This window comes from Bos mutus, chromosome 23 (assembly GCF_027580195.1).
Source record: "Bos mutus isolate GX-2022 chromosome 23, NWIPB_WYAK_1.1, whole genome shotgun sequence".
Taxonomy (NCBI): domain Eukaryota; kingdom Metazoa; phylum Chordata; class Mammalia; order Artiodactyla; family Bovidae; genus Bos; species Bos mutus.
Genome location: NC_091639.1, coordinates 26782738 through 26926916, shown reverse-complemented (window position 1 = coordinate 26926916; position 144179 = coordinate 26782738). Strand labels below are relative to the sequence as shown.

Genomic DNA, 144179 nt, shown 5'->3' with positions numbered 1-144179 from the left:
TGTATTTAATTTAAAACATACCAAATATTGCCATTTTCACATGTAATCAATAAAAAAAGTACTAATTCGATTTTTTATCACACTAAGTTTTCAAAATCCATGTGTATTTCACACTTGCAATACATCTCAGTTTATTAGTACATCATGTTTCAAATGCTTGATGGCCACATGCAGGCCCCTGATGACAATTTTGGACAGCATGGCTCTAGGGGACAGTAGAGACCTAAGATGGAAAGAGTGGGGTCTCTGAGTCACTACATCAAAGGCCACTTCCAAAGTACTCTCTGTGAATTATTACATGAGCAAGACTAAACTACTTCGTAAAACGACTAGGATTTTGAGGTTGCTTATTACAATTAGTCTGTCATATTTAATGCATTCATTCTTATTATATGAAAGGGAATGCATTATGATACTTTCAGATACTCTTACCATTACATCAATGGTACAGACAGAGGGCACTCTACAAGTCTAGAGGAGACAAGATCTCTGTAGACTGGGGTAACCCTGGGTGACTTCACAAAGGAAAATGGTATTGGAAAGAAGAAAAACCAAAATAAATAGGAAAAAACAAGGAAGGCATTCTAGAGATGAGTCAAGGGGGGAAAAGTCTGTGCATATAGAATTTAATTTCACAACAAACTAATCTATCATAGTAAAGCGTTGTTTTAGGAGAATGATGAAATCATGGTATAAGACATACTTTGAGACCTTATTGGTGCCATCTTCACAGAAAGACTGAGTAGATTTGAACTTTAATTTCCTAAAGTACATCGTATAATATTACTCTCTAACTCAAAAAATGTTTTAAATCCTATGCAGAGTAGTCTGGTAGAACTGTTTAAATGAATTAAACGAGAATGACTTTAAGCAGAGAAGTCCATTTGGAGAAAATTTCAGTAGTTTTGGCAGAAGAAAATAAAGTCTGAAGTAGGGAGTTTGAGAAACAAAAGTAAACAGGAAAACATTTAAGGAGTACCTATTATTCACCAAGTTCATTCACATATAATCCCCTTTAAATGTTTTGGGAGTACTATCACCATTTTTACTAAAGTAAAAGTAGGCTTAGTGAAGTGAATTAATGTATCCAAGCTTTCACACTAGTAGAGGCTGCTGCTGCTGCTGCTGCTAAGTTGCTTCAGTCGTGTCCGACTCTGTGCGACCCCATAGACGGCAGCCCATCAGGCTCCCCCATCCCTGGGATTCTCCAGGCGAGAACACTGGAGTGGGTTGCCATTTCCTTCTCCAATGCATGAAAGTGAAAAGGGAAAGTGAAGTCGCTCAGTCGTGTCTGACCCTCAGCGACCCCATGGACTGCAGCCTTCCAGGCTCCTCCGTCCATGGGATTCTCCAGGCAAGAGTACTGGAGTGGGGTGCCATTGCCTTCTCCGAGTAGAGGCTAGACCTGGGATTTAAATGTAATTTCACTTCTCTTTTCATCTTGGAGTCATTGTGGACTAATAAATCGTCTGTAAAGTATACTCAGTTAGCACTCAGAAGAGTAGTATAAAGTATGACAGGAGAGGAAACAGTCAGAAGTTTAAAAAAATAGAAGAGCAAAGTGTTACTAGAGTGAGAAGGAGAATGGAAGCAAAAAAATAACTTTAGGAACTGCCTTAGTGGTCTAGTGGCTAAGACTCAGAAATCCCAATGCAAGGGGCCTGGGTTTGATCCCTGGTCTTGGAACTAGATCCCACCTACTGCAACTAAACTCAAAAATCCTGCATGCTGCAACTAAGCTCCAGCACAGCCAAATAAATATAATAAGTGAATAATTTTTAGAGAAATAATAAGACTTTAATAGAACACAGTTTTGTTGGAATAGAAAACATAGTGCTTATTTGTAGACAAGGAAATTAAGCAGAGGTCTGGACTGGTGATCTGTTAGGGAGAAGAAGAATAATCAAGGAAAACCTCTCTTGCCTTGTTTAGTTTTTCTTGCTCTTGTTCTCCTCTAAACCCACAAAGAGCTCCATAGTTTATTTCAGGTTCGGTACAGTATTCATCTATCTTATAGTGGATAGAGCAGAGAGGGAACATATAACCAACATTTATATAAGACCAAGATGGCTGAGTGAGCTTGGTCAAGTTTCTTAACAGCGATAGTTTTTAGGGCTTATCACAGATATTCCAACTGTTTGTAGGCATAGGGTAGGATTTCACTTTCTTGCTCCCTTTGACGTGAGGCATGCCCATGTGGCATAGGTTAGCCACTGCAATATGAGCAAAGATAACAAAGATGATTTAAGATCCTGCGTGTGATTTACCACATTTTCTTCCTCTGTCAAATAAATCCTATAAGCATGTGTTAAGATAAATCTTCAATCAACTTTGGTTCTTGAATAGCAATTTTTTAAAGATCCTTCTTGCTAATCTAGAAGAGCAGCAAGGATAAGCCAAAAAAATAAATCTTCACTATGTTAGGCCCCTGAGATTGGGTTTTGTTTATTGTTACAGCATAATCAAACCTATACTGATTGATATAATAAACATTCTCACATTCAGTCTATGTCTCATGAGTAAGTGAGATGATTGGATAAGTTTAGTTTTTGTTTTCCATTTCTAAAGCCAAGTGAGACTGTTAAGATGAAATATTACTCACTGTGTGTAATATATAATAGTAGAGGCACATTGATTAAAGCGGACAAGGGTGCCCAATCTGGTTTTCTTGCTAATTTTTCTCTCTTTCTGCCTTCTTCTTGTTTGTGTGATTTTAAAAAAATAATAATTCTATTATATCCTCTTTCTTAGTTTATTGGCTATAACTTTTTAATCACTTTATAGTTTGCTTTAAATACTTACATTTTTAACTTATTGCATCTTTATAGATCTTAACTTATCATAATATACTTTCAGGTGAAAGTATACCATATGCAGTGTAAGAACTTTAGATTATTGGATTTCTGTTTGTTCACTCCCAACCCTTATGCTATTGCTGTCATACATTTCACCTTAATCCTGTTATAATCCCTCACAACACTGTGATTATTTGTGTTGAAATAGCCAGTTATCTTGTAAAATGATTTGAGTAACCAGAAAAAAAAATTGTGTTTATCTATGTTGCTACCATTTTTTCATCCTTTTATGTTGATTTATATTTCCATCTGATATCATTTTCCTTCTGCCTGGAGAACTTGCTGCAATATTGTGAAGGTCTATTGCTGATGAATTGTTCAACTTCTGTGTGTCTCACATATTCAGATACTCTAACACATTCTCAAAGGGAACTTTGTAAAATTCCTTCTTGCTTTTGCTTTGTCTATAATTTTAAGATTGATTGATGGTTTTTCTATTACAAATATTGCTCTTACATATCCAACCTTGAGCCCCACCATCATCACAACCATTTACGGAGTACTTGCTGTTCTCTATGAGTCACATGAGTACTGTAACATACATTGTCACTGAATATTTGTACCTAGAATGAGGTATTGTTATCCTCACATAATCTGCAGGGAAACTAAATTCAGGCAGGTTGTCATTGCCCAAGGTTCCTAAATCACTAAAACTCTGATGACACAAAGGATGATATTATTTAGAAAAATACTGACATCAACAACCGTAAATTTAAGTCATCCCAAGTAGACTAGATTTGGAGTGTAAAAAGACTTTAGAAACATCTTGAACAATTCATCTTGAATATATTTTTATATGTTGTATCCGAGTATGATAAAATACAAAATTTGTGTCTAAATAGATATCAAATTCTATTTTTGATAAATAGAAAATAAACATTTTAGTAATAAGAAACCATTGTATCATAAATGCTTAGCATTATATTTTTCTTTCTTTATGGTACATGAAATAAAGGAGCATCTTATATGGCAACCCACTCCAGTACTCTTGCCTGTAAAATTCCATGGATGGAGCAACCTGGTGGGCTAAAGTCCATGGAGTCACAAAGAGTTGGACACGACTGAGAGACCACTTATAATCAAAAGACATTTTGGATACACTAAAATGTGGTATGTCACCGTCTTTTGATGTTTTTTCTTTAACAAGATATTTGTAGAATCAATGGTATCATACCTGTGCACATTACAGCCCCTGCACAGTTATAAAAAGGGCATAATTTCTCAGGATAAAGAATCAAGATTAGAATTAGACTGTGCTCTGTAGCTATAAAATATAGCAATGAAAATCAGTTATTTAAGATCCCTAAACTTATCCTCATTAGTTTTACATTCAGTTCAGTTCAGTCGCTTAGTCGTGTCCGACTCTTTGTGACCCCGTGGACTACAGCATGCCAGGCTTCCCTGTCCATCACCAACTCCCGGAGCCAGTGCTTACATTAATCACTGGTAAAAGTCATTTTTTCCCCACATAAAAAAATTGCTCTACCAATTTTTTTGTTTTTATTTTATTCTTCCTTGTTGAACTTTAAAACAGAAATAAAAGTATAGATCAGACTACTTAAATTATTAGTAAATGGACTCTTTTCTTTACCAACATACCCCCTAAGCATGAAACTTTGGAGGGAAACAAACAAAAAACCAGAATGAGCAAAGGGGCGGGGGGGAACAGCTAAATGAAATTCCCTAAATAACATACCTAACGTGGAGTGCTATTAAAAGGGGACTTTTCTACTTGTCAAACAGTCATCTTCTCATTACTGAATTGACCTTCCAATGATATATTTCAATATCTCTTGAGAAATTAACTGTGTCAAGCTACCAGTAGTGTTCAAGGAAGAGTAGGGAGTTTGAACGATCTGCCCTGGGTGCCAACAAGAAGAGATTGTGTTGTCTACAGAGAATCTTAAAACAGTGATAAAAAACCAACTAAAAGTTGATCTGCTTTTCTTTATTACCGTGTACTAGATTCTGAACAATGTCAGTAATAGTCTTCCTCCCTGCCAAAGTGGGCTGCTCCCACCTATGTTTTCCCTTTGGTTCCCAACTGGGTCATCAGATGCAAAAAAGAAAATAAGGTTAATATGGAGAAATATGGGACAGTAAAGGCTACATGGAGAAGCTTGTCAATCTTTCCAGGTACCCTACAGGGGAGTTGACTGATTCCCAGTACACAGAAATTCAAATATTCACAGAGCTAAGGGCTTCATACAGAAGCTTTCTTTAAAGGTTTTCCTACTCACACCCAATACAATAATAAGAAAATGATAACATTCAGCATTTGTGTAATTAATGAATCAAATTAAAACTGGTAATAACACACTTCCTCCTTGTTCTTTTCTGTCATACACCACACCCTAAGGCAGAAGCAGATCGCACAGAGCAGCTTTCTCTGCAGCCTGGAGGACAGCTTGGCACCTGGATAATGAGGCAAAAGCAGTAAATGCAAGGTTTCTGAAGCTATACAAATTGAAGAGTAGCAGAATCATTGGTCAGGAATGAAAAAAAGTGGAAAAAAATTTGTGATTTTTGTACAGAACATGTGTGTTCCTCTGGCCCGTGGGGTTACATACACAGTAGACAATCCACGCTGACAAACTACCTTTTATAGACTTTGTGGGCTAGTTGCAGAGGGCTTTATTGTTGTGGGTGTTTTTTTAAATTTACCCCTCTGAAACCATGTGGGTAGACAGGTGTTAGGGTTAAAAATTCATATGGTATGTGATAGGATTTTGGTGAGGAAATGGAGCAGAAGGGATGGACATTTGAACAGCTTGTGAGGTTTTAGAAGTGAAAAGGGAAGGGGGAGAAGGATTTTTGCCTATTGAAAAAAAAAATAACTGAAATATACAATCGTGCATATTGAGGAATCCAAAGGTCTAGCTCTAAAGTTAGAGAAGATATTTTATAATATACATCAGGACTAGGCATCTATGTACTGATAAAATGGGAATATTTTTTCCTCCAGAGATTTTCCTAATTAGCCCAAGGACACATTAATTCCATTATTAATCAATAAATCAATGTGAGACACAGAGAGAAAGAAGGAAGCAGGCTCCTGTTACAATTTTAGTTCTTAAGAGCCTGTCTGCATCTATTCATTTATTCAGCAAACATTTGTTGTACTCTTAATAAATGCAAAAATTCTACTAGCAACTTTGGAGGATGTACAGAGATTTTCTTTTTTTAATCAGTGATATTCCTTTTAATTTATAAATAGGAAATACTATTTAATAACAATAGTTATAGTATTTGTAATCCTCCATATGCATCTTTGGGAAGGTGTTTTATATGAATTATTTATAAACTGACAATAACAACACAGTGAGGCAGAGATTTTTTTAATTTCCATTTTATAGGGAATTCAGGATCAAAGATGACAGAAATGGTACATATGGAGTCAATATTTGAACTCAAATCTTTTTGTACTTTGCTATATGAAGAACAACAAGAGCACATGTAGGAAGCAGCAGCAACACAGTACAAAATAATTCAAAGATAGAAGTGCAATTTCAGCCCTCTTCTCTCTGCATCCTTTATGTGTTTCAACATCTTAACATCAATTTCTATTTTTCTATTTATTCAATAACTCATTAATGAATATTGATTGAGTTCCTAATGATATCTGGCACTATTCTAATGTTGGGTGGCAGAGGTAAATAAAACAAAATCCTTGCCCTTATGGAGCTTACCTTCTAATGTGGGAGTTAGGCAGACAATAAACAAAGAAGCAAGTATATATAAGCAGATAGTGAGAATTCCCTGGACCCAGCACATTCCCTGCCAAGGGCCTGGGTTCCATCCCTGGTTGGGCAACAAAGATACTGCAAGCTGAGAGACACAACTGAAATATAAAAAATTAAATAAAAACAAATTAAAAACAACGTTAATGTCAAGTAGCCAAATGTGCCATGAAGAAAACTTAAGCAGCATAAGAATAGAGAAATGGTCCTATTATAGACCATTTACAAGAATCTTTCAAGAGAAACCTCTCTAGGGAAATGACATCGGAGGAACTGCAGTAGAGTGAGCCATGCAAATACCTGGAGATGGACGCTTGTACTTTATTTGACTCAAAGCTGCCTAATGGGCTGGAAAATGCATGGTTAATATAACCCTTAGCAGTTTTAGGTTCCTCGCTCCTGGCAAAAAAAGTTCTCTTGCAACAAAAGATTCTTACTGTTATCTTCTTTCTTTTCAAGGGATGAATCAGCCTGAAGAGCTGTGGGAGGGTAGAAAGTGGGGAAAATTAAGTTGTGATATGGGAAGAGCTAGAGAAAGGGGGGTTATGATCTGACAGGCCCCTCCAAACTGCAGCCCTGTGGGGCTTCTGGGCGAAGAAGCCTTCCTGAGTCCCCCAGTGCTTGGTTGATAATGGGCTTCAGCCTCCAGGAGCTTCCCTGGGATCCAAAGGGTAGGTTCAAATAGTCATTAATCAGGGGAGACAGGGGATACAGTGAGAAGGGAGGTGCAGTCAAGAAAGAGGTTGCTGTTGTTCAGTTGCTCAGTCATGTCCGACTCTTTTCAACTCCATGGACTGCAGAACACCAGGCTTCCCTGTCCTTCACCATTTGCTTAAGCTTGCTCAAACTCATGTCTGTGGAGTCAGTGATGCCATCCAACCATCTTGTCCTCTGTTGTCCCCTTCTCCTCCTGCCTTCTACGTTTCCCAGCATCAGGGTCTTCTCCAATAAGTAGGCTTTTTGCATCAGGTGACCAAAGTATTGAAGCTTCAGCATCAGTCCTTCCAATGAATATACAGGGTTGATTTCCTTTAGGATTGGCTGGTTTGATCTCCTTGAAAGTCCAAGGAACTCTCAACAGTCTTCTCCAACACCACAGTTCAAAAGCATCAATTCTTTGGGCCTCAGCCTTCTATATGGTCCAACTCTCACATCCGAATATGACTCCTAGAAAAACCATAGCTTTGACTACATGGACCTTTGGCAGCAAAGACCTTTGTCTCTGCTTTCATTTTTCCAACCAGTTATTATTTCCACACAAAAAATGATCATCCTGTGACATGATAGAGGTGCTAATGCTACAATGGCAATCATATTACAATATATAGTTGTATCAAAGTAACATGCTATATACCCTAAACTTATTTAAGCCTTTGAGTCTGTGGATCACAACAAACGGTGAAAAATTCTTAAAGAGCTGGGAATACAAGACAACTTTACTTGCCTCCTGAGAAACTTGAATGGAGGTCAAGAAGCAACAGTTTGAACAGGACATGGAACAACGGACTGGTTCAAAATTGGGAAAGGGGTAAGTCAAGGTTGTATATGGTCACCCTGCTTATTTAACTTATGTACAGACTGTGTGTGTGTGTGTGATCACTCTATCACTCAGTCATGTCCAATTCTTTGTGACCACATGAACTATAGCTCACCAGGCCTCTCTGTCCGTGGAATTTTCCAGGTAAGAATAATAGAGTGGATTGCCATTCCCTTCTGCAAGGGATCTTCCTGACTTGGGGATTGAACCCAGGTCTCCTGTACTGCAGGCAGATTCTTTACCATCTGAGCCACCAGGGAAGCCCCTATATGCAGAGTACATCCTGTAAAATGCCAGGCTGGATGAAGCACAAGCTGGATTCAAGATTGCCAGGAAAAATATCAATACTCTCAAATATGCAGATGATACTACCCTATGGCAGAACATGAAGAGGAACTAAGAGCCTCTTGATGGAGGTGAAAGAGAAGAGTGAAAAAGCTGGCTTAAAACTCAACATTCGAAAAACGAAGATCATGGCATCTGGTCCCATCACTTCATGGCAAATAGATGGGGAAACCATGGAAATAGTGACAGATTTATTTTCTTGGGCTACAAAGTCACTGTGGACAGTGACTACAGTAATGAAATTAAAAGATGCTTGCTCCTTGGAAGAAAAGCTATGACCAACCTAGACAGCATATTAAAAAGTAGAGACATCACTCTTCTGACAAAGGTCTGTATAGTCAAAGCTATGGTTTTTCCAGTAGTCAGGTATGGATGTGAGAGTTGGCCCATAAAGAAGGCTGAGAGCTGAAGAATTGATGCTTTCAAACTGTAGTGTTGGAGAAAACTCTTGAGAGTCCCTTGGACTGCAAGGAGATCCAACCAGTCAGTCCTAAAGGAAATCAACCCTGTATATTCATTGGAAGGACTGATGCTTAAGCTGAAGCTCCAATACTTTGGCCACCTGATGCAAAGAACTGACTCATTGGAGTAGACCCTGATGCTGGGAAAGAAAAGAAGGTAGGAGGAGAAGGAGATGACAGAGGATGAGATGGTTGGATGGCATCACCGACTCAATGGACATGAGTGTGAGCAAGCTCAAAAAGATGGTGAAGGACAGGGAAGCCTCACATGCTGCAGTTCATGGGGTCACAAAGAGTTGGACATGACTGAGCAACTGAACAACAACAATACCTTAAATTTATACAATGTTATATGCTAAATATATTTCATTTTGATAGGTAGATAATTTCATTGATTAAACAACAATTTCTATATTCCTTCCATATAGAAAAAATCTGGGGAAGCCTGTCCTTTCCTGTTGATCGAAGGAACAAGTCAAGATTAAAGCCAGTGTTAGAAAGATGAGAGAAATGGGCAGAATTCTGAAGCTGATTGCTAAGGAGCAGGAACTGCAAAAGGAGACAAGGGAGAGGATTTTGATGGCAGTCTATATTCATGGACCACAACTAGATAAGAACACCCTGAACAACTAACAGAAAAGAATTTCAATAAAGTGGCAGTTGATCAGACTGGCAATACAGTATTTGCATTGCAAAAAAAAAAAAAGAAAGTCCAAGTCTGACAAACAGAAGCTTGTCACCCATTTCCCATTCCTGGGCTTAAGGTAATTCATTCTCTACCTGTTGCCACACCACCAACAAACCACATGTTATACAGATGAGAGTCTAAAGAGGTTCAGCTCCTACAAGAGAAATTCCTGTCTGTCTAGTTCTGCTGTGGTCCTGGAAAACAAGGAGCCAGGTAGAATCTTCTGTTGGACTCACCAAGAAGTCATCTCCCTTGCCAAGGTAGAGATGCCTTGTTCTTCCTGCCCAGGAGAATGTTAGAAAGAGAGAAAGAAAGACAGTACTACATTGTGTCCGACTCTTGTGATCCCATGAACCATAGCCTACCAGGTTCCTCTGTCCATGGGATTCTCCAGGCAAGAATACTGGAGTGGGCTGCCATTTCCTTCTCCAGGGGATCTTCCCAACCCAGAAATTGAACCCAGGTTTCCCGCATTGCAGGCAGATGCTTTATCGAGTGAGCTACACAGGAAGCCCAGGAGAGTGTTAGGGACAGTTAAATTTATATTTTATTCTTTGTCAAATCTTGAGAAGCCATATCTGGATCCACATCAAGGAAAACATATCCACTGGAATGAGGACTAGACATAGTAGCCAGAAGTGACAACATGTCTCCCACTGGGGAGGACTGAGTGCTTTTCTGTTTGCAACTGATAAGATTCTTAAAATCATAGCTGGGAAAAGCACACACACATGTGCTACTGTATGTATGTCCCAGTATGATGGGTTAGGAAACCACAAGTCCAATGCTGTGTGACTCTTTGCAACCCCATGGACTGTAACCCACCAGTCTCCTCTGTTCATGCATTCTCAAGGCAAGCATTTTGGAGTGGGTTGCCATGCCCTCCTCCTGAGGATCTTCCCTACCCAGAGATCAAACCCATGTCTCTTACATCTCCTGCGTTGTCAAGTAGGTTCTTTACCACTAGCACCACCTGGGAAGTCCCTCAAATACAGCAGACTGCTATTTTATCTGTCTAGCAACTCAAGTCCTGGAAAAATTCCTATTGTTCAATGGAGAATCTATTATGTATTGTTCAGATAGGGCCAACCTCATTCCTCCCTAGCCTCTGTTCTGTGTACTATTCAGATATAGTGGTCAGCAAAATATTATTAGACCATATCCCTCTGCCTCGTGGAGCTCTCATTCTAGTCATTAGAGAAAGTCAGCCAACAGAAAATGTAATATATATAAAATATGTCCAAAAATCATAAATGCTAAAAAGAATTAAGAAGTATAAGGGGAATGGAAGCATATTATCTAATGAGTCCATACATGATTTCAAAATAACATCTATTGGATTTTTATACATAACATGTTCCATAATTTCGGAATAAGGAGAAACTCAAGTAGAAAACGATAATCACCTATGAGTAACGTTTGAAAATTTGTTTCCTTCTTCTTTTTCAAAAAAGTTCTTAAAGTTCTCTCCTACATCTCAAGCTTATCTAGTCAATACTGAAGATATTTTCAAGCTGATGTAATATAAGCACCAAAATATGCCTTTTATTTCATTTATGAGATGGTGATGAAATCTGCAAATACTCCCAAATTCACTTTTCTTTGTGTGGAACTGTCAAAGCAGAATCAGTGACTTTAAAGTATTTTAAATCCACCTCTGAGACTATTTCTACTTTTTCGAAAATATATCATTCATATGTAATCATTTGACTTTTTAAACCATGTGCAGAGGAAACAATAGAAGGAAAGGTTTGTCGTGTAATCATTTTTAAAGAATATATTTTAAACCATATTCCCCAAAATTCATGAAGCTTTAAGAAGAAAAGAAAGATTGTATGTCATCAGCTTAGCCATACCAAATAAGAAAACTCATGCATTAAACATCGCAAAAGGAAGTAATACAGCTTTAGTTCAATCTGTAATTTGTGAGCTATCACAGAGATTCTGTCTTGGCACCACTCAGAATTGTTCACTGAATGTCATTGTAAAGGTTTGAGAGGACTCTCCAAGGACCAATTAAAGGATGGAGAGCTAGGAAGATTGTTCACCAGGAGGAAAAGCAAGAATAATGGTGCAAGATGGATGTGGTTTTCCAATTTTCTTGTTCTGTTTACAACTAGAGAAACACAAACCAAAAATTAATAATAATAATAAACATCTCATTCAGCTATTTGTTTATGATCATTAAGATGGGATTTGGGGAGACTTCCCTAGCAGGCCAGGGAGGACTCTGTGTTTCCGGGAACGCGTTCTATCCACAGTCAGGGAACTATGATCTCACATGCTGTGTGGTGTAGCAAAAAAAACTCTTCAAGAAGGGGTTTTCATGCACTTCATGCTGAAGTTGTCTCTTTAATTCCCAGCAGCCTCCGCTGCATGTGTGTATACATACATGTATGTGTGTGTATAAACACACCTGGGCTTCCCCAGTGGCTCAGCAGTAAAAGAATCCACCTGCAATGCAGGACCCTGGGGTTCAATCCCCGGGTCGGGAAGATTCCTTGGAGAAGGAAATGGCAACGCATTCCAGTATTCTTGCCTGGGACATCCATGGGCAGAGCAGCCTGGTGGGCTACAATCTACGGTGTTGCAAAAAGTCAGACATGACTTAGCATATATACACAACTTAGCATATATACAGCATATATACACAAACATACATATATATTTCCAACTTGTGTTCATTTTGTTATGACTCAAAAATAGAAATCAAAGATTTTTACCTAAGTGTAGAAACCAAAAATTTTAAGAGATATTTTTATCAACTTAGACTCATTATCAATCTTCAGTGCTCACATTTTATGTATTCTATATTATGCATGGATAATTGATACATATACTGTAGCTTTTAAAACAGTTGAGCACCTATAATGGACACTCAAATGTTGATTTACTTGTTAAATAAATGTTGATTTAATTCTTTAATAATTAACTAATTGAGTAATTGGGCTGATTGGACTGTCATATGTACTTATTATGACCTTTAGGCTGAAAAAAAAAAGTCTTATTTTCTCTGGTGTATTTTTTACCTAAACCTAAAAAGCCTCTTGATAAAAGTGAAAGTGGAGAGTGAAAAAGTTGGCTTAAAGCTCAACATTCAGAAAATGAAGATCATGGCATCTGGTCACATCACTTCATGGGAAATAGATGGGGAAACAGTGGAAACAGTGTCAGACTTTATTTTTGGGGGCTCCAAAATCACTGCAGATGGTGACTGCAGCCATGAAATTAAAAGACGCTTACTCCTTCAAGGAAAGTTATGACCAACCTAGATAGCATATTCAAAAGCAGAGACATTTCTTTGCCAACAAAGGTCTGTCTAGTCAAGGCTATGGTTTTTCCTGTGGTCATGTATGGATGTGAGAGTTGGACTGTGAAGAAGGCTGAGCACCGAAGAATTGATGCCTTTGAACTGTGGTGTTGGAGAAGACTCTTGAGAGTCCCTTGGACTGCAAGGAGATCCAACCAGTCCATTCTGAAGGAGATCAGCCCTGGGGTTTCTTTGGAAGGAATGATGCTAAAGCTGAAAGTCCAGTACTTTGACCACCTCATACGAAGAGTTGACTCATTGGAAAAGACTCTGATGCTAGGAGGGATTGGGGGCAGGAGGAAAAGGGGACAACAGAGGATGAGATGGCTGGATGGCATCACTGACTCAATGGACGTGAGTCTGAGTGAACTCCGGGAGTTGGTGATGGACAGGGAGGCCTGGCGTGCTGCAATTCATGGGGTCGCAAAGAGTCAGACACGACTGAGCGACTGAACTGAACTGAACTGATGTTTTCAGAGAGTTAAGAGAAAGTTACTGAGTTCATAACAGATAATACTTCCTTTCACTTAGGAGTGTCTGTAAGGCTGGAATATGGATGGAGAAATCAACAAAAGGAAGGAGGATGGAATGGAGGAATATGCAGGTTTGCTTGCTAAGCCCATGGATTTTAATTTTCTCAAAGGTGTCAGTCTTCTGTATTTTTCTATATGCTCAAAACACCTGATGAGATATCCTGAAATAATATGTGTTCTGTTGAGGAAAAGCAGAAATTTAGAAAAAATTTAAATCCCCTGTAATGACTCTGTCCTGAAGAGCTTCACACAATTTCTTTTGTCTCTTTCACTTCTGGGTTGCTTTCGTACTTTTCGAGTTTAATCTCTGAAGTAAACCACAGCAATTTCTGTTCTGAAACTATGAAAGAGTGGAAAGTCTTGCAAAGGAGAAAAGTTCAGCACCAAGTCCAGTTAGAATAAAACTGGATAGAATAAAAACTTTATAGTGCCTTGGGTTGAGTGAAGTCCTGATCTGGAGCTAGCAGGTGGTGAAACAGAAAGAGTCCTGGTTGAGAGTCACCAGGCTTGTCCTTTTAGGCAATTGGCTTTCCCTCTCTGAGATCCAGCTTCTTCATTTGTAAAAGTAAGAGATTGAATCATATGTTTCAGTCCAGCTCTGATTTTCTGTAACCCTAACAATTTCCCTAAATTTCCTTAAAGCATGTATTTTGCGACCATTTACAAATACCATAGATATGTTTTACACAGACATGCCAAATATCAAAGTGAATAAGCATTCTCTGAAGATCTTTTTTTTTTCATTTTGCTATGACCAATTGGTATGTAAACAACTGAGTTCCATTCAGTGTAAAGTAAGTCATGAGCACACTTTATATTAATATAATTACTATAGAAATTGTCCCAATATTTTTACTTTTTGATGCTTTAATCACTGAACCATGTCCGACTCATTGTGACCCTTTGGACTGTAGTCTGCCAGGCTCCTCTATTCATGGAGTTTTCCAGGGAAGAATACTGGAGTGGGTTGCCATTCCCTTCTCTAGAGGAATTTCCCAACCCAAGGATGGAACAAACATCTCCTGCATTGCAGGCAGATTCTTTATTGTCTGAGCCACCAGGGAAATATCAGTTTAAAGGTCCTTCAAATTCAGTAGACTATGAGCTCCTCAGGGGTAGGTATGCCTGCCTAGTCATTTTTATATCCACAGTACATGACATTTAGCATGAAAAAATAACGTTTTAAATAATTGACCTGAACAGTGTATTCAGGCTGGAAAAAAAAAAGCCTGCTGACTTGATCTCACTTCCAGTGTATGACCACAAATCTCAAGCAGATTCTCAGTACTGCTTGGAGATTAAGTAAGTAAGTAAGGTCGCTCAGTCGTGCCCAACTCTTTGCGACCCCGTGGACTGTAGCCCACCAGGCTCCTCTGTCAATGGGATTCTCCAGTCAAGAATACTGGGGTGGGTTGCCATTTCCTTCTCCAGGGGAACTTCCCAACCCAGAGATGGAACCAGATCTCCCGCATTGGAAGTAGACGCTTTAACCTCTGAGATTATACTGTCTTTTCAAGATTATACTGGTTCATTCAAGCAACACTTGTAGATGTCTATTTCAGACTTCATGTTCTATCCTCAATCCTCCAACACCCCCTGCTTCATACTTGCTTCAAAAGAAAACATCCACAAGTTCCCATACGCTTCCTATCAGCACCTGTCCCCTTATGATATGTCTTCCTGCTACTATTAAGGATGAGCCATCTATGCTCCTGGGCAAGTCAACCCATCCACGTGCACAATATATCCTATCCTCTCTCACCAACGCGAAAATAATTGCTCCTTTGGTAACTTCCTTTGCTCTCTATTGAATCATCATGTCCTCCCTCTCTACTGGGTCTTTCCCATCAGTATATAAACATGTTATTACATCTCTCAGCCTAAAAGGAAAGCTTTACTTAACCCTACTTCTGCCTCTTCCTGCTGCTCTATTTCATTTTGGAATCCAATCAGATCTCTCTCTCTCTTTTTAAAGAAAATCTGCAGTTATCAAAATCACCAATGACCTGCACCTGCTGTTACAGTTGGCACTTCTTAATCCTCCTCCTGGATCTGTCAGTGGCAACGGGCTTCCTTAAAACACTTTTCATATTTATCTTCTGAGACACACACTCCACTGGTTCTACTCCAGGCTCATTGCATTCCTTCTCAACCCCTTTTGGTGATCTCCCGTCCTTTTCCAAACTCTAGACAGTGGCGGACACCAAGACTCAGGCTTTGACTTTCTTTTTTTCTATCTTTGTATTTACCTGAGCCATGTCTGTGGGTTTTAAAATGATCAAAATGTTGATCATTCCAAAATTTTATCAAATATACACCTTGAGCACCAACCTGCTTCCTAATATTAAATTGCCTCCTTTACACCTCCACTTTGAAGTCTGACAGGCTTCTTAAACCCAGTTATTCCTGGAATCAAAGTTATAAACTTCTCCCTCAATCTGTTCCTCTCTTAAGCTTTCTATCATAATTCTCATTCAGTAATTCCAGTTATCATACCAAAATCTTTGGTGTCTTGCTTGATTTCTCTCTTTCTCCCCACCCCATTCTGTCATCAAGTCCTGTCAGCTTTAAAATATATCCTGAACCGGACCTTTTTTTTTTTTTTTTTACCACTTTCACCATTCTTGGCCCAAGACACCATCATCACTCACCTGAATCATTATAATAACTTTTTTCGCCTGAGCTTTCCTAGAGAAAATACTCGGCACAGGAGCCGGAGTGAATCTATTAATACTATGTTACATGAGGTCAGAATTCTTCAATCTTTTCCTATCTCATTCAAAGTAAAACACAAGGGGTGGGGGGCAGGGGCAGCCTCATCAAAATGATCAAGCCCGTATAATTCCTCTCATCTCCTCCATTCCTCCTTGCTATCTTCCCAGCTGACACAATGGCCTCCTTATTGTCTTTTGGAGACTCCAGGTACACTCCTACTCAAATTTTTTTCTTGCTGTTTCCTCTGCCCACAACGTTCCTCTCCCAGGTGACTTGCTTCCTCACTTCCTTCAGGTCTCAATCAAATGTCAGCTCAACAAAATCTCAATCCTCCCTACCTAACATTTCAGCCCCGCCCCATCAACCTCCAGCAGTCTCTAACCCCCTTTTCTGCACTATTCTAGAACACAGTAAGATCCTGTTAAATACATATTTAATGAGTGAACCAAAAGAAAGGGAGCAACATTAACACAGAGTGTGTACTGGACACTTTTCCATTTTATCAAATATCTCAGATATCTCAAATATCTCCCTAATGGTCCAATGGTTAAGACACAATACTTCCACTGCAGGGGGCCCAGGTTTGATCCCTGGGGGATGGAACCAAGATCCCGTATGTCTTATGGTGTGGCAAACACACACACACACACACACCCCTACATATCTAAGATTCATGAAGCATTGCCTAAGTTCTCTAAAGTCTTTCTATAATTAATAGATAGAGCTATTTGTAATTAGCACATAAGCCTTTTGCAAACCACTGGATGCTATTGGGCTTCCCTAGTGGCTCTTAATACCTTACTTAAAACAGTTTGAAAAATCATTTGGAAAAAAATGCTTCTTGAGAACAGATGCTGCTCATAGAGCTGAGATAGAAGGAAGGATTCCCTTTCTCCTCCACCTGTGGGGCTGAGTCACACTTGTTGGAGAGGTATGTTTGAGGGCCCTCAAAATCACACTGAGGTTCAGTGATTTGTGAGGACTCAAAGAACTCAGAAGAGCTATTGTACTCAGGGTTACGGTTTATGAGAGTGAAAGAATATAGATTAAAAACAGCAAGGAAGAAGGCACTAGGGCAGAGTCCAGGGAAGATAATTAAAAAAAAAAAAATGCTTCTTGAGAATGAGAAATATTAACCAGTGAAAATTACCCAGAAAAAATAATTGTTCATCTTTGCTACACACTTAAGCTGGAATTCATTTTCTTTTTCTCTAAGAAGACCTAGTAATAGAAAGAAGAGGACAAAATTTAATTGTAATTTAAATTGGATCTTTATTCCACTTAAGAAAAAAAATTAGATAACACACCAAAACCTACCTAGTACACTCATAGTAGGGAAAAAGCAAAAAGCACATCAAAATCCCCTTCCTCATTATTATTTTGTAAAGTATTTTTTATAATTTACCATTCAAACCATTTTTCATATCATAACCACAGTATTTTCCAAAACAATTTAAAATATCTACCCCAATTGTATAATTTTCTGCAAGAAACAGATTTGATCACTAAATAGAATAAAATTTAAGGCTTTCTTTTTTGCTTGTTTTACTGTTTTTTTAAGGAAGGATGTTATTACTTCGGCACTGCCTTCATGAATTACCTTATTTAATTACTACTGCAGATATTTTAAATATTGAAGGTTCTGAAAACTAAAAGTCATGAATACAAGTTGAATTTAAATTTTAAACCACACTCTGGATATTAAGGGGTGAAATGGTGGCAACTTGGTTAGTAACTTCTCATCATATAATGTAAGTGGACGTTAAATGAAAAGAAATGCAATCATTATTTTTTTGAGGGAAGATGATGTTTGGCCACCTTCAGATGATTTCTTAGCCTGGAGGGAAGCTTCTGAATATAAGCTGCTAGAATGACAGTGGAGAACTGAAGTTCAGCAAAATCTGGAGAGATTTAGGAAAACAAAGAAAAAGGGTTTAAAATAGAAAAAGAAGTACGAAATTAGTTCTTAATCCAGAGGGCCAGACTCTCCTGGTTTCAAATGAGCTCTTGAACTGCCGTCAAGCTGCTCAAAATGGGGGTTGCTGATTGAAATCTGGGGGAAGCGACTTGCTACTTCTGTTTGTTGGTGATTTACCCTTCCTCCGGACATTCTGTTATTTTCTTTCAAAGCTGCTGGTGAATCTATTGTTTAGTAGATGGTTTTTCATTTACCCATCAAAGCACCCTCCGTCCTTCTTTTCAGAGTATTGTCCAGGGGTGCGTACAGGAAGATGAAAGGAAGGATATAAGGTCGATGGTCACAGGCAGAAATTAGCTACAGTTACAAAACTAAGTAGTGGATATCTAGTGGTTTAGACTTTCTTCTCTTTGAATGTCTCCCAGGAGAGATGGGGCAGGGAGAAGAACATCCCTTCAGTTCCTACAGTTTTCCTCTCTAGTTAGTCATAAACCTGAGTGACAGACAAAAGATACTGCAAGGCCCCTGCTGCTCCCAGGAAAAGAAATTCATACAAGAATGCTTTTACATAACCTTACACAGAAACCATCATTATGTGTACCACCTCTAGCTCCACCCAAAACCAACCCCAATTAAGTGACAACGGTACTCAAAATCATGCTGAGAATCATTTCTCCAACCTCTGCAGCCCTCCTTTTTTTTTTGGGTAGAAGGAATATAAGGTCTCCTTTCTTTTTTTTGGTTCTATCCCTGTACATTTCCACTGGTGGATGAGGTGAAAACCTTGAACTTCTGTACTTTTAGAGCCTCCACTCCAGGGCAAATTGCCGTATAATGATGGTCACATCCCCTATATTTTCATACAAGGCCGTACGTCTTTCTTAAGATTATAAGAAATATAAAATGTAAACATTATATTAGCCATTAAGATGGGTGAAGACACTTCCCTGGTGGTCCAGTGGCTACGACTCTGAGCCTCCAGTGCAGGGGACTCTGGTTTGATGCCTAGTCAGGGAACTAGATCCTGCATGCCAGTAACTAAGAGCTTGCATGCTGCGACTGAAAGATCGCATATGCTGCAACTAAGACCCAGTGCAGCCAAATAAATAAATTTTTTTTAAAGATGGGTGAAAATTGATTTTTCAAACTTATTAGTCTGTTCTATTTGTGCTGTGATATGCCAAGAAAGGAGATGGAAAAAAAAAAAAAAAAACCTATCTAGAGTGGTAATATTGTCACATGACTAGTTTTACACTCTCAGACCCCAAATCACAAGCTTGTGACAAGCTGAGCAAAGGGAATAATCATCTATGCATGCTCAGTAGCTTCAGTCAAATCCTACTCTTTGTGACCCCATGGACTGTAGCCCACCAGGCTCCTCTGTCCATGGGATTTTCCCAGCAAGAATATTGGAGTGGGTTGTCATGCCCGCCTCCAGGGGATCTTCCTGACCCAGAGAGTAAACTCATGTCTCCTCTGTCTCCTTCTTTGTAAGGAGATTCTTTAACACTGAGTCACCGGAGAAGCCCATAATCATCTATATTAGTAGTCTAATTGACAGGGAACACAGGCCAAGTATGGATGTGTGCATGTGTGAGTGTGTCTGTGTGTATCTTGCTACTTTCTGCTGATATACTTTGGAAGGTCTCGGTTCTGTTCAGTCACTCAGTCATGTCCGACTCTTTGAGAACTCATGGACTGCAGCACGCCAGGCTTCCCTGTCCTTCACCAACTCCCAGAGCTTGCTCAAACTCATGTCCATTGAGTCAGTGATGCCATCCAACCATCTTATCCTCTGCAGTTCCCTTCTCCTGCCTTCAATCTTTTCCAGTATCAGGGTCTTTTCCAATGAGTCAGTTCTTCGCATTAGGTGATCAAAGTATTGCAGCTTCAGCCTCAGCATCAGTCCTTCCAAATGAATATGAATATTCAAATATTCCAAATATTTGGAAGGACTGATTTCCTATAGGACTGACTGGTTTGATCTTGCTGTCCAAGGGACTCTCAAGAGTCTTCTCTAGCACCACATTTCGAAAGCATCAATTCTTCATCGTCTACTTCATCCCTGTGTAAATTACAAACACATTTCCACGTGAAGCAATGGGAAACTAAATAAGTCATAATTAACACATTCCATCTTGAACCAGATCCCATCCCCACCCAATCTGTATACTGGATTTTACTCTGCTGTCAAATGTGCGTAACTGCTTTCATGGGCCAGAGTAAACAGGACTCCCACCTGACTCCTGACATGGTATTTGTGTGTCATCCACTATTTCTGTTGTGGCTGTTAAGATCGTAACCAAGCAGAAACACAACACTCTTCTCATTTTCACTCTACAACTTGCCATCCCCACCTAACATGGTGGTGGCAGGTTTAGTTGCTAAGTCGTGTCCATCCAACTCTTGTGACCCGTAGACTGTAGCCTGCCAGACTCCTCTTTTTATGGGGTTTCCCAGGCAAGAATACTGGGGTGAGTTGTCATTTCCTTCTCCAGGGCATCTTCCCAACACAGTGATTGAACCAGAATCTCCTGCACTGCAGTTGTAGTCTCTACAACTGAGCCACCAGAGAAGCCCCCTAACAAACATACACTTTGGCAAGGACATGCTTACAGTCCTCTTATTACAAGGCATTTGTCAAGAGTGTTTCAAAAGTACTTATAATATATATGAATACTCCCTCAATATTTGCATTATCAAGGCAACAAAACCATGCAATCTGGGCATCCTTACTACTAGAGAGAGAAAGTGACTCAAAATTGACTCGCTGTAACTATAGAAGACTCTTGAGAGTCCCTTGGACTGCAAGGAGATCCAACCAGTCCATCCTAAAGGAGATCAGTCCTGGGTGTTCATTGGAAGGACTGATGCTAAAGCTGAAACTCCAGTACTTTGGCCACCTGATGCAAAGAGTTGACTCACTGGAAAAGACTCTGATGCTGGGAGGGATTGGGGGCCAGAGGAGAAGGGGACGACAGAGGATGAGATGGCTGGATGGCATCACCGACTCGATGGATATGAGTTTGGGTAAACTCCGGGAGTTGGTGATAGACAGGGAGGCCTGGCGTGCTGCAATTCATGGGGTCACAAAGAGTCGGACACAACTGAGTGACTGAACTGAACTGAACTGAACTATAGACAACTTATTTTAGGAAAAGTATAGTAACATTGGTGAAATATGGCCTAAGTGCTGCTGAGTATTTTGGAAAATCTAAAATGTACACATTCCTAAAGATGACAAGGGCAAAAGCTGAAGGTTCAGGATAATTCTGGAGATCTTCCAGAAGACAGTAGGAAACAAAAGCGAAAGTAGTAATTAACTCTAGTGCAAAATAAGGACTACTCCCTGAGAAAGGGTTTGGAGGAAATACAACCCAAGTAACTGAAGTAAGCAGGACATGGGAGAATCTCAGGAAAACAAAACTTAAGGTGTGAAGGTTTGCAATTTATAGAAAGTTATGAGTAAGATTAATCAGACTTTGTCACCAAATTAAAAAATTTCAAAACCAGGACCTGAAATTTGAAGGAGTTGTTTTTAGGATAAACCACTCACCACTGTGAGCAGTAAATCTATGATACAGATTTCATCAAGTAGTGGCATAAACTAGAATATCTATACGTTGGAAGGAGATAAAAATGATAAACCTACAGCTAGAGAAAAGAAATCAGGTTATATATCATTGAGGTTTTTTTTTTTTCCTACTGAAAATAAATGAAGACCATGATGCTTTCACACAAAACACTATTTTATGTTCTTATCAGTGTGGTATCACTGGACATGCATAAAGAGATGTTTTACTAACCCAAAGAGATGTTCCCTTATTAGATCAATGTCAAGAGTATGGTCTTAATCCCACTTGCCTGTTTGAATCCTAGATCCACCATTTAGGGCTTCCGTTGTGGCTCGATTGGTAGGGAATCCACCTGCAATGAGGGAGACCTGGGTTCGATCCCTGGGTTGGAAAGATCCCCTGGAGAAGGGAAAGGCTACCCACTCCAGTATTCTGGCCTGGATAATTCCATGGATTGCACAGTTCATGGGGTCGCAAAGCATTGGACACGACTGAGCAACTTTCATTTCACTTCACTGCCACCATTTAACCAGCCAATGATTGTGGTAAAGTCACTAAACCTCTCTGTGCCTTCATTTTCTTAGCTCTAAAACAGTAATGACTTGGTCTACCTCTCAGAGTTATTGTGAAAATTAAATAAGATACTCCAAGAGACTTCCATGACAGTCTAGTGGCTAGAACTCCACCTTCCTAACACATGGGGCCCAGGTCTGATATCTGGTCAGACAGCTAGATCCCACATATTGCAACTAAGAGTTCTAATGTTGCAACTAAAAGATAGAAGTGTTTCCCAGATGTCGCTAGTGGTAAAGAACTTGTCTGCCAATGAAGGAGACTTAAGAGATATGGGTTCAATCCCTGGAGCGGGAGGATCCCCTATAGGAGGGCATGGCACCCACTCCAGTATTGAAGATCCCATGTACCCAACTAAGACCTGGCATGGCCAAATAAATAAACTCAATGTTTTAAAAAACAATTTTTTGATAAATAAGGTACCCCATATAAAGTATCTAGTACAGTGCAGAATATATATTATAGTAAGTACTCGATTAGTTTTGAGCATCATCCATAATAAATAAAATAAGCAATTTACTCTCAAAGTAATAAAGTGATAGTCCCAGTGTCACAACTCATGTATGCTCTGAGAATCCTTTTTCCTTGTCTTGATGTATCTGTCACAAAATGTTAGATCAATGATTTTACCCATCCATATAGTCAGCTATTGCCACAATAATGTTGAATAACAACTAATCGCATACTCTTAGTGTCTTATATCAACAAATACTTACCTTTCTTGTTCCTGGGAGTTGAAATTTTTTGCTGATCTCAGCCAGACTCAGCTGGGCTTGGCTTTAGGGCAAGGGCTAGGACAGATTTGGGGGTCAGGCTGAGGGTCAGTAGCCACCAGGACATCATGGTCATGGCAGAAGTACAGGAACAAAGCAAAATTGTGAAAGCATATATTACACTTCCAGAACACTCTGCCGGCCAAAGCAAGTCACATGGCCAAAGTCAATATTAAACAGGGCAGTAAAGCATCCTCCACCCTCAGTGAGAGGAGGGAATGAATGCATGTTGAACAATACTCCTGACTATCATGACAACTGATCGCGAAGGTGAGAATTTTAAAATAAAGAACAGTGTGGAGAGGCAAGCCTGCCATTTGTGACAACATGGATGAACCTTGAGGGCATTATGCAAAGGAAGGCAGTATGCTATGTCAGACAAAGACAAGTACGTAAATATGGAATCTAAAGGAGCCAAAGCTGTAAAACAGAGGGGGCTGGTGGTGGTCACTAGAGGCTGGGGGTTGGAGAATTCGGGTACAAACTGACAACTAGCTGATGCATGAGTTCTGAAGATCGAACGCACAGCACTGTCACGATAATCGACAATACGGCATTATAAACTTCAGAGGTGCTGAGAGACTAGGCTTTGGGTCCTCATTGCAGAAAGAGAGTAATTATGTGATGTGATAGCAGTGTTAGCTAATGCCAGGATGGCAACTGTATTACAATGTATCAAAGTATCACACCAACAGATTGTGAAGCCAAATCCAACCTCTATACCCCGACGTCTATTTAAATCTCAGAGACAGAGTTTTGGCGGAAGTCTAAAAGAATTGTTGTATTGCTTTGCAGGCAAAGGGGGCTACAGTGAGCTAAAGGCCTCAGACCTATGTGTACTAACCTGGAGGGGGTAATGAGAGAGTTTTATTGTGATGATTCAAAGAGGGCATGATCAGCACATGGACATTCTTCTGTTTAGTTGGTGGGGAGATGAATGGGAGTCAATATTATCAACCTTCTGGTTCTAACAAGCTCTGGGATCTACTTGCTTGTGGGCACTTACCATTGATTTCTCCCACCTAGTGGAGGTTTAGGTATCTGCCCAACAGCTTAAAGATAATGCTATGTATATTCCTTGAGGGGGAACCAGGACCTTAATGCCAAGGCTGCTCTATTGTTTCTTTTGACTGTTCCTTGTCTCAGCTTCCCTTCCCTTCTCTAATAAGCAACTATTTGAACCTACCACATTTGAACTTAGGGAAGATCATGGAAGCTGAATGAAGCCCATCCTGTAATCAAGAAATGGGAAACACAGAAAGGCTTTTGTGCCCAGGAGCCCCACAGGGTTCTGTTTGATATCAATCATATGGCTTAAACTTAAACAATGTTATATTTCAATTATATCTCAATCAAAAATAGGGGAAAAAAATAAAAGGAATCTGGAGAAATATTCTAATTGTAAAGAAAATAGCCAGAAATCACACTCAAGATGCATTTTTCACTTTAAAATGAACAGAGTCAAATTTAACAAATATAGACAAAAAATATAATGGGAGCATTAAGCTATTCCCAAGGAAATCCAATAGACCCCAGCATCCAGAGCTTTCCAGAGGGAAAGTGGCATGATCTCAAAAGTACACATTCCATTGACAAGATGAAAATGGTAACATCATTATTCACTCAAGGAATATGTTCCATTCAATAGTGTGCTTATGTCTGTCAGCTAGTATTTATTAATGGAAGGATTTATGCTGTTCAAGAAATAACATGGAGCCTGTGGAACCATAGCATGGCTTCACTAATCCTTACTATAAAATACCTAGCTAGAGTTTGCACATCAGTAACAGCAGCAACACAAAACAACAATACATCTTTAGCCCCACTGTGAAAAAATGGGCTTCCCAGGTGGCTCAGTGGTAAAGAATCTGCCTGCCAAGCAAAAGACACAGGAGACGCAAGTTCGATCCCTGTGTCTGAAAGATTCCCTGGAAAAGGAAATAGCAACCCACTCCAGTACCCTTGCCTGGGAAATCCCACGGACAGAGGAGCCTGGTGGGCTACAGTCCGTGAGGTTGAAAGAGTCAGACATGACTTAGCAAACTAAACCACCATCATCAAAATATATTGGAAAGAAGCAAAGTCCTGAAGGAGATAAAAAGATGCAGGGATCATTTGTCCAGAAGCAAATGTACTGCGAGGGTTCTGGTCAAGGACATCAGTTTCTTTGTAAGTGAATTGGAAGTCCTAATTCTGCCGTAGTTTAGAAATCTGATTATCCCAGAGCTTGTAAGAAATCAGCTTTAATCCTCTTTTAAATGTCATTCAACAGGTTCTCTGCTGTACATGGGGATGCAAATGAATTTTCCTTATCAGATCCTTTCTAATTCATTTTCCTTCCACAGGACATTCTCAGAAATAATTTAAGACTGGACTCTGAAAATTGTTCCAATCTTGAATAACATATGTTTGAAGCATATTGTCTCTCCAACCAGCAAATCACTCCTGAATCGTTATTCAAAAGCAGAGATTCTTGTTACTCCACATAAAAATTAAACATGAAATTTTTCTGACACATCGTGTCCACATCTAAGCTGCTCTCTCTACATTTCAGTGTTGGCTCAAAATTAAATTTAAAAATCTCATCATTATCTATGCTATTCATAAGAAACCAGATATATTTTCTTATTATCGTGTGATGATAGCCAAGTTTGCAAGGAGGTGGGGGACATAAACCAAGTTTCACTTTCTTTAGACATACACACACAAAAAATAGTGCTAGGAATTTCCATTCAAGCAAACCAAAATGAAAATGAGCATTGAAATGGAGTCCAAATCCTGGTTTTGACCTCCATTGGCCTCAGCCTGCAGTAGCTTAAAGTAGGGCTTTGGTTCCCTGCCACAGATTGAGGTCGAGTCATGGTGGTAATAGCACCAATACTAGCCACTAAACCAATGGTCAATGACAAGGCCTTGGCTCTTCAACTTTGTAGACAAAGAATTCCCACAAAGACAGAAAGTAGAGAAACAAGGAAAGTGTTTATTGGGAGGAAGAGTACAATATATGTGGGCAAACTCAGAGAGACAGTCACGAAGTATCACCCTTGTGGCAGGTTAAATCACTTACATGGGGCTTTTCTTCTGGGTTTCTTTTGTTCGGTCTTCTGATTTGCCTGGTTCAGAGTCCCTATTTTATATATCTCAGGATCCTCCGATGTGTGCATGTGTGCATTGGAGAGGTTTCCTACTTCAAGAATGAGAGATACAGGAAACCTCTCCAATAACACTTGTGCAGAGAGGCTCCTTAGAGGTCAAAAGAGGACTGACGCTAAGTGATGCTAATTATTCATAGGCCTCTTCAGTGGAATCCGTCTTTTCTAAGAGATGCTTGCGCACACATGGGAGGATCCTGAGATATACAGAATAGGGACTCTGAACCAAGCAAATCAAAAGACCGAACAAAAAAACCCAGAAGAAAAGCCCCATGTAAGTGATTTAACCTGCCACAAGGGTGATACTTCGTGACTGTCTCTCTGAGTTTGCCCACATATTTGTACTCTTCCCTCCCAATAAACACTTTCCTTGTTTCTCTACTTTCTGTCTTTGTGGGAATTCTTTGTCTACAAAGTTGAAGAGCCAGGGCCTTGTCACTTCTATTTGGGCAGGGCTCAGCTTTCTCCTGGAGAAGGCAATGGCACCCCACTCCAGTACTCTTGCCTGGAAAATCCCATGGACGGAGGAGCCTGGTAGGCTGCAGTCCATGGGGTCTCGAAGAATCAGACACGACTGAGCGACTTCACTTTCACTTTTCACTTTCATGCATTGGAGAAGGAAATGGCAACCCACTCCAGTGTTCTTGCCTGGAGAATCCCACGGATGGGGGAGCCTGATGGGCTGCCGTCTATGGGGTCATACAGAGTCCAACATGACTGAAGCGACTTAGCAGCAGCAGCAGCAGCCTTCTCCTTCAACTGTCCTGATATTTTCATCTTGGAGTATCTATCCTGAGAAGGGACCCATCTACCTCCTGCCTCAAGACTATAGCTCAAACATTATTTAAATGAAACTATTATATAGCAAGTAGTATATATGTATATATATATATACTTAATTAAGGCATCTTTTACCCTAAATTCTCTATTTCAGAGTTTGTAAATATGTACCAAATGTAATAGAATATATTAGCAAAAAAGCATTTGTCATAGTAAGAACTTTCTCAAAATAATTGTTAAAAATACAAATTAGATGTAAGTGCTATGTATTTTTGTAGACAACAGATGATATTAAATAGTCTTGTAGCTTACAAGTTTCCCCAAACTTCTCTCCCTAGAATTGCCAGTGCATTGGAAATGATGGACTTGTTAAAAAACGATATGCTTAGTTTAAAATCTCATCTAATCAATGCTATGGTTCCCATATTTTAGTTGCCATTATTTTAATTAGGAGTTACTCATTTCAATTTGTTTCAGATCAAGTCTAATTTCTGAGTCTGTGGTACTCTGTGTGCTAGTTTATCACTTTAAAAGAAACTCAATTGAACGTTCAGTGGCAGGAATATTATCCTTATTTAGGAAGACTTAAATTGCAGAGCTGACCTGAAAATGATCGGGTACAAACAAAATTCACTAAAACTGACTCTCGCCTCATGCTTTTGGTTTGATATGATATGACCTGCACTTCTGCCCTAATGTAATTCTCTTATCCAGTTATCATCTAAGCTATCCCATGGGAAGTTCAGGTTTATGCTTTGAATGTGAGTATCACTTCCTTCCTTACAGCAAAGAGAACATGAGAGTTTCTTGGGAGAAAAAAAGGCTTTATATAAAGGACAAAATAATGGCCATGTTCTAATATAAAAGTGGAGAAAATTTTATCTGTCAAAGAACTAGAGGTTGAAAATGTGAATAAATTATTATGATTTTGTAACTTGATTTTAATGCCAATAATCAATGCCTAGGCTATAACCATGCTGTTTTAGAATGTCCCTCTTCATCAAATCCCAGAAAACTAACCTATGCCATTCTCTGACTCACCTCATGAGTCACACTTTATTATCACATTTTGCCTTTCATTATAATTGGTTTTGTATTCTTAATTTACTTTTTTATGTGAATACTGTTTTCCCAACTAGATTGTAAATTCCCCACTGAAAATTATTTTTATTACTTCCTAGTGCCTTCCTCACTATTTAATAACATATTAGATATAAATATAATAGGTTCCTACTAATTATGTAATTGTTTTTATTGGAATTTAATTAAATTATTGAGAAGCAACATGTTAAACCTACATTTAAATAGAGTCAAAAATAGCATTGAGCATCAAAATCAGTTTAATTTTGTGTAACAAATTTTTTCAAAGTAAAACAAAACTTTGATGATAAAAACATCAAGTCATAACCTTGATCGACTATTAAGAAATCAATAATAATCATTTTATGTTTTGACAAACAATTAGTTATTCAGCAACAATATCACCTAAAGGAGATAGGAGTAAAGAAATAAAGTAAATGTCAGAGACAATAAGTAAAAACTGAAATAATCCTGTTGATTTCAGCTCTGTTAACTAAAATCTCCATTTAATTACATCTTTATTAAAGATAAACTAAAAAGAGTGACTCAAGAAAACTTTTAACTTTGATAAGAATATCATGATGGGCCATGGAATGAAAATTTCAGGAGCTGAATTCAAAGAAGATCAGAGCATGAAGAAATCTGAAAAATGCCTAATATACTGGCCTGACATTAGAGGTAAGTCATCAGAGACCAAAAGATTTGTTATAGATGGAAAAATTAGAGACTAAACCAAGAATGCAAAAAACTCTCTATACGTTTACAGGCTATTTTAGCACAATATACAGATATTCACTCATCTATCATGAATAGTAATGCACATGGGCTCAATTGTAATGCTGCTGTTTTGACTCAACTAAAACCATCTACTTTTCCAAGGAATGTCTGATTGTCCATTTATCATCTTTATTCTCCACCTGCACAATATGTCAATAGAGTATTACTGCTAATCTTCCAAGTTGTTAGAGGAAACATTTGTTTATGTCATCCAGCACATCATGGACAAAGGAAAAAATGGGATTGAAATGGACTCTTTACGAGTCTAAGGCTATATGCATGCATACTAAGTTGTTTTCAGTCATGTCCAATTGTTTGCAACCCCATGAACTGTGGACAATTCTGAAAGAGATGGGAATACCAGACCACCTAACCTGCCTCTTGAGAAACCTATATGCAGGTCAGGAAGCAACAGTTAGAACTGGACATTGAACAACAGACTGGTTCCAAATAAGAAAAGGAGTATATTGTCACCCTGCTTATTTAACTTACACGCAGAGTACATCATGAGAAACACTGGGCTGGAAGAAGCACAAGCTGGAATCAAGATTGCTGGGAGAAATATCAATAACCTCAGATATGCAGATGACACCACCCTTATGGCAGAAAATGAAGAGGAACTAAAAAAAGCCTCTTGATGAAAGTGAAAGAGGAGAGTGAAAAAGTTGGCTTAAAGCTCAACATTCAGAAAACGAAGATCATGGCGTCTGGTCCCATCACTTCATGGGAAATAGATGGGGAAACAGTGGAAACAGTGTCAGAATTTATTTTGGGGGGCTCCAAAATCACTGCAGATGGTGATTGCAGCCATGAAATTAAAAGACGCTTACTCCTTGGAAGGAAAGTTATGACCAACCTAGATAGCATATTCAAAAGCAGAGACATTACTTTGCCAACAAAGGTCTGTTTAGTCAAGGCTATGGTTTTTCCAGTGGTCATGTATGGATGTGAAAGTTGGACTGTGAAGAAAGCTGAGTGCTGAAGAATTGATGCTTTTGAACTGTGGTATTGGAGAAGACCCTTGGACTGCGAGGAGATCCAACCAGTCCATCCTAAAGGATATCAGTCCTGGGTGTTCATTGGAAGGACTGATCCTAAAGCTGAAACTCCAATACTTTGGCCACCTCATGCGAAGAGTTGACTCATTGGAAAAGATCCTGATGCTGGGAGGGATTGGGGGCAGTAGGAGAAGGGGAGGACAGAGAATGAGATGGCTGGATGGCATCACTGACTCGATGCACCTGAGTTTGAGTGAACTCCAGGAGTTGGTGATGGACAGGGAGGCCTGGCATGCTGTGATTCATGGGGTCGCAAAGAGTCAGACACAACTCAGTGACTGAACTGAGAACTGAACTGAACTGAACTGAACTGTAGTCTACTATGTTTTTTCTGTCCATGGGATTCTCAAGGCAAGAATACTGGAGTGGGTTGCTATGAGCTCCTCTACAGGATCTTCCTGACTCAGGGATTGACCCTGGGTCTCTCAAGTCTCCTGCATTGGCAGGGGGGTTCTTTACCACTAGTGCCACCTGGAAGACCCAGTCTGATGCTACTTATTACCAACAGATAAAGTTTGGGCAATTCACATTCAAATCTCTCATACCCTTAAAAACTAGTTTCACTAAAATTAATACAAACTTTAAATTTTAAATGCATATTTTAAAAATACATTAGCTTCATTCTGTGTGCATTCTGGCAAGATAAAGCAAGAATTACCCCAATTTAAGAGGTTCTTTCATTAATTTAGGATTGTCCAAAATATGTAATCAAAAAATAAGTTTGGAAAATACGTCATGCATAAAATCAGCACAGTGAAGGCTCACACAGAGCATGTGATCAATAAATATGTATTTAATAAGTTAGGCTTTTTTAAAGATAGTGTTAGAGCTTTGATCTCTTTTTGCCTGGGGATTTACTGTCTGCTAAAGTGTCTTCCCTCATAGCTCAGTAGGTAAAGCATCTGCCCGCAATGTGGTAGACCTGGGTTCAATTCCTGGCTCAGGAAGAGCGGCTGGAGAAGGAAATGGCAACCCACTCCAGTATTCTTGCCTAGAAATGGAAAATTCCATGAACAGAGGAGCCTGACAGGCTATAGCCCATGGGGTCACAAAGAGTTGGACATAACTGAGCACACATACACAAAATTATAAAAACCTCACACAGAATTAAGTAGGTGTGCCAAAAAGTACATTATCAGGGCCAGATGTAGATGCATAATACAAACAATATGTGCTCTAGTAGTTCAGTGGAAGGAGAAACGCTTGGCAGGGGGTGGGAGGAAGAAATAAGTCACGTAACTGGACTGGATGTTGTTGGTACAAGAACTCTTCAGTAAAAAAAATAAGAACGACTGTACAATTAAAGACTTTGAAGAGTTGTTTCACTGTTTCCATATAGAAAGCTTTTGAATGCTCTGTGTCGGACAGCATACCCAACTGAAGTGCAAAACCCCTTTTCAAAAAAAAACCGCCTTTTCCTTATTACCTTAGGATCAAATAATAAATAATAATAATAAATGCAGCTTGAGGAGGAAAAGCCACATTCCCATTTATTCTTTTTTGTGTTTTACCTTAAAAGAAGCTTTGATATTTTTATACATCAGTCAGCATCCAGCTCATTTCCGTGCTGGTGTGTTAACCTTCTCCCTCTGGACACGTGCGATATTAATATTATCCCCTGCAAAAGTGAGCAGAAGAAATAAAGCACTTACGCAAATACTGCAAATTAGATTAAACTGCAGTTCTGATGTAACCCTGTGACATACAGTTTCCTGCGAATTAAGCCAAATGTACAAGCATTTAATGACTAATCCTTTTAGGTATTTTAATGCCCAGATGAAGATTTATTGAAGAGAAAGGGAAAGCATATGCGGTTTTCCGTTAGAGCCTGCCTGCGGGCGGAGGATTGAGCAGATTGGCTTTTTTTAATTAATATTTCAGTTCTTTGTGTTTTGGCGGGCAGGTTGCACGTGGCCCTGGTACTGAACGGACAGCTCCTTTCTCTTAGACTGTGTGCTGGGGGCTAGCAGTGTAGAGGGCAGTGGCAGACCCAGGAGAGAGAAGAGAAAGAGGGAGCGGGAGAATGAGAACAAGTGCTGACTCTCCCCTCACCCCCTTTTTATGCCCCACACAGCCATAGGCTTGCCTCCCCCAGAAATTAACCTACCGATCTATATTGGTAAAATTAGTCATACTAGAAGCCTGCTCAGTTCAGCCACAAAAGGGGAGGAGAAAGCTTGTCAGACCCTCCTCTCTCCCCTGGGCTTACTACAAACAACTTTTCTGATGCTAGGAGGAGACCTTTGAAGATAAGAAAAGGCAAGTTCGCCTGCATTTTAGGAATCCCTCCTGCAGATGGGAGGATTCTTACTAATGAAATCTCCAGGATCACATTTGTTTTTAATGTTTTGAATCCTTGTTGAATAAAGTAATACATGCAGGTGAAATGTGTCTCTGTGTGTGTGTGTGAATACATATATGTGTGTGTGTGTGTGTATATATCTGTATGTATATGTATAATGAGACATGGAAATAGAGTTGATATAAATATAGATATAGACATAGAGCCTGATCCCCAATTGAAGAATATTAATGATCTTGAAAAGCTTCTTCTTTTCTATTTAATTCAATTATATACCGCTTTCAAGCAAAGTTTCAACTTTCTTTTAAGGTTCACCTAGATATAAGAAAAAAGATGTAAGTAATTGTGAGCTATTGGTAATCACACGTTGTGTTCATTTAAAGGGAACTTGAAACTTTAAAATGTTATCAAAGAAATGTGAGTTGGAAAATTTAAGCATTTTTTGACCATGTGTCAAACATTGTAGATGTTCTCTGAGTCTAGGTCTCTTAAATAAAATACCTTTACAAGTTTGTGTTAAATTGAGACCTAGAACTTGTATCTCTATTTACATTTCTCCCCTTATGGACGGTATTAATTACTATTGTTTCTCTTTTTCAATTCTCCCCTCTTTCTGGGCATATGGGAAGGTTACACTCTCTCTCAGCGTTATACTTAACCAGTGCCACGTGACTAGATCTGGCCACTTATTTCTAGAAAAAAATATCACTTTCAGTTCAGTTCAGTCACTCAGTGGTGTCGAACTCTTTGCAACCCCATGGACTGCAGCATGCCAGGCTTCCCTGTCCATCACCAACTCCCAGAGCTTGCTCAAACTCATGTCCATCAAGTCGGTGATGCCATCCAACCATCTCATCCTCTGTCTTCCCCTTCTCTTCCTGCCTTCAATCTTTCCTATCATCAAGGTCTTTTCCAACAAAGGAACAAAGGATAATTTACTTAATTTACTAGTGCTAGACCCTGCAGAGCACTCCCAAACCTCCACCTTGAGATACTGTAGAGATAAGGATCTCAGTAGGTCCCTCAGGCTATGGAGATAGAGGCTAGCAGCAGGAAGACTCCAAACCCAGGATCAATTGTGTATTTGAGAGAAATAAACTTTTGTTGTGTTCAACCACAGAGATTTTGGAGTTGTTACTACATTGAAGCATTTTGTAATTTAACTAATAAACTCCTTTAGAAGAAAAAAAAAAAAAAACCTGCAGTAAGCTGTCCATGGTTGGAATTCTTAATAATTGACCTTTGGGGGGACATTATAAATCAACACTGCTCAAAAGAAATAAAATGTAAGTCACATAAGTAATTTTAAATATTTAGTAGCCACATTTTAAAGCAAAGAAACAAATAAATAAACATTTAATAATGTATTTACAAGTGTGTCCAAAATATTATCATTATAATTAGTACAAAAATTGAGATATTTCACATTATCTTTTTTATACTAAGTATCTGAAAATCAGGTATATGTTTCACACTTTGTAACACATTCAGTTTGGACTAGCTTCATTTCAAATTGCCAATGCCTTCTAGTCAAAAACCACAGAACACACCTCTGCAGCTGAAGAAACTGGGTTTATAACTTGTAGCAAGAGAGGACATACATCACAAGGATCATGGAACATCCAACAAAAGGTATTAGGAAGAACTTATTATAGGATATATGTCTTGGTTGGGTGATTTCAGGGACGGGCAAGGAAGCAGAGGTTCACACTAGATAAAGTGCTCTCAGAAAGAGAGAATTTTATGATTGGGTATATCAACAAACCTTTTATTTTGCCATGCCACAGCTTGTGGGATCTTAGTTTCCCAACCAGTTTGGGCCACGGCAGTGAAAGCACCGAGTCCTAACCACTAGACCACCAGGGAAGTCCCCCAATGAACTTTTTATAGAGAGGAAAAACTACAGCTAAAGTTGTATTGGTGAGGAAGCAACAGTCATCCGCATTAACCAAGAGATGTATATGCTGGGTGCTTCTGTGTTCTGTGTTCAGAGAGGCTTCCAGGGTAGCTTTAGTTCCGTCTTAATCCATCATGGTCACAGCGTGGCACTGTCTGATGTTGACATTCTGTGAAGGCTTGTGTTCAACGGGACACCAAGATCTGACTGTGAGTGTCAGTCAGGCTGGCCCACAGCAACACCAGCGCCTAACTGATGATACTAGTCCAACGCTTGAACAATGGAGAATCGTTTTGCTTTTTGGTTTTTTTTTTTTTTTTTTTGTCTTCCTCAAAGTGCCTGTGTTAGTCTGGTTAAGTTCACCACAATAAAATATCAGTGACTGAGTAAAGGACAGAAATTTATTTTTTTACAGTTCTGGAGGCTGGAAGTCCAAGATTAAGGTGTTGGCAGGTTTGGTTTCTCCAGGAGGCTCTCCTTAGCATGCAGATGGCTGAGTTCTTATTCTTATTCTGTCCTTACATGGCCTTTTCTTTGCAGGTACACATTTCTGGTGCCTCTCCCTCTTCTTATAAGGACATGAGTCATTCTTATGGCCCATTTAACCTTAATTATCTTTTTAAAGGCCCCATCTTCAATTATAGTCACATGGGGGTTAGGGCATCAATATATGAATTTGGGGGGTTGGGGACACAATTCAGTCCATAACAGTGTTCAATAGCCACATGTGGCTAGTTATTACTGCATAAGACAGCAGTTATTTCAGACAATCTGAAATTGATTGTGTCTACTTGTTAGAGAGTCACTTTGACTGGAGATATTTTCCAGTAGAATCAAAAAGATTTTTCAAATTTCACTGCTAGTGAAGAAGCTCTGGATTTTCTTTGGTCTCTCTTTCTCATCAGTTTTTTTTCCCTATCATGTAATGTACTGACTACATGATGAAGAGTTCTGTAATTAGGTGTGTGAATATGGCCTAATTTTCTGTGTTGGTGTGGAATTGCATAAGCAGTTCAATAAATGGGTGAAACATCTTTCTACTTTTTAGCATTTCTGAGTGTCCAGTCAATGAATCACTTCTTAAAAATAGGTTCTATGATGTCATAAAACACTAACTCTGTCATTTCAAGTCACCCTATTGACATTCTTCTCAACCAAGTAAGAGTCCTAACATAACCTCATCTCATGTTAGACACATCATCTTGGGAAGAGGTAGGATGACCTTCCTACAGTTATTTTCTACAATGATGATAAAGACATTGTCAAGGTATACAATTTCTACATTTCAAGGCTTTTGAATTTTGCTACCAACTGTATCTGAAATGCACTTGATCTCATCAATGAAAAGAAACATTAAAAGGATGTCACTCTAACATTTTGCATTACTGCAGCTCCTCCACCGCCAGAATCCAAATAACTGATGGGAAAGTTTCTCCTCTAAGTCAAAACTGAATGTGCCAAAGCAGAGCAGCTACATGTGCTTAGTTCTGTCACCATCTAAATCTTAGCATTCAGATTGGAACACACTCCTTTCAACGTATTTAACTAGGGAAAGAAACCTGTTCTCTTTAACTGCTGCCAGATAAATATATGAGAAGTAGATAGTGTTCAGTCATACAAAGAACCTTACACTGTATTATTTATCAGAATGTCTGCATTCATTACAGATATTTCTAATATATGGCACATATTTAATACATCACAGTCTATACATGTTTCCAGGTCTTGTACCAGAGAGAAATCTCAGTGCTAGACTTAATCTCTAATTCCTCCAAAAGGGAAGGCTTGAGAGGTGTCATTTTCACATCTGAAGATCACAAAACATTAACCCATACTGTCCCACTTTACTAAACTTCTTAAAATGGACCTTCCATAACATGATCTACTCCCAGGAAGATTATCGGGGTACCCCTCAGGGGGCAAAGCCCCAAGTGGGTTGCTTCTTTCCTGAGGTAATTTCTTCCTTCAGTTAAGACTCTCCATCTGAAGACAGGGAGAGAGAAAGGGAGTGAGTAGTTGAGAGCGGAAAAGGAAATTGATAGGGAGGGGATTACCAGAGGGCAGGAGTGCTGATGAGTTGTTTCTGGGACTGCAAGCTCCATCTTTCAAAAAGCACACTAAGATCCAGGGAATTGGTACTTCCCTGGTGGTCCAGTGGTTACGAATCTGCCTTGCAATGTAGGGGACACAGGTTCCATCCCTGGTTGGGGAACTAAGATCCCACGTGCTATGGAGCATGTGTCGCAACTAAGCCCATGAGTCACAACTACTGAGCCAGCGAATTATGAAGCCCATATGCCACAAATAGAGAGTCATGTGCTACAATGAAAGACCCCACATGACTCAACAAAGATCCTGCAAACTGCAACTAAGATTCATTGCAGCCAAATAAATAATAAAAAGAGACCGGCAATTTAGAAGGTGCATATAGGTTCCCTCGAGGCTTTCTGTGATTCCAGAATGGAGAATAGACGAGCAAAAAGTGTCTCCTGATTCTAGACTTCTGGAACACAGTCTTCTGATATGGAAATTAGTAGAAATGTAAACATTTCTACAAAGACAGACAAAGCAGAATTTACTGTTGGAAAGGATGAGTCATGGAAGAGAAACAACACTCTTCATCACAATTAGTAAACTGAAAGTCACTCAGTCGTGTCCAACTCTTTTCGACCCCATGGACTATACAGTCCATGGAATTATCCAGGCCAGAATACTGGAGTCGGTAGCCTTTCCCTCCTCCAGGGGATCTTCCCAAACCAGGGATTGAACCTAAGTCTCCTGCATTGCAGGCAGATTCTTTACCAGTTGAGCCACAAAGGAAGCCCTCATCACAATTAGAGCTGATACAAAACTAACGAGGCAACTTGGCTTATCAGCAAGAAGGTGATTTTCAGAAATAAATCATACCCAATCATTTTAAAGCACATTATCAGTTACAATGCTGGTTCATACATATTTAGCCCCCATTTAACATTACCTGGTTGTGAGAGAGAACAGAATGGTGAAGTAACTTGTCTAAAGTCACAGAGCTAATTTGTGGCAGGATTATGCATTCTTTATCATCTTCCACTTGTTCAAAGGGAAATCAAAAGAGAGAAACTTAGCAATTGTCTAAGGACCACATGAACCCTATAACCAGAAATGACTTGGAAAGAAGGGGCATTATCACAGGCTGCCAAAAATGGCAGGACGAAAGTAGGAAAAAAAAAAATTTTTTTTTTTAAACAAAGCATCCTGTTAGGTAAGATGTGCAATAAAGCAGGATTGGTGCAAATTTCTGGACAATATCCGTGGGCATTCCAGGCAGCAGACAGATAGTAGGAAACAAAGGAATAAGGTAAATATGGATGGACTAGGAGTTTCAAAACAAAACTATTCAAGGGTAAGTAAAAGACAGACGTGAGGTCTAAACAGCATGCACAGAGCGTGGAGATTCGGCAAGATTACATAATGAAGTCAAGAAAGTGTAAAGGCAAACACTAGCACAGCCAAGTTGAAGAATAAAAGGGAGATTGCACCAGAGATTAAGATAAATAAAATAATAAGCCATTGTTCCAGTACATAAGGAAGAAAAGGTCAATGGAAAAATAAACGGGACCTCTGAGAGGCTGCTGGGGTAATTGACAGAAGAAGCAGACAAAGCTCTTTTAGTAAAAAAAAAAAAAAAAAAAAAGGAGGCCTTGGTTGCCTGGATGCCTCAAAGCTCCCCAAGGTTACTAGGAGGGAGAAGAAGCAGAGGCAGGGGCTTGGGGTCAGCAACTAGGCAGACCCACAGTGGGTGGTTAGAAGGTAGGAGGTGAGACAGGTACTAGGGTGACCGGAACTTGAAACACTGAAGATGGAGAAGCACACGACCCTCCTCTCCCCGACCACATCACTAAGAAGATGCCCAGGATATTGAGCCCAAGGTGAGACAAAAGCCTTTGGAAATTAGAAGTTGTTTGTTCTTGTTCTTTAGTTGCTCAGTCATGTCCGACTCTTTTGCAACCCCTATGGCCTGCCAGGTTCCTCTGTCCATGAAGTTTTCCCAGGCAAGAATATATTCAAGAATACTGGATCCTTCTCCAGGGGATCTTCCCCGACCAGGGATTGAACTCGTGTCTCCTGCATTGGCAGGCAGATTCTTTACCACTGAGCCACAGGGAAGCCAGAGATTAGAAAGGAGGGAGATAAATGAGTAGGATCCCAGGAAGCATATGGGGACTCTGGGGCAAAAGTAGGGGGAGAGGAGAAGGAAGGGGAGGAAATGAAGAGGGGAGAGAGAGTGAAGGAGTGAATGAGAAGATATGAAATTCAAAATTTTTTACAGACCAACATGTTAATTAAATCAAGGGAAAATACTTATTAGCCATAAAAGAAAGTGGGGTGGAGGGAGTGAGCTGTCCATTCCCCGGATCCTGAAGAGAGGCCCTGGACTATGTGGATGCAACCACAGGCGTCTGAGGTGCAGCTCTGGCCCTGGCCCTGTGGCTTATTTAGTTGTGTGACTTTACACTTTAGCAAAGGATAGGATCTTGTGGCCTCTGGAGTCCCTCTCAGCTAGATTTTCTTTGGTGCCATCTGTTCAAGGGCTGCAAAAATGGACCCTAAGGAAGCGGGGATGTCCTACTAACAAAACCTCTCTTAACAATTGCCCTCCTTTCGAATAATAATACCCAACACTTATTAAAAGCTCCCCTCGATCCAGACTGATTAAAAGGACAGATAGATAATAAGATTATTTTTCCACTTCAGCCTCACAACAGGCAGAGGAGCTAAGCGTTAGTAATTTATCTTCCGTTGTACAAGTGAGAAAATGAAGGAAGTTGCTCAAGTAGAATCGGGGATTGAAGCTCAGATTGTGTGGTTCCAAATCCGGCGGTTCTACAGCAGCACTATTAGCCATCTCAGTTACAAAGGGGCCCGGGAGGCCCGCGGTGGAGCCAAAACCACAGCCGCCGCAGAACTGGGAAGGACGTAGGAGAGGAGCTTGGCGGGTACCTCTGGCCGCCCCTGCGGCCTGGTTCCCGGGTTCGCGCCGCAGCCTCAGAGCGTCAATGCTGGGGCCGGCCGGCCAGAACCACTGTCTCCCGGGGATAGAGCCAGAGACAGACCGTCCTGGGGGTGGGGAGATGGGGGGCAGACTCAGGAAGCCCCCCACACCAGTAAAGGGAGGGGCCAGATCTGGGAACCTGGATTTGCAGCCAAGAGTGTCAAGACGATCCTCTTTTACTACTACAGAAAAAACTTGGACCGGGGGCCTCGATGCCTCGATGTGGGTACCTCGTGTGGGTGCGTTCTGTTAGACATCTAGAAAGGAATGGAGACTGGGCATAAAAGGAGGAAATTAAAACCTGGTAAAAGTTTAGATGCAGGAGAAGCCAGAAGATGTAGTGAGGAGGGGACGGGGGAGAGAGATCTGGATTTGAATCCGAAAGTCACTGAGTTCAAAGCTCCTGTGACCCAGGCGATCACTCAAATCTCTTTGAACCTCACTTTCACCGCTTGCCCACCTGCTGGGCGAGGGAGAGTCTTGAGCAGCCGAGCGCTTCAGGGTTCTCGTTGGAGCTCACACCTGTCTCACACAGATAGTAACACACTGTACCTACCTCATGATGCTTGACTCATACGGATGCTGGAAGGATGTGTAGGGTGACAACGCTCCTGAAGAGCTCGGAACCGAGCTCACACGTAGAAGTGCCCGGTGTTAGTGTTGCTGTTACTTAATTGCTACTCTTTGCTTTATCAAAAGAAAGTAACGGGGAGAGAGTGTGCTTTCGGGATCAGAGCAGTCAACACTTGTAAATGTGCTTTAGTAAACGAGGGCTCAGGATACTGGAACTCCGGCCGGCTGACTTTCCAAAACCCCTAACACTCTCCAAGGTTAGACCAACGGAGGGAGGAGCGAGCGACGCAGCGCGGTCGTTTGCGAACTCACGCGTTTCTTAGCTAAAAGAGGCAAGTTTCCCTTGGGAGAGCAAGGCCTCAGCTTCCTGCCCAGGGAGAGCGCAGCCAGCCGGGAGACCTCCGGGCGCCGCGCCCTCCAGGGCTCGCCCGGCTGCCTAGGGTGAGCGCCCCCAGACCGCGCGGGGCTGGCGCCCCCAGACCCGCGGGGCTGCGGCTGCGCCGCGGGGAGAGGGTGGGCGCCCCGCCCCGGCCCAACTTAGCAGCTGCTGCAGCAGGGCGAGGAGTCCGCCCTCTCGGATGAGGGCCTCCGCTCCAAGTTGCACTGTTATCAAAGGGAAGACTTCAGACGAGAGAGTTCTGCCGCTTAATTTTCGACTAATACGTTCGCGGGGCTTTTTAATTGCTTGCAAATGCATTTTCTCTGTACGATTACGGAATCCGCGTTGCCTGTGGGCTGCAAGGCTACGGCGGAATACAGATCCGCGTTAGGCTTCTGACAAACAGCCGAGAGGGCGGGGCGGTAGGGTCCTGCCTGAAGGTTTTATAGGGAAAAAAAGTTTACAAAAAGGAAAGAAAGAAAAAGAAAACAGAATTTGTTTGTTTGATTTTTAAATCAATGACAACCCTTAAACTGAAATGACTGGCGAGTCTATCAGAAATGTTACTTTCTCCTAAATACCCCACAGTTCTTTCTAAAAATAGGCTGCCGTTTCTCATTTGCAATTAAGGTAACCTTTTTTCTAAAAGTGGACCTTTTCTTGTGGATGGATGGATGAATGGGATTGGGGGTAGGGAATACCCCCAAGAGGAAGAAGAGTTAGCGAATCCTCACTGGAAAGGCAAGGGGAGGGACCCTTAGAAAGACTTCCAGACTCAGCACCAGCTTAGGCAAACAGAAGAAAGGCAAGTTATTCATTTTTCTCTAGGGGTAGGGGTAGGGGAATCTGACCGCGAGCGAGCGCTTTACCTACTCACGTTGCCATGACTTTTCTCCTGTAATATCCCGGTCCATGTAACTGGATCAAGTTTTAGATTCCTGGCTCCCACCCGAATTTTCCTGATATTTGGAGCACTCTTCTCTCCCTAGCTTGTCTAGTCAGGAAAACTGAATGAACCAGGGATTATGATACTGTCTGGTGGACCCAACTTGTCTCCCTTTCCACCACCTGAAGGATTATTCCCCCACCCACCCACCTACCCACTATGGGGAGATGCCAGGAGAATCACACCAGAATCACACCAGTAGGTCCTTGGATAAGAAGATGCTTCGAGGTCAATACAATCCTGAAGGACTGTGAAACAGGGACCCCTGTGTGGTTGGCTCTTGGAGACCCTAGGCTGATGTCTTAGAAGGCTGTCCAGCTCAGAGTGCTCAGAAGGTGAGAGATTCACAGGGTGAGGGCAGATAGAACCAAAACACCACCCAGATAAGACACCACTAAGATAGGACACTGTTTTTTGTTGGTTTTAAAAATCTCTAAAGGCACCTCTTCTCCTTATGTGCATCTGAAATAAAAAGTAAAAGGAGATGGGCTTGAAAGCTTGAAAGGGCCAGGAGAGGTACTGATGAACAGGTTTAACACCTCCTGGCCACTCTGGAGAGAAAATATTGGGTCGTCAGTGTTTTGCTGTTTTCCTGTACAAGTATCGTTCTGAAGCCAGGTCTTTGTGATCGTAAACATTGTCTCCTATTCTGCCATCTCATGTCTGGGTTATGGAATCATATTCCCCCACTGGGAACAGACCACACTAAATTTCATTATTAGAGAATGTACACAAGGCTGTCTTAAAGCTTGATGAATTCAATCTCTACCTTCCTCTAAGGAGGAAGGAAGAAAGAAAAGAAATGAGGAAAAACGGAGAGAGGAAATAAGAAATCTTGGTTGGTGTATGTGAATATACAAGGAAGGGGTTTTTTTTGTTGTTGAAAAATGCCCATGTAATTACAGTCCTTAACTACTCTACTTCACTTAGCATTATGCAAGCAATTTTGTAGGGGAAGTCCATTCAAGCAACAGGAAAAAAAATGTCCATTTGGAGGATCAAAAGGAATTCCAAGCAGGAAGAAGCAGGAGGAGGAGGAGAAATATATTTTAATAAAACTAGGGATAGGCCCTTGCTTGTTGCTAATTGTCTACAAAACTCAAACGCACAGTAGGTGGCAGACCTTTTCCATGGAGATGCTTGGGACTGGATGAAAACTGAGGTGACCGATATGCCACCAGCCTAGAAGATCCCCTGGAGAAGAACATGGCAACCATTCCAGTACTCTTGCCTGGAGAATTCCATGGACAGAGGAGCCTGGTGGACTACAGTCCATGGGGTCACAAAGAGTCAAACTCGACTGAAGCGACTTAGCATGCATGCTCTCAGAAGCCCAGGACAGGTCCTGAGCTTCCCGTATCAAAGTCTGAACTATAGGAAACCATTCAGAAACCCTCTTCTCCAGCTCTGGATCCCAACCAAAACAGTTAGTATAGATATAAAGATTTCCCTGCAGATCTGTAAAGCGACTGCAGTGGAACAATCCCTCCTGGAGTGAGGAGCATAGAATCAGAAGGCAGAACAGAAGCGCTGGGTGCTAAGAGAAACCCTCTCCAGCTTCTAGGGTTCCAGGCTGGTGCTCTGTGCTTTTATGAGCCATCTCGAGTGGGCGGGAGCCAGCCGAGCCTCGGGGCTCAGGCTGAGATGCTCACTATCGGTTTCCTGAGGGAGGGAGCCCCAGGCAATTGTCACTGTGTCTCCAACTCGCCTTGGCCAGTTAATTCAATTACGCCGCCCACTGGAGAATGTGTGGCCAGTCGCTCTCCCAGAAAGGGCCCAAGCAGAGAAAGAGGAATGAGCTTTGCTGAAAAGCCCAGCCTTTTAGATCAAGCAAGATGGCATTTATTAATTGCTTAAGACTATTAATTGGATGGGAAGGGAAGATGGGGGAGGGGTCTGTCTGACAGAAACAAATCCTGTGTTCTCATATCACACACAGAACACATACACACACACAGCACACACACACACAGACACACAGACACCAAGCACAGCACACACCTGCCTCGATGAGTTTCTTTAGAAAAGGGGCGCGTTGAGCAACCCCAGAGCAGATGGAAGGGAGTTGCTGACCAGTATGTGCATATGGCACACATGATTCCCCCAACTTCTCTTTCAGGGACAAACAGCTTTTTTTTTTTTTTTAAGTTGGGATGAGGCGAGAGGAAGCAGTTGGTCAAATGGGGTTTCCCTACAGTTTTGAGACGCTGGTGCGGGAAGCTGGGGCAGTCGGGTGAGAGGAGCACTTTCCAAAGAACACGTGGGTCCTGGCAAAGTAGACTTCTAAGCAAAAAGAGAAGCACTTTATCCTCCACACTTCATCACCTTTAAATACAAGTTATTATTATTATTATTATTTTTATCCTCACCCTTCATGATCTTTAGTTTCCTCTAATATCACGGTGAGGGCAGCGGTGGGGGGTTGTCTTGTCGCGGGGAGGTCTAGAAGCATAGTAAATGAAGCCCTGGGCGTCTTTTGTCTTGGCACCTAGAAGTCACTCCTGAGAACAGAGAGGGGTTAGGGAGTGGAAGGGAGAGGTACATTCACCAGGACTTCGGTGATGTCCAGAAGGATTCAGATGGCCGAGGCAATCAGAGGTCATTCTGTGGATGTACTCATCTCGAGGCAAAAGCTCATCACCGGGAGGATCAGAAGTGCAGGGGCTGGCTGTGGATCTTTGCCTCGACCGGGACAAACGCAGGGCCAAACAGGCTGGGACAAGCAGGCAGAGCAGGCGGCCAAGATATCTTGGGCCTCCTGGTCACTCCTGAGGGACAGGGTTTTGCGTCCGCTGCCTGGACCTAAGCCGGGGAAAGAAGGTCCCTTCAACTTCAGTGGAGATGTATCTGACAGTAGGGGAGCTGGGGGAGGGATTTGCAGCTTGTCTGAGAAGGGGCCATCCTTCTCAGCTGGGACTTACTGGGAAACCGACAACAGTCACCCAGGGAAAGAAAGGGTGTCTGGCCATTCCCCAGGTAAGCTTCAGGCCCTACACATTCTTCTTCTGCGGGGGAAGTATTGTAGGGGTGGAAGTTCCTGCTGGAAGGTCGTGGGAGCAGGCTCCCACGGACAGTTGTTTTGTCTGTGGGCTGAATATAGAGGCCTTTCTTGGTCCTGCCAAACAAAAGGTTTCACTGCAAGCATTTTTGGAAGTCATCTTCTCAGTGGCAATGGCCCTTCTCTTACCCCTCCTACTTAAAGATCAAGTTGGTCGGTCATTCTTGCTTTTCATCTTCATTGGGCTGGTTTCATTAAACCAAAATATGGAATTTCAAGAAGTTGGGAGGGGGGCACGTGCACACCTTGAAAAGGGCAGCAAGTGTTGGCAGCTGACCCTTGCTCAGGACTGAAGCATCATGGATCTCCATTTCAGAAAGTGCATTTCAATTCTTGTCATGTGCCTTTGTCCATTTATATAAAGCGAAGAGCGCTGAGTGACAGCCCCAGTTAGCCTGCACGAGCAGATCCTAATAAACCCTCCCAAACCCCGACCTAAAAAAAAAAAAAGCCACATGCCTGTTTGCCTGCGGCTTATTATTAAGACACCTTCTTAGCTTAAACACTTAAAAGCTAACCAAATGAAATGGCAATTAAGACCAAATTACCCCTTCTATCTCTGAGATGAGTCTGTGGGGCCAGCCAGTTCTTAGGAGATAGGCAGAGTTGGCTAGCGGATCAGCAGAGCCTCAGTATTGAGGGCCTGTAGCCACAGCTACCCCCTCCAGGCGCTAGAGCACTTAGTGTGGGAAGCTGAATTTTGAACAAAGTAAAGCTCAAACACTGTTTGGAAGTTGAGAAAGCCACCAAAGAGACCAAGCTAGGTGTGCACTGCCTCCTTTCTGCCCTCTCTTTGTAAAATATTACACTCAAACATATAAGGGTTATTTAGGGGGTAATGGTGTTTAAATACCTTGTACCAGTGCTAAATGGTCCACACCCCACCCCCTATTTGGCAGTCATTCTGAAAAAGAAGAAGGAAAATACAAAAAGAGGGGGAAACGGGTTGGGTTGAGAAGTGGAAGACAACGTTTCACCTAAACGTAGAATCTTGTCACAAGTCTTTATTCTCTTATATTTTTCTTAAATATATTGCCAGTTACACTATTTCTTTATGAGGGAAACTGGGGACTGCCCATCATAGTTATTTGTTTTAAAGCTGCTGCAAGTGTAAGCTACTGCCAGGTGTTGCCTTTCAAAAAAAGGGAAAAGAACCCAAATTCATGTAAATGTGGACAGAGGAGTATTGTTCCCACTTGGGCAAAGGCAGATACCCCAATCTGGGTGAAATTGATTTGGGTGCTTGTTGGAAAAAAAGCAGCTTTCAGCAACCAGGAAGTGGAACCAATAGGAATGAACACTTACTTGGAAAAGGAAGCTTTAATTAATATATATTTCTATCTCTAATATACACACAGCAGGGCTAGATCTTTATCTTCACAATAAAATGTGTGCAAATGCTCTCTGCAGAGATGAGTCCCCACCTCAGTCGGTATAGAAAAGCATGATAAAGGTTGGAAAAAATGGATAAAAATGTTGAAAGAACCTCCAGTTCCTTATTAGGCGAAGATACAATATTTATTCCTTGTCTCCTGGGATAAATCTCTTCTGCCTATTGTCCTCCCAGTTCTCAGTGCTGATGCTTAATTTTCAAAACTTCTATATTACCAAGGGACCTACGACATCAGCCAAAGAAATACTCAGCAAGTACAAAATCTGTTCCAGGGAGCTGCTTTTGTGCAGAGGGAAAATTTTGTTCCTACAGGTTTTTAAGTGAGTACGAGGCAAGGAGCTATCTGATCCGGGCAAAGCCATTACAATTTAGATCTCTATCTATAGAACATTTTTTTTTTTTTCCTTAAAAAAATTGGAAAATACAAGAAGTTTGGATTTTTTTCCTGATTCTTTTTTTGGAGGGGGAAATTGCATCGTAAGCTTTCGGAGAAACCCAACATGTCAACTACCTTTCCGGGACTAGTCCACGATGCCGAGGTATTATTACTTTTTTTTTTTTTTTTTTGAGCGCGCGTGTGTGTGGCGGCGGTGGTGGCGGCGGCGGTGGCAGCTTTCCCTGTCTCTAATCTATATTGGACCGTTACGTTTAATTATAATCTGGCTTTCGGGGGGAAGTTAAGGAAGGAAAGGGAGGAAAGTTCGTTATGACATCTGTCGCCAGGAAGGGCAACTCTCTGCCACGTTAAGAAACATTTGCCATAATGAGGGGGAAAAACATAATCCTAATAATAAAGAAAGGGAGGAGGGGTGACGAGAAAGAGATAGAGATGGAGAAAAGATACTCAGAAACACAAAGTAAAGAGATTGATGAGGGGGGGCGGGTAGGTGGCCAAGAGGGGTGGGGAACACGCACCTCGTTTGGAATGGGCTTATTCTAGAAAGTAAAGCAGAACAGGGGGTGGGGGGCGTCGGATTCCTTGCCCCAAATGGTTAAGAAATGAGCAAGTTGGACGATTTGCACAGACTGGATTAAAAAAAAAAATACATAGATAATGATTTTGAGAAGCTCTGGCAGACCATCCCGGCAGGGACCGCCGAGCCATCTCGCCGTTGGGAGCGGGTTGGTGTGGCTCCGAGGCTCCTGTGGACTCGCTGGTTCTGCTCCGGGCAGCCCCGGAGTCAATGGCAAACCTGGCTCCCGGAGCCCAGCTCCCTGTGCAAGTCGGGCAGGGGCTGAGTGTGTGTGTGTGTGTGCGCGTGTGTGCGCGCGCGTGTGTATGTGTGTGTGTGTGTGTCACCCGCACCTATATAGGGTGGGGGATTTTTTTTTTTTCTTCCGCGCTCTCGACTGTGAGGACGAGGCCGCCCACCCCCAGTCCGCCTGCTCGCAGCCGCTCCCTGGCAAAGGCGCGGAGCCGGGCTGCGGCTCGGCCCGAGCCCTGCGCGCTCGCGCCGCTCGGAGAGCCAGAGAAAGCTCCCGGGCTCCGGAAGAGCTGCGCCTCGGTTGCAAAATGACAAACCTCAAGTTTTTCTGCTCTCCCCTTTCCCCCTCTTCCTTCCAGATACGTCACGACGGATCAAACAGCTACCGTTTGATGCAGCTTGGCTGTCTGGAGTCCGTAGCCAATTCCACTGTCGCCTATTCCTCCTCCTCCCCTCTAACTTACTCCACCACCGGCACCGAGTTTGCGTCCCCCTACTTCTCCACTAACCACCAGTACACCCCGCTCCACCACCAGTCCTTCCATTACGAGTTTCAGCACAGCCACCCGGCCGTCACTCCCGACGCCTACTCTCTGAACTCGCTCCACCACTCGCAGCAGTACTACCAGCAGATCCACCACGGGGAGCCCACCGACTTTATTAACCTGCACAATGCGCGGGCGCTCAAGTCGTCCTGCCTGGACGAGCAGAGGCGGGAGCTGGGCTGCCTCGATGCCTACCGCCGTCACGACCTGTCCCTCATGAGCCATGGCTCTCAGTATGGAATGCACCCAGATCAAAGACTCCTGCCAGGGCCCAGCCTGGGGCTGGCCGCCGCGGGAGCCGACGACTTGCAGGTAAATAAGCATGCGGCGAATTTGTCTGCGCCCTCCCCTCCTCTCCCTCCCCCTCCCGCACCATTAATACTCCGGCTGTAAGCCGTCTCCTCTCTCTCTTCCTCTCTCTCTTCCTCTCTCTCTCTCTCTCTCTCTCACACACATACACACACCACTTATGGAAAGTTATCAAAACAATTAGAGGAGGCGTGTGCCATTCTGTCCGTCTCATTGAGCAGGCATTTCACCTGGACGCTCGGGAGTCCGGCTAGCTGCGGGGCCCCTACTTCCCGTCGGTCTGCACCAAGGTCTTTTGTGAATCCGCATTTCTGTCCCTGAGGGGATGGGGTGGGGGAGATCAAGGAGGCTGGGGTTGAGCCAACTGGACTCAGAGTAAGACCCGATAAGTTGATGACCAATCGCACCCTCAGTCTCGGCGCTTTGCTGGGTCTACCCGAGTATTTCAGGCATTTGTCCCAGACTGAGCTTGTGGGGAGCTTACTGTGAAGTAGGGGAGCTGGTTTGCTCCAAAACTTTGCGGGGCGGGATGGGGGGGAAGCCCTGAGCTCCAGCGAAAGTTTCACCAATACTCTAGATTGCTGTGAAAAGTGAAAGATCCCAAATGAAATCCTCAAAAATGAACCCCAATAAAAGCCTCTGCACGGTGCGTTTGACCCGGGTGCAAGCTTGAACCCAATTCTCGCTGCCTGAGGAGTGCCCACTCTCGTCACCCGCTGGACGATTCACAACTTTATTATTTTTTTTCTCCCGTCTCTTCAAGCCATTAACTTTTACATAAGATGCAACTCCTTAAAGAGAAGGAAATGAAATAAGGAAGGGGGTGGGGGGAGAGAAGATGAATAAGAAGGGAGGAAGAAAGAAGAAAAGATAGGTAGAGAGGAAAAGAGGGGAAAAAGAAAGAGGAAGGAAGGAAGGAATTCACATTACAGTGAAGGCCATGACTCAATCAGATGATGTACTTTCTCTCTTTATGTATTTTTGCACATTGTTTGCCAACAATAGAATTTATAATTATGTAGATACACTGTCACAGCCATATTTCCAAGTCTACACATGTCCCAAACAGACCCAGAAGACACAAATTTGTAACTTCTTTTGGCTGAAATTACAGCTTTGCCTGTGAGTCTGCACAAAGCTGGCTACTTTCTCTAAGGTCCCCAAAGCGAAAAAGGAGATTCTGGAGGAGCAGGATTTGGAGACAGAAGAGATCCCTCGTTGCGCACAGAAAATCTTTCCCCCTCACTTACCTCTGAGCAAGGGATTATTTTAAAATTAAAGTGAAAGCCCTTACAGTCCCAACAAAGAGCCCAAGCCACAAGATCGGTGCACAAGAAAAAAGATTTGGCTCCATAAACCTTGACTTTCTACATTTACATTCACGAAATAATTTTATACGCTCAGGGCATTTTTACATTTTTCACAAGGATCTCCTTATGTCTCAAGAGGAAAAAAATCTGCCATTCAATGCTTAGCTCAACTAAAACCTATTTACTTCTTTTAATAGCCGCGTCTGCTGCTGATTTTTTTGTATCTGTACAAATTTTTTTTCTGTGCTAGGCACAAAGCCGGGTATTTTTCAAAAGAGGGGATTAGAACATTTGCAAGCACCAGACAAAGAGCGAATCCCGTGCAAAAGAACACCGTAGTTTATCCAATTTTCGACTTAGTGCCATTCAACTGGTCATTTATGCAATGTCATCCGACCAAACAACATGTTTTACTTATGAGGGGGGAAAGTTTGTTAAGTGAAGAGACCAAGATTCGTTTCTTCTAAGAAAATAAACATCTTAACGGTGCGCCAGAGCCCAGGAGGAAAAGCGGTTTCCTCCCTTGGAGAGCTTCTGGGCCTCTACCATCTCCATTTCAGATATTTTGTAAACCTTTATTTTCATCCTGTTTGTTATGTTTTTTTTTTTTTAACATTCTTAACCTACCTTTTCCCATTTATTGCTCACACTGAGGGAAAATTCATACAGAGAGACATACTCCAAGATAATAGCAGGAATGGAGAACAGAGGTATATGATATATTTATGTATCTATGTCTATAGAAGTGTGTATATACATTTTTGACAAAGATAGGGATATATGGAGAAAGTTGTAATTCTGGCAAGTTATTTTCTTCCACTCCTCCTGGACTTAGTTGTCAAAATGAAAAAGAAAAAGTCATAGCTACTTTTAAAAGAGAAATGGGGAGGGGATGTGTGGGAGAAACCCGTCTCTCTCCTTTTATTTCTTCCTTTTTAAAACATTCATCAGCATATGCCTCATTTCCAATGCAACAAATGTAAATATACTTTTCCCTGCACAGAATTTTAAGTGAAAGTCCAATGGTTTGGAGGGCGGTCTAAGTCTGCCTAACAGATGCAAACAGTCTTGTGGCTTCAGTTCCATCTTTGAGTCCCCTAAAAAGATTTGCTATGGCCAACAAAGGAAACTGTCACACCTTTTCCCATCACCGCTTTAATTTATGCTCAGTCTCTAAGTTTTTTTTTTTTTCATATTGATTTGATAATCACTTTAAGGCAGAACAGTTAAAATAAGAAAGAGCTCATGAGTAAGTTGAAAAGGGGGGTCTTACAGGCCTGCCTCAATATGGTGAAAATGGGGAAGCAAAAGGGAGCCAGGGCTGTAAAGGTTGTTTTGTAAAGTGGGTTTTTATTATGCACCGACTCTCTCCGCATTTACTTAACTCTTCACGGGCTGTTGGGTAGGTTAACACCCTTCAAGGCCTCTTTCAAGTCCAATACCTCGTTTGTTTGTAAAGGAAAATGAGCCTTTAACACATTTCGACTCAGGAAAAAAAAAGAGAGAGAGAGACAGAAATTTTTATTTTTCTTAATCAAAAATCAGCAGGCCTTTTCCTTCTTCCCAGCTCAAATGATCCCTCAATCCACTAGGAGCTTGAAGATATACAGTGAGTGACTCTGAAGGTGTTCCCTCCATAAGACACATTTTGGGTAGCATGATAGGATATTTCTACATCTGGGGTAAAACAGTACCTTCATAAGGTACCTTGAATCCTGCACTTGAAATAGCTCCTCTGAGCTCCCAAGAAACCTGCAGTGCCAGACTTGACACTTCCAGTGTAATTTGCTCCATGCAGAAAGTGCTGTGGAAACTGTCTATATGTATGCTATGTGCCTTGATGGAGACTTAAAGGGCTTCTCATTCTCTTATGCCAAGATAAAAGGCACTCAGGTGCTTTGAAGTGTAATATTGTATGGTGCTGTAAAATGCATACCTTAAGATTTATACAACTTTTAGATTGTGGTTTTTCTGGCAATTTTTTTCCCCTTACAATAGTGTGTGCTGCCAAAGTTGATTCAGCTCAATGGTTGCTTTTAAATGTCTACTATGGGGTAATGAGGATATGGGGTTCAGAGTTGGGGCAGATTGAAAGACTTAACTCATGTATCTGTTAGTATCCATATGAGTGATTGTATTTCTTTTTCTTTCATTAAGGGCTCTGTGGAAGCCCAATGTGGGCTTGTTCTCAATGGCCAAGGTGGTGTGATAAGAAGGGGTAAGTAACAACATAATGAAACTAAACATTCTTCTCTCATCTGTTACTTTGTTTTCAAAGTCCAGCAGTGCTTTTAAACATCAGATCCCCACCTGATGATAAAGAAAACAATGACTCTTGGTCAATTACGCCTGTCCCACACAGGCATACCCACATTAAAAAGCTTCCCTTACTCCACTGAGGCTTGAACTAGCCTGTTCCCCAAAGAGAGTGATAGAAGAGATTTGCTCTTCCTCAGTGAAACAGTGACAGAATCAAAGTTAGAGGCAAAAGAGAAAAGAAAAAAGAAGAAAAAAAAATCTTTCTCACAAACCCTTCCCCCATCATCACATCCTCGAGCAGAATTTCTGGTCTCTTTTAGCCCTAAATGTGCCAGCCACAGCCTGGGTGTTTGAGGTGTTGGTGTTAGCTTGAGGCTTTGAAGGATTCTATGAAAGGCTAAATTCATTGGGCTTCAGGGAAAACTAATGAAACACCAATATTGTAGCTGCCCTTATTTTTCTAAGTGTCCAGAACATTTCTTTCTTTAAGGGAGGGTGAGAAGAGGAGGTGGTGTTAACTGTACTGGATAAAGCTTTCTTGTTCCCATCTGTTGAGGAAAACATCTGAACCCAGAGTTACCCATGGAATGGGAAGGTGGGGGCAAGGCAAGAATGGAGAGCTGTTGATTTCGGCCCAGACACTGAAGAGGGCTGCATCTCAAATGTTCCATTTTGACAAAAGGTTTTGAACTATGACATTTTATGAGCCTCAAGGCAATGCCAATTTCACTGGCTTCCTCACTTCACTGTACTCAGAGCTTCTGAGGCTTATTTTCCTAGCAAGCTGAGTAACCCGAGGAGCACACAAGGCAAGGGGGACCAGCTGTTATCCCAACTTCATACGAATTAATAAGACATGGCCTATTCACCAGGACTAATTCCAGCTCCAGGGCCACAGTTGTCTCTAGTAACTGAACGACTAAAAACTGAGTCACTCCTGGTGGCACCAAATAAATGTTCTTCAGTCCCTCTCCATCCCTTTCAAAGCTTATTGAAAGACTACAGTGCTTTTCCAAAGAAAGGATTGCATGGATAGGAAGCATTGGTTTCTTTCATGTTTAAACTGCAGGTTTTACAACCCAGTGTCCAGTGTGAAACATCCATTTAAATTGAGGTGGGAAGAAAACAGAATGTTTTCCTTTGAGAAACTATTGTCAGAGTGGATATTTGGGATTTCCATTACATGGAAAATGGCTATTTAAATCTGTTGTTTCACCCTATGGAGATTTGAAATTTTTTTTTTCCCCACTGCTAGCGTTGTTCCACGAAGATTTTTTTAAAATGAGCCAGATTTAAGCTTGTCAGCTAGGCCAATACTCAGCCATATTGAAAAGACATGAAATAGGCCTAGACTAGTGAAAATTGAAATAAAATATACATATTGTTGGAGCGAGGGGGTTAAAACACACAGTGAAAGAGGGACCAGGTGACAAGTGTGTTGAGGCGGCCACACTAAAGGTGACGCCAAGCAGTCAGGGCGCACGAAGATGTCGGTGGTGCTGAAGGACAGCGCCACTAATTAGCGCCCGGAGCCGGCTCCTCGCAGAGCCCGACTCGCGCTACTGCGTTTTTGCGTTCAGTTCCGCGCTTGCTCCAAGATCACCTTTTCAAATGCTTGGAAATTGCATCAGATCATACAATAGCTGACAGGGGGTTAGAATTATTTGAGACCCAGGCGGGGAGCTGGAAAGTCTGCACAGGCTGCTGTGCAATGAGTGGAATTTTTGAAGAGATCTACGGAATAGACTTCACCAGCTATTCAAGAAAGGCCAACGCTCTCCAGTCACCACAAGAAGGGAACTGCGTTCCTATCCTCTCAGAGCCACAGAAATGGTTTTCCTTAGGTGATGTTTGATTGCTCTTGTAGAATTCGGTGTCATTCACCTAAAAATCACAGCTGAATGTATTTTAAACCAAATATTGATCTTTTAGAATAACAGCAGGGCTCCAAGCAAAAATGGGAGGTAACTTGGGGTTTACATCTCTATTGTTTGGCTTAAACCTGATCCATCCCCCTCCATGCGAAGGAATTCAGAATTTAGCTGCTGAGTCTATTCCATTTCCACGTGTCTTAAAAAAAGACCAATTAACTTAGTTGTGCCTCAGAGACCAGGGAGTGTGTCTCTGTGTGTCTGTTTACTCTGAAACGATCAATGTTCATGACAATTTACAAATGGATAGCAAGGAAGTCTTGCATTAAAAGGTGGTGTTTCTCCTGCCGCTGGCCCAGGTCCTTCATCTTAAGACTCGTTTTTCAAGAACAGTTAAGGAAGTTTGTTGTCTCTATTGTCATGGCAGCACACAGCATTCTAATATCCATAGCTCAAGTCACCTTTGTTCATCAAGAATTGGGAGGACTTTAACTCAAGCGCTTTGCTATATGACCACACTGTGCAATGTAGCTCAGATGGAGAAGTCTGTTTCTCGTCTAATTCATGCTTTGCAGGTGACTCACCATATGAAACATGATTTGAAAAGCACCACTTTTTGCCATTGTTTCTCTCCTGCTGAGCTCTTGGATAAACTTAAATTTCTAAAATTTGCAATGGGAGAAAAAAAAGAGATTCTCTTTTACTTCTCAAGACCCCTGGATGCTCTTCTAGAAAAAAAGATCCCTTAATGCCCTACACAAATTCACCAGGGAGAAGCTGTCCTGTTTACAGTGTTGTGTGTGTGCGCTTGTTGGGGGTAGGGGTATCTCAGTTCTTTAAATTTAGCCACTTCTGTTTGCAAAGAACAAAATACCATTTCCTTGACTCACTTTGGTAAGTACCAGTTACATTGTTTTTGCCTATAATGAAGCCCTATAGCCAAAGAAAGCGGAAGAGGGGCAGCGGCGAGGTAATTACCACCTAGATAAAATATTTGCCACCGCCTCGGAGGTGCAGCTCCCCGCGCGCTCACTCTCGGTTAATGGTGTGCACGATTTTGCCCGCAGCTCCGCCACTCCAACCATCAGAACCAATAATCTTTACTTTACCCTGTGCTCGCGTATCGATAGCTTCTCTCGCCTCCGGCATCGGCTTTGATATGTTAATATTTCTGAGTAGCAAATTCTGCAGAGATCATATTAATGTTGTACGTACAGAGTGGAGCTTTGCCTTCGTTGAATATTCAGATAGTGGGTTTCAAAAGGCATCTCTTGAAGAAATGAGGCTTCTATTTACAGGAGTCGTCTGTGTTTTTAATCATTAAAAAAAAGAAAGAAAGAAAGGAAAACCCACTCTTCTTTTCCCCATGAATCTTCTGAGGCTCCCTCATGGCCCCCTCCCCTTTGTCAGATGCTGGTCCCTTTCATTTCTGGCTCTGAGAATTTAATAGAGGGAGAACAATGTTGATGACGACGATGATGATGATGAAGCTAATAATGAGTGTATCCAGATTGAAATCGCAGGGGTAGGGGTTCAATTGGGTAGGGGCTCCTGGCTTTCAGAAGAGAATGGAGATTAGAAGAGAAGACATAGCTGTTCCATATTTGGGTGAAAAAGTGACATTTTGGCCCTGGTTTTTTTTGTGTGTGAAATCGGGATGGCAAACTCAAAAAAAAAAAAAAAAAAAAAAAAAAGAAAAAAAATGAAAAAAGTGAAGAGGGGAAGCGCCCTTGTTTCGCTTTGTGATCACTCTGCCTTGCAGCCCCAGGCTAATTTCAGAAGCTTAAATACCGCCATAGCCTCTGGGCCACGCGGAGAGGGAGCGGACCCGGCCACGGGCAGGCAGGAGCGCTTACCGGATTGCCCGTGGCTACACAAAATACAAACTACTTTGAATCAAAACATTTTTGGGGAATTAATATGATCTGAACTCTGCACGTTTTAAGAGAGTTGGAGTTTGTCAGATCGCTTAGAGGTGACTGGCACGCCAGCGGAGGCATTTACGCTGCGGTACAAACATTGTCAGATCTGATTTAATTTAAAAAAAAAAAAAAAGCTTCCGTGAAATGGAGCTTAGCATCAGTCGCCCAGTCTGCCAATAACAGTGGATGGGCCTGATCGCTCTTCCTGTCTGCTGCCTTCATGGCTGCCCACAGGCGGCTTGGGCAGGAAGATGAACTTTCTTCTGCTTTTTCGGTTTTCGTGAGGGTCCTGAGTTTTGGAGCTGGATTTAGAGAGAGCCTTTTGGCTCTTTCAGCAGGTCTTGAAAGGAGTAAGATTGAAGCGGGGTGAGAAGCCTTATTCCTCTTCTTTCCTCAGAGCCCAGGGAATCGCTCTTAAACCGCCAAAACTCATTTCTGTGGCTCATCCATTGTGAAAATATTGTCAGAAACACACCAGGAGCCTTACCCGTCTTGCATTACCCAAATTCAGATGCTGCAGATCCAGAATTCAGTCTCCTTTAAGAAGTTTAAAATTCATGTAGGAGAGGATCTAGAGGCCTGGTTTGTGGGAAATCTATTTTACGGGGAAGGGGGACTACTTTCCATAGCCTACCGCCGCCTCTCTGAATTTCGTTATTGCTTTGAACATCACCAAAAGCCCAAGCACTCTCTGCGCTAGGGAATGGGGATTAATTTCACCCCCTGCTCCCCCCCCCCACCTCCGCTAACACACACCATTAAACATCCATCGCCACCTTAAGACAGTAGTCTCTCTATGCAGACTTCCCTTTCTTTTGTTCTGCGTGGAATCCGCACCCGGAGAAGCGCACTCAGACCTGGTAATCCAGTAATACCTGTTACTACATAACCTTCTCCTAAACACTGCAACTCGCTGCAGATACAGCATCTCGAGGCCTATTTAATTGCAGTTAAGCCCCTATCCCTTTGGTGTTTGATTACAATTAACATCCGCTTTGCGTGGAGGAAGGGGATTCATGGGGGGTTTGGGATGGAGAAGGTCGAGAAGCTAGAGAGGAAGCAGCCGAGAACGATCCCACCTCACCCCATTTACACGCGCACCTCGCAGAAATGCAGCCGAAGAACAAACAGGGACAGGAAACTCCTGTAATCGCTTACACATTTTTTAATGTGTCAGAAAAAACGAGCGATCACTGGAGATGAAGAAGGAGGGAGAGAGAAAAAAAAAATCCCTGCCGTTTGTATTTCTTTCATTTGAATTGTAAACATCTGTTTGGCTGTAAGGCGAACAGAACATTTATTTTGCTCTCAAGATTTGGTCTAATTATGTCAACACCGAGGCGGCGGCGATTGGGGCGGCGCTGCGGCTTTGGAGAGGCTGCGCGCACGGGCCCGCGCCCGGAAGCCCGCCGGGAAGTATTGATCGCACCTGCAGAGCGCGTGGGGCCTCTAGCCATCACCCGCTCTGTTCCGAGACGGGAAGGCACCCAGTGGGGGTGAGTAGCCTAGAGGCAGCTTTAGGGGCTCCAGGGGAGCCGCAGTTCCTGGGAGAGGGCTCGGGCTGTTTCCTCGGCCTTAATTGCCTGGGAGGAGAAGAAAAAGCGCGCCCAGGCAGCGGCGCCTGGCTTTCCGATTCCGTAGCCGCGCACAAAGTGGGCGGAGTCTTGTCGCGCTCCAGCGCTTGCACCCAGCGCCGCGACGGCTGCTCAGCACAATGGTGGGGTTGAGTGGCCTAAACCCAGGATACTGAGGGCGTGTGCCTCCGTTTTGCCTATTTACCTCCTTAAGTTAAATAGAGCAGGTGAGAGCATCCCACTTTTCAGATGGGCAGACTGAGGCCCAGAACTACTCCCCTAAAGTGGCATGGTTCACTAGATGGCCAACGTTTTACTTCTTTCCCGCCCTGACACCGTCCCCGGCCACACCAGGAGAGGCGCAGCTCCCTCCCCGCGCTGTTTTTAGCTTCATAGGATCTGACAAAATCTGGCAGCTGGAGGATCTGCCTCTCTGTATTTTGTGCTGGTTTTGCCCCACATACCGTCTTTGGCTGACTTTTCAATACAGCTGTGGCAAAGTTATCCCTTTTATGATAGCCATGTCCTAGACAAGTGACCTTGAGTAGGTGATTTCTTATGCTGTTACTATAGCTACCCATCTGAGTTTGAAGCCTCACTGGAAATAGGAATCTCTATTTCCAAATTTTGATTTTTAAAATAGTAAGTCCGGTGGAAGTATTATTGCCTCTGCACACTATGAATGGAAAAGAGATGTACTCTTTGGAAAAGAGAGCTGGGCATGAGGACTTTGGCCATGGCAGCAGAGATGCCCCTAACTGGAGTGCTGGATCTAGAATGAATATTGCATGATTTCAATCAGAGCTGACATGCAATGCAGGTACCATGAGGAACTTCAGCTAGTGACACTGGGGAGGAACACTGTCAATGGCTTGGCATCCTTGACCCTGGCATCCTTTCCTTCTTTGAAATCTCATCATTGTCATCTGGATCCCCTTAGAGATGTCCCACCTTCATTCCAAATGCAAAACTCTGGTTATGTTGACCTGTGACTCTTTTCTTCCTCCTTAAAAAATAAAGCACTGGGAAGAAAGACATCAGGTTCCTTGCGCTGCTGTAAACTCTACAAGTTGCCAAATCTTCAGCCAGGACAAGAGAGTTCCCCAAGGCTGCAGCAATGCCAAGTATCAAAGTAACAGAAATTCCCTTTAAAGATGCTGTGACATAAAAAATAAAAGACTCTGGAGTTGATGGCTAATCCTGAATACAAAATAAATCCTCCAGGCAATTTGTGTGTGCATAAAACATATTCTTAATATGCAGTCTGTGTGACTTACCTAATAAATGCTTATTTGAGCATAAGCCAGAAGACTAACCTGGAAGCAGGGGAGAAGGCCTAGGGTTCAGGGATTTCACCTTTGGTTAGGTAGCAAACTCAGTGACTTCCTTGAAAGTAGCTGGCTTTTAGCATGCGGGTTCACTTTGTCCAAAGGGAGCAATTTTCCAGTTGGAGAAAGCCCAATTTAACTTTTTTTTTTTAATTTTTACAAAAATTACAATCTTCTTCATCTCCCTAAATTTCATGTCTCACCTACCATAGATTAGCCAAGATAGGAAAGTTCTAAAACTATGCCCTTTCCTTTCTTGGAAAACAGCACATACACTTATAATAAACTTGAGACCAGTTGAGTGAGATTCCTGTGTCTTCCACTGTGTACTGGCTAGTGTGCAAGAGAAGATTTATGCAAGAATATAAATTAGCTAATGATTCATAGTGACCACAGGGAAAGGCTCATTTTCAGGTGAAAACGTGTGAATTTTTAGCAAAAATATTATCATTTCTTTTTTGTTTGTTTCTGGCTCATGGGGCCCCCAGCAGTGCAAATACAGAGTCCTAACCCACTGAACCTTCAGGGTATTATCTTCTTAATATTTCTGCTTCAGATAAACTCAGTATGACCTAAGTTCTGAAGCTCACTGTGTCGTGATTCTTACATGACAATAAAATCCAGATTCACTGATACCTAATTTACTTTCTTATTCATCTCAACTTTTGAGTGGTTGCTTGAGTTTATTTATTTAATTTTGGTTGCATTGGGTCTTTGTTGGGCTTCCCTGGTAGCTCTGCTGGTAAAGAATCCACCTGCAATGCAGGAAACCCCTGTTCAATTCCTCGATCGGGAAGTTTCCCTGGAGAAGGGATAGGCTACCCACTCTAGTATTCTTAGGCTTCCCTGGTGGCTCAGATGGTAAAGACTCTGCCTGCAATGTGGGAAGCTTGGGTTCAATCCCTGGGTTGGGAAGATCCCCTGGATAAGGGCATTGGTCTTTGTTGCTGCATGTGGGCTTTTTCTACTTGTGTTGAGCAAGGAACTACTCTTCGTTGTGGCGACATGCCTTCTCATTGTGACAGCTGCTCTTGTTGCAGAACTCAGGCTCTAGGCACGCAGATTTCAGTAGCTGTGGCACGTGGGTTTGGTTGCTTCACAGCATCTTCCTGGACCAGGGACCAGGGATTGAACCTGTGTCCCCTGCACTAACAGGTGGATTCTTACCCAATGTGCCATCGTGGAAGTCCTTAAAATACATTTTGCATCTACAAGTACAAAGTGAGAGCATCAGTGAAAGTATGATGGTAGTTTCTAGAGCATTGTGTGCAAAGTCACTCTGTCCTGTCTGAGTCTCTGGGACCCCATAGACTGGAGCCCTCCAGGCTTCTTTATCCGTGAAATTCTCCAGGCAAGAATACTAGAGTGGGTAGCCATTTCCTTTTCCAGGGAGTCTTCCTGACCCAGGGGTCGAGGTAGGGTCTCCTGCATTGCCGACAGATTCTTTATCATCTGAGCCACCAGGGATCTACTTCTAGACATCTGGGGAAATTATTATTGCTATTATTATTATTGGTTTTAAAATCTTCTCTGAGAATATGAGGTGAAGAAGCACAGTTGAATTTGTATTCCCTGCTCCTGAGGCAGGCATTTGTATGTTTTTTCATTATATTGGCTACAAGTTTAATTACCAAGAAAAAGATTCAAATCTGATCATTGAAACTATTACCTTTCAGATTTCAAACTGAGGGCAAGTTTCCAAACTCTAGCATTGGGAATTTAGCCAACGGTACATGGCCCATCTTCCAACCTGTAGCGAGCTGGCTGCTTGGATATTCTCGTTATCTTCTCTTGTGTTTTGGGGTAGGAGGCATTCAGGGTGATTTCCAGCCTTGGAATGCTTCAGGAGAAAGACCTTGATGGGTGCCAGCACTTTCAGGGGAATCTTGGATAACCCTAGGAAAGCAGGAAGAATTCCAGGCAGCACAGGGGTAGAAATCCCCTAAGAGTGGGGCAAAGTTAGTCTGTTCTCTGCACCCAGGTCCAGGGCCTCTTTTAGCTTTTTAAAGATCCTTCCAGGTTCCTTAACCCCTGTGCCTAGAAAATATACCTGAATCTGAATGCCACAGACCTGATGGACATAACATTCCATCTGAGCTGCTTTGTCAAAGAAAGGAAGGCGGGTGGTGAGTCCTAGACCAACGCTTCTCAAAACTTAAGGTGCACATTGAACCACCTGAGGGGCTCGTTCAAATGCAGGCTCTACTCAAGATCTGGGGCTGGGCTTGCGATTCAGCATTTCTGACAAGCTCTCAGGAGATGCCTGTGCTGCCAGTTGAGAGCCACCCTTTGAGTAGAAATATTAGCTGACACTCTCCTGCCCATTTTTCTTTAATCGTCGTCTCTCTCTCTTTTTTTTTTCTCATTAACCTCATTGAACTTGACCCTTTTCTGGAAATGGGTCTTAAAATTGCCCATAACTCAAGAAATCCAGTGTATGCTCAGAAAAGTAACCTTTGAATTTGAACTTGCTACTGAACCTCCAAAGCTCTGCCCTTGGTGCCCAGGGAGGCAGCCTTGCATCCTGGGGCTATGCAGTGGTGTGGACACTGGCTCAGGATTTTTGCAATAAAGGAAGGTCAGACAATAGGAAACTTTGCCCACTGATGATTGACGGATTGCTCTGGGTCTTCAGTCTACTTCAGCTGCCTGAAGTTTGGGGATGTTCTCTGTTATTCCTGGAGAACAGAAAAGCTCCAGGGGCTTTCTGGATCCTGGAGACAGAAGGCTTCTGCTCCAGGAGCACCAGCAGTGGGATATTGCTTTGGTGATTTTTGCCAACAGCAGTTATCTTTGCTTTGTTCCCTAGTAGTAGTAATAATAACAAGCACAGCAGTATTAGTTGTGGCTAGTGGCCACTAGCATTTTATATGTTACTATTACTATGTTCTAATGTTAACTCAAGTTCGTGTGTCCCATGCACAGTGCAGGGCTTCCCCAGTGGTTCAGCAGTAAAGCCTGTAATACAGGAGCCACAGGAGACACAGGTTCGATCCCTGGGTCAGGAGGATCTCCTGGAGGAGAAAATGGCAACCCACTCCAGTATTCTTGGCTGGAAAATCCCATGGACATAGGAGCCTCGCAAGCTACAGTCCATAGTATCGTAAAGAGTTGGACAGGACTGAAGCGACTTAGCACGCACGCATGCACATATGGGTTGGAGGTGTCTGGCAATGGGCACGTGATTTTTAACGGTACCTAGGGACTAACTGACTTTGGTGCCTGTACTTGGCAGATAGACAAGGGAAGAGAGATGGCAGTTCTCAGTCATTTTAGAACAGAGCTTTCAAAACTTTTGTGTATATAGTAAGTCATGGATACAGTTATATCTATTCATTGTGTATATGTGTGTACACAACCATACACAGAGCTATGGCTATATCATACCTACCCTTTGTGGGCTAGTTGGTATAGTTTGAGATTTTTAACTAATTGAAGTTGTTTCTTGGTGTGGATGATGGCAAAATGAACATTGGTGGGCCAGCCAGCACTTCATAGGATGCTAACTTTGGCTAAAATGAAAATCATACCCTCACAAACATTTTCCGTGTGATATTTGAAAACCAAAGCTTGAGTGTTATTGGAAGAGACATCTTCAGAGCAGCTTTCTGAGATGACCCAGGTGGTGAATGTATAAGAAAAATCGTACTGTGTATTTCCAAATCCTAAGTAGCACCGTGATAGTAACTATGTTTTATATAGTTATTAGTATCTGTGCTCATGGTCATTAATATATAATATACTTTTCCCTCCAAAGGTGGCACCTGTGTGGTCAACCCCACAGACTTGTTTTGCTCTGTCCCTGGTCGTCTGTCCCTTCTCAGTTCTACTTCCAAGTACAAGGTGACCATTGCCGAGGTGAAGAGACGCCTCTCACCCCCTGAATGCCTCAACGCTTCACTCTTGGGAGGCATTTTGAGAAGGTAAGACAAAGGAGTTTTCTGATACTGTAGTTTTTTTTTGGGGGGGGTAGGGGGGTTGGTGTTTTATCCTTTGGCCGCACTGTGTGGCATGTAAGATCTTAGTTCCCTGACCAGGGATTGAACCTGCACTCTTTGCATTGGCAGCTCGAAGTCTTAATCACTGGGCGGCCAGGGAAGTCACTGGCACTGTGATCTTCTAACTGTATGGTACCACACTCCTCAACCCTCAGCCCTTATGTCTTCTGTCCCATGTTGAACACCTCAGATGGTCAAGTCTTCTCATTGTTTTCCTCTAAATGTCAACCTGCAAAACCTAGCTTTTGTTTGTTCTTGGACAGAGCAAAATCCAAGAATGGGGGTCGCTGCCTGAGGGAGAAGCTGGATAGGCTGGGTCTGAACCTGCCAGCGGGAAGACGGAAAGCAGCCAACGTTACCCTGCTCACTTCCTTAGTTGAAGGTAGGACTTTTCAGCACAGCAAAGTAATGATGGCAGGTTAGCAGTTCTTTGAAATTCAGGTTTGTTGATGATGCCATTTCATTTTTGTCTATATGTTAAAGACAGTTGATTTACAGGTGAATTTCCCAACTAATTGTGATAGTGGTGATTCAATTAGACTTAATAGAAGGCTTAGATGTAGTTCATAGACTATCATTGCATTTACTAATCTTAGCAGTAATAGAAAAGACGACAGCAATGGAAGATTTCGATATTTAGACAAGTATTCCCCATATAACAGCAGCAAAAAACGGAGCCTTTTTATTATTGTTTATTTTAAAGTTCAGATCAATCTGGCTTAACTAACTGTTATTCAGTGCAGCCTGATCTACAGGATAACCAATAATCCTTTATAAGGAGTTCACAGGACTCAGTGCATGGTCACGAGTCTGAGAGCACGTTGTATTAACCCTGTAGACGTCTCTTAAGGTACAGTGAAGTTCCATGGCTTTATGAGCGAATGAGCTGACCCACAAAGGCTAACCAATGGGGTTAACACAGAACATATTCTGTGCTATAGAATATGTTCTATAACATATTTTCTATAACATATTTCATAAGTTTTTTTTTTCAATTTATTTTTTCTCTTGTGTTTCTTCTGTAAGAACTAAACTTTACATATTCTCATTCAATCTTCTAAGAAAAGATATCACTGGACATCTTTCACACTTTGTAGAGGAGCCGTTGAATGTTAGGGAGAGTTGTTTGAACAAACCTAGAATGCTATTGTTTTAAAAATGAATGAAAGAACCTTTTTTGCCAAGACTCACCTGTACACACCTGTGACACTTTCCTTGCATTGATTTCCCAATGTGTATAAGGAGGAGGTAAAAAGTAAGTGAAACACAAAAACAAATATCTTGTCCTTTTCCAGATTATCAACACACACTATTTATTGAACAACTCTGTGAAGTAGTGTGTTCTTGACATTGGTCTTGACAAAATCACTTTGGTGATTTTGCTTTTAACAGGTATCTTTGCTTTACTTCCAAGTTGTAGTAATGATAACAACCACAATATTATTATTGGCCATGAAAGTTTAATAAGCATCACATGGGCATAGGTTTGAACAAACTCCGGGAGACAGTAGAGGGCAGGGAAGCCTGGCGTGCGCAATCCGTGGGGTCACAGAGAGTCAGATGTGACTTAGCGACTGAATGAAAACAACTGTCATTATATTGTACGTCTTGTAGTACTTGCCCATGTGTGCTGATACTGAGAGCTGGCATATGGTAAGGAAGTTGACTCATAATCCACTCACAGGGGTCAAAGTAGAAAAAAATGACTCATGGGTTCATTCAAAAGAGAAGCAGCTTCCTGCTTAAGTAAAAACATCATTAAAATTATAGCTACCTAACAAAAGAACAAAAGTATGTTCAAAATATAATGGTGAATTCAAGAATTACATGAATAGAAGAACTTGATTGGTTCTCAAACTCAATTCCACAGTAAAATCAGCTGAGGATGTTTATTAAAAATCCTTGGACCCCATTCCCAAACCACTTGAAATGTAGTCTCTGGGGGTATGGTGCACATATCTTTATTTTTAAAAACAGCCCCTGATATATAATGAGGTTTAAGGATCCTTGATTTAAATGTTCCTTGAGATACTTTTCATGTAGCTAGTATGAAAAGCAAAGACCTCTGGTGGCTCAGAGGTTAAAGCGTCTGCCTCCAATGCGGGAGACCTGGGTTTGATCCCTGGGTCGGGAAGATCTCCTGGAGAAGAAAATGGTAACCCACTCCAGTATCCTTGCCTGGAGAATCCCATGGACGGAGAAGCCTGGTAGCCTACAGTCCACGGGGTCCCAAAGAGTCGAACACAACTGAGCGACTTCACTTTCCTTTCACTTTCAAGAAAGACCTTTATCCACAGTGTCTGTGAATGTGGATATTCGCGTGCTGGAATGCCAGCACACACACGCAAATAGTACCAGATGTACAATATAATAACAGTTGTTTTTGTTCGGTCGCTAAGTCACATCTGACTCTCTGTGACTCCATGGACTGTGCACGCCAGGCTTCCCAGTAAAACCTTGAGAACCCTAAAAGCACATATTCACATTTCTTCTTGTTGATTTTTATGGTATCCTGAAACACCAAGTACCCGGTGAGGAAATCCTTGAGCAATGCTACCAGAAAGGATACAGGTTAAATGTGTGAAATCCTAGGACCAATCTCATGCTTTTGGCATTTACTCTTCCAGCAAACCTCTCATCACAAAAATGCCTAACTTGGGTTCTATTCATTTGACCTCTGGTCACAGAGGAGTTATGTCAGCCTTGGCTGATGAAACTTAAAATTTTATTCTTCCCAGATACATTTTACTTTATGTTTTTCTCTTTTAAACTTTTTTATTTTGTTTTGGGGTATGGTCGATTAACAATGTTCTGACAGTTTCAGGTGAACAGCGAAGGAACTCAGCCATTCATATACATGTGTCCATTCTTCCCCAAACTCCCCTCCCATCCAGGCTGCCATGTAACACCGAGCAGAGTTCTACAGATACATCTTACTTTTCACTGGATGCTTTTGAAATCCCCCAGATATTCACGATGTAGAGAAAGAAATATTTCATTGTTGAATTCCAGGCCAGGCATTTTGATGGAACTGAAAAAATGAGATTTAAGGGCAAAAGGACTGTTTGTATCTCTTAACTCCTCACATATTATGTTATGACCTTCAAGTGTGTGTTCTCTCTCTCTCACACATATGCACACACACACACATCTTAAGTTTCATTTATATACTATATTATATACATTAATATGTATTATAGTATTTTTATTCTATTCCATATTTTTATATTATTTTAGAATGCTAATTGTAGACCCACTACTTTTAAATGTTGAACGTAAGCCCACTATATTTATTTCAAGACTCACTGTTGAGTCATGTGTCATGACTGACAGTTTTAAAAACCTCAAGTTGTCTTAAAGTAAGAGGAGAACCTAAAATTTTGTGACCTTGGTCCTTTTGGTGCTAATGTGAATTTGATTTAGTTATTTCGTGTGTTTTGCTTACATAATTTTAGCTAGTAAATATTAAAACTTTACCATATTTACTAGCTGGTATTCATGGACCTTTCTTTGACCATGTCTTTGGGTAATATTTTTGCCCCTCAAGCAAACATTTTTACAGGAGTCAGCAACATTTTAGAAGCATTTCTCCAGAAATTCTAAAATGAGATTTCTAATTGTCAAAAATAGTTCATCAGCTTTCTTGTAAACCTCTCGTTTTGTAGGAAAGAATACTAGTTTTTTTTCAATCATTTGGAATTTTTTTTTAACTTTCAATCAAGTTTGTTTGCATTTTACAAATACACTGTGATTGTGAATGCTTTTTTAAAAAATATAAATTTATTTATTTTAATTGGAGGCTAATTACTTTACAGTATTGTAGTGGTTTTGCCATACACTGACATGGATCCGCCACAGGTGTACATGTGTTCCCCATCCTGAACCCCCCTCCCTCCCCATGCCATCCCTCTGGGTCATCCCAGTGCACCAGCCCTGAGCACACTGTCTCATGCATCGAACCTGGACTGGCGATCCTTTTCACATATGATAATGGAAATTTTTTAACTTCCTGATGGCCCAATGCATTCAGCAATGGTTCAGCCCTTTCCCATTTTGGTATAGCACTTGAGAACAAGATAAGTAATATCTGATGGGCTTTATTCCTCATTGACCACACTTAGAAATACATCTCCTGAAGGTCCATCTTCTGTGACATTTCAGTACTTGTCTGCTGCTTTCTGGGAATGATGTGAATTCAGCCTTTCCATTGTTGCTATTTTGATAAAAATCCCAAAGAAAGAGTGGTATATGGGGACCCAACTAGACTCTCCATGCAGACATGACTTAACCATTGTCAAGATACAAACAATGAACAGTAAGGTACCTTATGATGGGGATTGAAATTAGCAAATGAAAGTTTATTTATCAAAAAAAAGGAACCAACAGCTAACTTGTCCCTAATCTAGTAGTGGTTTCATCATGATATTCCTAGATTTCCATGTTTGCTTTGGGTTTTCAATCATTTAGTTTTTAATTATGTTTATAATCATTCCCTTCTATATTTCTTTTAAATGGAATCTCTCTATTAATAGTGCCATCCTAGCATCGTTGTCAAATCAATGTATTAGAGTCATTATTTTAGGGACTGTTTTAAGAATGTATGAGAGGGCTGTTTCATGCAAATTTACAAGATTTAAATTATTCACAACATTTGTTACAAATATCATTGCACCTAGTAACCAATGGGATAAACTCAAAAGTAGCTGACTTTTTTCACCTTTAAAGCTGTTTGAAAGGGCACATTTTAGTAAGGTATGTCTTTAGAATGGGGATTTATTTTTTGGTCCACATGTACAGATGTATTTGATCTATAATAAAATATAAGTATTTGAATTCAGAATCCCCTGAATGTAATACTAATCCCCTGAATGTAACTGTTTCCTTGTTACATCCCAAACAGTAAAGATGTTTTTTTGCTCATAGCCAGCATCTTGAATTTTGAGTTTGGGTCGATGGAGGGACCATGGCAGAAATCATGCTGTCCCCGTCCTGACTAGGATTCTCCTTTGTTTTGATGACTAAACCCTAAACGGAAGATGTATTTATTATTGTCGCTTTGAAATAATATATATAAAGGAGCCCTCATTGATCAAAACAGTAGCTAACAACTCTGCTTTCAGCTAAATTAGATATTGTAGTGGTTCCTTCCCTCTACTTTCTCTAGATTAAAAAAAGAAAAAACTTTGAAGTTACCTTATGTGGTTAAAATAAATATTGGTAATTTATAATTGAAAAAAAAAAAATCCCCTGAATGTAACTGTTTCCTTGTTACCTTCATTTAACGGGGTTTAAATATATAACTAATGGTTGGTACAGCTTCTTTTATCCACTTTATTGCAAGCCTGAAGTTCTTTTTATTTCCCCTTGTTAATCACATTACTATGACTTCTCCTTGGTCCACTGTAGTATCTATAATACCAAAGAGTTGTCATTCTCTGGAAAATTCAGATTAGACTTACTTAACCCAATTTACTGATCTTCCTGAGATCTTGGGATAATCCCAGACTCTCTTAGAGTGGGAAAAATTCTATCTCTGGAAAGCATTCCAAGAGTTTGGCCAATATTATTGTCCTAGTTCTAATATCCTTGCGGTATATTTATTATTTATGAATCACCAATTAACTGCCTCCCCTACATTTTGCTCCAGAACAATCTTTGCAGTGTTGGTGGTGTTGAAACAAATATGAGAGTCAGGTATGTAGTCATTCTTGCCCATCACTCCCACCTCACTTGAGGTTTTCCAAGATGGTCAAAGTTGCAGAGTGTTGCTGAAGGGAAGTTTTGTTTACTTGAGTGGGGCGCTTTCCTGGGACAGTTTTGCTGAACTTGCGAAACTCACATGGCATTCTCAGGCAACACCAGGAGTTTGAAGCACACTTTAAGTCCTTAAACGTAAATGCCTTGGCTTTCGGTTTGTCATGTATGTAGTGCATGTCACGCATGCAGTGCGTGCTAAGTTGCTTCAGTCCAACTCTGCGACCCAATGGACTATAGCCTGCCAGGCTCCTCTGTCCATGGGATTCCCTAGGCAAGAATCCTGGAGTGGATTGCCATGCCCTCCTCTGGGGGTCTTCCTGACCCAAGGGTTGAACCCGGTGTTTCTTATATCTCCTGCATCAGCAGGCAGGTTCTTTACCACTAGCACCACTTGGGAAGCCCTTTCAGTTTGTCATGGCTAGAGGTCAAATTCTACTCATTAGAAAAGACCCTGATGCTGGGAAAGATTAAAGGCAGGAGGAGAAGGGGACAACTGAGGATGAGATGGTTGGATGGTGTCACCGACTCAATGGACATGAGTTTGAGCAAGCTCCAGGAGATAGTGAAGGACAGGGAAGCCTGGCCTGCTGCAGTCCATGGGGTCACAAAGAATTGGACACAACTGAGCGACTGAACAACATATATATTTTAAAAAACAGTATAGGGGGAGGGAAGGGTATAAATATCCATCAGCAAAAGAAAGGGGACCATTTACAAATATGTGTATGATTTCTATTCACTCTTTCAAATCTAAAACCTTTGTTGCTATTGCTTCCTTCTTTAGTTAAAAAGAAATCAGTAGGCTTCCAGACCCTATCCTGTACACCCCCCATAATATCACTTTTGACATTTTGTCTGACTTTGGGTCAGTTGCTTAACCTGACTAAGCTTCATTTTCCTAATATACAGATAAAGGTCATACTATCTGTAATGGTTAGGGTAGTGCTATCTGTTATAACAGTTAATTTCCAAATTTTCAGGGGCTTAACACAATAGAAGCTGATTTCTCAGTCTTCACAGATGACATGAGTGTTCCTCCTTGGGACCCTTCCTTCCTCTCATCGTCTCATTCAGGGGCCAGAATCCTTCTGCCTCTAGCTGTGCCCTCCTCTAGGTTCTCGGAGCCCTGTGCACTCAGCTCACAATAAAGAAAGATCAGATGGTAAAAGCACATAGCTTCCTACCCACTTGGCCAGGAAGTAGCCTACATTGCTGCTGTCTACGGTCCATGACAACCAGTCCCACGAGCACACCTAATTCCAGAGGCGGGTGTGAGACATGCTAGAAAATGTCGTGTCCCGAACCTTCTTAGCAACAACTCTGTAGTGTTAGAGAAAGGACAGACCTTAGACAGTCCAGCACCTCTTTCTTCCATAACATCTGCCTTATGTGTCTTTTGTGGCATTAAATCCATTTGCTAGATTAAACACTTGACACCATGGGGCACAGAGGCAGTTGTTAAAAATTAGTACCTGTCCTCTCGTTTTTCTCTCCTTAAACAGTATTACTCTCCTTAACAGTATTACTTCATAGCAGGATTTACTCCGAATCATAAAACTTTAGCCCTGGAGGGAAATGGAAGACTGAATAGTCCAAGGTGCTAAGTCATAGTACCTCTGGTTAACAGTGTGCTTCTGGAGTCAAATAACCTTGTATGAACCCACTTCCACCACTTACCACTTGCTAGCTGTGTCGTATAAGCAAAGACACACAGCTTCTCTGAGCATCAGTGTTAAGGAGTGTTAATAACAGTTCAGTTCAGTCACTCAGTCGTGTCCAACTCTTTGCAACCCCATGGACTGCAGCATGCCAGGCTTCCCTGTCCATCACCAATAACAGTACTCTCCTCATAAGATTGTCATGGGAGTGAAACCAGAATGTTTGTAGAGTGGTTCACAGGGTTCCCAGCACAAAGTTAGTGTCAATTAAATTTAGTGATCATTATTTTCAAATGAGAAAACTAAGGAAGGTACAGTGAGATTCACCATTTTGCACAGGATTATGAGAACAGCAAGGACGAGAATCCAGGTCTGATTTGCAACATTATCATGTGTTTTCCACTCAGATTTATGTTAGTGATATAGATTCTGAACAGTTGCATTGCTGAACTACTTCTGAATTCAGCTATATATTTATAGTTATAACAGTGTAACAGTATAACCAAGGAATAGAAAGAAGTTGGCCTGTTTTTCACTATGGATTGGACATCCCGTGCTGGTAGGAATCCTGAGCACGTTTGTTGAGCTTTCTTGTCCTTTTTTGTTTTAAAACATCCTGATACACCATCTGCTGCCACTTAATCCCTCAAAGTTAGGATGACATTAAATCTTGGTTCTTTCCATTTTTCTGGAATAATTATAAAAAGTATCTCTTGTCCTTTCAAGAGGATGCCAATCTAGTTGGTTAGACTATCTTACAAAATATTTTCTTTCCACTTCAGCCAAACCAACCAAAGATAGGAGAAAGGAGTGCTATCACTTGGCGCTATTTCCCTTTTGCCTCTAATCTTGAGTCTGTACAGTTGCATTTCCAAGAAAAGAGGGAAAAGAACCATCAACTTGACAATGAACTCTTTTCCTTTAAAAGAGTTAATAGGGAGCAGATTTTTTTTCTATAATTAGTTTATGGCTGTTTAATTTAGAAAGAGGTATTGTTCACTATTTGAGGCTTCAAAACACCAAAATCCTTTAGTATCAGTAATAATACACTTACAGGGTATGCTCAGGATTGTTTGCTCTTCTCAGGGATTTTAGGACAAAGCTGATATTACTGTGATATTCACACAAGTACCACAGTGGATTTCTCTGGATATGTGGAGTTTAAGGGTGACCTCCAAGGACTCACGGCATGTTTGTAGATATGAAAGGACCATCATCCTGATATAACATCTCCACCACCCACTCCAGATATATTTCCGCTTTAGTCCCTCCTCTGGGATAACAAGGTCTAGCTTTCTTCTAAAACTGTATACGATATTAAAGAAAGACCATAAATTGACTCCTTGTTATATTGCAACTGTTCTTGTTGGTGCTCCTTTTGGTCATATGATCCGCTGCTGCTAAGTCACTTCAGTTGTGTCCGACTCTGTGCAACCCCATAGACCGCAGCCCATCAGGCTCTCCCATCCCTGGGATTCTCCAGGCAAGAACACTGGAGTGGGTGTTTCCTTCTCCAAAAGCCCAATCACTAGGGGACCCTGCTGTCCCCTTTTGCACACACTCTGGCATTGACAGTGTCTTCTCGGGCACAGTTTTGCATTTCAGAGATGCCAGTGGAGTTGGACTCAATAAGTAAATGCCAGTGCATACTATGTTAGTCAGTCATGTTAAGGTCTTTCTTGGAAAATGGCTCTTTTTCAGACTAATAGGTATTGTCTTATCTGTAAATTTCTTATTCTAACTCATGGAATAGTTTCTATCTGAGAGGCTCTGCTTTGACTATTGATAGATTACAATCCAATATCCTTGTCTAATATTTGAGATCTAATATTTGTCAGAATTGTCAATGATCGGTCTCAGTGTCTTATAATATTATGCATAAATAGACACAATCTCAGAGGGATTTTCTTAAATGGTTTGCTTACTTCCTAACAGTACTTCTCTGACCTGCATCTTACGGTTCTTTCATTTTCAGAGAGAAAGGTGTTTACATGTAGGGGTAGAGGAAATAGGCTATTATTACACGCATGCCTTTGTGTCTGACTGTGTGCTTGTGGGGTCCTTAGAGTCCTACTCCTATTCTGGCACAAAAAGTCAAGTTTATCCAAGCCTGTGTGGCTCAGTGCTTCCCTACCCCTTAGGTCCAGCTTAGTACTCACTCTCATGAATCGTGATGCTCCCTTAAAAGCATGTCTCTGCATTACTTTCCTAGGTTTTTTTTTTTTTTTCTGTTTTCTATTATACTCTCTTTCAAAGTTTATGCCAACTAATGTGCTTTTCAAACACTCCTGTTTCTGCTTATTTCCATTGTTGAGATTTATCAAAATTTGTAGGTATTCTAATAAAACTGTAAACTGTGTAATTCCTAGTGCTGTCTAATGCCCATTGAATAGTAGTGGAAGTTTTGAAATTGCTTAGGTTTTAATTTGCAACTAATATTTGAGTTTTGAATAAAAACTTTCTAAGATCTAGGTCAGAGAGTAGTTTTGTTTTTAATTAATATAGTTTTAAATAGATAATTTATATAGATGGTAAAAACCCAAAAGTTACAAAAGAGTGAAATAGCTTCTTTTCACTTTATCCTTCATTTAGTTCCCCTCCTGGAAGAAAGAAATGTTATTGGTTTGTCTGTTTTCTTCCAAGGAAATGTGTGTGTGTGTGTGTGTGTGTGTGTGCATAGTTTTGGTTTTTGTTTTAAAAATTATAGCAATCTAAGCCAATGGGAATTTGCTCTATGTCTCAGGGAACTCAAACAGGGGCTCTGTGTCAACCTAGAGGGGTGGGATGGGGAGGGAGATAGGAGGGAGGTTCGAGAGGGAGGGGACATATGTATACCTATGGCTGATTCATGTTGATGTTTGACAGAAAACAATAAAATTCTGTAAAGCAATTATCCTTTAATTAAAAATAAATTATTTTTAATAAATAAAAAAATTTATAGCAACCTATACATACTGTCCTACACATTTTTTCACACCTTGTCTTAGTGTTCTTTTTATTTCAGTTTTTGCAAGTTGTTCATTCTTTTAAACACTCACAGTATTCCATTGTTTAAATGCATCATAAAGTATTTAACCAGTACTCCACTAGATATCATATAGGAGTTTTTAATCTTTGGCTCTTACAAATAGTGCTACAATGAGCAAGCTTACATTTATATAAATAATTCTACAGATATGCAAGTACATCTATTCAGTGAATTCCTAAGAATGCATTATAGGATCAAAAGATATTTGCATTTGTAATTTGGGGAGATTATTGGAAGATTGCTCTTTACAGTAGTTTTAAATTTAAAGTTTTATCAGTGATGGAGATAAGAAGTATCGATATGTGAGTAGTTCCCTCTATACACTAGTCCAAACCAGGTACTATCAATTTATTTTTTTTCATTTTTTTTATTAAATTTATTTTAATTAGAAGCTAATTACTTTGCTAATTTGATTGGAAAAAATAAACCCCATCTTTTATGAAAGAGATTAAGTATATTCTTAGGAGAATTTTATGAGCTTTTTTGTCTATTCCTTTGTCCTGGTGGGGTAATTTTTGACATATCTCTCATTCATTTGTAAGTGCTCATTATATATAAGGAAAACAGGTTGTATGTTTCTGATATGAGTTGTGAAGCCTCTCCACCCCGTTTCTGGTTTGTCTGTTTGCTATTATGACTTTTTTGTTTGGTTGCTTATTTGTTCAGGTCTATATCATGCAGAACTTTTTATATTGATATAATCATATTTCTCATATATTTTATTCCATAGCTTTTAGTTTTTATTATAATATTTTGAAGTCCTTTTTTTTTATTCTAAGATTATAAAATATTTCTTCTACATTATCTTCTAATTACTTTGTGGATCTGTACTTTAAATCTTTGATCCATCTGGAGGTTTTTTGTTGTTGGATATATGATATAGATATAATTTTATTCGCTTTTTTGGCCCAGATGGCCAGCCAGTTGTCCCAACACCTTTTATTGATAATTCATTTCCCCCTACTGTTATGATAAGCAAGTTTTATCTCACATTAAATCTCCTTATACAAATGTAGTTTTTAATAGACTGATGACTTTTTCCCCCCGAGAATGCTATGTCTCCGTTACCACCACATAGCCATTTTTGTTTCTATAGTGTGTACTGTGTTAAAGCCAATAAGGCAGAACACAGAGAACCCAGACAGACACAGGTCTTTACAGTTTAATATTAACTCTGTAGCAACTGCTTTCTTTTGCATCAGCCACAGAATCCTAGTTTGGGGGAAGCTGTAGAGTTCCTTCCCACATAACGCTTTCCTTTCACCTTAGGACGGTAATTCTCAAACCTGGCTAGAGAGGAGGTCGGGAGCTTTCAAAAAATGCAGATGCCCTGGCTCCAGAGATTAAATGATGAAGGATGAAACCCTGATGTGTGTATGTGTGAGTGTGTGAGTGTGTGTGTGTGTGCACACTTGTATATACACATATTAAACAGACTCCCCGGTTGTGGGAATAGCGAGGGTTGAAAAACACTACCTTTAAATTTACCTATTTTATTAATTGGCTTCACTGATACAGTGATATACTCAGTGTTTTTTTTATTTCATTCTTTCTAGCAATTCTCTTTTGCTCTAGTTTTTCATTTATATTCTTTGTAAGGGGTACCTCTCAAGACTTTTATAATTTGCCAATAAAATATTTGAAAGCTTTTCCATTTAAGAAATGTTTACTAAGTACCTATTATGAATCAAATACTGTACTAAGTACAGGGCATGGAATGGGGAATAAAACTATCACTTTGAAAACAAGGTATTGGTATTGAAACAAAATCATCATTAAATAGAGAAACTACCATCTTATAAGACCCTTATCTATAACCCAGGTTGTATGATATATAGTGTTACAGAATGCACTCCTATTAGAATCTTTCTGGATGCCTTAACAGATACATTAAACCTGTTCTTCAGCTTTAGAATTTACTGCAGCTTGATGTTATAAGATAACTTATTTAATATAATATCTTATCCAGATTTGAAAATATTCTCAAATTTGCTTTCCAATAGGTACTTCTTGGAATAATCCCAGAGATAGGTTTGAATGTATTATTTTCCACACATGTAACTAAAATTGAAATCACAGATAAGTGAGTAGAATTTAACACATATGAATTATTGCGTCCACTGAATACTATTGAGTATTACAGTAAGAAGTTAAACCTAAATAGTTTCTAAGGCAATGCAGTTAGCGACATTCGGTGAGAATTATCCAGTGAATAATAATGTAGAAGTATCTTTTGTACAAACTAGTTTTATATATTTATTGATAGTTGTCTAAAATATATTTACCTCTAAAATACAGTAATTTTAAAGGAAGAAAAAAATCCTTAATGACTGGATAAAAGGTTGAAATCAGATGTGTTCATTTCTATTTTAAAACTGTATTTAGATGCGAAGGAAAAGAATATATGTACACATGTGGCTGATTTCATGTTTGTTGTACAGGAGAAACTGACACAACACTCTAAAGCAGCTGTACTCCAATTTTTAAAAATCTTTGAAAATGATGCATTTAGATCTACTTCAGGTAAAATAATGGGGAAACCCAGAATGTCAGGAAAATGAGCAATTCACTTTCTTCAGAAAACATTTTTCCATTAACTGTCCATTTCTGGGCTGCATCAATAATTGCCATTTACATTTTTCCTAATATTTACCCTTTAGTTTGTTTTTTTTTTTTTTTTCCTTTTTGCCTTACAGTGTGAAAAATGAATGCCCTGAAACCAGGGAGCAAATTCTCTCTTTATGTTCTTCCCATATTCTGTAACTTTGTGTGTACCAACTTTTGGAGAGAGATCCTCAACATGGGTCATCAACTGCTGCTGTTCCTGCTGAAAAATCGAAAACCCTGAGTGGTTTCCCCTTTTTTGGAAGGGGAGGATGGCACTCCTTGGCCTAGAGAGCCTAAAGCCTTGCACTGAGAATACTCTAAGCTCTCTTACTATCCCCATGTAACCTACCTCTGAAATAGTAATTCTTGCAATGGCATGAAATAACAATGGAGGTGTTTGCCAAAGTTACTGTGTTACTTCGGTGGTGTAAAAAAGTGGGGGTGGGCTAGCATTGGTTTGTCAGGTAGCACAATGCATTGAAATAAAGGAAGAGATTAAATCCACTTTGGAAAACAGCCACCAGGGGGCAGCCCACCTCGTCATGCCCAGAAATGAGGCAACAGCAGCCATGTTTGCTGAATGGGATATAGCCCTTCAGGGATCACTCTGTCACCCCAGCTTACTGCACCTACTTATTCACATGGGTACTTTGTCCCCCGACAGAGACAGAGACGCTTGTAGAGTTTTATTGTTACCAATCAGTTGAATCCCACAACTTCTTATTCACATGCTTTTCTGCTCCCCCTATTTCATTTTTCTTAAACCTGTTGACTCTATGATGCCTGTGGTACAGGATTGAACTATAGATTTGTCATTGTTCCTGAATATCGTGTGGCTTTTAATTCACGGACCCATTTAGTTATTCATTCTTGGGTTTTCACACCCAAAGCTTTGTGGCACAGTCTACACCTTTTAACTACACATCAGAGTGTCTTCACTTGCCACTTCTTTTGATGTAGGACCGCTGTACATCCAGTAACAATGTTACCTCGCAAGCAGGAGAAAGCAGTAAACAGAGCTAAGGGAAGAAAGGATCTGGCTGTCAGTGCAAATGTAAATAGCAGCTGTTCCATCCAAACTGTTTTTAAAACTTCCGCACGGTGAGAGCTTTGCATTAAAATGACCCAGATCCCCAAGAATCAGGTTTTAGCATAAAATTTAAGAGGCATGCTGCCATTCCCCTGTATGTATGTTTCACTCCTCCTCCTATTGCAAAAACAGTAGAGGGGAAAAATGTACATATATCCATATATATGTGTGTGTATATATCTATAATAGTCTCTTGAATTTTTATTTAAATATCAATTTCTGTGTGAATATTGCAATATGAAGACATATCAATTTAAATAATTCAACTTGCTCTACAAGGATGAAGTTATAAAAGGTGTTTGTGTTAGTTGCAAAATACTTCTGAGTCCTAAGGTCACATGAGTTTGTTCTCTGGTCAGGTGCTATAGCCATTCTTTGTTGAGTCAAGCTTTAAGATTTTTTACCTCACATTTGAAACTTCTTAAATTATCTCCCTTCTGTCATTTTCTTAGCAAAAGTCATCATCCTACATGGCATTACAATGTCCTTTTTTTAAAAGATTTTTTTTAATGTGGGCTATTTTTAAAGTCTTTATTGAATTTGTTACAATATTGCTCCTTTTGCATTTGGTTTTTTGGTCACGAGGCGTGTGGGATCCTAGCTCCCCTACCAGGGATCGAACTTGCACCCCTTGCATTGGAAAACAAGGTCTTAACCACTGGACCTCCAGGGACGTCCCTACAATGTCCCTTTAAAAAAAGAAAAAACCTTTGTGCCTTCTGTCAAATAAGCACACATTTTCTTTCCTAATTGGTTAGGGTGATCAACTCCTGTGATAAGCACTTTTAAAATATTACTCATACCTTGCAGCTTTATCCAAAAGTGTGACCTTCCAATAATTAGCACTACTCAGACTAGTCAATATAGAGACCTTTTTAATCCATTTTGTCATCTTTCTATTTTGAATAGAGGAAAAATGATGTTTTCTACCACATGAATATAAAAGTCTTAAGACCTGCTGCTGCTTTGAAACAGACTAAGGGGAGAATTATGACTGGATCATTCACAAAGCATTATCTGATCTAGCATTTTACCACATTATCATATTTTTATATTAAATTAGACTCTTCCAAGGCCTAGAACAGGGCTTTTCAGGTTTGGGGAATGAAAAGAATTGTTAAAGACTCAGGAAATGAATGAAAAGGATGAATTGCAACATTCCTGTCTCATAGTAGTGTAAATAAAATTTAAACACACTTGTATAAATGGAAGTCTGATTTTGATGTATGGTTAATATTTGTACACATTGAAACTTCAAATCAGGGTATTAACTAATATCTGCACAGTGACAGTGGAGCTTTCCATAGGCTAAGTGTGCCTTTCTGTGAAATAAACAAGAGCAGGAACCCTACCAATTTCCATTAGCTCTGTGGGCGTAAATCACATAACTAAACCATCATTAAAGAACCCTTCATCTTGTTCCTTTTTCTTCTTAAGGCAGATAGGAAAAACCTTTGAGATAGAAGCTTTTAGGGAAAAAAAAATCCCACAAACAAATATTGAACATTATTATTTACATTTTTTACAACTAAAGATCCTAAGGGAAAAAAAAATGTATCTAAGAAAAATTTAAGGGAAAAGTACTCTCAGGATTATATTTTTTCAACTCTATACTATCCTAAAATGTTTTCCTGTTTCCTGTTGTTGATAATTTTAGGGTCATTTTTATAAATATGAGCTTCCCAATATGAAAGATTAGTATTTCTCTTTTTTCCTAGAGGAAAAAAAAATAGTATCTTTACTAAGGGATGTTTCATTGAAATTAGTTAGCCTATTATGTGTATTTATCTATAAACTTTTCCTCCTCTGTAGTAATATTAATCATTTTTATTTCTCTCTGGTATTGATTTATTGACTATTCTTTATTCTATGAATATAAAACAGAATCAAATACATTGCTTTGGCCAATCACCAAACAAATGTCATGAGGTTTGACACATCAAACCTGACTATTTTTTAATTTCTTCATGACAAAATTTGATTGACTGTTTGGTCACCTTTCCATGAGTACCACCTTCTCCTCCTCTGAAAATCTTTTATCTCTAATAGTCACTTGATACTTGTAATACAATATGATAACATTCACTATATACAATATTAGTATAATGTTAATAAACATGTACAGATTATAGATAATGCTTACATAGATGCAGTATAATTTATGAAGTGCTACTAAGGTGTTTTCTGGGTTTATTGTTGCTGTGACTACTATCATTGATATGATTGTCATCTTCCCAGAAACAGGGACAATCTTTGGTGTCCTTTTATACCCCCTTTACTCCTACCTAGCATTGCACCTTGAGCAAAATAGGTGCTTAGTACATATGTAGCAAGACCTTGCTTTTTTTAAGTTTTAATGGTCAAGTAAGAATTGGTTTGATTGAGTTTTTAAAATACTGTTGTTTTCCAAACTGACATCCGTGGCCAAATCTTACTTTGCCGATAAGTCGTTTTACCCTTTGTCTTAAAAGTTTGCTCAGGGTTTAGATTATATGAAAGAACAAACATTATTAATCATTATACTATACTTTAAAATATTATTATTTTTAATAATGTACTGAGGAAGCACTGTACATAGTGCTAAAAGGTACTGAGGCTCACCATAAAGCCTGACGCTGCTAGTACTATAATAATGCAGTATGCTTTCTTTAGCAACATAATGTTATGAAATTGACATAATTCGATTATTTGCCTTTCCAAAGTGTTCCAACTTCTTTGAAAAATTATGTGGACCATTTGTCAATGTTTTGATAGGTCTCATGGAAAAGGCAGTGAAGTGAAAGTGAAAGTTGTTCAATTGTGTCTCTTTGCAACCCCATGGAATTCCATGGAATTCTCCAGGCCAGAATACTGGAGTGGGTAGCCTTTCCCTTCTCCAGGGGATCTTCCCAACCCAGGGAGCAAACCCAGGTCCTCCACATTGCAGGTGGATTCTTTACCAGCTGAGCCACAAGGAAGCTATTATAGAAGCCACAAGGGAAGATATCATGGAAAATATACATGAATATTTCAGTTACATTGAGAATAAGTTATAGGTCGAGCAGCAACAAAATGACATGCCCATAGAGCTTTTTGCCCAGGGCATTAAGATGTAGGATCTCTGATGTCCCTCTGGTCTAATGGTCAGAGCCTTGTGGGGAGTCAGAACTGCTTGATGGTGGTTCTGGTTTTCCTCCTACAGTTTTCAACATACCCCTGCCAGGTAAGTAACTTCTGTTTCTTCACTGCCCCTATCCCCCTCAAAGCTCCTTTCCTCTTGGATTGTTTACAATGAGTGGGAAAAATGATCCATTTGACCCACAGCCAGGAATGAGGCTTGAGGAAAGAGAAGGTGTTCCTCTTGTTGAGTGTGGACATCAGTGAGAAACTGACTTTTACTGTCTGCCAACAGGGGAGGCGTTACACTTGGCTCGAGATTTTGGCTACACTTGTGAAACAGAGTTTCCAGCCAAAGCAGTAGGAGAACATCTTGCCAGACAACATATGGAACAGAAAGAACAGACAGCAAGAAAAAAGATGATCCTAGCCACCAAGTAAGCAGAATGGGGAAGCCTCTGTGTGCCTTCATCCTGTTTTTTCATTTTCTTTGAATGAGGGAAAACAGTCTAGAAAACACCCATTCTCTAAAACAAGAAGGTCTCCCACACCAGCAGCTAGATGTATTAAACAAGGACCTCCTCAACATGGTACCCGTAGCAAGATTTGCCAATTGTATTAGTGATGGAGCTACCATTGACCCTGATGAAAGTTCTTAGAAAACCGCTTCAGAATAACAGGAACTCTTAGGAGAAAAATGTGTTTAGGAGATGTAAGTTCCAGGCAGATATGCCAGTTAGTTGGTATTAAACATGTAATTTGGTCTAAGCCACTCACTGTGCCATAGTAAATGAGGATAAAGATCTGAGACACTAAAAGTGTTCAGGGAGTGTGACAAAAATTGAGGACCCAGATACATGAGAGGTAACAGGGAGACCTCTGGGATCCAGGATTGGCGTCAGTGCCCTCATTTTTTTCCTGTATGTGATTAAGCAAATGATCCCTGTACTGTCCCAGCTTTCTTGTGATATTGTCAAAAAGAAAAAGAATGCACGAGAACTTATGCAAATTGTAAAAAGCTCAATTAAAATATGAATTAAGATAATGAGAGAAATGATGCAGAAAGGAAGAAGCTTGCATAAGATGATTCCATATTCCCTCAAACTTGAAAACTTTTTGATAATTAAAGGAAGAACTACCATTTATTGTGTGAAAACCCAGTAGAAGTACTGCTTAAGTACTTAAGTACTGCTCAAGTCACATTCAGATTTTTAGACCAAAATCTTTCTAGTGGTAGCTAATTCTTGCTCTCTTCTCTTTACTAAAATAAGTTATTGCTACATATAGACTCTTTTTTTAATTTTATTTTTAAACTTTACATAATAGACTCTTAATAGTCTTGTTTAATTTCCTAACTCTATGTTCAGATTTTAGAACTAATAGTTCCAGCTGATTAACTTATCATTTATAAATTAGTTTCTTTTTTTTTTTTTTTTTTTTAATTATTTTATTTCATAACTTTACAATATTGTATTGGTTTTGCCATATATCAACATGAATCTGCCACAGGTATACACCTTTTCCCCATCCTGAACCCTCCTTCCTCCTCCCTCCCCATAACATCCCCCTGGGTCGTCCCAGTGTAAGCCAGAAAGAAAAACACCAATACAGGATACTAACACATATATATGGAATTTAGAAAGATGGTATAAATTAGTTTCTTATTTGGGGGAAACTTCTAAAGAGAAAGTATATGGTAGATAGCGTTGGAAACATTGTTTCAAAAAATGACCTTATGATATGTTGGCTAAAATGTAAATGGTCTCAAAATGCATAAAACAAAAACTAAATATTCCTCCTTCTACCCCATCCAATGAAAGATAGGTCTTTTTTAAAATTTAAGGTTTTATATGGGATACCCAACAGGCTTGCCCAAGAAATGCAAACCCCTCATTTGGTGTTTGTGCTGCTCATGGCTGTCACTGCTTGGGTTTCAGATGTATTTACTCATTGCTTTTCTGAGAGTACTAGATAGCTCTCTCATCTTGCCCCCAGAGAGAAGGGAAACATAAGGTAGGGCAAAAGAAAAGACAAAACAAGGAGATAAAGGGGAAAGGAATAGCAGAAAGAGAATGAAGACCAAGAGTTAGAGAAAGAACGTTGTGAGGGATGTAGCATTTGGGCTTAAAATTTTGAGATGAGCTTTGTGGCGGGGAAGTTCCTGAATACTTGTTAGTGAAAAGACCTAAACCTCGATTTTTTTGTGCTGTTATCTCCCTGGGTGTCTTCACTTCTGCCTTGTTTCTACTCTTTCCCTCTTCTAACAGTTTTGGACTCAGAGGGGACTTTATCCACCATATTTCAGGTTTTCCAGAAGGAACTGAATGTTGCTACAAAAACCCTGAATGAACTTTGTGGCCAACCCAACACATGTCATTTGTTCATTTCTATTCTTAATATAATCTCAGGAGACTCTAACAATTTGTTACAGATTAAGAGAAACATATAGTGCTACAAGTTAGGTCCCATCTTCTAGGTGTTCCCAAAGCATTGTAACTGGCAGGATTTTACAGATTTCCCAATATGTATAGCCATGTGATGACCTCTGAATGATACTATTATTGCCCAATACTAATTACCCAAAGTAAAACACCTTCATATTTTATACCTCAAAATCACTTGATTGTGGTTTTACCATGCATATTCCAAGAATTTCACTCCCTGATCCAGAGAAATCCTTCTTGTCCTCCTTCCTCCAGAAATGTCTTTATAAGTGTCCACTCCTACCATCCACAGCAGCGCTACCATTCCAAACACAAGTTCCATTTTCTTAAGAATTCCCATCACTCTGAGTGTTTGGAAGCCAGTGCATTCAAATGGATGCTGAGATTTTGTTTTCATAGAAGTAAACATTAGAAGAAGTTAGGAGAAGTAAGGGAAGCATCAGTATTTTCATATTTGTCAAAGTTATACAGAAACATCTGTCTTACAGTAGTGGATTCAATAAGGAGTAGTATTTCCCTGTTACCTGGGATCTAAGTAGTATATATTATTTTAGGTGATATTTTGAACTTTGATTTCAAAAAATATTTCAAGAACATGTAATTCTTTTTGATCCCTCTGCCCAAGCAAGAATTGAATTCACTAATTAAAATTACCTTATTTTATACAAGAGTAGATAGGCTATAAACATCTAAAAATTAAGAGACAGACAAAATAATTTGTCTTTGTGGTTTTATATATCCATTCCATCTTTTTTTAGACCATATGAAGGATTGAAGAACCAGAGACTATGCAGTCATAGCAAATGTACTAAATACAAGTAGTCATTAATATAAGTAGATGAAGTAAGGAGAGTTTTGGAATTAATGCCTTTCTGTAACATATTAGTGCATCCAACATGTGTTCTGAGTAGTTTCTAATTTTTCCAGCAGTAAAGCACTGGCTGTTTTCAAATAAAATGTTCAAAGTTGAAATGAAGTAGTCTATATGGATATTCATTACATTCTGATTAGTTCACCTTTGTTCACAAGACTGTGACAACTGTATCCAAAATATATACAAAATTCAAAATTCTTTAGATGAGAGACCCAATTACTGATCTGCCTTGGCACATTGGGCTGCATATTTTTTTTTAACCTCTATGAATAACAGATTCTGTTCTATTTAATTATATTGCCAAATATACAATTGTACGAAGGGCTTGTTAAATGCCATTAGCCTCCTAACTCCTCATAGTTCCCAGGGCTTTGTTGATTAACGAAATATTTTGATTAATTAGACAATTATTTAAAGAGAGGAATAGAAATGAGTTAGACAGTTTTGGGAATCGAAAAATGTACCCGACAAAATATTTATTTGATTTTTGAAAAACATGAGTAAACCTCTTCATTGAATTTAGAATTCAGTATGATTAACACTAATCTGTGTTAGGGTAAAGCTAGGGAGTTTTAATTGATAGCGTAACATTGATGGTCAAAGGAAAAACAGAACTTTAAATTCAGACATCAGCTAAAAAGTTATGTCCTTAAGGACAATGACGTAAGTGATAAAGTTAGAATTTATGATTCACCAAAGATCATCTTGTGCATTACATAATTCATAATGTGACATTTTGCTTAAAAAATAAGAACATTTCTTACTGTAGCTTCATAAATAACAATCTAAATAAGAATGAAATCAAGCATAAAAATAATAACTCAGTAACTGTCATAATAAGATATAATAATTGCCTAAAGGAAATCTACAAAGTTGTCATCTGTTTTTAAGTCTGGAGGCTCTCCTAAGTCAGTGAGTTAAGAAGAAGAATCAAACATCAAGGTTGAAATTCTGAAACTTCTCCGGATACAGCTTCATGTGTGATGTACTTGAATTGCTTAGCATAAGCTAAATTTTTCCATACTTGCTTTTTCCTCATTTCTTCCTCAGCTTTAACTTTATTGTAACTGATTCTATTGTTTAAACAGTATGGCAGTTGATTTGCCAACTTATAAATTAGTTTATTCAATTATCAAAAATATTCAAATATCCTAATACAAGAACTAAAGCAATGTTTTAACCTCCATTTAAATTTTTTAATATATTTAAATAATCATCTTATAGTACTTGAGACATAGTTGCCATTGTGAACCTCATCTGTATGTTTTTTATGTTTCTTTTTAATAAGAGAATAATTGCTTTACAATATTATGTTATTTTCTGCCAAACATTAAGATGAATCAGCCATATGCATGCATATGTCCCCTCCCTGTTGAACCTCCTCTCACCTCCCACCCCATCCCACCCCTCTAGGTTGTTACAGAGTGCTGGGTTTGAACTCCCTGCATCATTATAGCAAATTCCAACTGGCTGTCTTTTTAATATATGTTAATGGATATGTTTCAGTGTTATTCTGTCAATTCGTCCCTCCTCACCTGTGTGTTGTAGATGGAACTTCAGAGGTTGTTTTGTGAAATTTTATCAAGCCTTCTTTTAAAAGAGAAAACAAACTTTTGAAAAGATATCATGCAATGAAATTAAAACCCTGTTTAAAGAGTTCAACCTTAATTTTGAGTCTTTCATTTTAGACAAATTTGTAAAGAATTTCAAGACCTCTTGAGCCAAGATAGATCACCGCTGGGATCCTCCAGACCCACTCCAATTCTAGACCTTGACATTCAGAGACACTTAACACATTTCAGGTAAGACTGGTTTTCCAATTTGGTTGGACTCCCCTTTTTAAAACAACTTTTTCTTTGTATTGGGGGATAGCTGATTAATAATGTTGGGATAGTTTCAGGTGCGCAGTGAAGGGACTCAGCCATGCGTATACATGTATCTATTCTCCCCTAAATCCCCTCTCATCCAAGCTGCCGCATAACACTGAGCAGAGTTCCATGTGCTATATACAGCAGGTCCTTGTTAGTTATCCATTTTAAATATAGCAGTGTGTACATGTCCATCCCCAATTCCCTAACTATCCCTTTCCCCCATTCTCCCCTCTGTTGACTCTCTTTTCCATTGTTAAAACAGTCTTTACTAACTTAGGCATGTTTGTAGTCCTGCCACAGTTCCATTTAGAGATAACATATATATTTGTATGATGTTGCCTGAATTTTTTGAAATTCCAAGCATCTGAGATCAAATTGTAAAGATAAATAAAGCATAAAGCACTTTGGATCAGAAAATTTATATTTTTGTGTGATTTCCAAGAGTTTGTGACTTTGAGAGTGAGCACTGTTATTTCAGACAATAACACTTTCAGATTAGGATACTGAAATCCTTTAAGCAGTTCTTTATCTTGATTAAATAAATTGTTGAATGGACAGATGAAATTAGTAGGCTATCATAGACTGATTTTTCCAGGACTATGTTAATTATTTCTCTGCAGTTAGAAATTGTACACCTCAGTTAATGGTTCTTAAGTTAGACCACAAAAACATATTTTAAAGAACCCGGATACTTGTAAAGAACCCAGGATTATTGAAAGCATATCTTTAATTTTCTGAGATACTTTGGAAGAGAATAGACTGTTTTTCCTGATTAATTTATACCCTGAATGCAATGTGAAAAAGATTGTGATAATTTTTCAGGTGACTTCCAATTGTAAAACTCTAGAATTCTAATGCCAACATGGTATTTCTCACCAATTAAAATATTTATCCTCTTTTTTTATTACTATCATTTAGTTTTTTAAAAAAGCAACGCTAAGGAAAGACTAACATAAATTAAACTTTAAAAAGTTTTTGATACCTCTCGATGACTATAATGCCTTTGAAGAGGATATTACATTATATAAAGTAGTGGGTATTTAATAAATTGGAATTTTATATGCAATTTCAGTTCAGTTCAGTTCAGTTCAGTCGCTCAGTCGTGTCCAACTCTTTGCGACCTCATGAATTGCAGCACACCAGGCCTCCCTGTCCATCACCAACTCCCAGAGTTCACCCAAACTCATGTCCATTGAGTCGGTGATGCCATCCAGCCATCTCATACTCTGTCGTCCCCTTCTCCTCCTGCCCCCAATCCATCCCAGCATCAGAGTCTTTTCCAATGAGTCAACTCTTCGCATGAGGTGACCAAAGTATTAGAGTTTCAGCTTTAGCATCAGTCCTTCCAAAGAACACCCGGGACTGATCTCCTTTAAATGGACTGGTTGGATCTCCTTGCAGTCCAAGGGACTCTCAAGAGTCTTCTCCAACACCACAGTTCAAAAGCATCAATTCTTTGGCACTCAGCTTTCTTCACAGTCCAACTTTCACATCCATACATGACCACTGGAAAAACCATAGCAATTTAGAGATTGTCAAAAAAGAATATATTTTTCATGCATCACAATGCTCCTCAAGATGTAACAGACACATCTCTGAAAACTAAACTTAGAATTTATCTTCTAAAAATGAATCAAATATAGTATATGTTCCCAGGACTTTTTTCCTACCATTCAATTGTATTAGTGAAGGTGAATGTGCTAAAATTGGAGAAAGTATAGTACCCAGAGGTAAGAGCAAAAGGTTTGGGAGTCAAGAGAACTTGTCTTCAAATCCAGACCCCTAGTACATTTGATCTGGGTTATCTAGGGCAATGTATGTATTCTTCTCAAGCTTATCTTTCTCTAGCTTTAGATGGAATAAGAACCCTGCCATTATATAGTGGCAGTGGGCTAAAGTGAGAAAATGAGCATAGAGTAAGCATTTGATAAATAATACACTGTTTACTGCACCACTGATCCAAGTTTAAAGGTTTCTACTATCATATCTGTACAAATATTTTCCATATTTTTATTTATGTACATACTAAAAAGATAATTTCAACAGAAGTTCAATTAAAAACTTAATAATTTTTATACAAGTTTAATTCTGGATTTAAGGAAGTTTGTTGAGTTACAAATTTACTCTAAGAAGGAATTCACTGTTCAAATACAGAGAACTGGGGCTCTCTGTCATGTGTACTAGGTCATTTCCAATCACAGATGTTGCAGCTTTTTTGGACAGTGGTCTGTCCTTTACCAGGCTCAAAACAGACTACATATCAATGTGTAAATTGACTATCAGCAACCATTTGTTTGTTTAGCATAGGCACAATCCGCTGATTTGTTAATAATTTTTAGTCACTGCCAGCTTAATGTCTCAGGACTCTTTAGAGAAAATGTTCATTGCTACACTTGGGCTGAATGTTTTCTAGTGTGTTTTATATGCTATTTGGTTCCTACCCATGCAGAATATGATAACAATCTAGTCTAGAATTACCCAGAGAAACTAATCTGATGTTTCCCGAAGAAGAGCTAAATGTATGGTAAATTACCCCCTCCTTATTCTCAGTTTAAAGAAAAAAGGGAGAGATTACATTTTGGGTGTAAAACTCTCGAGAGGATGTATGGCTGCAGATTCTCAATCACAGCAATTTGAAATGTATAACCATGTCTTAAAAATTCAACATTACCTGGTATATCTACTTATAAAAGTATCACGTATAAAATTTTGGTGTTGTTATTTATATGCTGAGGAGTTTGCCATCAGAAAGTTTTAACTCTCATTTACTATACTTTTTTAATGTTTGTCAGATTTTTTTCATTTATTTTGCTTTAACTACATCCCAGATTATTTATTTAGATGAAATCTTCTGGATTTCATAATGGCAGATAGTATGACACTAGATATCACTTAACCAAAATTTACCCTATAGCAAATTTCCTAAATTATATCATTTTGAAAAATGTGGTTTAAAAAAAAAAAAACACGCAACACAAAATTTACCATCTTAATGATTTCTAATACAGTAGTATTCAGTATAGTCACATTTTTAGGCAAACAATCTCCAAGACTTTTTCATTTTGCAAATCTGAAACCCTATAATCATTAAACAACAAATTTCCCCTTCCTCCCAACCCCTGACAACCACCATTCTACTTTCTGTCTCTATGAATTTGACTAAATACTTTGTATAAGTAAATTGATAAGTATTTGTCTTTTTGTGACTGGCTTATTCCACTTTGCATAATATCCTCAAGGTTCATGTATGTTGTAGCACATGTTAAATTTCCTTCCCTTTAAGACTAAGTGGTATTCTTCTGTATGCATAAACCACATTTTGTTTATCCATTCATCCGTTAGTGGGTACTTGGGTTTCTTCCACTTATTGGCTATTGTGAATAGTGCTACTCTGTTCTTGGCTATTGTGAATACTGCTACTCTGAACATACATGTGCAAATATGTCCTGGAGAGCCTGCTTTCAATTTTTTTTATATATATGTCCAGTAGTAAAGTCACTATGTCATGTGGTTTTCTATTTTTAGTTTTTGAGAAAATGTCATATTGTTTTCTAATGTGGGTGTACCGTTTTACATTCCCACCCAGAGTGCACAGGGCCCCCACTTGTTATTCACCATCGTGGTTTGATTTGGGGGGTGGGTGGTAGTTACCCTAGTGAGTGTGAAGTGATATTTCATTGAAGTTTCGATTTGTATTTCCTTAATGATTATGATGTTAATCATCTTTTAATATGCTTGTTGGCTATTTCTGTGATATCTTTGGAAAGATATTTATTTACATCCTTTGCCATTTGTAAACATGATTGCTTTTTGTTGTTCAGTTGTCGTTCTTTATGAATCTGTATATAAACCCCGTATTAGACATATGATTTGTATTTTCTCCCACTCTATAGGTTGCCTCTTTATTCTGTGGTATTCTTTGATGTACAGAAGTTTTTGATGTAGTTCAATTTGCCTATTTTTACTTTCATTGCCTGTGATTTTGGTGTCATTTCCAGGGAATCCTTGCCATTTGCAGTGTCATGAAGCTTTCCCCCTAGTAGGTTTTCTTCTAAGAGTTTTATAGTTTTAGGCCTTATGTTTAGGTCTTTGATCCATTTTGAATTAATTTTTGTATACAGTATTTGTCCAACTTCACTTTTTTGCATGTGTTAAAGAATTTTCTTTTAAACAAAGGGTTTAAACATGATTGACATTTCCAATTAAAATCCAAACTTAAGTTTCCTGCTGTAAACTGAATTTAAATGTGTATTTTTTGGTTTTTACTATGCATTTATTAAAAGTAGCCTCAATAAAATATCTTAATAGGACTGTAAAGTCCAGCTTGTTGCCTGACCTTGGAAAAAGACTCTACACTTTAAAAATGTAGCTCTTAAATGTGGCTTCATAGTGGAATTTCTCTTGAAGCTTTTTAAAAATCTTGAAACCTGATGTACATTCTTAAAGATCTGATTTAATAGATCAGGTCTCAGATTGGAGTCAGGCATCTGTATAATTTGCAAAATCTGAAGTTGATTTTCATAGTTAGACAGCTTGAAAGAGCCACAGTCCTAGGATATTCCTAGGCTATTAGCTTTTTTTCCCTTAAAAGAAAAAATAATTCTAATTCATTTTTAAAGTGACTGAGAATTATGTAAAGTTCTATCTTGTACACTAGTGAATTAAATGAATTCTACATCTATTATCTTACTGATAATCTGGGTAGCAATGTGTTAGTGTGGAGGGTATCTATTTCATAATTTCCTGGCAGTGGTAACTTTAATTTTGACAGAAGCATCAGCTCAAGAGAAAAATGACTTAGAAAGAAAGTATATTACATCTGACATTGAAAGCAGTCCATTGGGAGAGACTGATTTCCACTGTTTTTGCTGAGTGCCGGCTGGGAAAGAAGTAAGGAGACAGTGTAATTAGACAGGCATAGAGACAACTCTGGTAGCATCAAGTTGTGCTACACTGTTTTATTTGATCAAAATCTCCTTCCCAATGCGAACTTCTTGAATTACACCTTCCAGGGTGGCTGCGTTGATATCTGGAGAACTCTGGCTTACTTTCAACAGATTGAATATGTCCAGGTAGAGCTAGGAAATGAACTGGCCTTGTGAAGCCCAAATAACTACTTCCAGTTTTCTGTGGTAGCTGACATATCAGGGTGCTCTGGGAAACTGTGGGCAGAGCAGTGACCCTTCTGCTGATTGACTCACAGCCTGGGATGCTGCTTGTTTCTATCAAAATGACAGGAGGCAGGTTTATTCATTATTTGTAGTTTATTGAGTGCCATCCAAAGTGTATATTGCTTTAGAGAACATAGCAGACACCACAACACCTACGGGAAAGGGGAAGACAGTTGATAAAAATCTACAGACACCCCTACAGACACCATTCAGACAGAAATCAAAACTCTGATTTTCTGAAATGATAGGGATTCCCTTCTTGGAGAGCTCAAGAAATTAATAACTTTGCCCTTCTTTGTTCTTATGTTCTCATAATATCCTTGAATCTGAGGTCAAGTGAAAGCGCAGCAAACATAAAGGGAGGAAGTTAGACTGTTTCTAATGGGATTCTCCAGGGAAGAATACTGGAGTGGGTTTGCCATTTCCTTCTCCAGGGGATCTTCCCGACCCAGGGATCGAACCTGGGTCTCCCACATTGCTGGCAGACTCTTTACTGACTGAGCCACCAGGAAAGCCCTTTCTAATACTTAGTTTAGAAAAAACAGCCTATCAGAAAAATAAGGACGTTTTCTTTCTCAACACCCACCTTGGGAGTCTATTTTATTTTTTCTTGTATTTTTCCATGCTAATGGCAGGCGGTACAAAGACGGCTAAAGAATTGTCCCATCTTTAAGAACTTCTAATATGGAAGACAATTACATACAAAGATTTAAAATACAAGAGAGAGGGAGCTTATAATAGAGGGTTAAGCAGAGTGCAGGTAGTTACCGGGGATAATTGGAAAGGATGTCTTCTTTTTTTTTTTTTTTACTGTAAATACTTTTATAGTTGAAGTGCAGTTGAGTTACAATCATGTTAGTTTCAGGAGTACAGCACAGCGATTCAGTTATACATACATATATGTCCTTTTTCAGATTCTTTTCCCTTATAAGTTATTACAAAATATTGAGAATAGTTCCCTGTGCTATACAGCAGGTACTTGAAGGATTTCCTCTTTGGATCCACAGTACTTAGCACTGGTAAATGAATGACTGTGTGTGCATGCTCTCTTGTGTCCAAATCTTTTACGACCCTATGGACTGTAGCCCGCCAGGCTCCTCTGTCCATGAGATTCTCCAGGCAAGAATACTGGAGTGGGTTGCCATTTCTTTCTCTAGGGGATCTTCCCGACTCAGGGATTGAACCCGTGTCTCCTGCATTGCAGGCAAATTCTTTACTGCTTGAGCCACTGGGGAAGCTCCTAGCACTAGTATGTGCCCAATAAATATTTTACTAAATGTAGATTATGATACTAACTCTGTTAGGTCTTGTATGCATTCTCCCTTGTTTCCTTCCCAGGGCCATAGTATTTTAATTGAACCATGGGCTGGGGAAGTGAAATGATCAATGTACTTAAATTCTTCTGTTTGAGTCATAAAGTGTACTGACATCACATCTTCTTAGAAATAGACTCTCCTACAAATTCCGTAACACTTGGAAATAAGAAATGCCTAGGCTTCCTAGATATCTGTGTTTGCTGGTGATTAAATTTTCACCATTGATTCTCAGTGTTGGAAGGCCCCTCAAGTTGCCCACTCTCCTTCAACATTTGGATCGTCCCTCCAACATCCCTGTCAAGTTGTCACCCATTCCAGGCTGAACACCTTCCCATGATAGGCGGCTCTTTTCTTGCCTCGGCATCCCTTCTAGCTCTGACAGCTCTATTAGAAATGCCTTCCTTCCACTGAGGCAACATCTGTCTTCCTAACATTCCACTCCTTGGGGGCCCTACAGAGTCAGTTTAATCCTGTTTCCCTTCCAGTTTCTAAAGGCAGCTCTCATGTCTTTCTGAGTTTTCTCTTTCTGGGCTATTCATCTTCCTTTTCTTTGTGTTCCACACATAACATGCACTCCAGTCAACTTGACTAGTGTTTTCTGAGTGCTCTGGCTTGGCGACACGTGGAAGATAGGATATGTGTCTCTACTAAATGTGAGCATGTTTAGTCTTCCTCTCCAAGGAGCCTAAGATGTATACTGTTTTTGTTGTTTGCTTTTATTTTTTAAATTTTCTCGGGATGGAAAAATGGTGAGGAAGGTAATCAGGAGGGGCTATTTTATTAATCTTGTGAAAGCATTTTTATTGGCAGAAGAGAAGTAATTTCAATTTAAATTTCAATTAAATCTCCAACCTCCAATCCCCAAAGAAAAACATCATAAAATAAATTACATGACTAGGCTTGGATTTAAGAAATAGAATCATTAGGCCTCCTTGAGGATGTTTTGCCAGTTCAAGGCGACTTCAAAGACCATTTTATTTAAGAATATCGGAAATAATAGGCCTGAATTGTGAAGGAAAAAAAATCGTATGCTTTGCCAACTTAAACTCCTTTTTATAAGGTTGAAATTAAACTTTAAAACTTAAACTCAAAAAATGTACTTACATTCACAACTGCAAAGAAAAACATAATGTGTAAGTGGTCAAGTCTTATTCACTATTTAAGTTAAAAAGGATAGTCTGTATTTACATAAGAGAAAAAACCCCATTTCCCTTGAAGGAAAACTTTCAATAGAAAGAAATATAGACTAAAAAATAAAACAGACAACTGTTTTCCTTAGCAGACAAGTGAAACCACGATGCCTTTCTTGTGTGAATCTACATTAAATTACTTACCTTCATTTAATGTTAAGCAGGAAATTAAAGTGTAAATCAGTTGCCAACATTTATTATACTTCATAAGGTGGCAGTGATTTAGTCACTCAGTCATGTCCAACTCCTGCCACCCCTGCCGGGCTCCTCTGTCCATGAGAATTCCCAAGCAATCACACTAGAGTGGGTTGCCATTTCCTCCTCCAAGGGACCTTCCTGACCCAAGGATCGAACCAGGTCTCCTTCACTGCAGGCAGACTCTTTACTGACTAAGCCACCAGGGAAGCACCACTTCCCAACATGCATGGCCCCAAACCAAATGCTGCAAGAGATTCAAACATTCAAACATCTATTGCAGGTCATTTGATAACGTTTTTGGGGAGTTTTAGGTTCAGCATATAGGAGACTAGTGTTGTGATAGTTTCAGGTGAACAGCAATGAACATACTATACATGTATCCATTTCCCCCCCTAAATTCCCCTCCCATCCAGACCACTGGCATTTTTTAAATAATGTCCCTGGGTGATTTTTGCATGTATCCAGGGTTGAGAACCAGCACCCAAAGGAACCACAGAACCTTTTCTGAATGCTGACAGGCCTTGCTAATGAGTGGACTATAAGGATTCCTCACTACCAGAGAATCATACACCTTAATTATGCACCTCAATCAACCTCCATTTTAAAAGCCCTTGGGCCTATGGGATAATATAATTTATGTAGACAATAAGCACAATCAGCCAGTTCCCTTTTTCTCTGCTTCCTCTGCCGGTTAGGCTACAAAGGATAGATGTCATCAAGCAGCTCTGGGTGCAAAGGCCCCAGCTGTTTTTCTCAGGCTGAGGTCTCTCTCCATGACCTATATTCAGGAGACATGAAGCATCTTCCCCTCTTGGTTCTGAAAAGAACTAAGGTTTTGCAGAGAAGCCCCACAATCCTTTGCTGGTGTTCTCCAGTGGCTATTTCCCAGCCTCCTGCCCTCATGGCTTTTCTCACGAGTGGAAGGAGGCATTTTTCCAGCTGCCACCTAAAACTGTAGTGAGGAGTACAGACTGAGCCTCAGGCTACAGTTGGACCCAAACCTGCAGTCACTGAATAATCCAGGAGAGAAGGAAAAGAAGACTTATCTTCCCTTTAAATCTTGCTACCTGCATGCCTCCCGGAGGCCAGAAAGCAGAACTGAGGTTGGTGACAGTGGCATCCGTATGCTATGCAGGACATCAAAGATGCATGAGAGCAAGCACACACTGGCGTGATGCAACATAACAAAATAATAGGAGCAGCCCAAACTAGTTCAACCTTTACAGACACCAAAACTTTTCCAGATAGAAAGTTAAAATTTGATAAAATAAAATCAGGTTTTGCTGTAATTATCTAAATGATAATTTTCTTTCTTTCTTTTTGTCTTTTTGTTTTTTGTTTGGCCGTGTGGTTTATGGGATCTTAGTTCCCCGACCAGGGATCAAACCTATGCCCCCTGCAGGAGAAGCACAGAGCCCTAACCCCTGGGCCACCAGGGAAGTCCCAGGATATTTCCCTTGAATTTCAGTCTTCTAGTTTGCAGCATAATAGTATCTACTACGCCCAGCTTTTTGTTTCCCAAAAGAAAGCCAAAAAAATCTGTCCTTGGTTGTTGGACACAACTGAGTGAGGCAGTCTTCAGTGGCACATAGTAATGAGACTTTCATTTTCCTTCTAATCCTGTTAAATTAGTGTTTGCTCGTTGTTGTTATTGTTCAGTTGTTGAGTCTTGTCTGACTCTTTGTGACCCAATGGACTGCAGCACCCCAGGCTCCTCTATCCTGCACTATCTTGCAGAGTTTGCTTAAATTCATGTCCATTGAGTCGATGATGCTATTTAACCATCTCATCCTCTGCCACTCCCTTCTCCTTTTGCCTTCAATCTTTCCCAGTGTCAGGGTCCTTTCCAGTGGGTCGGCTCTCCACATCAGGTGGCCACAGTACTAGAGCTACAGCTACAGCATCAGTCCTTCCAATGAATATTCAGGGTTGAGTTCCTTTAGGATTGACAGCTTTGATCTCCTGGCCTTCCAAGGGACTCTCAAGAGTTTTCCCCAGCACCACAGTTTGAAAGCATCAATTCTTCAGCGCTCAGCCTTCTTTATGGTCCAGCTATCACATTGTACACTTACTGGAAGAACTATAGCTTTGACTAGATGGACCTTTGTCAGCAAAATGATGTCTCTGCTTTTTAATATGCTGTCTAGGTTTGTCATAACTTTCCTTCCAAGGAAAGTAAGTAACAAATGTCCTTTCCTTCCAAGCGTCTTTTAATTTCATAGCTGCAGTCACTGTGCATAGTGATCTTGGAGCCCAAGAAAAGAAAATCTCTCACTGCTTCCACTTTTCCCCCTTCTATTTGCTATGAAGTGATGGGACCAAATGCCATGATTTAGTTTTTTAATGTTGAGTTTTAAGCCAGCTTTTTCACTCTCCTCTTTTACTTTCATCAAGAAGCTCTTTAGTTCCTCTTCACTTTCTGCCATTAGAGAATGTTTACTTAGTAGGTAGAAAGGATATGTTGGACTTCAGGCCCAACTTTTTTTAAAATCCAAGTACAGTTGACTTACAGTACTATGTTAGTTTCAGTATATATCAGTATATAGTATATAGCACAGTGATTCAGTATGTTTAGACTTTTTAAAATGTTATTATAAGATAATGACTATAATTCCCTGTGCTATACAGTGTATCCTTATTGCTTATCTATTATACATAATAACTGGATCTCTTAATCCTCTAACCCTAACTTGCCCCTCTCCCCTTCCTTCTGCCCTCTGGTAAGTACTAGTTTGTTTTCTGTATCTGTGAGTCTGTTTTGTATTGTTATAGTCATTTATCTGTGTTATTTTTTAGACTCCACATATAAGTGATTTCATACAGTATTTGTCTTTGTCTTTTTCTGACTTATTTCACTAAGCATGATATTCACTGGGTTCATTCACATTGCTTAAAATGGCAGACCTTAGTTTTTCCTGCAGTGGCTATACCACATCTTTGCAAATTCATCTGTTGATGGACAGTTGGGTTGCTTCCATATGTTGGCAATTGTAAATAATGATGCTGTGAACATTGGCATACATGTATCTTTTTGTATTAGTGCTTTCATTTTTTTTCTGGATATATACCCAAAAGTGGAATTGCTGGATATCATATCATAGCTCTATTTTTAGTTTTTTGAGAAACCTCCATACTGTTTTCTACCAAGCTATGTTCCTATCAACAGTGTATAAGGTTTTCCTTTTCTCCACATCGTCACCAACATTTGTTACTTGCAAATGATAGCAATTTGCTGATACTTTTGTTGATAGCAATTCTGAAAAGTGTGAGGTAATGTCTCATTGTTGTTTTGATTTGCATTTCTCTAATATTAGTGGTGTTGATCCGTCTTTTCGTGTGCCAGGCCCAACTCTTGCCAAGATAGGAAGAATTCAGGGGAAGATTCCATAGAAATTTGCTTTAGGCCATGCTTTAGAAAATTACCTTAGTAGCTTAATTTAAATTAGTTTAGACAAATCAATTAAAGTAATGATAAAGCATTTCTGAAGGACAATTAGGGCAATATGGAAAAAGCTTTGTAACATGTCTCTAGCGGACAGCAAGGCTGTTGAAATGTAAACTATATTTACTTGTTCCTCTGGTAGATGTTTATTCAGATCCTATATTAACCTATATTCCAAGTAAGCACTGAAGCTTTGGAGATTTTAAAGATAAATACGTAAGGATGTAGCCACAAGCAAAAAATATTCATTTAGCCAGAGATCACAGGGAGTTTGTGAAATTTCTATTATATAGAAGTCTCCTGATAATTCCTCATGATTAATGTCAAGTAGTTTATAAACATAAATACTGCTGGAGTTAAAGATGGGTTGTTAATAACGTCTTCTTAGAAAATTGCACAGGGAGAATGAATAAAGAATAACAATTTATTCTTTTTCAAACAACAATCTCTTCTCTACTATCCTCTATGACCGCTTTCATTTTTCCTCAATTTCTTCTTTTTTTAAAAAATATTTATTTCTTTATTTGGCTGTGCTGGGTCTTAGTTGCAGCATGCAAACTCTTAGTTGACACATGTGGAATCTAGTTCCTTGACCAGGGATCGAATCCAGACCCCCTGCATTGGGAACTCGAAGTCTTAGCCACTGGACCACCAGGGAGTTCCTCAATTTTTTAATTTTTAATCTCACTAACAGAGAGTACAATTTGAACTGTTGCAGTATATTTTCCTTTAAAAAGTTAAAATCTGTCTCTGTAGTAGTGTTCAGGTTGTGTTCAGGTCAATAAAAATAGTATAAGTCAATTGTGTGTACATGTGTGCATACACTAACGCAGAGTCTGCCTAGAAAAGGTGGTTTTACCATTTGGTGTCTGTCCCATTGCTGAGATGTGAACGAACATACTTTAACACTAGGGGCAATGTCAAAAGTAAGGTTTCACCTCTGGATCCAGCAAACTGTTACTTAACTTCCTAAACTGAGCCAATTAGAAGATGGTTTATGTGGCAGAAAGATGCTCTGCTGCTGCTGCTGCTGCTGCCGCTGCTGCTAAGTCAAGTCAGTTGTGTCCGACTCTGTGCGACCCCATAGATGGCAGCCCACCAGGCTCCCCACTCCCTGGGATTCTCCAGGCAAGAACACTGGAGTGGGTTGCCATTTCCTTCTCCAATGCATGAAAATGGAAAGTGAAAGTGAAGTCACTCAGTCATGTCTGACTCTTAGCGGCCCCATGGACTGTAGCCTACCAGGCTCCTCCGTCCATGGGATTTCCGAGGCAAGAGTACTGGAGTGGGGTGCCATTGCCTTCTCCGAGAAAGATGCTGTAGAGAATGTCGATTAAGAGGTCTAGCAAAATAGGGGTTTTTAAAACCATGAGTAAAATTAAGAAGATGACTGTTAAATATAAGTTACATTTTCTGGAACATTGGGTGCTGTAAACTACAACAGTCTGGGTTTTCTCAGTAGGTAGTTGTCAAAACCTGTCTGCTCCTCAGTGTGAAATTAGTCGTGGGAAAATTAAATCAATGAGCTGGAATCTACTTAGAAAACAGTTCAAGGTGAATGTAGTTATAAGCCTGACTAGCTAGCATCCAAACTTCCCATTTTGACCCTCGTTTTTTGGTTTGACTTACTGTTTGGTGAGCCTTTTCCCTGAAAATTGCTCGAGTCAGCTGTCTCCTTTTCTCAATATACTGCAAGGAGATGTTTTCCTTAATCTCTCCTAAATTTCACATCATTGATTTAGCCCACCAACTAAGCTTTTTACCACGTAAAGGTATTTCAGAACTTTGGTTCTGTTATCCAATGCAGCAATTTTCCTCTCTATTCTAATGCCAGCCATTAAGTTACAAATCCATGATGCTGTCAATCACGTTGTCAATTAAGATGTGGAGCAGAGTAGGATTAATGAGAGTCTTGCGGCATTCCACTGGAAACTGAGGAACGTTTAGCTTTTGTTAACTCAATTATTATTACTGAACCCATGCAACACTGTAGTGATCACTTATATTTTAAAAAAAATATTAGCCCCTTAGATGTATTCATTACATGAACAAATTGCAATAATTCCATTTAATGGAAAACCTACCAGCAGTAAAAAGAAATTGTCTATTGATAAACACCACAATCTGGGTGAATGCCAAAATTATTAGGCAAAGGGAAAAGAGCCAGTGATAAAAGCCTGTAGACTTCATGATCCAATTTATATGACATTCAGGGGAAAAGTAAAAACTATATAGATAGAAATTAGAACGCTGATTCCCAGGATCTTGGGATGAAAAAAGTGTCATTGACCAAAACGAATTACAAGAAAATGTTTTGGGTAATGGTAGTCATGACACAACTTTGTAAGTTTGTCGAAATTCAACAAACTACATCCCTAAAAAGGATTAGTATTACTGTATGTAAATTCAAACTAGGTATACATGATTTTTAAAAATATCTCATTATAAGAAATTTACTATGGGACTAATTAAATGTAATTTAATAACCTAGAATTTCTAAAATCTGTCTCTTTCCCCCCCTGCTTTGATTATTAAGGTATCTGTTGTTCAGTCACTCAGTGGTGTCTGACTCTGCAACCCCATGGACTGCAGCACGCCAGGCCTCCCTGTCCTTCACTATCTTCTTAAGTTTGCTCACACTCATGTGATGCCATCCAACCATCTCATCCTCTGTCGTCCCCTTCTCCTCCTGCCCTCAATCCTTCCCAGGATCAGGGTCTTTTCTAATGAGTTGGCTCTTCATATCAGGTGGCCAGTGTATTGGAGTATTCTATTTCACTACTTCTGTTCCATCTTCTATAATTTTTCAAAGGTTACTCAGCCACTCGAATGTCTCAGAAACAAACACTTATGTTTTATCTTTAAATAGGAGTTTCCTATACTTTAAAAAAAAAAAAAAAGTTGCAGTTCCACTAATACCCTTGCCAGTTTTAAAGATTAACCTCTTTGAAAAGAAAGCAGAGTATCTTAATTACCTCTTAATCCTTCACTTGCTAACATAGTACTCCCTCACCTAAGCCTGTCTCTGTATTGTTCTTCTTCCTCATTCTTGGAACAGAAATTCAAACTACAGGTCTTAGACTTCCTTGGTGGTCCAGTGATTATGAATTCACCTTCCATGCAGGGGGACACAGGTCCCCTGGTCGGGGAACTTAAATACCACATACCTCAGGGCAACTAAGCCTGTGTGCCTGCAATGGAGACCCAGCACAACCAAAAAAAATTAAATTCTACAGGCTGGGGTAACAGAGACTCCTGGACGAAACCAAGGAAACCTTAGTCTTTGTTAACTCAATTATTCCATACATGGGGGTCCTGCCTCCTCTCCCTCAAGACTCTGCCTCCTGGAAGTGACAAATACCCAAATGGTGGCAATCAGACAATGTCAAGTAGAGTGTGAAAGTGAAAGTGAAGTCGCTCAGTCGTGTCCCACTCTTTGCGACCCCATGGACTGTAGCCTACCAGGCTCCTCCCTCCATGGGATTCTCCAGGCAAGAGTACTGGAGTGGGTTGCCATTTCTTTCTCCAGGGGATCTTCCTGACCCAGGAATCAAACCTGGGTCCCCATATTCCAGGCAGACGCTTTAACCTCTGAGCCAAGGAGAGTGCAGGTTGACAATATTAGTGCCCCGCTCAGTCCTGTTTGTTTTGGTTGTTGTTGGCTGGTGGTTTGGTTCTATTTTGTGTTTTTTGAAGGCTAGACTCTAACATTTGATTACCAGTTTACAGTAAGAATTCAAGCCACAGATTGTTGGAGATACATTTAACATCTTATTTGCCACTTAAAATCTATGTTAATATAGATTTTATATTAATATACTAAATCTTATATTAATTTTTTTTCTCACTACAAGCTCTTTATTAACAAGTTGAATAAAAAAGGAAGAGAGAGAGAGGTGTAAAAATACTTTTCCTGAAGGCCCCAGGAAGGGGAGGCACTGTCAGAACTCACTTGGCCAGGGCAGGCAACCCAGCCAGAGGCAGAAGGGAGACCAGGGCCCGGCCTGGGAGCAGCCCGCGGCCCAGGGTGCTGAGAGCAGGAAGGCTCAGGCCTCAAGCAGGGGCCATGCAAACGCCAAGGCCCTGCAGGGAGTGATGGGTTGAGGGCTGCCTGGAGGAAGCCACGAGCACCATCTTCCCCTGCATTGGGTAGACACACGTGTACGCATGAGAGCTGGTATCTGTTCACAGCTTACGTACACAGAGCGGAAAGAGGGGTTCCAGAGTTGAGGAGTAGCTTTGAGAAGTCTCTAGAAGCCTGAGGGCAAGGGCAGAACCTGGAGGCTGCTGTTCCCCTCGGAGCCTCAGGAGCCCAGGCCCTCCTGCCGGCACTGGAGGACCTCCATGACTGCCTTTTCAGGCATGGTCAAAGTGGAAACTTGGATGATCACTTATGCTGTAACTGATATGGCTCCATATAGCTTCCTCTTTGATGATGAGATCTTGCCCTCACTTTTTCTTTTCATTGTGTTCTCTGGGCTCTAGTTTTATATTTTGGGGTGGGGGTGGGGTGGGGAATGTTACTCCTTTCTCTTCAGAATTCAAGTTTTCTCATCACTTTGGCAAGTTTCTGTCCTTTGGTAGAAGCATATCCTTTTCAATGTCTTAATCAGGGGACCAGGAAACTAACTCCTTTTTTCAATATTATCCAAGGAGCTTTGAAGGGTGAGTGGTTTTTAGATTGGCTGGAAAAAAAAAGGGGGGGGAGGATAAACAAACACAAGTGGGAATGACCATTGTAGGTTTAAAGATAGAGAAGAGATAAGCCTTTCAAAAATAAAATAATAGAACATATGATTATAAAGAGTGAAGAAAGGAGAGCAGTAAAATGCAAACACATTAAGAAAGCTGATATAACCTTTGTATTGTCTGCCAGGGTTGAGCAAAATGTGTTAAATGTGGCATGTGCTAGAAACATCTAGCACAATGTTGGTTGTCTTTCTCACTTGTCTACTTGAGGGCAAACTTTTAGATGAATATGAATTTATAAAGACTTTTATATTTTGATAACCTACTTCAAGCCATCATGGCTGCTACTTAGCCCAGGTAATATTTACTTGTGAAATGCTCTCTGGTATTAATTTGATAAAATAGATGCAAATGCCAAATATAACTTAAGCGTTAAATCTATGGCTAAAAAATATTTTCTAAGGGCAAAAAAATGGCCTTATCAAAGATTTTGAAGATTTGACTATGGTGTGTTACCTTACACATGACTTTATTTTCTGTCTAGGACTGAAAATCAGCCTCATCTTTCCATTTTTCTCATGTTTTTCTGTAGACTCTACATTATTCCTTTTCTCCTTTTTGCGTGTCACTGTAAATGAGAGATATACCTATTTTTCTAAAATGGTTGGGGCCAAAAGAAAAACATGGATGTCCCCAGAAATTGTTTTAATCATCCTCTGATTTTACACTTTGTTCTGTGATTCTCATACAGTATCAGATTACTTTAATTATTTAGGTTCATAAACCTCACTGAACACTGCTAGAACAGAGCTATACTTTGCATTTAGCATTATCCTATGCAATGTTCCATGCATATTTTTTGACGTGCAGGTAGTGTGAAATCAAGGAAATTAACATTTACATTATATTTTTTGTTTTGAAGATAACACCTCAGATCCTTCCTTTTCTTACATCGAATATTTCTGAGTTTTAGACTTCTCTGTTGAGCTAAGTGGTTTTTCAATGTCCATAACCTTCTGTCATGTCCTTGGTTTTAAGAAGTGCACCATAAGCATTATTCCAGTGAACTGCAGCTTAGAGCTGGAAAGAAACTTGCAGATGTTTTCATCAGACCATCTTACAAGGCTCTTTGTAACTTCCCACAAATTACACAGTGCCTAAGGTCAAAGGCAATGTGAAGACTCTGTGCAAAGAGTTCTCAACCCAGGGCACATGGGACAATGCAGCTTACAAAAGACCAGGTACAGATTTTAGAAGCAAGAAAGACCATCAGCCAAGGAGGGATGCCAGAATCTTTCATTATGGCAACCACTCTTGTCAACATGGAGAAGTAGAGCATTTATATAGACCCATCTACTTTGTACTTGGCCTTAAAAAAGTTTTTTTTAATATTTATTTTTATCTATGTATTTGGCTGTACCAGGTCTTAGTTGCGGTGTGCAGGGTCTTCGAGCTTCACTGCTGTACGTGGGATCTTTAGTTGAGGCATGTGAACGCTTAGTTGTAGCATGTGTGACCTAGTTCCCTGACCAGGGATCAAACCCAGGCCCTCTGCATTGGGAGCAGAGTTTTAGCCACTGGACTACCGGGAAAGTTCCTGTAGTTGGCCTTTTAGAATCCTAGCTTTAAACAGGAAAATGAGTAAGAATGATCTTTCATGCTACGAGCTGGCCCATAGAACAAAGCTCAGTTAGAGAAGTTGAGCAAAAACAGCCAATAGACTGATTTCTCAAAATGAAGTCATAAACACACCCACAGCCTGAGAGGAATGTAAATAAGCACAGAGTCAATACAGAATTTCTCAGGCAAATTATTTAATATGTCTGAGTATCTATTTCTTCATCTGTAAAATGGACATAATAATACTTCTTAGAGTTGTTGCCCAGATTATATCAGAGGTGCAGAAGAAAGCACTTAGAACACAGCCTGGCATATGGTCAGAACTCAGATATTGGCTACTAACCTTAATATTTACCCAAGTGGAACTAAATTCTGTAATTTCTGAAAGAGGAGTCAAAACTGAGAGGACATGGCAATAGAGAGGAAAATAAATTCATCTAATGGGCTTCCCTGGTAGCTCAAATGGTAAAGAATCTGCCTGCAGTGCAGAAGACCCTGGTTTGATCCCTGGGTCAGGAAGATCCCCTGCAGTAGGAAATGGCAACCCACTCCAGTATTCTTGCCTGGAGAATTCCATGGACAGAGCAGCCTGGTGGGCTACAGTTCATGGGGTCACAATGGGTCAGACACCGCACAGGACTAAGTGACTTTCACTTTCACTTTCAATGGTACAAGGAGCCCTGAACAGGAATAAAGCATGAGAAAAGAGGTATCCCGTTAGCATGTATAACATCCTATGGAAAAAACTGAACGAACTTTTTGGTCAACCAAATAGTTTGAGCTCAGGGCCAAGCATCTAGACATTAATAGATGGCCTCATTTGTTCTTTATGCGGTTGCCGCCATGATTAATTCTTCTACCACTTTAATCAACTCCATTTATGTTCTGTCTTCCTGATAAGTTCTAAAACATTTGGATTCCCCTCTAACTGTTATCATTGTAGAAATGGAGCCGAAGTCAGTTTTCCTGTTCAGCAATGTGAGATATGTATATGTATATGCTTCAACAATGGTGATGCCTTACTCATAAAAGGCAAACTTTGGTGTATATAGTTACCCAAGCATTAACCAGTCTTGTTTTCTAAATAATTGGTGACTGAGGTCTGGTTTTTTTTCTTTTTAATGTATGTTAGTTGTGACTTAGGCATAGGGTAGGCTTTGTAAAATGCCAGCATGAAAAATAGTAGCAACCTGTAAAATATAATGGACATGCAGAAAAATTCACCCTCACCATGAACATCCCACAGCCAACAATTTCTACCATTTGCTGAAACACTTCCTAATAGTCTGGCATCCTCCAGACTCCTTTGTGTGTATTAATATAAGCAATAACTCCATGTGCTCGATCTTACTATTATCACCATTGAGGCATATCAGTAGCTGCCTTGATCCTAAATTCATCATTTGCAATATTTTAAGAGCTTGTCATTTTTGTCCCTTAAGATTACATACCTAAAGAAGGATAACTAGCAAACTAACATATTGTGAAGGATAGTACTATCTGATTTTAAAATTGCTAATGTCACAGTGGGCTTCCCTGGTAGCTCAGCTGGTAAAGAATCCGCCTGCAATGCAGGAGACCTGGGTTCAATCCCTGGGTTGGGAAGTTCCTCTGGAGGAGGGCATGGCAACCCACTCCAGTATTTTTGCCTGGAGAATCCCCACAGACAGAGGAGCGTGGAGGGCTACAGTCCATGGGGTCACAAAGAGGTGGACACAACTGAGCGACTAAGTACAACGTCACAATAACTATAACAACTAGGGCTTGTAAGTAGTTAACGACTTCATTTATCAAATGTACCATTTATCAGCCATGTTATTTATAGATAAATGGATATAATAACATGTGCAAGATGTACATCAAACATGTTTTTCTATATTTTATAAGATATGAGTAATGGGGAGCAACCTGACAATGTCACTTCAGGAACAACAGACACAAGTGAATAATCTGGGTGGGTTCTGTTTGCAGAAAGAATGAATCTACGCTTAGGTGTTTGTTCAACTAGAGAGGATGTTTGTTACGGTTGGATGGGCTACCAATGCTGAGGTTGCCACAGCCCTCCCTACATGACTCATTAGTTATGGTTATTAGTGAATTAATTACCTGCTGAAACCCCAGAAAAGAGATAGGAGACAGGAGATGAGTAGATTCCTGCCATCTTGTTCTGTTCATATCTGCACAGCTGCATGGCTATTTTGAGAGAAAGTAGAGGGCAGTACCTTTCATTTTAAGCAGATGGGAATTGCAAACATCACTTCTTTTGGTCTGTTGTGGAAAGGTTAGTTCTGGGTCCAACTTACCTGCAAGGGAAGCTTGGGAATGTGGCCTCCAGCAGGATGCCTTATGCTCAGATAAAACTTCATAACTTTGAAGAAAAGAAAAATGAAGTTAGAGGAACAGCTAACCGTCAGGCACACTCAGCCACTTTTGGTCTCTTATTGTGTGATCTCTGCTTATGTAAGTGTATGTGCCATTCTTAAAAGCAATGATTCTCACAATAGAAAGTTGTATTTACTGGCTTTCTTAAGGGTATAGAGACGCAGAGTCAAGGCATGTGTCAAACACTTGGAATTGCTAATAATTAGTGCCTACCAAGTCTATCAGGGTTTCCCTGGTGGCTCAGTGGTAAAGAACCCACCAGTGCAGGGGGTACAGGTTCAATTCTGGGTCAGGAAGACCCCCTGGAGAAGGAAATGGCAACCCACTCCAGTGTTCTTGCCTGGGAAATTCCATGGACAAAGGAAGCTGGCGGACTGCAGTCCATGGGGGTCAAAAAAGCATGGGACACAACTCAGTGACTAAACAACAACAATCAAGTCTATTAATGACATATTATAACAAATAGACCTAAAATTCTTATCATTCAGAGCATTGACTTGCGTCTACCTTCCACCATGCTTGGCACCATTTAGGAATAATAAATGCTTTTTAATGTAATGTTCCAGATTAAATGGGGAGGGAGGGATGATTTGTTATCCCATATACTGCCAATTGCTCATCTCTTTTTCTACTGTTTCTCATTTCCAGTTTGATCACTCATGGCTTTGGGACCCCAGCAATATGTGCAGCCCTAAGCACTTTCCAAACAGTCCTCAGTGAAATGCTGAACTACTTGGAAAAACACACGACTCACAAAAATGGTGGAGCAGCAGATTCTGGCCAAGGACATGGCACCTCGGAGAAAGCCCCCCTGCGGAAAACTTCAGAGGCCGCCGTGAAAGAGGGCAAAACCGAAAAGACAGACTAACTACATCAAACAGAATCTATTTCCAGAGAGTCTTGCTGCTGATATTTTTTCTAATTTATATATCATTGAGGGTGATTAATCTTCAGTGGACAAAATCTCTGCCCTCCCCCAGCCCTCCATAAAAAAAAAACAAAAATGGAAATGAAAAATGAAACAAAAAAGGACAAAATCAAAAAAAAAAGACAAAAAAAAAGGAAAACAGCAGTGTAACTGTGTGATAAAGTTGTCACTTTTTAATTTATGTTATGATAAACTCCTTTTGTGCACGTAATTTATTGTTCCAAATTATATACATCACAATTTTTAAGCACTTCTGGACTTTGGAGAGGCAGCACATGCTTTTTCACATCTAACTGATGCACTTTCTTATCCAACTCTGTAGTTAGGGATCAGAAAGCATGACCAAACTGGAACCCACCACCAGCGCCCACAGTGCCCGTCTTTCTCCACTTAATCCCCTATAACAAAAGAGTGCCTCTTTCCACTAAATAGACCAATCTGGCGATCAATCCATCAATAAATGCTTTGGGAACTGAAAAGGGCATTCATGAATCTTTGTCCTGTGAACTGACAGCAATTTTAAAATCTTGGTCACCGCTAGCCCACTTAACTACCAGTGCCTTGGTGGTATTTAAAAACTCCAGAAAACTCTATCCCCTCTTCATGTGATTATTCCCACCCCATCCTAAGACCAATTTTTTAAAAGAAAAGACTCAGCAGAATGTTTAAGAGATAAGAGATGACCTCTTCTATCCAATCTCCTCACATCCCCAGCCTAACAGTTTAAGGAAGCAGACGGCACATAGCGGGTCAGGGCAAGATGGATATAGGAAAGGGTAGCTCGGCTACTTAGGCTTCCAAAGAAAAGCTGTGGTAGTGTCTCACCTGGAAAAGCATGAGAATAGAAACAGCACTGTCCAGGAAGCCCTGCCCAGGAAGCCCTGCCCCTCAGAGACAGGAGAGGAGCCCAGGGAACTCGTGGAGGCCCCTCGAAGTGTTGGCGGCCAGTGATTGTGTGGTTATAATGACAGCCGCTCTTCTTTTTCTGCCTTTGTCGTTCTTCTACCTGCCAGTAGCTGTGTTCTAAACCTTTAGAGGCTCAAAGCATTCAGGTCTGTGTTCAATAAAGAAAACGAAAACACAGTGATCAGAGAAGACTTTTGCTTTTAAGATGCTTCCTTTTTTCATAGCTTGTTCTTAAGCCTTATTGTCCTTTAGTTAAAACACTGAAAACAAGAGGTTCCTGGCTGCAAAGTCCAGGGGCTAATTGAATGAAAGTTCAGTCCATTAAAACCTGAATGTGTAGAGAAACCTAATTGGCACCACATAGTACTAACCTTTCTACTGTTAACAGTTCTCAAAGTTGTAAGCAAATAAAAATGTAGGTCATCATCAATGAAAAATATCATTTAAAAAACACGTGAACCTCTGACATTGTTTAGCATGAAAATATTCTCCTCTCGTTAACATACATCAATTACTTTCAGAAAGTCTCGGCCACAGTATAACCCCATAAGGAATATTATTATTATTTTTAATGGAAAGGAAATTGCTTGAGAGTTTTCATCAAGAGATCACAAGAAAATGTTTTTTACCTGATAATTCTTAAAATCATTTAACTTTTATCTTCAATCTTGTACAGAAAAGAGGAACATAACCAATGGATATTTAAATTTTCTAGATTAAATTCCGTTAACAAAAGACCCTAATAAGGGATTCTATAATAAAGCGGTTTTATAGTTAACGCAGTAGAAGAGTTTAAAGAAAATGTAAAAGTAATGCATTGTGACTTCGTGTGTTTCTCTAGTTCCATTTTTTAAAATCTTACCGTTATTCATGGCTTTAAATTTGTTTAATAAAATAGAATAAAAGCTGAGATTCTGCTGCAGTTCCAAATTTCATCACAAAATAAATTGATTCCATTTTACATGAAAATTCCCATATTGTAAAATATATACATGAAACAAAAAATGATGACTATTTCAGTTTAATAAGTAGTAGGAAAGCTATATGCAGATAATGCGGGCTACTTATTTCCTTAATGAAATTTCCACATTGACTTTTATTCCTTTTATTATTAACATACATATGTACTTAATATGGCATTTTGATATGCATATCTGCTAGGTGCTTAATGTAGTTATATACCATGTCAAATGTTCACCCATAATCAGACAAAAAAATTAGATCCGGCTTATAGTACCAGCTTACTTCACCCATAGATGTAACTAGTTGAGGTTCTTAACACCTCATTGGGGTGTTATATTTATTAACTTTGGAAACAGAAGTATAACTATAACTACAGTGCATATTATTTACCAGGATTTTGGGTGTCTTCAGAACCTTAAATGGACAGCACCCATCATTTAACTTAACCAGCCATTAGGACATAAATGAATCAATGGACTGGTCATGTTCAGAGTAATTATTTATCATATTTAATAGACATTGTTAACATGCCAACTTTTACCTTGTATATAATAGGTACTCAACACTTTTTAAATAAATGAGTAAATGAATGTGTGTGTGTTCTTTGTCCAAAATGGGCCAAAGGACCTTTTACTTTTTTTTTTTTTTTTGATACCCATTGCTTCAATCTGGCTGGATTCTTCCAAGGTAGTTTATGGATAACACTTTTTATTTGAGTAAGAAAATATTTCCACTCTATCACATTAGTTGCAATTAGGTGCATTTAATATAAAACAATAAAAGCAACAAGGTAAGTATCAGAATGTCCACAGAAGTAAAATTATCATCATTATCAGTATCATAATTTATAGCAAAGGAAGAAAGTTCACCAAAATCTGATTTTCAGTGTTTTAGTAAGAAAGCAATGAAAAAGCTTTCTAGATTAACTATTACTGGCCCAGGCATTTTGTCCAAACCTGTCATTGCTGCTGCTGCTGCTGCTAAGTTGTTTCAGTTGTGTCTGACTCTGTGTGACCCCATGGACTGCAGCCCACCAGGCTTCTCCGTTGCTGGGATTCTCCAGGCAAGAACACTGGAGTGGGTTGCCATTTCCTTCTCCAATGCATGAAAGTGGAAAGTGAAAGTGAAGTCACTCAGTCGTGTCCAACTCTTAGCAACCCCATGGAGTGCAGCCTACCAGGCTCCTCCATCCATGGGATTTTCCAGGCAACAGTACTGGAGGGGGTGCCATTATTAGAATTAATAAACTTGTGAAAGATTGAGCCAAACTCCCACAAAAAGAAATGTTTGTTTTAAAGCCATTTCAGTAACCAATTTAAATGCCATTTCCATGGTTATTTCACTGGAGTTATTTTTTAACTTAAGTTTAGGGTTCTCTCAAAGTAAACTCTGAATTATTCTATATTTTCTTCTCTGGAAAGATCAGAGCACAGGAAAAATATCTAGTCTATTCTCCTGCATCCTTCTTTCCAGATGCTTTTAAAAAGGGTAATTCTTTCTAGTTTTGTAGTTCCTTTTTTCTTTCCCATCTGTGAGGGTGTGTTCTCTTCAGTGTCTAAGACCAAACATGACCTTTAGCATAGATCAGCGTCCAGACCCTGTCATCTGGTGCTTTTAAAGTAAACGTGTCAATGAATTATCCTTGTTAAGATGAGTAAAGCAATGTAATTCCATTGCCCTATATTTTCTTTCTTTTGGGTTTCTTTGGAGGTGTTTTTGACCAGTAATTTTTTAAATGTATCAGCATCTTTTACACAATGAATATGCCATCTCCCTATGAAAGCCAAGTCAATATATGAGAGGTGGCCTGAGATAGTGACTAAGAGCATAGTGACTAAAGCCAAATTACCTGGGTTCAGATCATGAACCTTTCATTTGCTTCTGTGTGATCTTGGGCAAGTTGCTGAAACTTTCTGTGTCTCCACTTCCCCATCTGTAAAATAAGGATAATAATAGATACCTATTCACAGAATTACTGTCTGAATCAAAGAGTTGACATATCCAAATTGCCAAGAGCAGGGGCGTAGCTACTGCTACTTGAGTATTAGTTGTTGTCATTCATACTTAGAGTTGGGACAAACCATACTTTTTATCTCCTCAGTTTATTGAATCCTTTCTATTATATATGTCAGGCTCTGTCTGAGAGACTGAAGATGGTGGGATTAAGTGTTTTTCTTGAGGGTTTCTTGCGGTCTCCTATGATGATCCCAGCCATTAGAATATGGTTAGCATCCTGATGTAAATGTGCTCAAGTTACTCCGACACAAACCAGACCCAGGTCCAGGAGATTGTGGGGAGGGAGGGAAATCAAGGAGGGGGTTGTAAAGGTGGAAGGGAAAGGTAGAAACCAGAAATAGGAGATTTTACGGTTCTGGGTAAGTTAAAAACATTTAGGGCAGGATGTGATTTTTGAAGACTAACTGATGTTGCTTGTATTTCTGGTTATTTTTTCCCTCCATTTGCAAGGGCACCTAACAAGTTGCCCATACTGCCTCAGGGAAGGACCAAGTGGATGCAGGCAGCAGAGCCGTTGCACCACTCTACAAGTTTTCAGTTGCAAAACCCTAGGCCCTGAGGAGGACTTGAGGGTTTCTGTTTCGTTTTGTTTTTTTCAGGTGTGGCACGCAGGATCTTTAGTTGCAACATTCGAGGTCTAGTTCCCCGATCAGCTGTGGAACCTGGGCTCCCTGCATTGGGAGCGTGGAGTCCTAACCTAGGGAAGTCCTAGGACTTGAGGTTTAAAAGTCAGTCAGGACCTTTATCTTTCTCCTCATACACTCATACACACACACACACATATACGGCAGCCCAAAAAAATAGTCCTCAGGCTGACAAAAGAATGAGAGGATAAAAGAAGCATTGAAGAAAGGTTAGTGATCATTGCATCCCTCTAAGATGAGACCACATCCTGGGGGTGCAGGAGGGAGAAAGAAGACCCGGCCCTGAGCAGAAGCTGGGATGCTGTCTATGTGGAGTGTGTCTAGGCAGACAGTTCTCGGACAACCTCACTGGGTTTTCCCCAAGAAGAGTCTCTCAGCATGGCCAGGAGAGACCAGGACGATGTGCATGTGAGCAGAAAACAAAAGCAGTAGCTATTCTGGCAACTCATAGAGATGAAGCAAAAAATGGATATTTCAGGCACACCCACAAGGAACCCAGGTAGCTGGCGAGCAGGGCAGGTTGGACTCTAAGAAAATGGACAATCATAAATTATTGAGTGCCCTAGAAGTGTTTTCAGATTCACAGTGCCAGAACAAAGAGTGATAGGAGCAAAATATCTCCTGCATTAACACGGAAAAAGTCACTGTCACGTTCATAAATCCAGTGCATAAATCCTGTAAGCACGTTGCTAAAACCAAGATTTTAAATGAAAGAGCAATGCAAAACAAAACTGACAACTTGTTGTCTCATGCACAGCAGAGCATTCTTGGTACATAGTATCATATCCTCAAAAAGCACTGAAATGGGTATAAATGCTTATTGTTCCTAATTATCCTAATTATAAAGCCTATTTACTAGCAGTTGAGATGCTTTTTTTCTGGAGTAGTGGAGAAGGTATGGCAAAGCTGCATTTTCTTTCTGACTTCCTAAATGTTTTCTCTAATTAGTTAACTTCCATTTTATAGTGGATAAATTTTGCTTTCTTAATGAATAACAGAATTTCACTGATAATTATAGTCTTTTATCCTAGAAGATATAAAGCTATTATATTGGATTTGAAACAGAAGACTTATAATGATTTTATTGAAAGGGTTTTGGCGAAGATTGCCTGTGACTTTCTTAGAACATGTAAAAAAAAAAAAAGCAGTATTATGCTCAGAGCACACTGTATATAAGTTTTTCCTCTATCGCCTGGCTACACTGAACGAAAGCATGTATTTAATTGTTATAAGGACATGTAACTCCTAGAACAAATAATAGTAACTTTGGGAATTCCAGATTTCTTTACAAATTGTTCAAGCTAAAATTCTAATTTTCAGCAATAGATCATATTAAATAACAGACTTTCTTGAACCCAGAAATTCTTCTTATAAAATCATTTCACTGTCATGATGAGAACGGAGACTAATCAAATTCATTCATCTATTTATTCACTCAACAAATACTCACTGAGAACTTAGTACATGCTAGTCACTACGTTAAATATTTAAAGATTCATATTAATTTCAAATCCTCATGCTCATTTCCAGTGGCTATGTAGAATTTCTTATTATGTACTTATTTTTTAGTAAGTCCTTGATCACAGAGTGAAAATACCTTATTTTGTGTTATGCATTTATTCATTTATACCCCTGGATTCTTTAAAAATAAGATTTAATACAGTTTTCAGGAACTTATACAGATAATAACATAATACAATTTAGAAACAGCTGGGAAACACAAACTGATCATCAAAAGTAGAGCCAGAAATAAAGTGAAAATAAAAAATAGAGTTATGAGTATATACTATAAGTGTGCTCTGTCACATTCAACTCTTTGTGACCCCATGGACTGTAGCCCGCCAGGCTCCTCTGTCCATGGGATTTCTCAGGCAAGGATACTTGAGTGGGTTGCCATTGCCTTCTCCAGGGGATCTTCCTGACCCAGGGATTGAACCCACATCTCCTGCATCTCCTACATTGGCAGGAGATCTTTACCACCGAGCCACTTGGGAAGTCCCATTTACTACAGGTAGGTAACAAATTTAATTCTAACAGTAAAATGGAAATTGATCATTTATTCAACTCACTGTGTTTGCGCCTAAGACTAAGCCAAAACAATTGCTAGGCAGAAATACAACTATTTCTGACACTTAGATTAAGAGGGGGAAAGTCTTTCAAAAAAATCTTTGGGAAAGGAACAATGAACAACACTCTTTCAGCAGACTAGAGTTTCTCAAACTCAGCACTTCACTAATTTGAATGTAAATATATTAATACTGTTTTTGTGTTTGTGATAGAGTAAAGAGATGTATATAGAAATACATAGAGATAAAATATCTTTCTGAAGGATGCTTTACAACAAGATTCTCAGTCTCTTTCATTTAATAACAGCTTCAAACAATATCACACCCAAAATACAGATTTGTCAAGTTTTGGTAATGGTAATGAACTTTTAAGTATTGTTTTCTGAAGCCAAACACTTTCTTATACACAAAAATAGGCATGTCCATTGATAACTGCATAATCAGTATTATCTGTAAGATAGACAAATGTGGAAAAACTTCATCTACTCTTTAGTCAAATCCTAATCATGATAATTTTTATTTCCCTTATATATTTCTCAAATATATTTACATTTTTAAACTAATTTGTCTTAATATTTTGCTTTATATTTTGGGATCAGGTTAAAGTTCTATGGGTCCCATGAATATTATCTGCCCTCTTGATTGGCTTTTACTCCTGAACTACTAGTCAAAATAGTAAATGGTCTTTTAAGCTTCAAAAGTCAACATAAAACTCATTTGCCATAAAAATAAATATTTAAATGCTCCCTGTTTCTGTAAACTCCTTGAAAAAAATTTTAAGGTCATCAATATGATGTGTTTCCCTGAAACTGCCCATGAAATTTGTTTTCTTACTGGAGTTGTTTTCTTTCTTTCTGTAAACCTAAAAAAGTAGAAGTTTTGTTTTATGCATTTTGGCAACCTGGAATGACCAGTTCCAAGGATGATTTGGCTTGTAATGATAATCTCTGCTTTCTTGGGTTTGGAGAACATAATTGTATTATTTATCTAGTTATTTGCTTTTCTAGTTGTTCAAAGTATTGGCTATTTTTATAAAATTCTTTAGAAGTTTCTTCAGTAGTGATTGGAAATAGATTTTTTTGCACTATTAAAGTACGTTTATTATGTAAAAAAAAAAAACTAATTTGAAATGAATTAACAAATCAACAAGTAATGTAAAGTACTATTATGGAGACAAGATGACAAAGATTTAATTTAGGCAAGGAGAGAGAAGGTAAACCTTACTAATGAAACGGAAAATAACTTGAAGGACGGTGGTGTTTAATCCATGGGGACAGCGAAGATCACTTCTGGTGGGGGAATAGCATGTGCTGAGACTTCGAGGAGGAAGAGAGCTTGGCATCTGCAGGAACAGTCAGAGGCCAGTGTGGCTCCCATGGGGTGAGTTAGGACCAGATGAGCCATGGGTAGGGGTGGAGATGAAATGGCAGGAATGTTCCAGACCTGTGGTCCAACTCTAGATTTTGTATTTCATAGTATGTGCAGTAGAGAGCCAATGAGAGTTTTTAATCCAGAAAAATGATGAAACCAGTTGGGGTTTTCAGTCCTCAAAGCCTCTTCCTATCTGTCCTTTAGAACCCTTATGTTTTTCTTTCTTTTTAGGGCTCCCTTCCAGTTGGAAACAGGTAGATAATTTTGGGAGCTTGGAAATAAATGTTTTAAAATCTCTTTAGAAAAGCAGGTGCATGTCTGTAGGATGAGGTGGACAAGGAGCATCGATGAGAATCTAGAGGGAGGCTGCCCAGCCCCCTACCCCTTAGACCTCGGGGTAAGTGTGATAATCTGCATCTTCAAAATCCTGAATTGCTGAAGTCCTCAGTGAAGATACCCAACCAAAGATCATGGCAGAGCCACTCTCTTTGATGTCTGAAGTTTCATATTCCCCAGGAGCAGTTGCTGAGAGTGGGTCTGGCAACCAATTGATATTCAACTATTTGCCACATCATGTTTTATCTTTAGTATATGGCTTCCTTAGAAACTGAACTTGACTTTTCACTAGCAAGTATTCAGCAGCAAAAGTTCATCTCAAATTTTTATTTATTTTATTTTTTGGCCGTCCTGTGTGGCTTGCAGGATCTTAATTCCCTGAACAGAGATTGAACCGGGGCCCTCCACAGTGAAAGCATGGAGTTCTAACCACTGGACCCCCAAGAAATTCATATGAACTTGACATTTTAGATGTACTCCAAGCATTTTTGGAAACCATAGTCAAGTGTGTTTTTGTTTGTTTTGCTTTTAATTGAGATATAATTTACAACATTTTATTAGTTTCATGTGCCACTCACCGGATTTTGTATGTATTGTGAAATGAGCATCATGGTAGTCCTAGTTAACACCTGACCATCCACAGTCAAGTGTTTTGAATGTTTTGAACATGTCTGTGAATTGAACTTAATTTTCTGTGTAAACGAGGTTGACAATTTCCTCAAAGAGGGGTGAAAAGAACAGTATTAGAGACTAAACCTGTGTTAAATAAAAACTGGTTTGAACTTAGTTAAGGAGAAACTTCATTCAAAGAGATCATTGCAGGGTGGGAAGGGGGACCTCTTGCAGGAGGGAGACACCCCAGCGGGAAGGTCTGCAGGATTCAATGGTGCAGCAGAAAAGGACTTTACTTTTTAATTAAATTTATTTTAATTGGAGGCTAAGTACTTTACAATATTGTATTGGTTTTGCCATACATCAACATGAATCCACCACGGATGTACACGTGTTCCCCATCCTGAACCCCCCTCCCACCTCCCTCCCCGTACCATCCCTCTGGGTCATCCCAGTGCACCAGTCCCAAGCATCCTGTATCCTGCATTGAACCTGGACTGGTGATTTGTTTCTTATATGATATTATACATGTTTCAATGTCATTCTCCCAAATCTTCCCCCTATTCCCTCTCCCACAGAGTCCAAAAGACTGTTCTATACATTTGTGTCTCTTTTGCTGTCTTGCATACAGGGTTATTGTTACCATCTTTCTAAATTCCATATATATGCGTTAGTATACTGTATTGGTGTTTTTCTTCCTGGCTTACTTCACTCTGTATAATCGGCTCCAGTTTCATCCACCTCATTAGAACTTTAATAAGAGATGGAGAGTAAATAAGGCTAGAAGGAATCTGGGGTGGGGGAGGACGTGGAGTGATCGACAGTTCATCCAGGAATGCCTCTTCTTTGGGTCAGCTGATTCTCGGAAGGGTTGTTAAGGAGGGCTTGTACACTGGCTCAGGTTGAGAGTAACCCAAAGTTCAAGAGTTTGTGGGAAGAAACCAACTTCACTTCACTTTGGTCAAGTCAGGTATTTTGTTCAGATTAGTCAGTGGGTACAAACTGTTCAACCCATCATTTATGAGACAAAGAATGAGAATATGGAGGGTGTGTGTCTGGCATGGCCAAAGGTCAGTGAGGGGATACCTGGGTCTTATCAAAGTCACATGGGGAAGTGTGTTTCTTGGCAGTAATGCATTTCCCGAAAGCAGAAGAGAGGGAGGATTTCTTAAACATTGCTGTTTCCCAAGAACACGGGTTTCCCATAAAGTTTAACACTGTTGGACGAATGTGAGTTGCTCATTGTGACCCCATGGACTCTTTGTGACCCCATGGACTGAAGACCGTCAGGCTCCTCTGTCCATGGGATTCTCCAGGCAAGAATACTGTAGTGGGTTGCCAGTTCCTTATCCAGGGGATCTTCCCAATCTAGAGATGGAACCTGGGTCTCCTGCATTGCAGGCAGGTTTTTTTTACCACCAGGAAAGCCCAGTGAGATGCATGAGATTGCTCTCTAAATATGGGGCCTGGCCTAAGAAACTCCAGCTCACATCTTCTTAGTTTTTAAAACTATAAATATTCCTGTTGTAACTAGGTAGGACCCTATGGGGCCAGGACAGGCCTTCCCCCATATCCTCTGCTTTAGCTCATTTCTGAAATACCTCAGTTCAGTTCATTAACTGAGCCATGTCTGACTCTTTGCCACCCCATAGACTGCAGCACCCCAGGCTTCCCTGTCCATCACCAACTCCCAGAGCTTGCTCAAACTCATGTCCATTGAGTCAGTGATGCCATCGAACCATCTCATCCTCTGTCATCCCCTTCTCCTCCCGCCTTCAATCTTTCCCAGCATCAGGGTCTTTTCCAATGAGTCAGTTCTTCGTATCAGATGGCCAAAGTACTGGAGTTTCAGCTTCAACATCAGTCCTTCCAATGAGTATTCAGGACTGATTTCCCTTAGGATGGACTGGTTGCATCTCCTTGCAGTCCAAGGGACTCTCAAGAGTCTTCTCCAATACCACGGTTCAAAAGCATCAATTCTGTGGCACTCAACTTTCTTTATAGTTCAATTCTCACATCCATACATGACTACTGGAAAAACCATAGCTTTGACTAGACCAACTTTTGTTGGCAAAGTAATATCTCTACTTTTTAATATGCTGTATAGGTTGGTTGTAGCTTTTCTTCCAAGGAGCAAGCATCTTTTAATTTCATGGCTACAGTTACTATCTGCAGTGATTTTGGGGCCCCCAAAAATAAATTATCTCACTGTTTGCATTATTTCCCCATCTATTTGCCATGAAGTGATGGGACTAGATGCCATGATCTTAGTTTTCTGAATGTTGAGTTTTAAGCCAATTTTTTCACTCTGTGTTTTCACTTTCATTAAGAGGCTCTTTAATTCTTGACTTTCTGCCATAAGGGTGGGGTCATCTGCATATCTGAGGTTATTGATATTTCTCCCAGCAATCTTTATTCCAGCTTGTGCTTCATCCAGCCTGGCATTTTACATGATGTACTCTGCATATAAGTTAAATAAGCAGGGTGACTATATACAGTCTTGACATACTCCTTGACTACTCCTTGAAGTACCTAGATTATAGTATTTGATGCAAATTTCCTGAGTTGTTTTGCAGATGTGAAAACACCTACCAACTGGAAGATGTTAACTACTTGATCACCATGAGCACATAGCCCCAGGTCTGCTGGAGCCAGGGACTGACAATGATAACCTCTGTGGTGTACCATTAGCCGATCAGATAGTTTTGCACAATCTGACAAAGTACCCTGCAACACCTGCTCCCTCACCTGACTTTTAAAAATGCTTTGCCGAAACCCCTGGGGAGTTCCAGACTTTTTAGGGCATGAGTCACATGTCTCCTTGCATGGCTCTGCAATGAACTTTTCTCTGCTTTCAGTTTCTTTGTCCTCACTGTGTGTTGGGCATATGAATTTACATTAACTCTGTGATATCCAGAAATAGAAATATTGATGACATTCATCTAAAACTGCCCACCCTACCTTCTTTAGAGGAAAAATAAGAAAAAGCTGCTGCTGCTGCTGCTGCTAAGTTGCTTCAGTTGTGTCCGACTCTGTGCAACCCCATAGACGGCAGCCCACCAGGCTCCGCCGGTCCCTGAGATTCTCCAGGCAAGAACACTGGAGTGGGTTGCCATTTCCTTCTCCAATGCATGAAAGTGGAAAGTGAAAGTAGGAAGTCACTTGGTCGTGTCCGACTCTCAGCGACCCCTTGGACTACAGCCTACCAGGCTCCCCCGTCCATGGGATTTTCCACGCAAGAGTACTGGAGTGGGGTGCCATTGCCTTCTCTGAAGAAAAAGCTACTCCTATTTAAATAGATAAGCGCCATCTAGATTTAGCATACAATAGTTTATCCAAAAAAAGAGGACAGGGACTTGGGGTAAAATCAACATTCAACTTTGTGAAGTTGGATGTTCTATTGGATTGATCAATGGTTTTAAACAAAGTGGATCTTTCAAGTGTGAGGTTTTTGCCAAAAAAAAAAAAAAATTCTGTGCTTAACTAAGACACTGGTCCTGTCTCCTTTAGTATTTTAAAATACTTTTATCCATGCAGCTCCCCAAAATGGTTGTTTTGTATGTTTGACAAGAATAGCATTTCTCGTTTTTAAAATTAACAATAATTATTGCATAAGAAACTAAATATATGTTGTATGAAAATACTATAACATTAAACTTTAAAGTAACTAGAGTTCTAGAGTTAAAGGTAACAATTAAAATATTATTTATATGATTGAAAATCACTTAGAAGCACTGACAGAGTTAAGTAGCCATCAAAAAGGATACCCAGTCTTAAATATCTACTAAAAATTTGGCTGGAGAATTCTCCACGACAGTTTTTTAAGAGGTACCACATTGACAATTTTAAATTTTTATTTTATTTATTTATTTTTTTGAAATTTTTATGAGTATAGTTGATTTACAATGTGTTGATTTTTTAAAATTGAAGTACAGTTGATTTACAATGTTAAGTACTGTTGTCCAGCAAAGTGACTCAGCTTTATATATATATGTATCTTTTCATGTTATTTTCCATTATGTTTTGTCAAAGGATACTGAATATAGTTCCTTATGCTGTGTAGCAGGACCTCGTGGTTTACCCGTTACACACACACACACACACACACACACACCAGTTTGTGTGTGTTTCTGTCCTCAGTCACATCCAACTGTTTTGTGACCCCATGGACTATGGCCTGCCAGGCTCCTCTGTCATGGAATTTTCCAAGCAAGAATGCAAGAATACTGGAGTGGGTTGCCATTTCCTACTCCAGAAGATCTTCCCCATCCCAGGATGGAACCCACGTCTCTTGAATCTCCTGCATTGGCAGGCAGATTCTTTACCACCAGTGCCACGTGGGAAGGCAAGACACACCAGTTTGCGTCTTCTAATCCCAAATTCCCAATCCCTCCCTCTCCCACTCCTCTTCCCCTGGCAACCACCAATGTATTCTCTACAATAATTTTACTAATTAAGCTATTTTTCGGTATGTTTTATTTTACCTTGTTCTTATCTTTATACATAAGCATGGAAAAGCCATGTAAACAGGAAAAGCAGCTTTGAAGTTTGCTAAAAGGTGTAACAAACTTCCAACAGTCACAAAAGTTCAGTTCAGTTTAGTTCAGTCGCTCAGTTGTGTCCGACTCTTTGTGACCCCATGAATTGCAGCACGCCAGAAACCCCTGTCCATCACCAACTCCCAGAGTTCACTCAGACTCACGTCCATTGATGCCATCCAGCCATCTCATCTTCTGTCGTCCCCTTTTCCTCCTGCCCCCAATCCCTCCCAGCATCAGAGTCTTTTCCAATGAGTCAACTCTTCGCATGAGGTGGCCAAAGTACTGGAGTTTCAGCTTTAGCATCATTCTTTCCAAAGAAATCCCAGGGCTGATCTCCTTCAGAATGGACTGGTTGGATCTCCTTGCAGTCCAAGGGACTCTCAAGAGTCTTCTCCAACACCACAGTTCAAAAGTATCAATTTTTCGGCACTCAGCTTTCTTCACAGTCCAACTCTCACATCCATACATGACCACTGGAAAAACCAGAGCCTTGACTAGACAAATCTTTGTTGGCAAAGTAATGTCTCTGCTTTTCAATATGCTGTCTAGGTTGGTCACAGGTTTTTCTTCCAAGGAGTAAGCGTCTTTTAATTTCACGGCTGCAGTCACCATCTGCAGTGATTTTGGAGCCCCCAAAAATAAAGTCTGACACTCTTTCCACTGTTTCCCCATCTACGTGCCATGAAGTGATGGGACCAGATGCCATGATCTTCGTTTTCTGAATGTTGAGTTTTAAGCCAACTTTTTCACTCTCCTCTTTCACTTTCATCAAGAGGCTTTTTAGTTCCTCTTCACTTTCTGCCATAAGGGTGGTATCATCTGTATATCTGAGGGTATTGATATTTCTCCCAGCAATCTTGATTCCAGCTTGTGCTTGTTCCAGCCACAAAAGGGAGGATCTAAAACCCCAAACCTCCTGGCCTCTCAGAACAGGTCTGCAGGAAGGACTAAAGTCTGCAGATCTAATGTATAGAGTCAGCAAGTCACAGAAACTCACCTGTGCAGACCCACTAAGGATAGATCCAGATATACTGTTACTAAAAAAAAGAAGCAGATGCACTTCGGTCTCATTTTGCCATATAATAATATCATGGCCCATGTTGAAGTGGACTGGAACAGAGACAAAGCTGTTGGAGGACTGTCCTCCATGGATCTCCTGTGTTCCTGTCCTTTGCACTGAGTATTCTGGTCTGAACTAGCTCTTCAAGGTTGCTTGTACTGTGCTCCATCACAGGAGATAGTATAGTGTCTCCCTCTGGAGCAAGGGATAGTCCTGTTTCTGTTCACTGTCTTTTATAAAAGATTTGAGTTCAGGAAGCTCAGGTTTCCTCCCTTATAACACAACTCACTGCATGTATAGGTATTACCCGACCCTTTCACATTGTCCTGTAGGAACGGACACAAATGCTTATTTTCTGGCTCCTAATAAAGTCCTTCATCTCTGACCCAGGATTCTCATATTTTTTGCCAGCTTATATGAAATCAAGCCAGACTAAGTTGTTAGCTTGTGAGTATAGTAAAATCTTAGACTCTACATAGTTCTTGACAACAGTTCCGTGAGTAATTTTCTCCTATTTATTCCTTCAAATGAGCTTCCATGTGTGGGAAAATTTAGTGTTTCGTCCCTGATAGCTCAGTTATTAAAGAATCTGCCTGCAGTGCAGGAGACCCTGGTTTGATTCCTGGGTCAGGAAGATCCACCAGAGAAGGGATAAGCAACCCACTCCAATATTCATGTCAGTCAATTACATAAAGAAAGGCTAAACAAAGGGGCAATCCTACAATTCTTGATTGGGTTTATCTATTCACTGTGAGTTCTGCTGAGCTATTAAGTCCATGAGTGGGCAGGGATTTTATCTATCTTATTCCTACAGCACCTGGGGCAGCATGAAAAGTTATTGAAGATGTTGCATCAAACCAACCAGACAAACAGATAAGAAGAGCTATTCAGAGAATTTGGAGTTGGAATAAAACATACATGTAAACAATTCAGTCTCTTAGTCCTAAAAATAGGAATGAATAGAGTATTTGAGGTGATACAGACCTTAAATCTTCGAAAGAACAGCTACAAAAAACTTTTTGTGACTTTGCTCAGCAAACTTTCCCATCTCTCCTATGATGGCCCACCCTTCTTTCCTTCACATTGTTTCCCCAAATTCTAGTTTCGCCTTCATCATGGCTAGCAAACAACGAAGAGCCTCCAGCACCAGGAGACCTCAAGGAGTTGCGACCTGGGGGAACGTTTCCATTTTCTTACTTCCTGTACGTTGTCTTCTTAATTGAAAATTGGCACTGACATTTTGCAAATGGTGGAGATGTGTACATGTGGGTAACAGGGAACAAAAATATGATCAAACAGGCAGTGAGATCCAAGGACTGAGGGAACTTCCTGTATATCCTCACACATTTACAGGAATGGCACAAATAAACAAGGTTTGGGATAAAATCATCTATAGAGGTGGGGCTCTGGCAGAGGATCTCTGGCTCTAAAACATTTTAAAAGTTATTTTACATGTTTCTTGAATAAAATGGGATTCCCTGGTGGCTCAGATGGAAAAGAATCTGCCTGCAGTGGGAAAGACCTGAGTTCCATCCTTGGGCTGGGAAGAGCCCCTGGAGAAGGGAAAGGTTACCCACTCCAGTATTCTTGCCTGGAGAATTCCATGGACAGAGGAGCCTGGCGGGCTACAGTGCATGGGGTCGAAAAGAGTTGGACATGGCTGAGTGACTTTTACTACTGTTTACTACTAATAATTAAAAGCACAGTTTTCTCTGACTACTAATTATTTTAGTAACTATAAAGCACAGATTTACCTTACTGATTAAACTAGTAACCATAGGTGTCACGGGGGCTTCCCAAGTGGTGATAGTGGTGCCTGCAAATGCAGGAGACGCTTTTTGCCTGAAAATTCCATGCACAGAGGAGACTGGCCAGCTACGGGTCCATGGGGCCACAAAGAGTCGGACACAACTGAGCGACTGAACACACACAGACACATAGGCGTTATATTTATACTGAACCCATTTCACAAGGAAATACAAAATGGATGAAATATTCAAATATAGAAGATAATTCACAAAGATACAGGAAAAGTACAGGGTTATGTGACAATGAAGGCTTTTGAGTCATGCAGCAGTTACCAATTCCCTGAAGAAGAAAGAAGTTATAATAAAAATAGTTTTTCATTCTTATCACAAGAATTAATGTAACCCCTACTTTTCCTCTAAATTTTTTCACCTAAAACTTTCACATTACCCTCTTTCCAAATGAATACTCCCTTTTCCAAATATTAGCCGTAGCTCCGAAGGCGTTGATAAGCAAGAGACCGTATTCTACTGCCCTCTGCTGGAAGATAGAATTATCACCCATCAACTAGAAAGGAAATGGAGGCTCTCTCGGTTAACCAATCCAGGTTAGTTATCATCTGTCAGCCAAAGTATCATCTAAAACAGGTGATGGATATGGACATAGACAGATGATAGATGAATAGATGGGTGGATACATAGATGAATAGATGGATAGATGATAGAGACGATAGATAACTGATAGATGTATAGATTATTATTCAGAGATAAGATTGATTATATTCTGCAACTGCGTTAGATCTATTTTCCGTTCTAAGTCAAACTTCTACAAACTTGAAAAATAAAACTAGAATAACACTTTTTAGATGGCAGGCATTGGACAAGGAGGGAATGTGAAAGGAGATGTCCTAACCCATATACAGATAATCGATACACTGAAGATGCTCTGCAGAGGGAAAAGATTTAGGCTAGAAACTGGAAAATTGTTGTCAGGTAAGAAAAGCATAACTGGATAGATAAAGAAGGTTTTATCACAGCATTATACTTTATTTCATTTCTCTATTCTATATGTATTCCGTGAGAGCCCTAACACATTTGATAAATAGTTGCATCTCTTTGCACCTTAGCTTACCCATCTAAGTTTTACTCCAATATTCCAAGTACCCTAAGGGTGACCAACTGTGTGTGCTTGAATTTGCTTAAGAACAGATGTCGTATTTAATGTCATAGTTTTATTAGAACCATAGGGTTAACTCAAAGTTTCCAGAAACTTGGAAGCAAAATGGCTTTAAAATTTAAGCAGGTCTAGTTTAGGAACCGGAGAAGGTGATGGCACCCCACTCCAGTACTCTTGCCTGGAAAATCCTATGGATGGAGGAGCCTGGTAGGCTGCAGTCCATGGGGTCGCTAAGAGTCGGACACGACTGAGCGACTTCATTTTCACTTTCACTTTTCACTTTCATGCATTGGAGAAGGAAATGGCAACCCACTCCAGTGTTCTTGCCTGGAGAACCCCAGGGACGGGGGAGCCTGGTGGGCCACCATCTATGGGGTCGCACAGAGTCGGACACGACTGAAGCGACTTAGCAGTAGCAGCAGTTTAGGAACATGCTGGTATCCTCCCTTGCCAGGTATTGCTGACATTCACTTCTGAGTGATGCCTCCGTGACTCACTGGGGTCATGTTTGGACAGAAATATTGACTCAAGGATGGTATTCTCATCATCACGCTGCGAACAGGCATAGGTTTCAGACTCAGACAAACTTGGAATTTTATCTCAGTTCTAACAAAGCACTGAATATCTGTTAGAGCAAATACTTGCATAGTATATACCATGTTTAAGAGACCCGGGAGGGGGGTGCCAATTTTACCCATGATGAAACTCAGGCACAGAAAGTATTAAGTAACTTTCACTGACTTCAATCATGGAGTTAGTGAGTCATGAAATATCTTCTCTGCATTGAATTTTTCTCATTCATAAAATGAAAGTAAAGAAACTCAACTTGCCGAATTTAGGGGAGAACATGGGACAGTGCATACAGAGTGTGAAGCATGAGTCCTGGCACCCAGCAAGTGCTGAAAAAAAAAAACTGTTGCTGGTATTTTGTCATTTAATGACTTGGTCCTTATGGACTACCTGGCAGTATTTCAGTTTCTAAAAGCAATGGGTCACTCATTGAATTTACTGCAGGATCTTCCTGCAGAACGCAGCATTAGAAGAAAAATGATGTAAAGTAATTAGTCTCCAATTAAAATAAAGAAATTAAAAACAAAAAAATCCAAAACCACTGTTGGAACTGTAGTTTCAGCTCAGAAAAATAGAACTGCTACAAATTTGTGTTAGAATGGAGATCTTGCTTCTTGTTTTAACTTTTTTTAAACTTGTTGTAACTGAAGTGTATAAAGCAGCTTGATATTCAAAAAAAAAAGAAGAAGAAAACTGAAAAATCACCTTTCTTAGACCCTCCATTTTGAGGGTGGAGACCCATAAACAGGTGACCAGCTGAGAGAAACTGGAGCCCCTATAGAGCATTGAGGGGAGAGAGAAATACCCTTGTCTTTACATGTACCATTGCTTCTCCAGCTCCTTTCCCCTCTTTTATCCATAACCAGGTTAGTTAGAGCCATAGGATAGATTCCCCTTCTTGGACCTAACTGAATTGATGTTTACAACCAGAGCAGCTATGAAGGTGAGGATTTTTTTTTTTTTTTTACCTCCAGCGCTAACCTCTAAACTATTAGGGCAATCCCATGACTTACACAGATCCAGACCAGCCTCCTTGTTATCTATTATAAGAATCCATGTGTCCAAAATGCAAAGAGAAAATCAATTCATTCTCTTAAGTCATAATTTAGAAAGAACATAAGGTCCGGGACCACAGTAGAGATGGATTAGGCTGTCATTCTTGATTCTCAGAGCCTCTTGGGCAGTGAGGTGACCTCTCTACTGGTCCAGTGGTTTCAGGGTAGATACCTTTCATTTCCCTTCAGCAGGCATGTCTTCAGCCCAGATTATTCCATTAACCATTTTATAATGTCCTCCCCTGTAAGAATGTTTGCCCTTCTTGGTTGCTTTAACCAGGTGAAGCATTTCCTCCCAGGGATCAAAGTGTTATCCTTCAAGTCTTTCCTCATGTGTCTGCAACTCCAACCTGCATACGTAAGTAACAGATGGGAAGGTATCATGAAAACACCTTACTTGTGAACCACGAAATTATATGGTTCATTCATAAACCCCCTGGTGAAACAGGCTTTTATGACTCTAAGCTGGAAAATTTGAGGGAATTTCCACTTAACTTCAGGTTAGTTTCCATGGTACTAATCAGTACCTTCCAGCTGCATGTGGTTATCTCTATTTTTAAAACAATACTCTAAATCACTACCCCTGAAAATATAGTACAAATTTATATGGCAATAAAGTCACATTTAAGAATTCTTCATTTCTTAAAATAAATTATGTCTCCTTTTTTATTTTAAACAAATGATCTTTTTTAATGTCTTAAAAATAGTACTTGTTTTACAAATCCAAAAAAGCAGCAATTTTACTAACCTGGATTTTGAAGACTCATTCTATCAGCTAATTAAGAACATAAGAAAAATAGGTGTTTCATATATTTATATTTACTTGATGGAAATAGACCTTGTATTTTTATTTGCTTCCTGCCATAAAATACATGACATTCTGACACTGTCTTGAAGATACGGGAAAAGAGCTTATATGTCTATGGTCTTTTTTTAAAATTCAAGTACAAATGTTATATTAGTTTCAGGTGTACAACATAGTGATTTGATATTTATATATGTTATGAGAGAGATGTTTACCACCATAAGTCTAGTTACCATCTGTCACCATTTAAAGCTCTTACAATATTATTGACTGTATTCCCTATCATGTACATTATATCCCCATGACTTATGTACATGCAAGTTTATGCCGCTTAATCCCCTTCACCTTTTTTTCTCTCCCCCACATCCCCTGATCTCCGGCAGTTACCATTTTTCTTTTCTGTGTCTATAAGTCTGTTTCTTTTTGTTTATTTATTTTGTTTTTTAGATTCCACATTAAAGTGAAATCAGTTTTTGTCTTTGTCCGTCTGACTTGTTTCATAACACCCTCAGCTCCATCCATGTTATCACAAATGGCAAGATTTCATTCTTTTTTTATGGCTGAATAATATTCTATTGTGTATATATATATAGGTATATATATATATTACATCTTCTTTATCCATTCATCTATTGATAAGCACCTATTGATTGCTTTCATATCTTGTCAATTATAAACAATGCTGTAATAAACACAAGAATGCGTATATATTTTCAAACTAGTGTTTTTATTTTCTTCAGGTAATACCCAGAAGTGGCATTGCCAGATCATATGGTAGCTCTATTTTTAATTTTTGAAGGAAACTCCATACTGTTTTCCATAGCGGCTGCCCCAATTTTTATTCCTACCATTAGTGCAGGAGAGTTCCCTTTCCTCCACATTCTGACCAACACTTATTTGTCTGTGGTCTTTAAATAAAGAGCAAATGATTATCTAGGCTCAAAAGCTCCCATCAGTTAATCAGTAAATGTTTACTGAGGACCTACTGTGTTCCAGACACTCTTTTAGGCACTGGGGATATATCAGCAAATAAAGCAAACTTATGTCCCTGCCTTCATGGAGCATATATTCTAACTTGTGTTACCTAATGGATGAGGAAGATCTAGAAAACAAAATTTGGGTTCTAATGTTTATTGTCCAATTTATTTTCCATTAACCATTTCACTTTTCTTAGCCTTATGGCTTTTCTTCCTATTAAATAATTGTTTTTTAAAATACCTTTTATATACCTCATTTGGGTGTTTTGAAATTGAAAACAGCAAGGAGGGAATTCCTTTTTGGTTCAGTGGCTAGGACTCTGCACTTCCATCTCAGGGCACATGGGTTGAGTACTTGGTTGGGGAGCTAAGATCTCACAAACTGTGTGGAGCAGCCAAATTAAAAAAAAATTTTAAAAGACACTTAAAAAATTAAAAAAAAAAAGAGCAAGGATACAGAAAGCCATGTACACAAAAGAAGAGAAGAGGCAATTATGGCACTCACTAAGGGATAAGCTGTATTGTCTACCCTCAAGCAGGTGTTAATCTTGCGCAAGGAGAAAGCTATGCCATGAGACATATAATAATCAGTTACTAACCTGTGTGCTGCTGACTGTAGCCGCAGTTGGAGATAGCAAGGAGCACTAACTATTGAGGGACGATTCAAGGAGAAGGTGAAACTTGGATTGATTCTTATATAATGTTGAAATTCGGCAGAGAGTAACAAAAGTCAGATATGGGAATTGGAATGATGGGAATTGGAATGATGTAATTGATGTACAATTATGGAAACTGGTTGATAAGGACTGACAGAAACAACCCGATAAAGGGCATGGAGAAATATTTTGGAAGTCTTAAAGTCCAGACAGAGGGTTTGATACAATACAGTGGAAGTCTCAAACATGAAAGGGAGATGTTGATAGCACTGTCTTAGGAAGGTCTGAGCTACATACTGAGTCTACTGTAAGTTTCCCTCAAGAATAGGCATACATTGTCAGCCTCTCCCAGGGATCAGAAGCCTCCCCTTTCCAGACCTAGTGAACTTCTGAAGTCTTGGGAGGAGAGGAGAAATATATGCATCCCTTCTGCACAAGAAGAAAACTAAAATCACTATACTTCTGGGTCCTCCACCTGCAGGTCTTTGGGAAGAACCAATGGTATAGCATGTCTTGACTCAATCTCCCTCAATAAATAAGCCTAAAGAATAGCTTGATCTTTGGCCATGTACTCATTCCATCAGGCCTGCCAAAATTGAAAGACTTAAGATTAACTTAAGTTTGATATCTTTAAAAAGTAAGTGCCTGGAGAGACTGTCTTATTGAGAATCTCACAGTAACATGGTTAATCAGGAAAAGGTTCAACAGAAAATCCAAAATATCAATGCCTTAAGTAAGATAAAAATTACTTCTCTCTTTGATTAAAGGACTCCAGAAGTAAGCCGCCCAGGGCTGGTGTGGTGACGCCAGTCATCAATGGCCCAAACTCCTTCTATCCTTCAAATCCACCATTCAAGTGCTGGTTTCCATTTTTAAGATTCAATTCATGGTCCATGTTGACCGCCACCATACCCCCATAGCAGGCAAGAGAATTGAGGAAGACAGAAAAGACTAAAAGTACTCTTCCAGCCTAATCTTTCTTTGAGCATCCATCCTGAAATTTCACTGCATGTTTAGTTCACTGGTCATATACATATATGACCTTCAGAGGCTGGAAAAGACAGCCTCTCAGCAAAGTTTACTCCTAGCAAAACTGAACTCATTAAGGTTGTAAAGTAAGAAAGTGAATAGAAAGTCTAGAAATGCATTAGAACACGAATATGAAGTCTTTACAAATGAGAACAGACCGAGGTGGAAAATAGTGAGAGTGATGGTTACGGTAGTTAAAAACTAAGATGCCCCAGGATTTTTCCCAGGGTTAGACAAGAAATCAAAACAAGGACCAGCTGCCAAAACTGGGCTTTTTCTTCTGCCTTATTGATTGCTGATGGGTATGTTAATATACACTTCACCATATTCTCCAAATACTAACCATCTAGTTCATTTGCTTTTTGTATATCCATCTGAGAACAAGCAGCAGACATAACGCTGCTTTATCCTGGAAAACTTCAGTGTGTTTCCTAAGTGTGATGGTATTCTCTTTTTTCATTAAGTTTTCTTTCTTTTTTTCTTTTCAAAAAATTTTTAGTTTTCTTAATTGTTAAGATTGTTTAAATTTTTAATGGAGTATAGTAGATTTACCACATTGCGTTTGTTTCTGCTGTATAGCAAAATGAATCAGTTATACACAGACATATATCCACTCTTTCTTAAAATTCTCTTCCCTTACCAGCCATTACAGAGTACTGAGTAGTGTTACCTGTGCTATGCAGTAAGATTTTATTAGTTTTCCATTTTATATATTAGTAGGGAAAAGTATTTGCTTACAAAGCCATAACACAATTTGCAAAATCAGGAATTTAATATTGCTAAGATACTATTTATAATCTACAATCTTATTTAGATTTCACCAATTATACCAATAACGTCTTTTAAAGTGAAAGAAAATATCAGATTATGCACCCCATTCAGCTGTCTTATCTCTTTAATCTCCTTTAATATGGAACAGTTTCTCCCTCTTTTATTACATGAGCAGTTATTTTGTCATATATCTCTCAAATTGCATGTGTCCAGTGTCCCTTCCTGATAAGGGAAAAAATAACTTTACAGTGGAGACATGTGGCAGACACCATTTGAGCCAATCGATCAACGTTGATAGCACCAATCATGGCACAGGCTGACATCAATCACTTCTAATAGGATGCAGTGAGAACACGTGATTTCTGTGCCGTGCTGTGCTTAGTCATTCAGTCCTATCTGACTCTTTTCGACCCCATGGACTGTAGCCCTCCAGGCTCCTCTGTCCATGGGATTTTTCCAGACAAAAATACTGGAGCAGGTTACCATTTCCTACTCCTGGATCTTCCCGACCCAGGGATCAAACCAGGGTCTCCTGCATTGCAGGCAGATTCTTTACTGTCTGAGGCAAAACATTCAAGCAAAATGTCTTCACTTGCATTCTACCCTTGCCTATCTGTCACAATTGCAGGATGAATCAGGTGACATTAAATCACAAGGACTGAGTTTTACCATCTTATTTACTTCACAATCTGGAGAGTTTGCAAGAAACGGGTGAGTGCTACAAAGACAACTTTTTTTTTTTCCACTTGTAATCACATATAGGTTTCAAGGCTCCCACCATCTCTCCATCCTTTGTATCTAACCAATTATGTTCTCACTATTTCTTTGTATGTACATATGTAGACCCATAGCCTAGAAAGTTGAAGGGAATATTTAGTTCCCATCTGATGTTTCGGAATTTGAAAAAAAAGAAAATTGCTTATTGTGTTATTTTTTTGTCCAATTCCTCGAGTTGGTATAGACATTTTCACTTATATCTTGTGCTGAGTCACTCAGTCATGACTGACATTTCACAACCCTTTAGACTGTAGCCTGCCACGCTCCTCTGTCCATGGGATCTTCCAGGCAAGAATACTAAGAGTGGGTTGCCATTTCCTCCTCCAGGGGATCTTCCTGATCCAGGGAACCAACCCGCAGCTGCTGTGTCTCCTGCATTGCAGGTGTATTCTTTACCCTCTGAGCCATTGGGGAAGCCCTTCACTTGTATTAAAAGATACAAAAAAAAAAAAAAGATTTTAAAATATTTGTTTGAATGAATTTATCTTTTCCCATGAATGCTTAAAGTATAACATTGCTATTATTTGCATAGAAAATGAAAGCTATATTTTTCCCATTGTCTAACAACAAATTATGCCAAAATTCAAATTTGCAGAGCCATATGAAGTTTCATTCCACATGAACCCTAAGCCAAATGTTAACAAAAAGAAACATTTCCTTTATCAGTTTTTGCTACTTATCTTCCTTCACCATATTTCACTCATTTTATTTGCTCCATTTTGTATCAGGGATTAATCTGAAATGTTTGATTTTAATTACAAATCCTCTTTATACAAAAACTTTTAAAATATGACTTTAGTATAATTTATTCCTAACTTCAAATCTTGTAGATAGGAAATGTCAAGGACATAACAACTTGCTTTTGAAGATTACAAAAGCAATGATCCAGGGAAGAGGCAAATGAGAACCACTGGAAAAAAAATCAAAAAGGTGAAAACAAATAAACCAGTAAGTAAAAATAGAGCCAGATTTGCTTTGCAAATAGAGCCAGATTTGCTTTGCAAAAATCTACTCCCTAATGACACAAGTCCCTGCATAGACCCAGGAGCATCCTTGAATCTGGCCAATCCTCCTGATTTCCTTAAGTAACAAAGATGAAAACTGGGCCTTTCTTGTGATAGTTCAACTAGAGGTATCCCCCCCACCAGAATATTATGGTAAATTAGTGGACTATATTTTTTTAACCAAAATGATTCTTTTTCAACATATTTTTAATAAACCACATAATGAAATTTCATACCTAGGCTTTAGGATTTTGTTATAGTGTCTCTAAAATAGTCAATATTATTTTAATGTAATGAAGTAGCATTATTAAAACAAGGGTGGTATTATTATTCCTTTTAAAAAATCAGCCCATATATATAATGTTTGAGTGAGATACACCTCCATTTGAGCAAAAATATTTGACTACATCAGTGAGCCTATTAGCCAGCATCCTATGCACATTTCTGGTCACCTGGGAAAATAGATAATTTTTTCCCCCTTTTTTTCATCTCACTGAATGAGATTGCTAGCTAGATGAAAAAATAAACTATTGAATGCACTGTAGAGGTATGGACATCCATTTCTACATCTGAGAAGGGCACAGTCCCTCTGCTGGAGCCCCTCGCAGCTCAGACTGCCTTCTGTCCGGCTTACACACAAAGACTTCAGGTCCCAAGGTCATGAGGATCAAGTTGAATTAGATTCATCTTGAGTCACTTCGTTAGCTTCAGAACTCCACCTTCACATATAACCATGGAAAACAATCCATCAACCAAGGGCATATTCCAGTATCTTCCACGGATTTCTCAGTTGCTGTTGGGAGGAGCTATCTTTAGATTTTCAAAATTCCTGCACTCCCATTCCTCCTCTTCATGTTTTTCCTTCTCCTCTGCTTCCCCAAAGTTTTAGCTGCGTATTCACCTTCTCCTAGAAATCCTTTCTGATTAAAATCATGTTCTGACTAGTACTAGCTTTCCCTTCTATCCTTTTCTCTTTTAGACTGAGTCAGACACTTCCATATACAAGTGGGTTTCAGGCTCGTATGCACTGCTTCTCAATTAAATACATATTCCCAAAGGATGAAGGACTCCTGCTTTGATTTCTACTCATCTCCAGATCATCTGGTGGCTGCTACAGTACATGGGATAACACCTATAACACATACACTTAGAACTTTGCCTGGCACAGAAAAGCACCTAGTAAGCATCAGCCATCCTTATAATCACCTAAGTGCTGATGAGTCTGGACATGACTGAGCGACTGAACTGAACTGAATTAAAATGCTGATGACCAGTAGTACGTATCTCATGGACATTTAGGGTTTTTTTGTTATTTGTTTTTAATGGCCACACCATGTGGCACATGGGATCTCAGTTCCCTGAGCAAGAATCAAATTCTGCATTGGAGTTGCGGAATCTTAAATTTAAGTGAGCTCAACTAATTACAGTACTTAGCTTAGGGCATGGGACGGGAGAAGGTCTCAACAGGTGGCAACTATTACTTACTAATAGGAGGTTACTAGGGAAAAGGAAGCCATACCTCAGTTACCGTGAAGAGATTTTAAGAGTAGAAGAGCTCACAATAGCAGTTAAGGCATTATTATTGTTAGTTGTCAAAACAGGTACAATCTAATTAGCCCAAAGAAAATAAATGCAGAATAAAGGGCAAATTTATTGATGGTCAATCAGTCTTTGAGTCTTTCTGCCAAGTTACACCAAAAAATTGCTAATTCCTTCCAAGTGTCTGTCATGGGACCATTTCACAGGAACAACTGAGTTTATTCTCAAATGTAAGTGTGTGGTACTAGAAATACGGGATTCCCTGGTGGCTCAAACGGTAAAGCATCTTCCTGCAAGGCAGGAGACTGGGGTTCGCTCCCTGGGTTGGGAAGATCCCCTGGAGAAGGAAATGGCAACACACTCCAGTACTATTGCCTAGAAAATCCCATGGATGGAGGAGCTAGAAATACATTAATATAATAGTCATTCCAAAAGTAATGACTCCCTTTTACTATTGAAGAAAAAAATTATGCCTGGAAACAATAAATTCACCAAGTAATGTTTGGAGAATATTTCTGAAACACCCTAATTTCAAAAGGTAGAGCTGATAAATTGGTTCCCTTCATATCAAATATGACTTGGGAGGCCTCTCTTTGTAGTCAAATTCATTTTTGTTGTTCTTGGACTCCTTTGGGTAATAGGCCGCTTTGCAGCCAACATCATCACATCTGAAATTGTATTCCTCATTTTCTACGACTGTCCTCATGACTGGAGCTGAAATGAAAAGTATTTTCAAAAATAACATCAAAGCCAATGATTAAAAAGAGCTGTTGTCACAAATAGTACATGGAAGCAACTTAGAATGTCCACAGGCCGACGAATGGATAAGGAAGTTGTGGTATATATACACAATGGAATATTACTCAACTATAAAAAGAATGCATTTGAGTCAGTTCTAATGAGGTGGATGAAACTGGAGCCTATTATACAGAATGAAGTAAGTCAGAAAGAGAAACACCAATACAATGTATTAACATAGATACATGGAATTTAGAAAGACGGTAACAATGACTGTATATGCCACGCAGCAAAAGAGACACAGATGTAAAGAACAGACTTTTGTACTATGTGGAAGAAGGAAAGGGTGGGATGATTTGAGAGAATAGCTTTGAAACATGTATATTACCACATATAAAATAGATGACCAGTGCAGTTTGATCGGAGAAGGCAATGGCACCTCACTCTAGTACTCCTGCCTGGAAAATCCCATGGATGGAGGAGCCTGGAAGGCTGCAGTCCATGGGGTTGCTGAGGGTCGGACACAACTGAGCGACTTCACTTTCACTTTTCACTTTCATGCTTTGGAGAAGGAAATGGCAACCCACTCCAGTGTTCTTGCCTAGAGAATCCCAGGGACAGGGCATCCTGGTGGGCTGCCATCTATGGGGTTGCACAGAGTCGGACATGAAGTGACTCAGCAGCAGCAGCAAGTTTGATGCATGTAGCAGGGCAGTCAAAGCTGGTGCTCTGGGATAACCCAGAGGGATGGGGTGGGGAGGGGGGTTCAAGATCGGGGGACACATGTACACCCATGACTGATTCATGTTCATGTACGGCAAAAACCGCCACAATATTGTAATTAGCCTCTAATTAAAATAAATAAATAATTTTTTTTTTTTAAAAGGAGCTGTTGTCCCATGAAACCAGATTAAGAATAAACCAAGGTCAGACTTGAACTCAAGATTTGTGAAAATCAGAAAAGCTGGTAAAGATGTTAATCCTGGAACATATCCTCTTTAGCATCGCCATGTAACTGCCTAGTTGCTGCCTGACCTAGCTCTCTCCACAAGCTGTCATTCAACACTGAGTCACAGAATACTTATCCTGGATTCTGAGGCCCAGGGAGGTCAAAAGACCAGGTACTGAGTACTCTGGTGTCCAGGCCAGGACTAGCCTCCTCTTGAGTTCACAGTCCAAAGCTCTTTGCTTTCCTTGGGCCAAGTGTCAAAAGTTATGATGATGATAAGAGATGTGACCTTGAAGATAGACTTCTGCTAGTGTTAGTAGTTCAGTCGTGCCTGACTCTTTACAACCCCATGGACAGTAGCCCACCACGCTCCTCTGTCCATGGGATTCTCCAGGCAAGAATACTGGAGTGGGTAGTCATTTCCTTCTCCAGAGGATCTTCCAGACCTAGGGATCAAACCCGGGTTTCCTGCATTGCAAGCAGCTTCGTTACTGTCTGAGTCCCCAGGGAAGCCCAGGCTTCTGCTACTGAGTGTGTAAACAAGACCTGGGGTGCTCAGGCTGAGACTTCATGGGACACAGTCACCACTGGCAAAATATGGAACAGTTCTTCCTATTAAGAAATGAAAGCTCAGGGATCATAGAGCCTGATAGGGAACAAATAGACCCCACCTACACACACACTTCATGGCAAATAGATGGGGAAACAATGAAAACAGTGACAGACTTTATTTTCTTGGGCTCCATAATAACTGCAGATGGTGACTGCAGCCACGAAATTAAAAGACGCTTGCTACTTGGAAGAAAAACTATGACCAACATAGACAGAATATTAAAAAGCAGAAACATTACTTTGCCAACAAAGGTCTGTCTAGTCAAAGCTATGGTTTTTCCAGTAATTATGTATGGATGTGAGAGTTGGACCATAAAGCTGAGCACCAAATAATTGATGCTTTTGAACTGTGGTGTTGAAGAAGACTCTTGAGAGTCCCTTGGACTGCAGGATCAAACCAATCAATCCTAAAGGAAATCAGTCCTGAATATTCATTGGAAGGACTGATGCTGAAGCTGAAACTCCCAATACTTTGGCCACCTGATGCGAAGAACTGACTTATTGGAAAAGACCCTAATGCTGGGAAAGATAGAAAGCAGGAGGAGAAGGGGATGACAGAGGATGAGATGGTTGGATGGCATCACCAACTCAATGGACATGAGTTTGAGCAAGATCTGGGAGTTGGTGATGGACAGGGAAGCCTGGTGTGCTGTAGTTCATGAGGTCGCAGAGTTGGACACGACTGAGCGACTGAACTGAACTGAACCCACACACATATACACACAAATGCGTTTCATTTACTAACACTAATCACAGTTTTTGTATATTAAAACAAAACTCTTAGAAAGAAAAGCAAAATTTGTCAGAACTAGAGCTTCTAAACTCTAGATAGAATGTGATGTTATTTAAGGCTTTACATTAGAAAATAAAATAACACTTAATGTAGTTTCATCGCAAAAATCACAAACTCTTCTCATCCTATTTCACTTCCTTTGCCAGACAGTAAAATCTTTCCAATTAACTTCCTTCTCTGATTTATCTTTATAACTGTATAAAGCACTGCAAACAATAGACGCTTAAAAAATATTTAGTGAAAGGATGGGCCCCATAAAAGCATCATGAAGTCGCTAAGTCGTGTCCGACTCTTCCTGACCGCATGGACTGTAGCCCACCAGGCTCCTCCATCCATGGAATTTTCTAGGTAAGAGTACTGGAGTGGGTTGCCATTTCCTTCTCCAGGGGATCTTCCCAACCCAGGGATCGAACCCACGTCTCCCATGGCTTCAAATTTGAAAATATGACCTAATGGAAGTTTTCATTTTGATTCCTTCGAAGCTTCCAGATAGTTTTCAAGCTGAAAACTCTGTATTTCATGTATTGACCAAAATTTTGAAGGAAACTGGTAAGAAAGAAATGATTAAAAACATGCTGTCCATACTTAGTTGGGCTTTAAAATATTTTCTCACTCTTTGTTTAGGTTGTGACGGTGGCATTAATAAAAACATTTTACATACAACAGGAAAAGAATATACTCCATAATTTCTTGATAAATAATGGTGAAAGCAATTAAAGACATATTTTAGAAGAATGACTTTTCTGGGCTTCCCTAGTGGCTCAGTGGTAAAGAACCTGCCTGCCAATGCAGGGGGATTCCCTGGTAGTTCAGTTGGTAAAGAATCCATCTGCAATGCAGGATACCCCAGTTCAATTACTGGGTCGGGAAGATCCCCTGGAGAAGGAATAGGCTTCCCACTCCAGTATTCGGGCCGGGAGATTTCCATGGACTGTATAGTCCATGGGGTTGCAGAGAGTTGGACACGACTGGTTCAGTCCCTGGGTCAGGAAGATTCCCCAGAGAAGGAAATGGCGACCCACTCCAGTATTTTTGCCTGGGAAATTCCGTGGACAGAGGAGCCTGGCAGGCTACAGTCCTTAGGGTTGCAAAGAGCTTAGCTTAGCAACTGAAAAACACAAGTTGGATAAATGGAAAATAAAAATACTGAACAACACAAGTTGAATAAAATAGAAAATAAAAATAGTAAAAAAAAAAAAAAGACTTTCCATTATCGTGTGCTTGTTAAACTGTCTAAAGATTTTGTTGTGGTGCTGTCATTGTTTAAAATTATTTATTTATTTAATATACCTTTTCATGAGTTAAGTTGATACAGCATTACTGTAGTATGGGAGCAAAAAGATTTGCCTACCCAAAAGAACCCAGAAATAAAAGTTACTGTTCATTGTTTAGAATAACAAAATAATCTCTTAATAATAAAAGAGTTTTGAAACTGGCTCCAAGAGAATTCAGTTTGGAGTGTGGTCATTGGCTAAATCCTTGGCAAAGGATTTATTACTTTTATGGGTCAAATAAAGGCCCCTTAAAAATGATTACAAATGAAAGCTTAAGTGCCCTTCATCCATATCCTAAATAAATTTCTTTTTATAATTCTATAAAACTACCCCCCAGAAATCCAATTAAATAAAATGTCATTATCATTATCATTCTGATAATGACAGAAGCAAAAGAATCAGATACTGACAGACCAATAATATTATTGAGTATAATTATTAGGATATTATTTCTACTAATAGACATTGGGTTGCACACACAGTACCTGGAAACCCAGCTGAGTGGATGTGCGCAATTCCTCAATCAGATGATAGTCATACAGATGCAGAAAAGACAGGGTCTTCCGCATATACCTCTCAATGCCAGTCCTTTATGATGAGTAATCTGTTAGACTTGCAATAGAACGTCAAGCTGAGCACATGGAGCAGAATCACAATACTCTGGCTTCATTAAGCACCTCCCACCCAGTTCTATACAGTTGGTGTTACCCCATCCCTGACAGAGGTCGCCCAGGCTAAGCTTACATCCTGAAGGCACAGACAGTTCACCACAGTCAAAGCTGTCTTTTCCAGTCCTTTACATTTTTAGAAAAAATTTTTCTCACGTTGAGTTTAATCAGTTCTCCTGGTAACATCTCTGGACTGACCTTTATCCTGTATCTTTACAGGAAAAGGGCATGATTTCACCTAAAATGCTTTGAGCACGTCTGGGTGAACCACTTTGCTGTATGCTGGCAATGTAAGAATGAAAGAGACAAATATCAACTTCATCCTCAGTCTACATCTTCCCCAAAACCAGCCCCAAATACTGGAGGATAGGGTTTACAACTCTTAAGTTTTCTCTCTTCTAGGATAAGGATCCCAGTCTCCTCAACTCTTTCTCCCTCAACATGATGTCCAGGATTTTCTTTAATCTGGTTGCTCTCTTTTAGGGACATTTGGGTTTACAAATGAGGTCTTAAGCACATCACCCGTGATCTTTACTAATGCAATCTGGGATTTCACTCACTCTCTGTGTTTGTCAGTCTCAGTATGTTGTTGGGCAAGATGCTTATGTGATTGTTGCTGTGCTTTGTGGCTTGCAAGATCTAAGTTCCCCAACCAGGGATTGAACCCATGCCTGCGTCAATGAAAGTGTGGCGTCTTCACCACTGGACTGCCAGAGAATCCCCATACGGTACATATTTTCGTGTCTTCCTCTGTCAATTTCTCATCCTCCCCTTTACGCTTATGTTTTTATTTTTATCTTTGTTAAATTATACCCTTGAGGATTTTTTTCAAAGTATTAGCCTGTCAAAATATTTTTGAATCCTCATTCTGCAATGCAAGGTACTGACTCTAATGAACACATCTTCTAATTCTTCTGAGTCACTAATTTATAATATTAGAAAGGATACGGCTAAGGACAAGAGTCCTATAGCAAATCATTGAAACAACTGTCTGAAATTGGTTTCTATTAGTCAATCAACCTCTTTGGGAGAGAATTATTCAAATAGCTGCAAATCTGGGGTGAAAATGGTATATACAACATATCAATTGATTTCCTTATGCTGGAGGCCATGATAAGCATTTCAAAAGTCTTACCTTATTTAATCATCATAACCATGCCCATGCAAAGACTATCGCTATGCACGTTTCATATAATGAATGTGTCTCATATATAGAGGTATGTTTCAAGGGTTTCATACAAGAAAATTATGGCTGAGAGAGGTTATGTAATTTTCTAATATCCAAGAGAGCAAAGGATGGATCTGAAATTCACAAATGTCTGTCCCACTCCAAAGCTCATGTCCTTAGTCTAAAGGCAAAATGCCTTCACACAGCATGGCATCACTCAACTCAGATTGGAGAGTCAGTGAGAAAAGTTTTGAAATGTCTCTGTGTCAGTCTAGTAAATCTACAGCAGAAGATGTGCAAACACATGGAAGGATCCGTTCTTCCAGAATCCATGCTGGCCCCTAGGGGTGCCCTCTTGTCCTTCCAGAGCACACGACTAGCCATGCTGACAACCTAAACTATCGTTTTTCTGTGGAAACAACAGCATGATTCCCCACCTGTAGTTTCTAGAGCCCCTCTTTCCCCCTCTTTATGAAAAATAAGTTTTTTTCCAGCCTCTGCTATTACACATTCTTCCCATTTTGCATACATTTTCAAAGGTTGCTGCTGCTGCTAAGTCACTTCAGTCATGTCTGACTCTGTGCGACCCCAGAGACGGCAGCCCACCAGGCTCCCCCGTCCCTGGGATTCTTCAGGCAAGAACACTGGAGTAGGTTGCCATTTCCTTCTCCAATGATTTTCAAAGGTAACTGACCATAATTTCAAGATTGAAACTGCAAACTCTTGACTATATTAGGATGTCATTCTTCTAGACTTGACACTTAATCTCTTTCAAAGCACCTATTAGGTACTATCAAAATGATTCCCTCTTCCTTCAAGTTTTATTCTTATCCTTTCTTCATTTTCTTCCAATATGATTTTCCTAAAAACTTCTGTGCATGTGAGCTAAGTCCCTTCAGTCATGTCTGACTCTTTGCGACCCTATGGACTGTAGACCGCCAGGTTCCTCTGTCCATGGGATTCTTCAGGCAAGAATACTGGAGTGAGTTGCCATATCCTCTTCTGGGGGATCTTCCCGACCCAGGGATCAAACTCATGCCTTTTATGTCTCCTGGATTGATGAACAGATGGGTTCTTTACCACTAGCACCATCTGGGAAGCCCATGTGTGAGACTAGTATTTATCAAAAGATCAGGGTCAGTTATCTTAAACTCTCCCCTAGATGGTCCCAGAGAGTTCAGATTTTGCTGTAACATGTTCAGAAAGAAATACTTTTGTTTTAAAATTTTCATTAATTACCATTAGTTGCTTTTATAAATCTCATTAAATCCATTTCTAAGGAAAAAGAACTTTGATATCATTCATTAAATTCACCTAATTTTGTAGATGAGAAAATTGAGGCATGGAAAGATCCAAGGATTTGCCCAAGATGACACAGCTGGTAAGTGAAAGAATCTGCTTAAAGAAATAAAAAGTCATAGAATACATGTAATTCTCCATTTTTCTCAAAGTTCATGAATGGGAGTTTTAGGAAATAGTTCCAATGTAATGTTAATTTCTCCTGAATGTTCCTTGGACTTAAGAGACATTTCAGCTCTGATGTTATACATCGTATGTGTTTACTCATGCTTTAAAGGTTAGATTTCTGCTCTACATCTTTCCATGTCTTTATTTGCAAATTTTTCCTCACAGATGTGTATTGGTCTATTGGTTGCATTTTGAAACCAAAATGTTTAGTGTTCTCACCCTTTGAGATTGCCCCTTCTTTAAGCAATAATATGGAAAATATTCACAATGATGGAAATACCTGTCCCCCTGCATTGGTCACGCCAGGGAAAATGAGCACCTCTCACATTTTGTATGTGAAATATCCACTGGTGTTGGAAACAATTGTTCTCTGGCTGTTTGCACCATTTACTCCAAGCCCTACCCTATCTTCCATTCCTTAACCTCTTTATCTGCAGGAGATAGAAATTTGAAAAGTGTTCCTTTCTGCAACTTCACACCCCCCACATTAAACAGTTTTGAAAGCCTGAGGATGGCCGAACATCCAAAATAGGCAATAAAATTACTGCTGCTCCTCAAAGTCCAAGAGAAGGTAGAAGTTTCTGTCGTCACAGTGATTTTCATCCTTACAAGTGATTTCAGTTTAAACATCACTTTAGAAATTCACAATATTGACACTGATTAAACGTTATGGTTAAAGCAAGAAAAGCTGTTTCCTTTCCAGTGTTTGCCTCCATCTGTATAATCATGAAGAATCATTCTAGAGGTCATTCCACCTGCGTTTAATTTTAAAAAAAGAAAACCTTAATGCAAACATTAGTCCCTCCTATTTTGCTCTCTCATATCCAGATCACTGACACTTACACGGTAGCAAAGTCTTATAAACCTAAGGTCAGGAGCTTGAACTGTAGCTTCACACATTCAACAGTAATTTTTCCAAAGTGATGTTAAAAATATATAATCAAGATTCCTCCAAAATATGGTTACAAGAAAGCTTCTAGATAGAAATGTGGTAAACAAAACAAATTAGAGTCAGACTATCAGGATAAAACTTGTACCTGTAATGCCTGATTTGGTGAGCGATTATGCTTTTTGATGGGTAAGAGGTTGAAGTAGTATTTGGGTATGTGAAAATCAGTCAGTGCTCCTTTTTCTTGCTTTCTTTTGCCTGTTTATGAATCCAGGACAACAATAACTCTGGAGAAAAGTGATAGTCCAAAAATATTGTCTCCTTCATTTGGGGAGGAAGGAAGGAAAGAAGGGTAGGAGGAAGAAAGACAGCATCATAGCAGTGTGGAGAAAGTGCTGAGTATGTACATAGCCGGGACATCTAGGTTGGGGTTCTCACCCTTACTTTCTAAGCAGGAAATTATGCACATCCCCAGCTGATGAAAGCCTTCATTTTCTTTACACCCAGTTCGGGGTCTTGAATTGATGATGGGAAATTAAATTGTTTTGCAAAGTGACAGTATGGAATGGATTCCTTCCCATGTGTGATCCTAACGAATTCTTACATGCATTCCCATTACACAGCTCAGTACGCTGGCTATTAAATAGCTTACTCCGACACCCAAATGAAAGGGATCCGGGTCCTAAAGTGACACGGTAATCCTAAATCTTGGTGTTCCCCCATTTTACTGTCTTTGTGGCTTGGAATGACAGAAGAGGGAAACCCAGGCCGACAGCGTATTGTGTAAAAGAAAAGGCAGTCACAGGGAGCTACAGGGAGAGAGAGTTTATGAAAATAGGGGAAGGAAGGAAGTCGGAGAAATTTGGACAATTCTTAATTAGATTTTTAGAAGAAAGAAGTGAGACATCAGAGTGGGAATAGTTGATTTAATAAAATATTTTTCGATGATATTAAAAAAAAAAAAGGTTCGAAATCTACTAGAAAACCGCCAGCAGAGGGCTCCATGCTAAGAGCGTTCACTTCCATGTACGGCTCCTACATTTATCGGAAAATAGTCCCTCTCTCTGAGACTGAGGAAAGGGGAGTATAATCAACCGTCCTTCCTGCTGTTAAAAACGGAAATAAATTTAAGTGAGAGCGGAAAATGTGAACCTGGGGTGGCTCAAGGTGTACCAGCCTTGAAAAAGCAACAAAAAACAAATATATATATATATGTGTGTGTGTGTGTAAGGCATGATGAAATGAAAAATGAAATGATGATGAAAATACATACATTGGGTCGTTTATCTTCCCTTCGAAACCAGAGTTTGTTTTGCCTTTGCCTTTGTTTTGCATTTATTGAGTCCTCGTGGGAAGCTTTTCCTGCATCACGTGATTGGAGGTTAAAGCGAAATGCAATGGAAAGTTAGAGAGAAGCTGGCTTAAGTTAGGAAATTTTTCTTAGAAGAGAATGAGCTTTTATTTGTACATACTTGAAGCATTTGGAATTTTTAGATGCGGAAAAATCATTTCTAAAATTAGTAGATATGATAAGACTTGAACTTTTAAAATGTCCTTAGTAATAACAGGTTTTGAAGAACCGAAAGAAATCTCTCGGGAAAAAACAAAAGATCATGCTTTCGTGCAGAATTTGCTTACACAAAACCCCGACAGAGGGCGCTGTTGCCCGTTCAATGACTTAGGGAAGGCGTCCTAAAAAAATTTCCCTTGCAATTTCAAGGATTTTTTGAATAATGCCCACGTTGAAAAATTGACTCGGACTTTAATGATAAATTATGTATTTCTTTGGGTATCTCTTACATATATGTATATGTGTATATATTTTAAAATTTATGCTTCATTCCTAATAAACCAGATTTCCGTTTTTCTTAAGAATTTAAATTTCAAACAAATATTTCAAGACATTTCTAATTTTTAAAATACACAATTGTACCACAAAATAAAATTACACACGGAAAAATTGAAATTCTCTATATACGGCTATGTAAAATAGTTACCCTAACAACGTATTAGGTATTTTTAAGTAGTTGTTTATATAAAAGTATCCTTCTCAGGCTTTTTTGTTTGTTTCAAGCTTTAGAGTTTATTTATTTTAGACTAAGCAATGATATACAAAAAAGAGATTAAAAGGTGTTAAAAGCATTTAAAGAAAAAAAGTTTTTTCCCAAGTGCTTTTTATTTGGGTTGGAATGATCTTTAAGTAAAAAGGATAAAGGAATTACTGACTTGAAAGGGAAAAGACAGCTATTCCCATTAATAAATTTTGTCTAGAGAATTTGAATTTCCAAGTCTATAATATTTATCTTGGACAATATTGATCTGAGATTGGTTTTAGTCCCACCACACAACAAAATCAGGAAGAATGCCTGCCCATGTCCAGACTAGGTTCGGGAGCAAAGAAGGAAATCTAGCCGAAGATTTGTGCAGATTTTGTATAATTTAAGGTGTTAATGTTTAAAGTAGAGAAGAGAAGGGAGAAAGAAAGTGGGGGAAGGAGTCAGAGAGGGTAGAAGGAAGACTGGATGGAGGGAAAAAGGAAGGAGAGATGAGGAAGGGAGGGAAAGACAACATAAAAATTAAACTGGAAACTAGGAAAGGGCACATTTCTGAAGTTCCTTCTGATGCACCTTCTTCGAGTTTCTTTCATGTGACTTATCTTTTTAAAAAATAAATTAAAAATCTGCAGACTTGTTCATTCTGCACGATATGAAGCGTCTCCTGGTTTTGATCGAATCGATATCCACCGCGGTTGTCCGGAGCCCTCTCCTCCGAGCGCAGGGCAGCGCTCGGCAGTCCAGAGGTTTAGAGACAGTCGCCCTTTGCAGATTCACTCTTATCAGGTTTAATAACTTCCACCCCAAATTGCCCTGGTCCCTCCTCATTCCCTCCTGTCATTTATTTTCTGCCCCAGGGGCAGAGAGCCTCCACTGGACTTCCCTTCTGGCAGTGGGAATCCTTCCACACCCTGGACGGGAGTAGAAAAACAGAGGGGGTGGGGAAAGGGGGCAAGGAGGTGAGCGTTTGCTTCGATGAAATTCGGAAACCCTGTGCCTTAAAGGGCGCCCATTTTCGAGGTTCGGTTAACTTTGTTCCTGTTGATGTTTATATTTTTCTTAAAAAAAAAAAAAAGCTATACAAATTACCTTACCAAGAAAAAATACACTCAAACGAACAACCCCCCACATATCTTAAAGTATTTTTCAGTATCTTCTTGAAAAAACATTCTTAAACCGTCCAAAGGTTCAGGTGACCATTTCTTGATTCTCCGTGATTAAAACCACTTAAAAGTTATAGACAACAAATGCAGATATAAAACATCCCATCCCTCTGCAAAGAAGGCTTGAAAATAACATTGCGAGATTGTACACCTATGTTGCTTCCGACATCTGAAAAAAAAAAAACAACCCAAAAACTTCATAAAATGGAGACTTCAGCCAAAGAAAGAATGGCACATGGAATCCGTTGAAAATACAAACAACCCTTAAAGGATGAGTAGGACAGACTTAGGTGGTTACACAGTATTTAAGTTTTTAAATGTGTTGGGCAGAATGACTGGGAAAATATAAGAAATGGTCCTTGTGGTGAGCCGGCTTTTTTGTTCTACAGTGACTAAGGTACAGTGAAGGAAAAAAAAAAAAAAAAAAGTTGTGTAGCCATCAACACAGAGAGATCACCCTTAAAATCCCCAAATCCAGCTTTCAAAAGCCTCCTGCTGAACAAACAAGAACAGGAGCTTTTGTATTTAAAAATCTCAGTAATGGTCCTCTTTGAAAATCTACATAAGAAAATGGGGGAACTGTGGGCACCCTGGTTTCCCCAAATGAATTGTAAAGATTTTAAATCAGTGGGTACAATGATTCATCATTTTC

The 144179-nt window shown here is 39.9% G+C and overlaps 1 protein-coding gene across 1 annotated transcript; it reads left to right on the top strand.

Annotated features, from left to right (window-relative positions):
• Window positions 1-45950: 45950 nt before the first annotated feature.
• TFAP2D (transcription factor AP-2 delta) lies at window positions 45951-105072 on the top strand. The gene is made up of 8 exons (XM_005905242.2): window positions 45951-45989; window positions 47015-47512; window positions 50977-51037; window positions 61531-61696; window positions 62035-62153; window positions 79303-79444; window positions 84014-84127; window positions 104853-105072. Exons 1-8 carry the CDS (start codon window positions 45951-45953, stop codon window positions 105070-105072), a joined length of 1359 nt encoding a protein of 452 aa, XP_005905304.1.
• The last annotated feature ends 39107 nt before the right edge of the window (window positions 105073-144179 follow it).

Excerpts from the sequence above, each read along its gene's own strand:
- TFAP2D (XM_005905242.2), top strand. The coding sequence starts at position 45,951 with ATGTCAACTACCTTTCCGGGACTAGTCCACGATGCCGAG. Across the intron at positions 51,038-61,530 it reads AGGTGGTGTGATAAGAAGGG|GTGGCACCTGTGTGGTCAAC; the intron begins GTAAGTAACAAC and ends TTCCCTCCAAAG. Across the intron at positions 79,445-84,013 it reads AAGATGATCCTAGCCACCAA|ACAAATTTGTAAAGAATTTC; the intron begins GTAAGCAGAATG and ends CTTTCATTTTAG.